This window comes from Impatiens glandulifera, chromosome 8 (assembly GCF_907164915.1).
Source record: "Impatiens glandulifera chromosome 8, dImpGla2.1, whole genome shotgun sequence".
Taxonomy (NCBI): Eukaryota; Viridiplantae; Streptophyta; class Magnoliopsida; order Ericales; family Balsaminaceae; genus Impatiens; species Impatiens glandulifera.
Genome location: NC_061869.1, coordinates 30,452,642 through 30,596,820, shown reverse-complemented (window position 1 = coordinate 30,596,820; position 144,179 = coordinate 30,452,642).

Genomic DNA, 144,179 nt, shown 5'->3' with positions numbered 1-144,179 from the left:
TATTTTATTATGATATAACTTTATTTTTGTTTATAAAGATACCCAATATTGATATGATTATATATATATGAATTTTATAAATTATAAGTCAATAATTATATATGAAATTTAGTTTACTCAAAAATATTTTGTGTGTTTGTATATATTAATATTTTTTATTTAAAAATTATATATTATTTATGAATTATAAATTTATAGAAATGTCTTAAATAGTATTGAAGCATAAAAAATTAATTGTGATTATATTTTGGACTCAATGAAATAAATTAGACATCATTATGTTTTTTTTTCATTTGACATTTTTCTATTATTTAAGTGTAATTTTTTTGTTCTTCAATGAACTTTATATTCAATGAATTTTAACAAAGAAAAAAGTTCCAATTACAAGGGTCAAAAATATTCTCTATAACTAAAAGAAATGTTAGAGTTGTACATTATTCACATTCATTTGGTTTGAAATAGATAATCAACTGTTGCATTATTTGTTCTCTCCCATGATGTGTTTGCTCTATTATACATAAAGTATTATTTGTTTTGGATGTATTCTCAATATAATTAGTTGTTCCAAAATTTGTTTTGTAACTAAATTATTCTTTCAATAAATTATAAAGTTAACTTGTTCTTTTAAAAAGTTTTTGAAATTCATCTTTAATCTAGAGATCATTTTACATGTATCTTTCAATAATATTTTTGATAATACATTACAAAAAAATTGCTCATTTGCAACAGGTACACCGTAACTATCTTGGCATTAAAAACTGTTTTTAGCATTTGTCTTAGACTATACACAATCGGAAAGTATGAGAAGCAAACAACCCACCGATGATTGAAAGTATTATTTAGATTATAAAAATCCGAGACGAAAAACCGATCCGGCTAAATTGATGTCGGGTCGAACAAAACGCAACATTAACTCATAACTATGTGATAAAAAGGAAAATAATGCACCCCCTGATACTAAAAAGACCATCGAAGGGAAAAAGATTTGAAGACAAATTAAGTTTATTTTTAACTGTTAGACATTGAGATATAGAAATGGAAAAGATGGAAACCACTTAAACTACCTCCTAAATAACTTAATGAGTTAAGAGCTAACTTTTTTAAATAAGGAATTTTTATCTTTTTAAATAACCTTACAACCTCAAACAAGCTCTCAAACCTTTTAAACTTAAAAATAATACCACCTTCAAATTTTATTCTCCATTATTATTAAACATATATTAATTATAGTATTTTGAACAAAATGACAATTAATATTTACTAACTTATGTTTAAATATATTTTATATTGTATATCTTATAGTACTCTTACCAAACTCCCTATTAAAGACTCTACAATTAAAGAGTAACGCACTTAGTCTCTTGGTTTTCTTATTTCATCTATTAAGTGTACTTAAAATCTTTACATATTCTAACCTTTTAGTTTCCCTTATTTTTGTATAAATTCATACTCTTGTAATTGTAATAACACACAAAAATACATTCTTAATCTACATCAAGTTCTTGTTTACTTATCTTTTCTAACTTAGTATCAGAGCCATTATTCGGTTAAACAAACCTCTATATCCATGGCCTCTTCTTCATCTTTTTTTCTCTTCAACCACTCATCTCTATCACAATCTCACATCCATTAAACTCGATCATAAAAACTTTTCTTATTTGGAAATCTCAAATCTTACCTACCTAAAAGGTTATGGCCTCTATCTATATGTTACTAGAACTAATTCTGCCCCTAGACCTTTCTCCAAGCCGATACTACTAACAGATCTAGTATTCTCACTCTAAATCTTGCTTTTACAATCCGGGAGGAACAAGATTAGAGGATCCTTTCATGGCTTCTCTCCACGTTTTCAGAATCCATCCTAGCCCAAGTGGTTGGTGAATCATGCACTACATCTAAAGCCCTTTGGTCAACTTTAGAACGCACATTCGCCTCTCAAGTTCGTCTAATGTAGCTTCGTCTTCAACTTCAGATGGTAAAGAAGGGCTCACTCCCGATGGCCGAATATTTATAAAAAATAAAATCAATCATTGATAGTCTCTCTAGTGCTGGGCAAAACTTATCTCCACAAGATTTCATCCTTTATTCTTTGGGAGGACTCAGTACTAAATATGAATCTCTCACTATAGAAGTAACTACTCACACTGACCTCATCGTCATCGAAGACTTCCAATGAATTCTTCTTACACATGATATTTGCCTTGAATCACTCTACTCTAACTCTCAAACTACTAATCTTGCTTTTGGATCGAGAAGGATTTCGAAACCATCTAAATTCCAATGATCGCGACTTTCGGTCTCCTTTTCGAGTGATTATAGTGTATAAAATGAAACTGTCAATAGATTAAGCTCCCATAATTCTGATGGATATCAAATAAATGGGCCTTCAAGTTCATCGAAATTTTCAAACTCTGATTGGGCTTCTACTATCGGATTAGGGTTCCTTCTACTAATGGGCCTTTTACTTTGGGTCATAAGCCTCGTGGGCCCAATAGAAATAAAATATAATGTCAATTGTGTGATTGTTTTGGTTATGCGGTTAATGTTTGTCGATCTGGTCTGTTTTGTAAGATTTGCAACTTTACAGGTCATTCGTTTGAAACTTGCCGACGTTGTCAGAATCAAAATTCAACGACACACTCTACTATGATGGTTACACTTTCTTCTATTTATGACTCGGCCTGGTATCCCGACTATGGTGCTACTAACTATCTCACGATAAATCTTGACAATTTTGGTATCTCAACTCCATATAATGGTACATAAACTATTAAAATGGGAGACGATAACCCTCTTCCTATTTCTAATATTGGGCAATCATTCATTCCATGTTCTAATAAAAAACATTCATCAATTTAATATATTACATTTCCCATTAATAATAAAAAAACTTTTAAGTGTTTCAAAAAATTTTGTCGATAATAATATCTTTTTTGAATTTCATTCAAATTATTGTATTGTCAAGGATCAGGTCACGAAGAGGAAACTCCTTCGCGACACACTTAAAATGGGCTATATCTCCTAAACTCAATCGTCAACCCTCCGTCCACTCATTAAGCTCTTATTGGAACTCGTTCATTTGCCAACTCTTGGCATCATCGTCTTGGACACCCTTCATCATCAACATCAACCTTTATTATGTCTTCTTTTCATTTACCTATGATTGACAACAAGAAATTATGTTTTTGTGAATCTTGTCAATATGGAAAAGCACAAAAATTCATTTTCCTATTTCTCAATCTCGTTGTAAGTCTCCATTAAAATTAATACATTCTTACATTTAGGGTCTTGCTCCTCTTTTTTCTACTAACAATTTTTGATATTTTGTCCATTTTATCGATGACTACAGCCGCTTTACTTGGCTATATCCTATATATAAAAAATCTAATGTCTTTCCAGCTTTTATTAAATTTAAGACGGTTATTGCAGATCAATTTAACACATCTATCTAAGCTGTACAATCTGATTGAGGAGGCAAATAAAGGAGTCTGAAATATTATCTTGAAATTCATGGCATCCAACACCGTCTATGATGCTCTTATACAAGTGAACAAAATGGTATTGTTGAACACAAGATTCTCCACCTTACAAAAATGAGCCTCACTCTTATTGTTCACGCTTTTATGCCCTTATCGTATTGGGATGATGGATTTTTGACGAGTACATATCTCATTATCGTCTTCCTTCAAATGGTAAGCCTCATCAATCTCCCTTTGAAATTCTTTTAAATCGTCCTCCTAACTATCTATTCCATAAAAAATATGGATGTTCTTTCTTTCCGCTCACTCGATCGTATAACTCTCACAAATCTGATCTTCGAACTTTAAATATATTTTTCTTGGCTATAGTCCAAATCACAAAGGATATCATTCCCTACACCTTCCATCTGACATAATATATCTCTCATCACGTCACTTTAATGAACAAACATTTCCATTTAAAAGTACATTATCAAAATCTACCAATCTTTCTACACCATTAGTCTCTCCAACACCGCACTTTCCTTTTCTTCCACGTTCATCACCTCCAATATCCCCAATTTTAACATCACAAATCCATGAAGTACCATCTTATCAAACATTTGAACACTCATCATCATCATCAAACTCCAACCATCCATCTTCACCAACCAACTCGCCAACATCAAACTCCTATCAACCATCATCAATAACTAACTCATCTTAAATCAATCCTTCTACTCTCATACATGAACTTTCCACCGTTATACATGCTCCTGAATGTTCCTCTCATCATATGATCACACGTGCCAAAACTCGTTCCCTTCACAATGCCAACATTAACACCATCTCTACCTCTCCATCCACATGTTTCTCCACCGCCAATAAAGATACTCAATGGCGTTCCACCATGGTAAATTAGGTTAATGCTCTAATTCAACATAAGACGTGGTCTCTTATTCCTCGATCCTCGTAGAATATCGTTGTTTGCAAATGAGTTTTCAAAATCAAATAAAGAGTCGATGGTTCCATTAAACGTCACAAGGCTAGTTTAGTTGGGATTTCATAACCAAGAAGACACTAACTAATTGTGAAACATACTACCATCCAAACCATCCTCTCACTTATCGTCACTCGTTAATGGCCTATTCATTAACTCGAAGTTAACAATGCCTTTCTACTTGGAAGTCTACACGAGGATGTTTTTATGTCTTAACCGCCTAAGTTCACTCATCCTGATTATCTTAATCATGTATGAAAACTTCACAAAGCACTTTATGGACTCAAACAAGCTCCCCGTGAATGGTATACTACATTGAAATCTACTTTTCTTTCCATTGGTTTTCAAGAATCCAAAAATGATTCTTCTTTATTCATGGATCACTCTCCACAAATTACATCGTTATTTCTAGTCTACGTAGATGATATTATATTCAATAGTAATTATTCCTCTCATATCTCCTCAATCATCTCTCAACTTGACACCCTTTCTCCTCTTCAAGATTTAGGTCCACTACACTATTTTCTCTAGATTGAAGCTCATCTATCTACCTTCGGCATTTTTCTCTATAAATCAAAATATATCAATGACATTCTTATCTGAGCCAATATGAGTGACTCAAAACCTCTTAATACTCCAATCTTTTTTGGGTCATCTTTATCTCGCCATGATGGAGACACTTTTCCTGAACCATTTTTGTACCGCAACATTATTGGTGCTCTCTAATACTTGGTTCTTACTCGACTTGAACTAGCATTTGGTTTCAACCGTGCCTTCCAATTCATGCACTCTCCTACTACCACTCATTGGTCTGTAGTAAAAGGAATACTCTGCTATCTTCGTCATACTCCTCATCATGGACTTTTCATTCGTCCAACATCTTCTCTCGATATATCTGCATTTTCTAACTCCAACTAAGATGGTTGTCCGGATGATCATCGCTCCATAACTAGCTACTGCATATTTCTCGGTGACAATCTTATCTTTTGGAATTCAAAGAAACAACAAGTTGTTACTTGGTCTAGTACTGAGTCTGAGTATCGAGCTCTAGCTCATGCCATTACTGAACTCATCTGGCTCCAATCCTTACTACGTGAACTTTGAATCTCCCCACTTCAACCTCCCACTCTATGGTGTGGCAACATTGGTGCTGCATTTTTATCGGCCAATCTAGTTTTTCATGCTCGTACGAAACATATAGAGATTAATTTTAACTTCGTTCACGAACATGTTGCTCAGAAATCTATTTTCAACCGATGCATACCTACTGATGATCAAATTGATAACATCCTCGCCAAAGGACTTGCGTCAAACCGATTTGATTTATTACGTAACAAACTCACGGTATGTGCCTCCCCATTTCGTTTGAGGGAAGGTAATAACGACTCTACAATTAAATAGGAATATACTTAGTCTCTTGGTTTTCATATTCCATCTATTAAGTATATTTAAAATCTTTATATATTCTAAAGTTTTAGTTTACTTTATTTTTGTATAAATTCACACTCTTGTAATTGTAATAATACATATAAATATATTTTTAATCTACAAAAATTCTTGCTTATTTCTCTTTTTTAACTCTCCCCATTAAGATTAAAGTTATCTTGTTTAATGAGCTTAAAAGTGAAAACATGAGTTGCAATAATTTGATCACTACCCATATTTTACTCATTGCTCTTTGCAATTATATATATATATATATATATATTATTTTACTTATATAATATAATCCTATAGTCACGATTTTTCATTTTTAATTGAGACAATATAATTTATACTAAAAGTTATTTTAATGTGTTTTGTTTGAATTATATTTAAATTCATATGTCTGTATTATTTGAATATTAATGGAAAATTTAAAAAAAAAAATAGTAAATAAAATTCATCCTAATTGAAATGGAATATCATAGGATCGATTCTACCAATAGAGACGGGGGTCTGACTATTGATGACAACTTGGGAAAAACGGTTTGATAGAATTCTTGTTAGGGATTACAATCACTTTCTATTATTCACAAACCTTCACAAACACTTTAAACGATTCAAGTGTGAAATTGTCTGATTGGGTTTGAAGCCTTGAACCAATGAATAATGAAAGACAGAAGGAAAAAACACAGAAAGATGTTTATAGATATTCAGAGTTAACTCTCCTACGTCACCCTTCTTCCATGGCTGGAAGGATTTCACTAAACTTCTAGAATCAAATACAGTTCACTGAATAGCTAACACTCTGTTGAACAGAACAAAATCTGTTAAATTTACAATATAATTAAGAATATCTCTCAGCTAAAACAGTGTTTTTGATTCTCTCTCTTGAATTTGAATATGATGTACAATTAGTAAGTGCTAAAGTGATTCGTAATGTGAGCAGAGTAACATCTGAATCTTTTAGAAGATTTGTCCGTTGTGCTTGAGCAGCTAAATATAGTGGAAGGACACCAACGGTCAAATATTCTATATGGATACGTGGCACACGCCCATAGGATAGCCGCCTAAAGGACAAAGTACAACAGGCTATGTGCTTCTGGAACGTGGCCGTACTGAACGGTAGTGCGCGAGATATCCTTTTGCAACTATCCAGTACTAAACAAATAGTGGGATGAATATTTGCGTACGTGGCGTTCATTCATTTGATGCACGTAGCTGGCGTACTGATCTGCCAGAGAAAGTAGAGTAGGAGTAGCGTATAAGTAGTTCATCATGGGTAGACGTATGTTAACTTTAGACGACTGCTGAAGTGAGGCATTAAATGTGCTCCATAGACCACCAAGTCTAATAGAGTTAGACGCCAATGTCTATCATAGAGATCCATTAGACTACCACGTCTAATGGAGTTAGACTGTACCGTCTAACTACGCATCCCATTAGACTACCACATCTAATGAAGTTAGACTACAACGTCTAACCTTACATCACTTCAGACTAATCTGAAGGAGTTAGACGCTAACGTCTAACTTCATGTCTGTTAAATTTGCACGTTTAACTATGTATCTATTAGACGTGCACGTCTAACTACGTATTTGTTAGACTTGCACGTCTAACTACGTATCTATTAGACTTACACGTCTAACTACGTATCTATTAGACTGTCACGTCTAACTACGTATCTGTTAGACTGACACATCTAACTACGTATCTGTTAGACTGACACGTCTAACTATGTCTCTGTTAGACTTGCACGTCTAACTACGTATCTGTTAGACTGACACGTCTAACTACGTATTTGTTAGACTGACACATCTAACTATGTATCTGTTAGACTAACACGTCTAACTACGTATCTGTTAGACTTTCAAATCTAACTACGTATCTTTTAGACTGACATGTCTAACTACGTATCTGTTAGACTGGCACGTCTAACTACGTGTCTATTAGACTTGCACGTCTAACTACGTATAACGTCTAATTAGTTTGTTTAGACCACGTCTAACTAGCCAAATCTGATGCACCTATATAGAAATAATTAGACGGCTAAACTTTATTCATATCTAAACATCATCAAAGATTAATTGATTAATATTTAACACTTTTCTGTTAATTAACTTTTTACTTAGTTTTCCAAAGAATTTTTTCTAAGTTAATTAACTCTCAATTTTTCCTAACAGAATACTACAATCAAAAAGCTGAAATAACTTAAATTAAATCACAATTATTATATTGGCAAATTACAAGATGGATGAAGGAGACTAATCTTATTTTATTTTGTTTAATATTATTTTTTTCAATTAGTAATTTTTTATTTTAAATTTAACTACAATAATTAAATTGTAATTAAAAACTTCATTATGAATAAAAATCGCAGTTAATACCTTCAAATTTAGGATGGGATAAAACTGTAGTTAAAAGTCACGACGGTTAACATAGTTAATATCATCAATTTTACGTAATATATAAAATCGTAATAAATGGCTAAAAATTTTAACTGCAGTTTTATGAATGACCGTTAATAGTAAACTCAACTATTAACAACGATTTATACTGTTAGTGCTTAATACTTTTAATTAAAAAGTCTTAAAATCAAGTAGAGATTATATATATAAATAAATAAATAAACGTGTATATATAAATGTTATTTTTTTATATAATTCATTTATCCCTTTTCGAGGTTAGCGGTAAAAAGAGGTGAATATCTAAGGTCCACAATCTTTGAAGTTTTGGGTTCGAGTCCGTCATACGACAAATTCTGTTCGTATGTTTAAATTGATTGAGTAGATTTGCGAGTTATTTGCATAATCCACGAAGATTAGTCGATCTCCGAAATAGAAGCGAAAATTCAAAATTAAAAAAAAAATTAGTTAATTTTTTTTTTAAAGTTGAAATATGAGATAAAGAAAATAATATTAATAAAGTGAGTGATTAATTATTAATAAATTTGATTGAAATTTATTTTTAATGTTTGTTATCAAATTTATAAATGTATATATATAATTTATGATTATATATCAAATTATTATATAAAATAATATATTGATATATAAGGTAGAAAACTAAATATAATTTGAAAGATATACATTTTGACTTCATATTATATATTATTTTAGGTATGTAAATATGATATAAATCATTAATTCTTCATTTGCATTATTTTTCAAAATTTAAATGGGAATTAAGCATAAAAGATAATATTGTATAATAATTATAAATGTAAATTCTCAATTAAATAATGTATAAAAATTATTATTAATATTATATATATAAAAATTATTGTATAATATAATTTTTTGTCATAAAAATTATATTAATGAGACAATTTCGTGTTATATTTCTTTAAATGTGGATAAATTATTTATAAATATAGTTAAATTATTTACATAATAATTATTTAAATGTAACTAATATAATAAAATCAAATCTTTAATAAATAATTTAATATCTTTATTAATAGTTATTTATTAATAGTTATAATGTATATAAAAGAAATGTATTATATATAAATAATATTTTATTATAAATTTATTTTATAAATTAATCAGTGATGAATTAGTTTAATACATTTACTAAGAATTAAATAATTTATACTTAACTATGAGAGAAAAATATTAATAAGATTTTCCTATTTTATATTTCTAAATAATTATTTTAAATACATATAATCGACTTTGTGAAATAAAATATTTATATATATATATATATATATAAATGAATTAATGTGGATAAATTATTTATAAATGTAACTAATATAATGAATGGAGTTAATTTTTTAATAAAATATAATATGACATAATAAATGTGTACTTTTATTATAGACTTATTTTATAAATTAGTTAGTGATGAATTAGTTCTCCTCTAACTAATATATAACTAATTTACTTATAATTAAATAATTTATATTTAATTAAGACAGAAAAATATTAATTTGAACTATACATAATTATTGATATAATATTTTTAAATAATTATTTTAAACATATATAATCAATTTTTTTAATAAATAAAATTTATTTGTAACGACCGAAAATACCGTCTCTATTGAGAATTTCACGTCACTAAAAATAAAAAGCCTCACCCGCCATCTCTACATTTTCTGTAGCTAAAACATGTATGCAAAAATAGATACAATTGCTAAAATATGACCACATGAATACATTACCATCGCTAAAGGATACTATGTAATTTTTTTTACTAAATCTAATAATAACAAGAAAAAAAACTAAGAGTGACATTGAAATACAAATTTTTAATATAAAAATTCTTACCTGTATTCGTAAATAAGCAAACATTACATTTAACAAATTTAAAAAAATATATTTAATCAAATTACAATTCCCATATAAATTAGCAAATATTTAATCAAATTACAATAATTAATAATTATTTTTTTTAAGAAGAACATTATTCCTTACATATTGAAGCTAAAAGACTCAAGGACCTCTCTAACCATACTTAAGTTATGTGCCCATCAATCTTTTATCCAAAAGATATGATTGAATCAATAAATTTTACCTAAACTAATATTTAACTAATTAACTAGTATAAAAAAACCCAACTAATTTCTTTCAATCAATTCTTGTATGATTATAAAATTTCTTTTATATATATTTCAATGTACCATCACAAAATAAGAAGAATTATAAATCAACTTACTTTCATCACAGAACTCATGTTGCCTAGTTCATATAGATCACGTTTCTCCATTGTCTAAAAAACAATAAATTGTAAGTTTTTCTAAATATTTTAAATAACAGAGTCTTCAATACGTAAGATATATATAAGATGATAAATGTATTATCTTAAAAAAAAGAACAAAATGAAGAAGGAATGGTAATTGAAGACAATAAGTACATAAATATTTATATTACTAAGGAATAGTAGTCTTATATAAAGACAATACTTGTCAATATATTTATATAACTTCAATCAAATTTTTGCAACTAAAAAATTGAGGATATAAGATCAAGATTAAAAATAAAAAAAAATTATTAGTGAATAACTACACAAACACATAATTCATTACAGTATTACATACTTTTTTTTTCAGAATCATCCAGTTATACTAAAACTAAGTAATATATAATAAGATCTAGCAAGCAAAATTGTGAAAGCGGTAAATATTTATTACTCATTCCTGTCAAGTTAAAAATGAGTACGAAATTATGTTATATACTGCACAAGTGGAGTTAATGCTGATTCCATCAAGATAGTCATACTCTTCCTTAAAAAGAACATTTGTTGGAGTACTCCCGACGCTCAAAAGTTCAATAACATTAGTCACGTCAACTAAAATGAAAACATAATTTGAGAAAAATGAAGGCCGGTAATTTTGAACCCAACATGAAAGCAAGACCTAAACCGAACACGAAAAAATCAGGTTAGAATCATGTATTTTTTTTGTTCGGGTCAAAATCAGGTTATCTAATTAATAAACATGTCAAAATTGGGTTGAACTAAAATGACCCAAAGTAGACACGATAACCCGTTTATAAATTTCTTTTGTTGAGTTTTAACTATTTTATGTTATTATTTCCTATTCACTCACTCATTTTCTTTTGTAAAATTGTTATAAATGAATTTATGATTTAAATTCATTTTTATTTTATGTTGATGTCATTTGAATTTGAAAAAGAGAGATGTGAATTAATTATATTGAGTTTGGTTCGAGTCGAGTTAGGTAAATCGGGTGAAACAAGTCAGGTTCGGGTCAATCATAAATAAACAAGTCAGGTTAGGATAAATCACAAATAAATAGGTCAAGTTCAGTTTAGAGACTTTGATCTTAATTATTAAACAGGTCAAGTTCAGGTTAGTATTGTTAACCCGTTAACCTGCCAACTCGAACCTACAACTTTAAAGTGACAAAATTGACACCCCCTAAGAAAAATGTTGAAGATGTATGTTTATATATAGAAGACACTAACTAAAACTATTTAAGATATAATTAAACTATTCAATCATACAAATAAAATAACTAACCTGGACCGGTCCAAATGATTTTGAACATTCTGCTCAAACAAACTAACAATAAAAATCAACCAAGTGTAATGGCTAAAACAAAAAATATAATAATTAAGTTGGTTTCTTCTAATACATCCTTCGCCTCTGCATTTTCTCTAAGAATACATATTAAACATATCTTCAGGTGAAAAAGAAATTTTCTTCAAACTTCAAATATTTCTAAGTGAGGTTGTACCTGTTTTCTAAACCCTAACAAAGGAATATATAAATTAAGAGATAGTTATCTAAGTTTCCTTTTTATGAAAAAAACATGTTTGATAGTTTCTAATCAATGAATTACATTTTAATAAAATAGTTTGATAGTATTAAATAATTGTATAGAATAAATTTTAATAATTATATTTAGAAATGTAGATAAGAAAACAGAACTATATAGACCAAACCTACAAGAACTAGAATAATGCCTTTCTCTCATGGAAAATGGGCTAGAATAATCTCTAGGTATATTTTCAAGAGCTACAAGATATAAATAAACCATATATTACATGTTAGTTAATCATTTAGTTTACAAATAACTTGACAATTGAAATAAATACAGAAAATACCTCTGATTCGCTAAATACTTCTTAAAAGAGTCACCACAAATTGCTTGCTCCACTAAATTATCACTATACATGGATTCATCGAGATAGAACAATAATCAAGTGAATTCAGAACGTACATCTCTTAATTTCACATTAAATTTAACTAAACACATTCTTGTCGAACTATGTTCTCAATATGGTATAATCTATGAGACAACAACACCGTATTCTCCTCAACAAAATGATACGACTGAGTGGAAAATAAAACATTAAAAGAATTGATGAACTCACTTCTATTAAGTTCTGGTCTATCATAGTCTAGCTAAGGTAGTTGTACCATTAACTACAAAGGTAAAAGTTGGACCAATAACTGTTGATAGTATATTTATTGGATATACACATAACAGTAGTTCTTATCGTTTTCTTGTATTTAAACCGGACATTCCAGATATTCATAAGAATACGATAATGGAATCAAGAAATGCATCGTTCTTTGAAGATGTACTTCCATATAAGTCCAATGAAGAAAAACGTTCTCCAAAAATATTTCTTGAACTAGATGAACAAAAAAAAGAAAATGAAGTTGAGGTTGAACTTAGACGAAGTAAACGAGCTAGAATAGAAAAATCATTTGGTCCAAATTTTATTACTTTCATGATGAAAAGTAAACCTCAAACATATAATAAGGCAATTCCTCCGTCTGAAGGGCCTCAATGGAAAGAGGCAATTAATAGTGAGATATAATCTATCTTGCAAAACTATACGTGGGAACTAGTGGATCTACCTCCAGGAAATAAAACACTAATTTGCCGATGAAATTTCAAAAGGAAAATGAAAGGTGATGGATCAATTGATAAATATAAGGCAAGATTGGTGGTAAGAGGATATCGCCAACGAGAAGATCTTGATTATTTTGATTCATATTATCCGGTTACGAGAATAACTTATATTCGATTGATTCTTGTGATTGCCTCTTTGCGTAATCTAGAAGTTCATCAAATGGACGTAAAAACTATTGTTTTAAATGGAGATTTGGAAGAAGAAGTTTACATAGATCACCTAAAGGATTTTCTACTCAAGGGCAAGAAAATAAAGTTTGTAAACTTATTAAGTATTTGTATTGCTTAAAACAAGCTCCAATACAATGACAAGAAAAATTTAACCATGTTATGATCTCAAGTGGATTCAAGATCAGTGAATATAAGAAATATATTTATATTAAAGACACAAAAATGGTTACGACATTTTATGTCTTTATATAGATGACATACTTATCATTGGAAATAATGATAAAATGGTTAAATCCAATAAAGATATGTTAAATTTAAAATTGGACATGAAAGATATGAAATTGAATAATGTGATTCTTAGAATCAAAGTTATTAAAACATCAAAGGGATAGTTCAAAGTCAATCGCATTATGAGGATAAGATTCTTAAAAAAATTAAAAAGGATGATTCTGCATTGGCTAAAACTCCGATAGATACGAGTCAACATCTATCTAAAAAATGTGGAGAGAGTGTGTCACAATTAAAATATTCTCGAATAATTGAGAGTCTAATGTACTTAATGAGTTGCACAAGACCAGACATTGACTATACAGTAAGCAAACTAAGTAGATACACGAGTAATTCAGGTGATATGGTCTGCACTAAGCGAATATTATTGTAATCCGGGTAAACTTAGAAAACATTAGAAAGCCATTGTACGATTATTTAGGTATTTGAGAAATACTCGTGATTATGATCTGCACTACACGAGACATCATTGTATTATCGAAGGCTACAATAATGCTAATTGGATTTCAGATATAAAAGATTATAAGTTAATAAGTGGGTATGTATTTACACTTGGAGGTGCAACTATATCTTTGAAATATTCTAAAAAACTGTTATTGCTAGATCCACGATAAATTTTAATTTATAGCTCATGACAAGTGTGGTGAAAAATCTGAATGACTATATTTATTCTTAGAAGATATTCCAATGTGGTCTAAGAATATACCAACATTTTCTATTCATTGTGATAGTCAATCTGCGATCGGACGAGTTAAGAGTCATATGTATAATGATAAATATAAACATATATGTCATATACATAATACCATTAGACAATTACCCTCTACTGGAATTATCTCAATTAATTACGTTAAATCTAAAGATAATATCACGGATCTGTTAACCAAAGGGTTAAACAGAGAGTTGGTATTAAAGTCCTCACAAGGAATGTGACTTAAACCTAAAATAATTTAGTATGAAAGAAAACTCAGCCTATGATGACTGGAGATCCCAAGAACTAGGTTCAATGAGATAACTTAACTATACTAAACTTGGTAGATTGTTATTGGTGAAAAATCCCTACGGTAAAATAACATTTTGGAAAAGGATAAGCACACACTTTTAATGATTCTTTGTGAATAAAGAGATCACCTATGTGATAGAGAAGTGGGGCCCTTTTGAAAGTATTGCACGAATCAATTCTAGACCCTCTCACTAAACCAGGCGAGTGTTCACGGCCAAAACGAACACAATCATGAGAAATGACATGTAAAAATAATTCTATGTGAAAGTGTGTAATCGTTTACACAAAAGGCGGAATAGTTCAAGGACATCGAGTCTACTAATCGACTAGTAAATTTATATACCTCCCTAAGGGAAGGTTCAAAAGTTTACACATGCCTAATTTATGTAGGATTCAACTATTGAATCTTTCACCGGGTTAATCATTCAATTTTTATTAATGTAGGAAAATGTTGGAATTAAACTAATTCTATTAATTCAATGGAAATGATATTTGTGATGAAATTCACACAAAATTCAAATGTGAATTAATTGTGATATTTAATCTAAATAAAATTCACACCTAATTCAAATTTGAATTAATTATGAAATTTAATCCAAATGAAATTCACACCAAATTAAAATGTGAATTAAGGTAAAATTAATCCAAATGAAATTCACATTTAATTCAATGTGAATTAAGGTGAAATTAAATCCAAATAAAAATAAATTTGTTAATTGTTACAGTTAACACTAATACCTTGAATGAGGCAATTAACAAATGTTGTTAATTGCAATTGTAACTATAAAATACATATTGATGGATGTAACTTGCAAGGATAATGAAAAGACAAACAAGGATAACCATTAGATGGATGGATGATGGATTAGTGGTAGTTGAATTAAAGAATTGATTAATGGTTTTAAATATTCCTTCACTTTGTATTCCTCTAAATACATCATCTTATCATTTCTCATTCTAGAATTCCAAAAGTATATTCTATTCTTTGTGAGTGTTCTTTGTGAGCGTTCTTCGAGTTCTTGACTCGACTAGTTCTTTTGAAACTCGGTGATTGTGATTCAAATAATTTGTCTAGTTCGCTGTTATAGTGTTTTTTTATGCTAAACAAATTGCAGGTTCCGTTGTACCCTGTGAAGAAACCACTCATGAAACTCTCCAGAACATACGAAGACGGTGAAACTGTTTTAAAAGAATTGTGATTTCACATGACTCAGAGAAAACGAGAAGACTTTTCTTCATTTTATTAGATAATCTATTTTATTTTTTTCTATTATCATTGTTTGTATTCAATAATATTTACGTTTAATTTTTACAAGATAACATTACCAACAATTACTATTATTGATGAAGCCATCAAAATTACCAAGAAGAAAGATAGTTTTTCGCTTTAGGTCAGAAGATATCTTTGTTGTCTTCTTCTGAATCAAGACTGAATTGTTAAACCAGCACTTATGATTGATTTGTTTACCATCCCCATTATTCATAGACTAATTACAATGGTGGAAATAAACTAGTTAAAGTGTTAAACAGTCTCACCTTCACTAAATGATTAACTAACATGTAATATATATATCAGACTGAAAATTATAGTCCAATATAAATCTGAAAATTATAGTCCAATATAAATCTATTATCAAGATGATTATAGAACCATTAAAGGTTTTGAACAAGATTTGTTCCTTTCTTCTGAAGATATAATCAGATCACCAAACAAAATCCCGATGTGAATAATCAAAGATGAAGATCATATCTATCTATCCTTCTTTTTCACATTACTTCTCCAACCCATGAGTTTGCTTATAAATATAACAACGAATATATGTTTTAACCACATGTAGAGAGATAAACAAAAGATAGATCTATTTGGTAGCTGACAAACCTGGTTTCTTAACATAGGGTCCTTTCTCAGATGGAATAGAGTCTTCAAATAAATGTGGTATGCAATTATATATAAATATATATAAATATCATTTTTCCACTTTTTAATTTTAGTTTTAAATATATACATATAATTTTTTGGAGTGCTCTGGACATAACATGAAATTGGGTTTCAATCAATGAACGAAATTTCTTGGAAACGTTCAAAATGCATGAATCAACCAAAGAAAATTATAAAGCTACTAACACTAATGTAAAATCTTTATTTATGGGTTGGTAGGCTTTCTACTCATTCCAATGATGTTGCTCAAGATTGGCTCTTGGGAGGTGAGGGTTTGTATTGGATCACAAAATATTGTTCTCCGTTCTTTTTACTTTCATCTAAACCATTTACAAAATTTTGACAATTTTTTTTATAATGGAGGTTATTGTGTTAAATAAAAGATTGAATCTGGTGAAGTAGTTGATTTTATAATTCTTCTTTTATATTTTAGATAATATTTTAAATTGTACTAATAATAATTAATTTAAATCAATGATTATGAAAGAAAATTTCAAGACACAAGGTGAATTGGAGGCCAAATCTTACTATTCAACTAAGAAGATCTTGTGAGAAGTTTTGAAAAATTATATTTAAGTTATTTTAATGAGTTTTGTATCGATTATAATTAAATTCATATGTCTATATTATTTGAATATTAATGGAAGACTTAAAAAATATTTAGTAAATTAAGTTCATCATAATTGAATGGAATAGTAAAAAAACTAAAATAACCGAAATCAAATTACAATTATTATATTGGCAAATTATAAGATATTTGGTTTGATTAATGTTTTTTCTTTCATCAATAAAAAAAATGTTATTGTTGTTAAAATTTAGCGACAATATTTAAAATTGGAATTAAAAAGCTCATTATTAATGATGATTTATAAAAATCGCAATTAATCTATTCAATTATACCGTGATATATAAATTTGTAATTAAAAATTTATTAATAATAGGTAACCGTCAATTTTATGATATTATATAAAACCACAATTATGGCTAAAACATTTAACACACAGAGTTAGACGTGCAGTCTAACTAGTTGAATTAGATGTGGAGTCTAATGGAAAGAGAAAGTTAGACGTACAGTCTAACTCCTTCAGACTAGTTTGAAGGAAACTTTAATTAGACGTGGAGTCTAATGGAATTTGAAAGTTAGACGTGCAGTCTAACTAGTGAAAGTTAGACGTGCAGTCTAACTCCTTCAGATTAGTCTGAAGTTAACTGTAATTAGACGTGAAGTCTAATCCCATTAGACCAGGTGGTCTGATAGATCCTGTTATTAGACGGGGACGTCTGATTTCATTAGAAGAGGTCGTCTAATTGAAATACGTCTAATGCCATGCTTAAGCACCGCCTACCCACGTGTTCTAGCTGTACGCTACTCCTGCTCCACTATCTAGTGATGATCAGTACGACAACCAGCTGCAACCAATAAACCAATATCACGTAAGCGAATATCCTTCACACTACTTGTTTTGCAGGTATATCTCTGAAGAATATTCGGCGCACTACCAGTTGTGTACGATCACAATCCTTGTATTCAGAGTCTGATGTGTACTATGGAGGCGTTCCAATGGAAGCTCTCCACGTGTCATTATGAAGATGCGACCGTTAGTACCTATTCTTTATTTAAAAAATCTCAAGGACAACGGACAAACTGCTAGAACTTTGAGTGAACAAGCCGGACAATTAATCGATCCATTGATACTATTGAAACTGTTAGCTGCTTTCTTGCTTTACTGTGTGTTAATCAAGAGAGATTTAGAATCAAAGTATCGTTTTAGCTGAGTGATATTCTTCATTATATTGTAAGTTGAATAAAGTCTGTTCTGTTCAACAGTGAGCTATTCGTGTAAACTGTATTTGATTTAAAGCATATTATAGTGAATCCTTATGGTGGTTAAAAGAAGGGGTGATGAGGAGAGTTTGCTCCGAACATCCATAAACAAACTGTTGTGTTGTTCCTTTCTGTCATCTTTTCATTCTTGATTCCCAGCTTCAAACCTAAGTAAACATTTCCGCGCTTGATTCTGTTTCAAGTGTTTACAAGGGTTTGCGTATAATAGAAAGTGATTTAAATCCTTAACAAGATTTATATCAAACCGTTTTTCCTAAGCCTTCATCAATAGCCTTACTCACTCCTCTATTGATTAAGCCGATCCTATCAATATGTATGAGAGCTCTGTTTTCTATTCTCAAGCTTAAAGAACCTGAATCATGTCTATCATCAACGAGATCCCTATTCTGTGAAGAGACAACTGTGAATATTGGATTATGAGAATGCACGCTCACTTGGTTTCTCTTGATTGCGATATGTGGAGCGTCATTATTGATGGCCCCATAAAGATTTCTAAGTCAAGAAGTGAGTGGACCATTGAAGACAAGATGACCAACAACCTGGATAATATGGCCAGGAACATTCTGTACCAATCGATCAACATGAATGTATTCTACGAAATCAAGTCATGTTGCTCTGCTAAATAAATATGGGATAAGCTGACTCAGATCTATGGTAGAAAGGCTCAAGCAAAGAAGGACCATAAAGTTTTCATGTGTGTTGAAAATAAATCCAAATGGGCTGACAGTGATTCAGAGGAGTCTTTTGTTGAAAGAGAGACTGAAGCTGTTACATGCTTGATGGCAGACGACCAATCCAAGGTAAATGATGTTTTTACACTAGAATTTACCAACAAAGAGTTAACTACTGCACTCAATGAAATGGCCATTGAGTACAAGAAGTTATCAGACTTATTTTATGAGATGAAAGTGAAATATGAGGCAAATATTCCTTCCTCTCATAAAACTTCTGAAACAAACGATTTTGAAAAGAAAGAAGTAGAGATCCATCTGAGAATGAGATGCTCAAAGAACAGATTCAAACTCTTTTTGCTGAAAACAAAAGGATAAATAATATAGTTAGTGCATGGACAAGGTCTGGAGATGCTGTCAAATATCAGATCAGCATGTTAAAACCTGCTAGATCTAGATGTGGTTTAGGATTTGATGGAAATGACTTAAACTAGTCATGCAAAAAGTCAAACTCTTCAAACGACAAGCTTAAGCCAATAAACATTGTTAAAGGAAGTTTGACTGATATTGAATCTGATCCCATTCATGAAGAAGTAAATTTTAAGAATGAAATAACTTATGTTCCACCTACTGTTAGCTGGTTGAAAAATAAGTTAGAAGCAGCCAGCAAGTCTGGCAATCTAAATCTGACTCAATTTAAGGAGTTTTAAAAGAAAATCGTTTTCAAAAGTTAAGGGATCAGTGGCTAGAAGGAAGGCGTCTGCTATGTCAAAATCATACGCATTAATCACAGCACAAAATGGGAAATCCATCAAAATAACTCAAATATGGATTCCTAAGGGACTGATTGACCGAGGACCCAATTAAAAGTGGGTACCAAAAGTTTGTAAATATTCTTCTATGTAGGTACAAATGAACGATGGGCTGAAGGAATCTGTATGGTATCTTGATAGCGGTTGTTCTAGGCATATGACAGGAAACAGACGGCTTCTTACTGATATAGCAAAGTGCTCTGGACTTAAGATTACTTTTGGTGACAACAAGAAGGGTAGGACCATGGGTAAGGGTAAGATTATTCATTGTAACCTACCCATTAATGACTTGTTACTTGTAGACAATTTGTGTTATAACTTGATAATTATCAGTCAGTTATGTGATATTGTTTTGTTAGTTGATTTTCAAACTCATGCATATTTAGTTAAGGATCAAGATGGAAATACTTTGTTAACTGGTAGTAGAGTAGGAAACTCATATAAAATGAATTGGCAAAAAGAATCTTCTGATCCTATGTGCATGATTGCCAAGAATAACTAGAAATGGTTACGGCATAAAAGGTTGAACCACTTGAATTTCAAAACCATTAACAACATTTGTTCAAACAATTTAGTGATTGGATTACCTAACTTACAATTTGTTAAGGACAAGGTATGTCTTGCTTGCCAGTTAGGCAAACAGGGCTGATCATCGTTCAAAAGTAAAGGGAAATCTCAATCCAACCGTTGCCTAGAACTTTTATATATAGATCTGTTTGGTCCAATTCCAGTAAAGAGTCTAGGAGGAATGAGATTTGCTCTAATTGTTATTGATGACTTTTCTCGATTTATATGGGTTGCATTTTTGTCATCAAAAGATAAAACTGCTGAAAACTTGATTAGAATATTTAAAAGAAATCAAAATAAAAATTCTTTGAATATTGCATGCATTAGAAGTGACCAGGGAAGTGAGTTCACTAACAGATCCCTAACATCTTATCTCGAGGATACTGGAATTAAGCACGAAATGTCTAGTGCTAGAACTCCACAGAAAAATGGCATTACTGAGAGAAGAGTGATGACTCTAAAGGAAGCAACGAGATCCATGCTAGCTGAATCAGACGTGCCTCAAAGATTCTTGGCAGAAGCCATAAGCACTACTTGCTATACACAAAATCGGTCAATAATCAACAAACATTTTGATAAAACTCCCTATGAACTGTATTATGGGAGAATTCTCATAGTTTCTTGTTTTAAGATATTTGGGTGTAAATGTTTTATTCATAACAATGGAAAGGTTTATCTGACCACTTTTGATACTAAAGCAGATGAGGGATTCATGTTGGGATACTCTTCAGTAAGCAAGGCTTAAAGAGTGTACAACAACAGAACGTAAACCGTTGAGGAATCCCTCCATGTAGTTTTTGATGAGCCTGTTGAGAGCAAATCCATTGACTCCATTCATCTTGCTGACAGACTAAAAGAAACAAGTCTTGAGTCTGTGAGTCTGTGAGTGAAGAAGAAGTTCTGGATAAACGAATTTTGTTGTCTGACCTAGTGGCTGATCTGGTTGAGGTTCAACCAGACATACAAACTCCTGTTCAACAAGATGTTGAGAGTTTAAAGGTCGCAAAGTCACCCGTTCAGATGACCAATCCCTTTCGATCCAGCTTCAGATGGAACAGAAATCATCCACCAGAATTGATCATTGGAAATCCCTTCTCTCCTCGAAGGACAAGACGTCAATTGATGGATGAAATGGCCAATTCTGCCTTTATTTCTCAGATTGAACCCAAGAAAGTTGGTGAAACCGTAGTTGATTAAAATTGGATCAATGCCATGCAGGAGGAGTTAAACCAATTTGTGAGAAATAAAGTGTGGCATCTAACTCCTAGACCAACTGATAAGTCAGTTATAGGAGTAAGATGGGTTTTTAGAAAAAAAGCTTAGTGAAGATGGTCTAGTCATTAGAAACAAAGCTCGTTTAGTTGCTCAAGGATACGGACATGAGGAAGGTATCGACTTTGATGAGTCTTTTGCACCGGTAGCAAGACTTGACGCAATTAGAATCTTCCCAGCATATGCATCATTTAAGAATATTAAGGTCTTTCAAATGGATGTGAAAAGTGCATTTTTAAATGGCAAATTGAGTGAAAAAGTGTATGTTGAGCAACCCCCTGGATCTGTAGATCATGCGTTACCTAATCATGTATATATGCTTGACTAATCATTGAATGGTCTGAAACAAGCTCCTAGAGCTTGGTATGACACCTTAACTAAATTTTTGTTTGATCATGATTTTGTTATTGGAATTGTGGATAAAACTTTGTTTAGATTCACTAAAGACTCTCAGATTCTGCTTGTTCAAATATATGTTGATGACATTATTTTTGGCTCAACTAACCCCAAATTGTGTGAGAAATTCTCTAAGCTGATGTAGGACAGATTTGAAATGAGCATGATGGGAGAATTAACGTTCTTCCTTGGGCTTCAAGTCCGTCAACTGGAAAAAGGAACCTTCATCAATCAGGGCAAGTATACCAAAGAACTGCTAAAAATGTTTGGAATGGAGAATTGCTCTACCGTAGCTACTCCAATGAGCTCCTCCAGTAAATTGGATAAAGATGAAGGTGGCCAAAGTGTCGATATAACAGCCTATAGAGGACTTATCAGATCATTGCTATATGTGACTACTAGTAGACCAGATATCCAATTTGTTGTTGGTGTCGGTGGAAGATTTCAGGCTAATCCTAAACTATCTCATTTTACTACTACTAAATGTATTCTTAAATACTTGAAGGGAAATCAAAATGTGGGACTGTGGTATCCGAAGGATTCAAGTTTCAATTTGACTAGTTTCTCAGATGTTGATTATGCAGGGTGCAAAATTGATAGAAAAAGCACGAATAGAACTTGCCAGTTCCTTGGAGATCATCTAATCTCATGGTTCAGTAAGAAGCAGACTTCGGTTGCCACGTCTACAACAGAAGTAGAGTACCTCGCAACTGGCAGTTGTTGCTCTCATCTTTTGTGGGTTCAACAACAGCTCAGAGATTATGGGATCGAGGCTGAAGAATCTCCAATTTTCAGCGACAACACTAGTGCCATCGCAATCACCTATAATCCAGTTCTGCATTCTCGGACAAAGCATATCGAAATCAGGCATCATTTTATCCGAGAACACGTCAATCAGAAGCAGATTCATCTTGAATATGTTCCTACAGATCAAAAAATGGCAGATATCTTCACAAAGCCTCTGCCTGAAGCTAAGTTTTCTCATTTTAGAAACAATTTAGGTCTTATTGATCTCGATTGATGTGATTATGTGCATAAATTGAGGGGGAACGTATTGTTCAAAACGTAACTGAACAGACATGAAGACAGAGGTCTTAATACGTCCAAAGAATTAGAAGTTTAAGAAACATAACTACTTACACGTACGTCTACTCTAGCAGTTTAATCTTCCTTTGGGAATATATGTCTTGGTTCTTTAACCTGCGTGGCTAGACGCATACGTCTAATAGACGTTAGACGTTTTTACGTTTAAGAGCAAGTGGATGCTCACGTCTAACCAGACACACGTGCAACACGTGTTGTTTTCGCATAATTAGACGTATACGTCTAATAGACGGATTTCCAAGTAGAAGTGGAAAATGTGAAAAGTAGAATAAACGTCTAATTACTTGTGTAATTAGACCTTTCATCTTCTGGCTATTTGGACAGCTATTATCTGATTATGTATCTGTTTATGTACTTGTTCCCGCCAAAAATTAAATCAGTCACTTCTCGAAAGGATTGAAGACACGTGTCTTTCAATACATAAAGAATGACTAAAATTTCTGACGACTTTATCTTGTACGTTTAGTATTAACTCTGCGTTTTCATGATTAATATTAAATGTTATGTTCCTTGGGAACATATTTCTGAGTTTTTGACGCTCGGTATAATCATTAGATATTTTCTACACGTTAGTCTTTGATATTTAATGAGTGGGATTACTCAAATGGTTGAGTACTTCCAAATCCGTGTCTCTCTCCCTAGAATTCGAATCGACCAGTTCTTGTTCATCTAGTCGAAATGACATCTTTCTCTCCAAAATCGTTACAAGTGGATTTCCAATTTGTATCCACTTTACAACATCCTGGAATGGTTAAAATGTTCGAATCTTTGAAAGCTTACGGGCTGCAAAAATTTCTTACCCCTCACTGTGTTTATCACGAACAAATCATTCGTGAGTTCTTTGAAACAACTGATTTCTATCAAGACAAAATTATTGTCGGGATTGTCCAGGGCAGGATGATCTGTATCTCCGAAAACTCTTTCGGCATGTTCTTCCAACTCCCTATCGAAGGAATCCATGAGTTTCAGCCTCCCCTTTATGAAATCATGTTCAAAATGATGAATGTCTTCTCTGATTCGCCTCTTATGGATATTCACAGAAAAAGCATTCTCCTGAAAGATGAGTACGCGTTACTTAGCGATATCATTTCCAAATCTCTCCTTTCCAAAGAATCATCCTACAAGTTTTGTACGAAGATTTTGAGATAATGGTGGCTATCACAATGGGTGTACCCATCAACTAGACAAGTTTTCTCTTCGGAAATCTTGTTAGAATGGTGTGTGCCGGAAGACGATCTTTGGTTTTTGACAGTCCTCTTGGCGCTTTCCTTAGCTTTGTACTTGATGATCCTAGTAACGGGTATCATCTAACTTCCAAAAATCTGAACAACCAGAAAGTTGTTGATTATATTCTCAGGGTAAAGAGACTAAAATCAAAGAAAAGGAAAAGAGATGTCTCCAACCCCCCTCTAACCGCAGTCTTAAAGATTCCATAGGTTGTAGATTCTCCGTTCCAAATGATGATTAAGGGAAAAGGAAGAAGAAGAAAAGCTCTTTTGATGTTGTTTTGTTTTGAACTTATTTCTGTTATTTTTGGAAAATGTTTTGTATGTTTCTCCTAAAAACATTTCTGACTATGTGCTTAATCTGTCAATAGTACTTTGTGTTTATGGATTTAAATTTTTGAATGCTGTGTGTTTTGAAAAAGTTTGTGGATAAACAGGGTTTTTCTTTATTTATATGATGAATGTTTAACTTGTTATCTATGCAAGGGTTTCAATCTCATCATCAAAAAGGGGGAAATTGTTGGGTCAAATTATTTTGACTATTGGAATTTTGATGATGAATGGATATATATGCGTCTAATTGTCTTTGGTGCAGGTGTATCAAAATCAAACTTTATTAGACGTGGTCTTAATGAGGTTCATTAGACCGATTTGGCATTAGATGCACGGAGTTAGACGTGCAGTCTAACTAGTTGAGTTAAACGTGCAGTCTAACTAGTTGAGTTAGACGTGCAGTCTAACTTGCGGAGTTAGACGTGTAGTCTAACTAGCGGAGTTAGACGTGCAGTCTAACTAGTTGAATTAGATGTGGAGTCTAATGGAAAGAGAAAGTTAGATGTGCAGTCTAACTCCTTCAGACTAGTCTGAAGGGAACCGTAATTGGACGTGGAGTTTAATGGAATGTGAAAGTTAGACGTGTAGTCTAAGTCCTTTAGACTAGGTGGTCTAATGGATCCTGTTATTAGACGGGGACGTCTGATTTCATTAGACGAGGTCGTCTAATTGAAATACGTCTAATGCCATGTTTAAGCAGTTGCTTGAAGCTAGCACCCGTCTACCCACGTGCTCTAGCTGTACGCTACTCCTGCTCCACTTTCTAGTAAAGATCAGTATGACAGCTAGCTGCAACCAAATAACCAATGATACGTAAGCGAATATCCTTCACACTACTTGTTTTGCAGGTACATCTCTGAAGAATATTCGGCGCACTACCAGTTGTGTACGGCCACGATCCTTGTATTCAAAGTCTGTTGTGTACTATGGAGGCGTTCCAATGGAAGCTCGCCACGTGTCATTATGAAGATTTGACTGTTAGTATTTGTTCCTTATTTAAAAAATCTCAAGGACAACAGATGAACTGCCAAAACATTGAATGAACAAACCGGACAATTAATCGATCCATTGATACTATTGAAACGGTTATCTGTTTTCTTGCTTTACTGTGTGTTAATCAAGAGAGAGTTAGAATCAAAGCATCGTTTTAGCTGAGTGATATTCTTCATCATATTGTAAGTTGAACAGAGTTTGTTCTGTTCAACAGTGAGCTATTCGTGCAAACTGTATTTGATTCAAAGCATATTATAGTGAATCCTTCCGGTGGTTGGAAGAAGGGGTGACGTATGAGAGTTTGCTCCGAACATCGATAAAGAAATTGTCGTGTTTTTCCTTTCTGTCATCTTTTCATTCTTTGTTCCCAGCTTCAAACTTAAGTAAACATTTCCGCGCTTGATTCTGTTTCAAGTGTTTACAAGAGTTTCCGTAGAATAGAAAGTGATTTAAATCCTTAACAAGATTTATATCAATCCGTTTTTCCTAAGCCTTCATCAATAGCCTTACTCCCGCCTCTATTGATTAAACCGATCCTATTATAATAAATAATAAGATAGAAGACTAACTATTATATTCTAATATATATATATATATAATTTTTTTAAAAGTTCAATATATATTTTGTTTGAATTAAATAGAATTAACATAACACCCCTCAATCATGATTTTAAATCAATTATGGTGTGTATCCCCGGAAAAACCTCTTGCGTAGGTTCTTGTGAAAAGCTTGAGATTCGAGAAATTTAATATCGATTTACGTGTTAAAAATTTTCTTTTAAATTAAAATATTATTGTAAAAGATGTCACTAATTCCTGACAGTTTTTTAAATTATTTAAAATTAATTAATATCGTAGTTAAATTTTAAATAATCCAAGGATTAAGGTAATCAAATCACAGTTTAATTTTTTAGAAAATCATTTAGTTTAATCCAGGGATCGTGTGACGGTTTAGTGACTCAACCATCATACTCATCCTATATCAAGGCACATGTACATGTTTTTAATCACAGCTTATCACTTTTCTTGAAATCTCTCTGCCTTTGCACACTCTCTACAAAATCTCTTACTCTTCAAGATTTAATCATGGCAAGAGATAATGCGTTATTTACTCATATCATTCAGGTTGACTTCGAAGAAATTAAGAACGCAGGATCAACCGAAGTTCAGAATATCATGGACAGCATCAAGGAATCAGGGTTGGAGAACTTCCTCGATGGCCCGTTCATATGCTTTGAAGGTGCTATTCGGGTGTTATTTAATACAACAAAAATAAAGAAGAAGATCATCCATGCTGAAGTGGGCAGTGCAAAATTTGAGATATCTGAACAGGTTTTTGTCGAATCCCTTCATCTTCCAACAGAGGGGCGTGACTTTTCAATCGACCTTTTAGAGGCTTCAACTCTAAATATCCAAATGATTCTTTCCAATACCGGTGAACCGGTGCATCTGAACGGAAAGAAAAGTTCCATGGGTTTTGAATATTGGATCCTCTGCGATATCGTATCGAAGGCTCTTCAAGCCAGAGGGGGAAATTTCGATACATCACTCGGTCGAAAATCGAAATGATGGCTGACATTCTATCGGGTGACCGGATAAACCGGACGGGCATTCTATTCAAAATTCTGTGCGAGATAGTGTCTCCTAAGACCAACCGGTGCTTAGGTTACGCCATGCAAATCGGAAAGATTCTGCTCCATCTCAACATTCCTACCGGGCCAGGTATCATTCTCTCAAACAACAAGATTCTGAATTCTGGAAACATTGAGAAAAGTTGTGTTAGATCCAGCAAGGATAAACAAACCAAGGATAAAGAACTCATGGTGAAGGAACCCAAAGTGAAAGAAACAAAGTTGAAAGAAGAAAAAGGAACGGACAAAAAGGGTAAAAAACAAGTCGTTGAAGAAACCGACAGAGAGGAAACCGAATCCGCTCCCATACCCACCACTCCTGAAAACCGCATGACCTCTCCCATCAACATTCAGACTCGTGCCGAGTCTAATGTTAGTGCGGCAAGCCGTTCTAGATCAAAGGGGACTTCTATACCAGAATAATCCATCCACCCTGAGTTAAATATTCCTATTTCCTCTCCTATTCCTGTTGTCAAGGACACTACAGCCATGTCGGTTGAGCTTGCGGCCTTAGAGGTTCAACCGATAGTGTCGGATATAATTAATAACGTTGTGGAAGGAGTCAATTGGATGAAAGAAACCAATGTGACTAGTAATGTTTATGCGACCGGTTAGAATGTTGAAACTGATCGAACAAGTTCTGAAGGTGATCAGCAAACCGACCTTGAGCAAGAAAAAGCCGAGGATCCGACAAAATCAAATAAAGATCAAGAAATGACTCAAATCAAAACCGGAGTCAATCCAAGTCCTCGTGAGGAGGAAGTCATTACTGAGGATTCTGTTGAAACACCGGACCCACAAGGAAACGAGCAAGCGGCCGAAAATATTGTGACTGACATCCTTAAGGAGGTTGATGAAAGGGCATTGCACACTTCCAACATGTTCTATACATGGGACAATGCAAGAATGGAGCTTAGTTTCAAAGATGTTCTCCCCGAGGTACCGAAGAAGAAGAAATGGTCAAAGCTCCTAGTTTTGGAAGAAGTGGCCTTCGATTTGGCAAAAACCACATCTGTCCACGAAGCCCTGTAAAGATATAATTTCGCCGAAGCTAATGCAAAACGGAATGAATTGCTACTAATTGTTGCGAAGAGGGAGGAGGACTTCAAGTTAAATGAATATATATTACCGGAGTGAACGGTATTGTCCTCTCACTACTGAAAAATATAATGAAAGATCTTAATGCAATGATTTACAAGAATAACGAAAAACCGGCTGAAGAAGAAGAAGATGTTCAACAAGATGAAGACCACGCCAAGAAATCACAATTTGAGGTCGGTCAATCCTCCAAACTGGTGGAACAAGAAATGTTCAATGAAACCGAAACTAGGGATTAATGCCATGGGTCAGAAAACAAGCATTCCTCCGGTAAACCGAACTCTCCCATCAATACTCCGGAAAACGAAGAAGAACAAGACAAGGAAACCACCAATCTGTCTCCCTCTAAATCGGTCAAAGCTTCATCGAGTAAGTCTTCTAACTAAAACAAGTGTAGATAATCGAGTGTTGACAGACCAGCTGGAACATAAATTTCTCTTCACGCTTATTCTCATGGCATGACTCCGGTGCAACACCAGTCGGTCGGTTCACTAATCCCAATTTCCAAAGACCAACTGAAGATGCTGATTGAGGATATGATCAAGAAGTCAATGACCCCATGGTAGGAATCCATGGAGGCTCAAGTAAATGAAATTCAGAGAGAACAAGCCTCATCATCTCAATCCCATGATATCAAACTAGAGCAAGTCCAAGAGGTAGCCTCTCAAAACATAGCATCAATTCAAGCTATTTCAATACAGCTCGTAGAGCTAGCAAAGAATCAAGGTGTGGTCCACGCCGAAAAACTGAGATTGAATGAAGAGGCTTCTCGGCGATTTCAAGATGAAGTAGATGCCTGAGCCAGAGCGGCCGAGCTAGCAAATGAGAATGCGGCTCGGATTATTTAGGATCACTCAAAAAAAAAGAGGTATCTCCTCCAATTGTTAAAAAGATGAGAGCGGCGTCTAAGAGAAAGAGGGCTCAACATGCGACAACAACAAACACCGGACCAGAAAATGCGGCACCAGTGAAAAAATCCTAATTTTGAAAATCCGACCGGTGAAGAAGAAGATGAGCATCCATTAAATCGTAGACGAAGGGCAAGGTCTCAACCTATTGAGGTTATCCCGATTCGAACTATTCCTCCTAATGCCCGGTCAGATCAGCGAATGCACAGAGAAGAAAGTTGGGTTGGCTATGATGTTCAAAGTCAAAGAAATCCTGGGTTTAGTATTCATGATAAAATAGGAAGGGGCTCTTGGTCAGCCGGCGTTTCTGGCCAACCGGGAAGTGGTTTCATAAACGGTTTCTTCAACGAAATGATCAACAAACTGGATTGAGGGAGCCATTAACCACTACTCTTTAGTTTATGCTTATTTTATTATTTATTAAAGATACTATTTTAGGAAATTATGAATATTTTTGGGAACTTAATAATATGGTTTTAATTTCAAAAATGATGATTTTGATAATTTTTAATTAAAAATATAAAAAAGGGAGAAATTTGCTAATGAAACCAAAACTTTTTCAAATTTTCTTAAATTTTCAAATCGAACCATTTTTAACCTGCCAATAAATATAAGTTCTTTAAACCGGTCAACGATTTCAGGGTTTTGAATACTTAACTTAAATAATCAAAAAGGGAGAAATTGTTAGATAAATTAGATAGTTAATTAAAAAATAATTAACTATCTAAAGAACTTAACAAAACTCATAGAAGCAGAACAAACTGGAACTCCCTAACTAATCTATCTTTGCAGCAAAAGTATTAATAGATGATCGGTTCGGCTCAACTTCAGGATCAGTGAAACCTTTCACTTAGAGATCGGTAGTTACTCATTAGTAGTAAGACCGGTCAACCGATGTTAAAACAACAAACCGGTACGAAGTCCGGTCGGTTCAAATTATTGGCTCAATCCTAAGCGATCGTACAAAATTAACGGGAAGTGCAACAGATCAAATCAAAGATATGGAACTGCTGGAAGTTTCCATTTTGATGCAATAGGTTCACTTTGGGAATATTCAGAAGGAGATCTTCAAATATGCAGACTATGTTATTTTCTCTTTGATACAAGTCTGTTGATAGACTGCAGAAAAGCAGAAGACTGCCAAGTGATCAGATACCTATTTTGATATAAGTCTAAAATAAACCCAATTAGATTCAAGGATTACCAATTAATATACTTGTTTTAATTGGGTGACTCTTGAAAATTATGAATATTCTAACACCTTACTCCAATTTAACCTACACCAACCAAACAAAGATTAATTTATTACCATATTAAAATCATAAGTTAAAAAGTTCAAGATCAATATACCTCTAGTGTGTCTCAACTATTAGTCACTTACTTGTCCTCAATGTTTACTAATATAACGTGCGTTAATCCCAATAAGTGTTTTCTTAACAAGTCACACTTATAATCTCCACTTTAATTTAAAATATTTAAGTAAGAATTAAATTTGTAATATTTTATTTCTTAAGTAACAACTCTTATTATACAAACTACTCTAAGTAGGTTAAATGTAGGATTTGAGAAAGAATATTTAGATAAAAATGGCATGTGGTCGACTTCTAATTGATCAGTGTTACGCAATCTTAATTTTATCATAATTTCTCTTGTTGCAATAATTGTTGACAATTCCATTGGTAATTTATAAATATATAACTTTTGAAATATTAAGAAGTTTATAGAAATTTCTTATCTATTAACGTGTATTTTATCTTTTGTAAATTCAAAATCCATAAATTCAAATAAGAATGATATTGGAAGTAGAATTTTGGCAATAATATCTTTGATAGTATTTGTTTGTATATCTTTTAAACATGAGTGATGTCTTCTTTATTAGACACTTTTGATCTTTTACATATATACAATTAAAAAAATTATTGTCTTTAGTCTATATTTTATATGCATAAAGATTATATCTTTAATTTAATGTGTCATGACAAATTTTAGATAAGACAATTATTTGAGATAATTTAATCAAATTATTTTAAAAATCGTAATAGTTTACTAGAAAAAAATTATTAATAAGATAAAATCTATAACTATTATAATTGGGTCATATTTATCTCATAAGAAGAAATAACGTATTAGATTAAAGAAAGTGATGGTTTAATATTAATTAATATATTATTTATTTATATAATAATATATATATATATATATATTATATTAAATGAGGTTATTATTGATTTAAGGTTTTAAAAGAATATTATTTATTTATAATAAATAATATATAATTAAACAGTTTAATTATAGGGTTAAGATACTAAAAAATTATTATTTATTTATAAAATAATATATAATTAAATAATTTTAATTAAGGAAGGATTAACCTATTTTGGATCTTCTATCCTTAAATATTCTTTAGCCTATTCATATATTGAAAAGGTTAAAACCAGGTGACGATGTGAGACGAAGAAAAAGTGAGACTCGACACAATTACTTATTTTAAATATGTGTGAAGTACAAATATAATAACTTTTCTTCAAAAATGTTTTAATTTACTTGATAATACCATATTTCCAACTAAGCAATAGTGATTGTTACTTTTTTCATTCGTTGTAGCAGTCGCAGACAAGAAGGTCTAACCGAGCTCATGTGAACTAATTAGAGGAGCAGCATGTGAGGTTCTTATCTTCTTCGGTACCAATATACTGAACTAATTCATGCATCAACATTTATTGTCTATGAACAATACACATTAACGATCATATAAATTTAGCATAGAGATCATATGATTAAGTGTTAGATTTAGATCTAAAATTCCGCTTAAAACCTAATAAATTCCAACAATTTGTACGAGGCTAATCTTGCATAAATCATAAATTAATCGTTAATTTGATACATCTTGAATTTAAAATTGATATAAATTTTTATATGATAAAATTGTAAAATTAATATAAAGATTTTGATTTACTATAATATAATTTTAAATTTTAAGTTTAGAAAAATTATATGCTTGTTTGTATATTATTTAATATTGAATGCATAAGATGATTATTTGTATGGTCTAGAAATATGATATGTGTATCGTTATTTTTTTAAAAGATATGCGTATCAAATATATTTTAGTTATTTTAATAATTAAATTATTATAAATTAATTTTATAATGCAAATAAGAGAAGTACCATAAAGTTCAAGGATGGAGATCCATCAACGGTGCAAGGGCCGAGACCAAAAGAATGTTTTGGATATTATTTATATATTTGAAATTTATATTATCTTTTTGAAAAGATAGTTCTTTTTAACAAGTTAAGTAGGAGAAATATTCATTTTAAAACAGTTCAAGATGATGAAGAACAACAAACTCAACAAGAACGTATGGATGATGTCAATGATGAGATAATTATGTATGGACTAGGGCTTTAGATCATCCAAGGGATTTAGATCATCCAAGGGCTTTAGATTATCCAATAGACAGAATACGAAGATCTATAAATAATTGTGGATAATGTCCCGGATTACGTTTTGAACCCATTCGTAGATCGAAAAGGTCAAGGGTACAATGAAGAAATTTTGATGATTTCAAAATGAATGTAAGTCTTGATGTTCTTGACTTTATATCTCTAAGAAATGAGTGAAATGTCTAGAATCCAATAAATGGTTTAATGCTGTTAAGTCTGAAATGGATTTGATGTTTGAAAATCAAGTATGAGACTTGATAAATTTGCAAGATGGGATTAAACCCATATAAAATAAATATTTTCAAACTCATTACTAACCAGAATAAAAATATATATGTCTACAAGGAAATGATAGTTGTCATATACAAATTCATAATATATACTAGCTATTGTGATATTAGATAACTACTTTTACTAGTTTTTATGATTAGATATATTATGATATTTTTAGCTATTGTGACTATATGATAGGGAAAATGAATATCAAAACATATTTCCTAAATGTTTTTGGGAGGAGGATGTGTACATGATACAAATTGAATGTTTTAAAGTTTAAAATGATGCTCGAATGGTATACAAGCTTCATTAGTCCATTTATAGACTTGAGTAAACATCAAGGAGTTGAATCTTTTGATTTGATGAATAGATCAAAGGGTCCTTATACATGTAAATGAATGACTTATAAACAAGAGGATCCTTGTGTTCACAAGAAGTTTAATGGTAGTAAGTTAGTCTTCTTTGTCATGTATGTGGATGACAAACTACTTATTGGAATGACATTCTGATGTTATATTTTGTAAATGGATGATAAAAGAAATATTCTTCAATAAAAGACTTGGAAAAAAAACTAGTACACAAAAGACTTCTTAAATTAAGTCAATGAACCTATATTGATAAGATTCTTGATAGATTCAAGATGAAAGATTATAAAAAAAATTTATTCAACATGACGTATATCTCGACAAGATGTAGTGTTCTACAACACATGATTAGCTTGAAATATAAACAAGATTTCATAGCTTATGTTGTAGGATTATCATGTATACCATGGTATGTCCATATTTAGATGTTGCAGATATTTTAAACATTTATCACATATAACAATCAATGTTTTTAGAAACATAGTGGAGTACATATAAGATTATCATAAAGTACTTGAGAAAAACCAAGAATGATATCTTAATATATGGAAATTTGATTGTATAAGACTATATTGATACAAACTTTTAGACTTAAAGTCTCAATCGAGTTATGTCTTCATCCTTAATAGAGGAATTATAAGCTGAAAGAGTCTCATGTAGTATATATTAGATTCTACAAAAGACACTTAGTACATACAATTGTAGCAATAAATGAGACCATTCAGATGAAAAGGTTCCTAGATGAACATTGTGATGTTCCTAGAATTTTAGTATTTATTGACATCTATATATTTTGAAAATAATGATGTCATAGCCTATACAAAGGAACCGACTTCGAACTCCAAATATAGACATATGATGAATAATTATCAGCTTAAGACACATCATCACTATAAGTGAAATTAAGATGTAATATATATATATATTGATGACAGGATTACAGATCTATTGACAAAGTTTAAGTTTAGGCCCTAACATGAGAGTCACACTAGACCTAAGGGTCTCAAATGCGTTGGAGAATGTCCTAAAGTTTGTTTTTTATTTATGAGTGTTAGACACTAATTTTATATTTCACTTGATGGTTTTATGATATGATATTTTATCCTTATTTATTATTGAATGGATATTATATAATATATCTAAATAATTCATTATTAACAAATGGGATAACTTTAAATGATCTGGGGAATGAAACCTCATTAAATGATTGATTTTTTTATAATAAAATATTTATAGTCACTATATCATCAAATAAGATATTAAGAGAGAGCTGTATTTGCACATTTGTTTAATGACAAGTGAGAGATGGAAGAAATTGTCTCCTTTAATTTAATGTGTAATAACTAATTTTGGATAAAACAATTATTAAAAATATTTTAATTTAATTATTATAAGAGTTGTAGTGCTTTGCTAGAAGACAAATGAATAAGATAAGAACCTCTAACTAATAGAATTGAGTTTATTGAGGTTACACACTAGATCAAAGTAAATAATGATTGATTATTAATAAATATATTAGATATTATTAATTATAAATATATTATTTATTTATGAAATAAATTAATATATATAATTTAATGGGTTAAATTATACCATTAATATTTTCAAATAATATTATTTATTTATGAAATAAATAATATATAATTAAATAGTTTAATTATGGTGTTAAAATTTTAAAGAATATATTAACTATTTATAAAATAATATAATATAATCAAAAGGTAATTAAGAATGAATTGTAATACTTTTAAATAATATAATATAATATTCTCTTTTTAAATATTCTATGACCTATTAAATTAGTCAAAACCTTGTGAGGGACTCAACATAATTACTTACTTGAAGTAGTTGTAAAATATACATGTATAATCACTTTTCTTAAAAAAGATAGTACGTTACATGAGATATTACCATCTTTTCAATTAAACAATAGTGAGTGTTACCTTATTCATTCGTTTAAGGAGTGGAAGGTAAGAAGGTCTAACCGAGCTTGTGTGAATCAATGAACAACACGTGAAGTTCTTATCTCCTTCAGTACCAATAGGACTAAACCAGTTCACACATTAACATGAATTTTCTAATAAAAATACGCATTAACGATCTTATCAATTTAACATATAGATCACGATATTAGGTATTAGATTTTGATATGAAATTCCACTTAAAACCTAATAATCACAATATATGACTTGAATCAAACTTTATGATGCATACATTAGTTACTTAAACACAACATGTATGCCTTCTTACAAAATATAAATAAATTGTTTCAAAGTATTAAATGGTATGATTAAGGCTAGGTCGGTACGATATACTTTCATTTATTATATATACCTTATATCTTATCGAAAGTTTCGGTATAGAAAAAACTTATACATTTATCTTACCATAATTTTGGTATACCTTAATTTCGGTACGATATCGATACTATACATTTCATACCTAAAAAACATAATAACTTTGAAAAAACAATTTAATATAGTTACTAAATAAACTTTACACAAAATTAAAAATTAATGTTATTTATTATAAAATAAAATATTCATTTTTAAATCTAACATTTTAAAAACTAGCCAATGTTAATAATTAAATTTAATTATAAAAAATGAAATTATCAAGAATAAATATAAGTGTATAGTATTTAAGTTAGACTAAAGTGGATAGAGATTCTGAACTATATTCAATCACATTTGTATCTATAATTTGTTTTATAAATTAATAATACAATTCAAATAAGATAATAATAATAATAATAATAATAATAATAATAATAATAATAATAATAATAATAATAATAATAATAATAATAATAATAATAATAATAATAATAAATATTAGTTAATTTAGACTTTATTAATAAAAATCTCTCACTTATTTTTTAATTTTTTCATTTTCATTTAACAATTCAAGTTCATCGTATTTAAGATCTTTTCCTAAGTTGAATTAATCTCTTTTAGCTAATTTGTGCAAACCAATGCCTCCACCATTTTAAGACTCAAATTACTCCTAAAAATATCAAATATCATTTACCTAAGTTAAAAGCAAACTTACTAGCAACCGTTGAGGATGAAATTGCAAAAGTACTCTTGACAATAATTGGAAGGATTGAGTACTTAGTTTCACTCTTTCTACCACTCCAAAAGTTTGAAATTTGATTCAATCTTTGTTCAATCTTATCATTAAGGTATATATAATATATTGAATAATAATACAGTATAATTATATTTTAATTTAATTTTTTAAAATGGTGTTTCTTTAATTAAATTAATAATAAATTTATTTCTTCATAACTATTATATATATATATATATTAATTAATAAATATTATTTCAGTATATCGATATATCAAAAATTTCAAAATCTCATACCTTTACCGTAAAAACAATTTTGGTATTGGTATTATACCTTACATTTTTTCGGTATATCTTAAAATTGATATTTTTGATATTATATTGTGGTACGATATTTTTGATATATTTATAATATCGTAATTTCCTTCCTAGGTATGATACTTACATAACATAAGATAATTGATGTTAACATAAAAAAACAATTAATTCACATCTAAAAAAAATCATTAGTCTTATGATCATGAGACTAGTCATCATTGATTCTAGACATTTATTTTATTTTATTTGATTTTAACAAAGAAATAATAATTTTATAAGTAGGTAGTATAGTTAATTACCAAAATAAAATTTTGAATGATTTATTAAGAGAACAAATATTGAAGTGTCCAGCAATAATGAATAATTGTTTTATGACATCAATCATAAATGGCTTACTACTATTTAAATATCACAAACATTTTTTTTATGTATTAATAAGTGTTATTACATATTAAATATATAAAAAAGAGTTCACATAAAATGTATAAACTAAAGAAAATGTCATCTTAATTTTTAAAACAATAAATTTTAATATATTATGTGAAAAAGAGACTCATTAAGTATCATTTAATCATCTCACTTTATCACTTTATATACTCAGTTAAATTTTGGGTGCACACTAATTCAAGTCTTCATTGTCATGAGTTAGATATTTACACAATATAATTAAAAAAATGTATAGCAACACTAGTTTTAGATGGGGCTTTAATGAGTAGTTATACATGTGAAATGACTGTAGGTCTAAAATTAGGCTCAAAGTTTCTTTAATTTTTTATAGTTACTATTTGGGCCCATAAATCATTGTATCCCTAACATAAGTGAGTTTTGACACGCGCGTATACATGACATTATTCGTTTTCGCAATATGCTATTTCAAATAAATGTAGTATGCCGTAAATAAAAATATGATTGAAAGACTTCTCTTTTAAACAATAAAAGGCACGTGTATGGGCTAAAACGGTGGAATTTTCTTTGGAGTATATCTTGCATTCAATTTGTGTATATATATATAACTCCTCTAAATAAATAAAATTTAGAAGAAGACGTTGCGATAGAGAGTAAAGGCGTCTCTATTCTATAAATGGCGGCATCGACGCGAGGTTAATGACCGAATGTCTATCGGTAATCCCTATTTCTTTCCCTTCCTTTTTTTATTTTCATTTTGAGCCAAAAATAACTTTAGCCCATAACAATGTGATAGGTTAATTGTTTGTGTCAAGAATTCTCTAGGATCTAAGGTCTCGCGTACAATTGTGTGTATATATAATTTTTTCTAAATAAATAATATTTTTTGGTATATTATCATGATTCTAATTCTAAAAAAATGGAATATGGATTTTAGTTATATATATATATATATATATTTATTGGTCGTCATCAAAATTTCAATAGTCAACAACATGACCATGCAATATGGAATGTTACCAATGTTGAGAGTAATGTCTATCAGTAATCCAACTTCTCCCTCATTCCCATTTTCTTATTCATTTTAAAGCAAAAAATAAAGCCAATTGTCATAGATTAATTATTTAAAAACAGTTTAATTGAATTAGATCTTGTATTTACTTTACATATATATAAAACTTAGAAAGTTCTTTAGTCAAATTTATATATTTTTTTTATTATAAAATATTTTAAAGTTTTATTTTATGTTTGAGTTCAAAAGTTTTGGTTTGGAAGAGTTAGATCCAATGTTTGTAGATTTATTTTTAATTTTTTTAAACATGTTTATTTAAAAGGTTACAAGGGTTGGTAATTTTAAAGACTTGGAGATTTGTTTTAATATAAAACATAAATGGTTTTAATATATAATAACAAAATAAAAAATAAAAAATAAATAAATATAATTTAAGATTTTAGTTAATAAATTAAGTGATATGATGAGATAAGATATATTTTTAAATTTAGTTATTTAAATAACTCAAACCTCTTTAATTTGTTATTGAATTTGTTATTGTGATGAATCTCGTCGTTTAATTTGATACTATTTAGGTTAGGTTAATATATTGTACATCTTATTATATTTTATTCTCTATAATTATTTTTAATTAAAATGGTCTTTGATTTAAATGATTAATTTATAGTTATACAAACAAAAAATAATTTAATTTATTACTGTAATTAAAAGTAATTTCTTAAATTTAAAATGTGCATTAAATTTATATTATATATATATATTATAAATATGATAATTTATAATATAATTTATAATATATTTTTTATATCGTTAATCTATTGTTGTCTCTTAAACTTATCCCAACAAATTTATAACTCCTAAAATAATTTTTTCGTAAGATATGCTGCTCATAAATTAATGATTTTGTGTATATTAAGAAACATAAATAGAAAATAGTATGTTAAAACGATTCTGCAAAATATTTCATTTTTGTGTTTATCTTGATTAGTTCCACATTTTTATGAGTTAAATAAGTCATTCCTTAAATTTAAATATACATAAAATCTGAATCATATCTACATGTATTAATATTAGACAATTGAAGTCTTATCTCTTTACTAAAATGTAATATCTTATTCATATCTTTCTCATCTCGTTAGATATCTATTTTATCTCTTAAATTTCATCACTATAAATTTACTTTTAAGTATTTTCTTGTGTGTGATATGTTATTCATAAATTTAAGATTGTGTTAAATTTGTTTGTTTTAAAAAAGTATACTTAAAGTTCTTAAAGTAACATAAATGAAAGATAATTAAATTTAAATAAAAATATTTCTACAAAACATATATTTTTTATCTATGTATCTCCACATTTATATAAAATATAAATGTATTTATTTCTCAAAATCAATCGATAATTATACTTACACACAATTGCACCTATAAATTAATTAAAAATATTTTTTCTAAATAATTATTTTGTCAATCCTCATAAAAAGAACATAATAATAGGGATGGTTTATGGTTATTTGCAAAAATAATTTTTAAAATTGTTTAAGAGTTTAAGTTATAAATAATATTATTTAAGTGTGTATATATATATGTATTAAGTTAAAAAAAAAAGAAAAGAAACATCAAAACATAATAAACCATATTCTTCATGCATAAAATTTATAAATATATGTTAAATTTAAATTAGCATCTTCACCCATTAATTATGAATAATATTAATTAATCATATATAATTTTTACATTTTAAACTTTTAAACTTTGAAAATTATTCCAACGAAGATTTCTCGTGCGATACATATAGAAAAAAATATAAACCAAAAAAATTTAATAAAAAAATTATAATAATATATATTATTTAATTTTTTTAATAAATCACGTATAATACATTAAAATAAAATACTTTTATTTCACATTTTATTTATTTCGATAAAACAACCATCTTCTCGCATATTTTTTTTCTCAATGAACCTCTTATCTATTTACCATACACTTCTACTTTGGTCAATCAAATATTTGATTCATATTTTTTAATATTTAGCATCATAATCACACAATTTGGTTAATAAAATATTTGTTCATATTTTTTTAACCACTTTGAATTGTTACAAGCCTATTATCCATCGACAAACCACATCTCAATCACACTTAGTTAAAGTGTTATACTTTTTTTTGTTATGTTGCAAGTTCGAAACATACATATATCATTTTTCATTTTATTTTTAACCGTTTTAAATTTATGGATGGGTCAACCCACAATTCGACCCAAATATCAATTTACTCTCACATATATATCCAAATTAACTACAACATTCGACCCATCAATCCAGAATTTGAAATTAAGCATTAATATATATATACATATATATATTAGATAAAAAATTGAACTTATATCGTTAAGAATGTCCCGCGATCATCAAATTTAGTTAGCCTAGTTTGTTAACGAGTTGTACTTGTTTTTGTTAGGTTTCAAGTTTGAAACATACCTATAGCATTTTTAATCATTTTATGTTTATGGGAAGATCTACCCACAATCCGACTCGAATATCCATTTACTCTCACATATATATCTAAATTAACTACATGCCTCGACCCGACAATCCAAATATTTTGAAATTAAGCCTCATTATGTATATATATAGATGTGAGTGAAGTTGAGTATAAAATCCTTTACCAATTAAACATTTTAATAAAAAAACTTTTTTGAAGAAATAAGTAGTAGTCTTCAACATAACATGGTTATACGTGACAATAATTAAATTGTTCAATTAATATATTAAATTATTCAAATAAAAAATTGATAAAATGTTTCAAAATTAAATTTAGTATTTTTAATATATATATTTTTAATCTTGAAAATTAATTCAACTAAATATATTTTTATTAATAAAAATTGAACTCATAAACTTCAATATTTTAAAAAAGATTCTTATCACTTGATCTATTAATTCAATTTTACTATACATTAAGTAAAATACAACCAAAAATATTTATTTTGTTGGCTCTTAAAATAAATTCAAACTTTGATAAATATTGTACTCTTAATAAAATTCAATTTTTCTTATCAAACATAGTGAAATATCTAATTTTAAATAAATTTAACTGAATGTTTTTACTTAAAAATAAAATCAAAATGATTATTACTGGCGGTACAAGCTAGCCATTCTACTTAAAAATGATTATTACTAGCCATTCTAAAACATAAATTCAAATAAAATAACTTTAAGTAGTTGATTTCAAAATAATTTACAAAATAGTTTGTTTTAAGCAAAATCTTAATTAATTATCTATCCTCTTCTCTTTTACATTAAATTTGAACCCATCAAAAAATAAAGTGTTTTGAAGCAAAATCTCAACTTGCTATCCTTCTTTTTCACGTCATTCTCTAACCCATGAGCTTGCCCTATAAATATAGCAACGAATATATGTTTTAAGTATATGTAGATCAGAGATAACGAAAGAGAAATATATTTGGTCTAATGGAGGATGGAATAGAGTCTTCAAACATGACAATGGTATGCAATTATAAATATCATGTATCCACACTTCTTTTTATTTTAATGTTTAATAAATACATTTACTTTTTTTGGAGGGTTCCGGACATAACATGGAATTGGGTATCAATGAACTACATTTCTTGGAAAGGTTCGAAATGCCCAAATCAACCCAAGAAAAGTATAAAGCTACCAATTTTCCAATAATATTTCTCAAGTGAAAGATTGGCACTTGGGAGGTGAGGGTTATTGTTGGATCACAAAATCTTTTTCTCCATTGACTATGTTGTTGTGTTTAGTTATATTTGCTTTCTTCTAAACCATTTACAAATTTTTGACAATTTATTATAATAGTTATTGGGTTAAAACAAAATATTGACTCTCGTTAAGTGGTTGATCATATAATTTTTTTTTAAATAATATTTGGAATTGCACTAATACTAATTAACTTAAATTAATGATTATGCAGAAACTTTTAAGATACGAAGGTGAGTTGAAGGCCAAATGTTACTATTCAACTAAGAAAATAACGTGGGAAATTTTGGAAAATAACTTAAAAAGTAAGATGGAGATTCATTTTAGTGACATCGATGCAATGAGGGCCACTATAATTGAGAATCAACCTGGAACTTTAGAATTATTGGTTAGAGCTACCATTCCATTCTTTATTTTTTAATATGCTCTATTTGATAGTTTAATTAATTATCACAATGAATTATCAAAATAAATCTAAACTTGAAACATGATTTGATTGATAAGGTGAGATTTTATGATAAGATGCCTTTTATTTTTTAGTTGAACAAATCTCCTCTATTCTTTCGAGAGCATGATCCAGTACCGATGAGGAAAACAGTTTGGGACGAGTCATTTGATTTCACACAAGGTCAAGCATCCATTTTCATGTAATTTTAGTTCTCATTAAAAAAACGAATGTACCTTATACCAAGAATAGTGTAACAAAAGTGGAATGATGTCTCATTACATATTTGTTATACATATCTAATATCAATTTATTATTTCATAGTCAATGATTGAGCTTCAAATCCTATACAAAATTGCGTCAATGAAGATATCAATTTTTTCTTTATCAAATTTTGTTTTCTAGGATTCATCATGTTACGTTTCCTCCTGGCGCACTTGATAAACACTATGAGACGCTCTTGCAAAGTGATTCTCGTTTGATGGATATTAGTAAAAATGTGTTTCCCGTGATAGAATTTCCGTACTTCCAACCCTATAATTCGAATACTTCAAACATCCAATTTGGTATGAGAATATTGTCCCAATCTCTACCCTCTCTAGAGATGTCACATCCATTACCCCAAATGTTACCTCCACAATATGACCAACAAAGTAACAATGTTTCCACTTTCAACAATTTTGGTTATACAATAGAAACATATGGTGCACCTAACACCCTACCAATGAACGACCAAATTCCATTCATGTCAAATGTTATGCCTTCTATACAATAGGAAAATGTACAATTCAATGGGACAGTAAACAACAACGATGAAATACTACGAAACATTGAGCAACACCTATTCAGTGACGAGTCACCAGTGGTAGACTTCAGTGACAATTCACTTCTTCACAATCAAGTGTCTCACAACCAAGATAGTTATGTTAATAACACCTTTGACGGTGATCATGTTCCTCATGAACATTTTAACCGTTAATGCCCTCAGACAATGACGTGATTAAGGATACAACATTTGCAGTACAATTACATCTAATATTAAATATTTTATAATAATATAACTTTATTTTCGTTTATAAAGATACCCGACTTTGATATGATTATATATATATATGAATTTTATAAATTGTAAGTCAATAATTATATATACTATATATAATATAATATTTATATTTCAGTGTTACTTTTGAGATGGATGTATGGATGGATGAAATTTAGTTTACTCAAATATTTTGTGTGTTTGTATATTAATAGTTTTTATTTAAAAATGATATATTATTTATGAATTATAAATTTATAGAAATGTCTTAAATAGTATTGAAGCATAACATATTAATTGTGATTACATTTTGGACTCAATGAAATAAATTAGACAGCATTATGTTTTTTTTTCATTTGACATTTTTCTTTTATTTAAGTAGTATATTTTTGTTCTTCAATGACCTTTATATTCAACGAATTTTAACAAAAGAAAAATAAGTTCCAATTATAAGGGTCAAAAATATTCACTATAACTAAAAGAAATGTTAGAGTTGTACATTATTCACATTCATTTGGTTTGAAATAGATAATCAACAGCTGTATTATTTGTTCTCTCCTATGATGTGTTAGCTCCATTTTACATAAAGTATTGTTTAATTTGGATGTATTCTCAATATAATTAGTTGTTCCAAAATTTGTTTTGTAACTAAATTATTCTTCCAATAAATTATAAAATTAACTTGTTTTTTTTTAAGTTTTTGAAATTTATGTTTAATCTAGAGACCATTTTACATGTATCTTTTAATACTATTTTTGATCATACACTACAAAAAAATTGCTCATTTGCAACAGGTGCACCGTAATTATCTTTGCATTAAAAACGGTTTTTAGCATTTGTCTTAGACTATACACAATCAGAATGTATGAGAAGCAAACAACTCACCGATGATTGAAAGTACTATTCAGACTATAAAAATTCGAGACGAAAAAACTGATCCGGCTAAATTGATACCGGGTCGAACAAAATGCAACATTAACTCAAAACTATGTGATGAAAAGGAAAATAAGGCACCCTCCGATACTAAAAAGGCCATCAGAGGGAAAAAGATTTGAAGACAAATTAAGTTTATTTTTAACTCTTAGACATTGAGATATAGAAATGGAAAAAATGGAAACCACTTAAACTACCTCCTAAATAACTTAATGAGTTAAGAGATAACTTTTTTATATAAGGAATTTTTATCTTTTCAAATAACCTTACAACCTCAAACAAGCTCTCAAACCTTTCAAACTTAAAAATAATACCACTTTCAAATTTTATTCACCATTATTATTAAACATATATTAATTATAGTATTTCAAACAAAATGACAATAAATATTTACTAACTTATGTTTAAATATATTTTATATTGTATATCTTATAGTACTCTTACCAAACTCCCTATTACAGACTCTACAATTAAAGAGCAACGAACTTAGTCTCATGGTTTTCATATTTCATCTATTAAGTGTACTTAAAATCTTTACATATTCTAACCTTTTAGTTTCCCTTATTTTTGTATAAATTCATACTCTTGTAATTGTAATAACACACATAAATACATTCTTAATCTACATCAAGTTCTTGTTTACTTATCTTTTCTAACTTAGTATCAAAGTCATTATTCGGTTAAACAAACCTCTATATTCATGGCCACTTCTTCATCTTTTTTTCGCTTCAACCACTCATCTCTTTCACAATCTCACATCCATTAAACTCGATCATAAAAACTTTTGTTATTTGGAAATCTCAAATCTTACCTACCTAAAAGGTTATGGCCTCTATCTAAATGTTACTATAACTAATTCTGCCCCTGAGACCTTTCTCCAAGCCGATACTACTGACGGATCTAGTGTCCTCACTCCAAATCTTGCTTTTACAATCCAGGAGGAACAAGATCAGAGGATCCATCTTCGCCCAAGTGGTTGGTGAATCATGCACTACATCTAAAGCCCTTTGGTCTACTTTAGAACGCACATTCGCCTCTCAAGTTCGTCTAATGCATCTTCGACTTCAACTTCAGATGGTAAAGAAGGGCTCACTCCAGATGGCCGAATATTTATAGAAAATAAAATCAATCATCGATAGTCTCGCTAGTGTTGGGCAAAACATATCTCCACAAGATTTCATCCTTTAGGCTTTGGGAGGACTCGGTCCTGAATACGAATCTCTCACTATAGCGGTAACTACTCACACCGACCTCATCGCAATTGAAGACCTCCAAGGAATTCTTCTTACACATGAGATTCGCCTTGAATCACTCCACTCTAACTCTCAAACTGCTAATCTTGCTTTTGGATCGAGAAGGATTTCGAAACCATCTCACTTCCAATGATCGCGACTTTCGGTCTCCTTTTTGAATGATTATAGTGTATAAAATGAAAGTGTCAATAGATTAAGCTCCCATAATTCTAATGGATATCAAATAAATGGGACTTCAAGTTCATCGAAATTTTCACACTCTAATCGGGCTTCTACTATCGGGTTAGGGTTTCCTTCTACTAATGGGCCTTTTACTTTGGGTTATGGGCCTCATGGGCCCAATAGAAATAAAATATAATGTCAATTGTGTGATCGTTTTGGTTATGCGGTTAATGTTTATCGATCGGGTCTGTTTTGTAAGATTTGCAACTTTACAGGTCATTCGTTTGAAACTTGCCGACATCGTCAAAATCAAAATTCAACGACACACTCTACTATGATGGCTACACCTTCTTTTGTTTATGACTCGGTCTGGTATCCCGACTATGGTGCTACTGACTATCTCACGACGAATCTTGACAATTTGAATATCTCAACTCCATATAATGGTACATAAACTATTAAAATGGAAGACGGTAACCCTCTTCCTATTTCTAATATTGGGCAATCATTCATTCCATGTTCTAATAAAAACCTTCATCTATGTAATATTTTACATGTCCCATTAATAATCAAAAATCTTTTAAGTGTTTCAAAAAAAATTTTCGATAATAATATCTTTTATGAATTTCATCCAAATTATTGTATTGTCAAGGATCAGGTCACGAAGAGGGAACTCCTTCGCGACACACTTAAAATGGGCTATATCGCCTAAACTCAATTATCAACCCTCCGTCCACTTATTAAGCTCTTATTGGAACTCGTTCATTTGCCAACTCTTGGCATCATCGTCTTGGACACCCTTCATCATCAACATTAACGTATATTATGTCTTCTTTTCATTTACCTATTATTGGCAACAAGAAATTATGTTTTCAATATGGAAAAGCACAAAAAATTCCTTTTCCTGTTTCTCAATCTCGTTGTAAGTCTCCATTAAAATTAATACATTCTGATATTTAGGGTCTTGCTCCTCTTTTTTCTACTAACAATTTTCGATATTTTGTCCATTTTATCGATAACTATAGCCGCTTTACTTGGTTATATCCTATCCATAGAAAATATGATGTCTTGCCAGCTTTTATTAAATTTAAGACACTTGATGAAAATCAATTCAACACATCAATCAAAGCTCTACAATCTGATTGAGGAGGTGAATATAGGAGTCTGAAATATTATCTTGAAATTCATGGCATCCAACACCGTCTATGATGCCCTTATACAAGTGAACAAAATGGTATTGTTGAACGCAAGATTCTTCACCTTACAAAAATGAGTCTCACTCTTCTTGCTCATCCTTTTATTCCCTTATTGTATTAGGATGATGGATTTTTGACAAGTACATATCTCATTATCGTCTTCCTTCAAATGGTAAGCCTCGTCAATCTCCCTTTGAAATTCTTTTTAATCATCCTCCTAACTATATATTCCAAAAAAAATTTGGATGTTCGTTTTTTCCGCTCACTCGATCGTATAACTCTCACAAAATTGATCTTCGAACTCTAAAATATATTTTTCTTGTCTATAGTCCAAATCACAAAGGTTATCGTTGCCTACACCTTCCTTCCGACATAATATATCTCTCATCACGTCACTTTTAATGAACAAACATTTCCATTTAAAAGTACATTATCAAAATCTACACCATTAGTCTCCCCAACATCGCACTTTCATTTTCTTCCACGTTCATCACCTCCAATATCCCCAATTTTAACATCACAAATCCATGAAGTACCATCTTCTTAAACATTTGAACACTCATCATCATCATCAAACTCCAACCATCCATCTTCACCAACCAACTCGCCAACATCAAACTCCTATCAATCATCATCAACAACCAACTCATCTTAAATCAATCCTTCTACTCTCATACATGAACTTTCCACTTTTATACATGCTCTTGAATGTACCTCTCATCATATGATCACACGTGCCAAAAATTGTTCCCTTCACAATACCAACATTGACACCATCTTCACCTCTCCATCCACATGTTTCTCCACCGCCAATAAAGATACTCAATGGCTATCCTCCATAGAAAATGAGTTAAATGCTATAATTCAAAATAAAACGTGGTCTCTTATTCCTCGATCCTCGTAGAATATCGTGGGTTGCAAATGAGTTTTCAAAATCAAACAAAGAGTCGATGGTTCCATTAAACGTCACACAAGGCTCGTTTAGTTGGGATTTCATCAACAAGAAGACACTGACTATCTTGAAACATTCATCCCAGTTGTCAAACATACTACCATCCAAACTATCCTCTCAATTGTCGTCACTCGTTAATGGCCTATTCATCAACTCGATGTTAACAATGCCTTTCTACATGGAACTCTACATGAGGAAGTTTTTATGTCTCAACCGCCTGAGTTCACTCATTCTGATCAAGGATCACTCTCCACAAATTGCATCGTTATTTCCATTGGTTTTCAAGAATCCAAAAATGATTCTTCTTTATTAAAGATCGCTCTCCAAAAATTACATCGTTATTTCTAGTCTACGTGGATGATATTATATTCACTAGTAATTATTCATCTCACATCTCCTCAATCATCTCTCAACTTAACCACATTTCCCCTCTTAAAGATTTAAGTCCACTACACTATTTTCTAGGGATTGAAGCTCATCTATCTACCTCTGGAAGTTTTCTCTGTCAATCAAAATATATCAATGATATTCTTATCTGAGCCAATATGAGTGACTCAAAACCTCTTAATAATCCAATCTCTTCTAGGTCATCTTTATCTCTCCATGATGGAAACACTCTTCCTAAACCATTTTTGTACCGCAACATTATTGGTGCTCTCCAATACTTGGTTCTTACTCGACTTGAACTAGAATTTGGTTTCAACCGTGCATGCCAATTCATGTAGTCTCCTACTACCACTCATTGGTCTGTACTAAAGAGAATACTCCGCTACCTTCGTCATACTCCTCATCATGGACTCCTCATTTGTCCAACATCTTCTCTCGATATATATGCATTTTATAACTCCAACTGGGATGGTTGTCCGGACGATCATCGCTCCATAACTAGATACTGTATATTTCTTGGTGACAATCTTATCTCTTGGAATTCAAAGAAACAACAAGTTGTTACTCGGTCTAGTACCGAGTCAAAGTATCAAGCTCTAGTTCATGCCACTACTGAACTCATCTGGCTCCAATCCTTACTACGTGAACTTTGAATCTCCCCACTTCAACCTCCCACTCTATGGTGTGGCAACATTGGTGCTGCATTTTTATCGGCCAATCCAATTTTTCATGCTCGTACGAAACATATAGAGATTAATTTTCACTTCGTTCACGAACATGTTGCTCAGAAATCTATTTTTAACTGATGCATACCTACTGATGATCAAATTGCTGACATCCTCGCCAAAGGACATGCGTCAAACCAATTTGATTTATTACGTAAAAAACTCACGGTGTGTGCCTCCCCATTTCGTTTGAGTGAAGATATTAACGACTCTACAATTAAAGAGCAACATACTTAGTCTCTTGGTTTTCATATTCCATCTATTAAGTGTATTTAAAATCTTTACATATTCTAACATTTTTGTTTACTTTATTTTTGTATCAATTCATACTCTTGTAATTGTAATAACACACATAAATATATTCTTAATTTAAAACAAGTTCTTGCTTATTTCTATTTTTTTAACTCTCCCCATTAAGATTAAAGTTATCTTGTTTGTTTAATGAGCTTAAAAGTGAAAACATAACTTGCAATAATTTGATCACAACCCATATTTTACTCATTGCTCTTTGCAATTATATATATATATATATATATATTAATTTAATTATATAAGATAATCCTATAGTCACGATTTTTCATTTTTAATTGAGACAATATTATTTATTCTTAAAGTTATTTTAATGTGTTTTGTTTGAATTATATTTAAATTCATATGTCTGTATTATTTGAATATTAATGGAAGATTTAAAAAAAATAGTAAATTAAATTCATCCTAATTGAAATGGAATATGATAGGATCGGTGCTACCAATAGAGACGGGGTCTGACTATTGATGACAACTTTGGAAAAACGGTTTGATAGAAATCTTGTTATGGATTACTATCACTTTATATTATTCACAAACCTTCACAAACACTTGAAACTATTCAAGTGTGGAATTGTATGTTTGGGTTTGTAGCCTTGAACCAATGAATAATGAAACACAGAAGGAAAGAACACATAAAGATGTTTATGGATGTTCAGAGCTAACTCTCCTACGTCACCTATTCTTCCATAGTCGGAAGGATTTCACTAAACTTCTTTAATCAAATATAGTTCACTGAATAGATAACACTCTGTTGAACAGAACAGACATTGTTCAACTTACAATATGATTAAGAATATCTCTCAGCTAAATCAGTGTTTTTGATTCTCTCTCTTGAATTTGAATATGATGTACAATCAGTAAGTGCTAGAGTGATTCGTAATGTGAGTAGAGTAACTTATGATTCTTTTGGAAAACTTGTCTGTTTTCCTTGAGCTGCTAAATATAGTGGAAGGACACCAATAGTCAAATCTTCTGTATGGATACGTGGCACGCGCCCATAGGATGGCCACCTAAAGGACAGAGTACAGCAGGCTATGTACTTCTGGAACGTGGTCGTACTGAACGGTAGTGCGCAAGATATCCTTCTGCAACTATTCAGTATTGAACAAGTAGTGGGTGGAATATTTGCATGCGTGGCGTTCATTCATTTGATGCAAGTAACTAGCGTACTGATCTGTAAGATAAAGTGGAGCAGGAGTAGAGTACAACTAGTTGATCGTGGGTAGACGTATATTAACTTCAGACGACTGTTAAAGCAAGGAATTAGATGTGCTCCATTAGACCACCAAGTCTAATAGAGTTAGACGCCATAGTCTATCAAAGAGATCCATTAGACTACCACGTCTAATGGAGTTAGACTGTATCGTCTAACTACGCATCTCATTAGACTACCACGTTTAATGAAGTTAGACTACAACGGTTAACCTTACATCACATCAGACTAATCTGAAGGAGTTAGACGCTAACGTCTAACTTCATATCTGTTAGATTTGTACGTCTAACTACGTATCTATAAGACTTTCACGTCTAACTACGTATCTGATAGACTTGCATGTCTAACTACGTATCTATTAGACTTGCACGTCTAACTATGTATCTGTTAGACGGACACGTCTAAATACTTATCTGTTAGATTGACACGTCTAACTAAGTATCTGTTAGACTAGCACGTTTAACTACGTCTTTGGTAGACTTGCACGTCTAACTACGTATCTGTTAAACTAGCACATCAAACTACATATCTGTTAAACTGCGACATCTAACTACGTATATGTTAAACTGGCACGTCTAACTACGTATCTGTTAGACTAGCACGTCATATGTAGCTTAATTGATCAATATTTATGACTTTTTAATTTGTGAATTAACTTTTTACTTAATTTTCCAAACAATTTCTTATAAGTTAATTAACTATTAATGTTTCCCAATAATTTCCTCATTTTTGATGATTGAAGCTAAATGATCATAATCAGTTGAAAAATTTCCCTTTTTGATGATGTTAAAACCATGCAATCTTAAATAAATCATTGTAAATACCCATCTAATACCATCAAAACAATTCAAAAATATCCCAACATAAGTTAAAAACCAACACAAGTTTTTAAATCCCCAACATAAGTTAAATCATAAGTTTTAAGATGAGATAAGCAAAGAAAAAGATTTATTATCCTTCCCTTTTCACGTTTGCATCTTCATCTTCTGTATCCAAATAGTTTCCAGTTAGGATGTTGAGAAAACGAGTGGCAGCACCTCGGCCGCCTCCGCTTCCACCGCCTCTGTCGCTTCCACGACCTGAACTTTTCTTTCTTTGTCTTAGACCTTCTTTAATTTCTTCAGCATCTTTTCTCGTAGATCGGGTTCCTCTAGTAGCTCCATCTCTAGAACTGCCTCCACTTGAGCTACCTTCCCCCTTTATAACATTATCAACTGTAGTAGTAGGAAGTACAACACAAGATCTTTCTTCAATGGCGTTGGCTTCGGTCACTTCAATCGCTTGAATGGATCTAACAAGAGAATCAACTTGCTCTATTCTTTCTTCTTCGGCTCTACACATAGATTTGGTCATTTCCACCATTTGAGCTTGAACAAGATCAATTGAGTTTACTAAGACTTGATGAAGTTCAAAGTTGAAGGCCTTTATCTCAGCATGTTGTTCTATTTGAGTACTAACGACTCTTTCTTTAAACTTGTTGTGTTTGGAATTTGTAATGTTGAATTTATAAGTGTTTTGGTGATTGGTCTTCTCAAATTCTTTATGAATAGCGAGGAAGGAGGACATCTCTTTCCGACTTTTCACCGAGCCCTTTTCAAGATTTACCAACCTCTACTGCATATCCGCCATGTTCAGATTGATGGAACTTATTGCATCCAAAATAATATGAAATTTTTCATCTCCGTGAAGCGCCTGTTTGGGAGAGCGAGCAGTTGAGGACACAGAATGAGAATGATAAGGAACAGTCCGAATTGGACTCAAATGCGTGTTCACTTGTAAAGAACACTCGGGTTCTTTATCCTTTAAATGTGAAGAGGTAGACTTAGACGCATCCTTGGATTTGTCTTCTTCATTTATTATATCAGCACAAACTTGTCGAATTCCTCCTGAAATGTCGTCAGAATGCAGAGGAAGTTTATTAACATAATCGTCAATGTTTGCAGCCGTATTGACAGGAGATGATCGAGGAAAAAGAGACATTGGAATGAAGCATTCTTCCAAAGGAATACCTCTGAAGAATCTTCCTTAGAATTTTGTTCCCCATCAGTAGTAGAGGGAATTTCCTCGAGATCAGCTTCTTTCAAAGGTTCCCACTTTGATTTTAAATTCGGAGACTTATCTACAATCTAACTTATGTTTCAACCAGTTAATTGTTGGTGGAACATAAGTTATCTCATCCTTTAATGTTAACTCCTCACGGTATGGATCAGTTCCAGTGTTAGTTAAACTCCCTTTGACAAAGCGTATTGGCTTAAGATTGTTAGTTGTTGAGTTTAACTTCTTATAGAACTTGTCTGAGTCATTGCTATCAAATCCTAGACCGAATTTACATCCACCAGGCGTCAACAGACTAATATGATATTTGAAATCTTCTCCAGACCTTGTCCAAGAACATATAATATAAGTTAAACTTTTTTTTTCAGAAGAAAGGGTTTGAATATTTTCTTTGAGCATTTCATTCTCGGATGCAATCTCATCCATGTTTTCAAAATTTTTGGTTTGGAGGTTTGAGTAAAAGGTGGTTCATCATTTTCAGATTCTGAGCTTGTTTTGTTTTGAGATTCTGAAAACTTTTTATACTCCGAGACCATATCATTTAATGCAGCCACTAGTTCATCTCGTGAGAAGTCTTCTAGAGAGAAATCCAATACCTCAAATTCCTCAGAATCTTCCTCTTCTCTTTCCATGAAGCAAGAAACCTCTTCATAATCATTGTCGCTGGATAATGTGTAGTATGAGTTGCTTTGAATCCACTTGTCCTTGGTGTCTGCTTCCAAGAGGGCCTTCAGCTCACCTTCATTGTCTTTCTTCTTCTCATCATGTTTTGTCTTTCTACACTCCGACCTGTAGTGACCTAGAATACCACAGTTAAAACATTTAACATTAGCTTTTGATATAGATTTATCATCATTAGTATTGTTTGAAGAGCTTGAGTTAGGAATGCTCTTCTTCATGTATTTCTCGAATTTCTTCACGAGAAGAGCTATTGTGTCGCTGCTAAGCTGCTATGTAGACGACTTTTCTTCTTTTGCAACTAGTGACTCTTCAAAAGACACCAAAGCCTTGGTAATGATGACGGATGTGGGGTGATCCTCTTCATTTCTTAAGTTCAACTCGAACTCATAGGCCTACAGATTGGAAAGCAAGTCGAAGAGCGCCATCTTATTGAGGTTTTTGGACTCTCTCATCGCCATAGTCTTGATGTTCCACTCCCTAGGTAACGCTCGCATGACCTTTATAGTAATCTCTATGTTGCTATAGGTCTTGCCTAGAATGGATAGGGTGGTGACAATCTGCTTAAATCTTGCAACAAACTCAGTCATCGTCTCTCCTGGACACATCTTGAAGTTGTCAAACTATTGAGTGGAAACCGTGATCTTGTTCTCTTTGGTTTGTGCGTTGCCTTCACAAAGTTGAGTGAGTCTGTCCCAAATTTCTTTGGCAGACTCGCAAGATATGATGTAGTTGAACATGCTATCGTCAAGGGATCTGTACATGACATCCATGGCCAGGTTGTTGAGGTTATTCTTCCTCTTATCAACATTTGTCCACTGAGAGTTTTCCTTATCGATCTCGATAGGTCCTTCGGTGAAAACACCCCACATCTCATAGTGCAAGGAAGCAAGATGGGCACGAACTCTCTTCTTCCACACCATGTAGTTTTCTTTCGAAAACATAATAATCTTGGAAGAGCTAGTATCTTTCGACATGATTCAGGTTCTAGTTGCTTGAGAATAGAAAACAGAGCTCTGATACCAATTTATATGATCAGTTCTACCAATAGAGACGGGGGTCTAACTATTAATGACAACTTCGGAAATTTTTTTTGATAGAAATCTTTTTAGGGATTACTATCACATTCTATTCTTCGCAAACCTTCAAAAACAATTGAAACGATTCAAGTGCGGAATTATTTGTTTGGGTTTGAAGCCTTGAACCAATGAATAATGAAAGACAGAAGGAAAGTACACATCAAGATGTTTATGGATGTTTGGAGCTAACTCTCCTACGCCATCCCTTCTTCCACAGCCAAAAGGTTTTCACTAAACTTTTTGAATCAAATACATTTCACTGAATAGCTAACACTTTGTTGAACAGAACATACTCTGTTCAACTTACAATATGATTAAGAATATCTCTCAGCTAAAACAGTGTTTTTAATTCTCTCTCTTGAACTTGAATTTGATGTACAATCAGTAAGTACAAGATTGATTCGTAATGTGAGTAGAGTAACTTCTGATTCTTCTGGCTGATTTGTCCATTGTCCTTGAGCAGCTAAATATAGTGGAAGGACACCAACAATGAAATCTTCTGTATAGACACGTGGCACGCGCCCATAGGATGGTCGCCTAACGGACTGAGTACAACAGGCTCTGTACTTCTAGAACGTGGTCGTACTGAATGGTAGTGCGCGGAATATCCTAGTGCAACTGTCCGTTACTGAACAAGTAGTGGGAGGAATATTTGCGTACGTGGTGTTCATTCATTTGATGTAGGTAGTTGGCGTAGTGATCTGCAAGAGAAAGTGGAGCAGGAGTAGCGTACAGCTAGTTGATTGTGGGTAGATGTATGCTAACTTCAAACGGCTACTGAAGCGAGGAATTAAACTTGCTCCATTATACCACCAAGTCTAATAGAGTTAGACGTCAACGTATATTAGAGAGATCCATTAGACTACCACGTCTAATGGAGTTAGACTACACCGTCTAACTACGCATTCCATTAGACTACCACGTCTAATGGAGTTAGACTACAACGTATAACTTTACATCACTTCAGACTAATCTGAAGGAATTAGATGTTAACGTCTAACTTCATGTCTGTTAGACTTGCATGTCTAACTACATATCTATTAGACTTGCACGTCTAACTACGTATCTGTTAGACTGACACGTCTAACTACGTATCTGTTAGACTGGCACGTCTAACTACGTCTCTATTAGACTTTCACGTCTAACTACGTATCTGTTAGATTGACACGTCTAACTACGTATCGGTTAGACTAGCACGTCTAACTACGTATCTGTTAGACTAACACGTCAAACTACATATTTGTTAGACTAACACGTCTAACTACGTATCTGTTACATTGACACGTCTAACTGCGTCTTTGTTAGACTTGCACGTCTAACTACGTATCACGTCTAATTATCCTGCTTAGACCACATCTAACTAGCCAAATTTGATTCACCTACATAGAAATAATTAGACGCCTTAAGTTTATTCATATCTAAACATCATCAAAGCTAATTGATTAATAATTAACACTTTTCTGTTAATTAACTTTTTACTTAGTGTTCCAAACAATTTCTTCTAAGATAATTAACTCTTAATTTTTCCTAACAAAATACTACAAACAAAAAGCTGAAATAACTTAAATTAAATTACAATTATTATATTGGCAAATTATAAGATGGGTGAAGGAGACTAATCTTATGTTGTTTTGATTAATATTATTTTTTTCAATCCGTAATTTTTTTATTATAAATTTAACTACAATAATTAAATTGTAATTAAAAACCTCATTATGAATAAAAAACGCAGTTAATACCTTCAATTTTAGGATGGGATAAAACTGTAGTTAAAAGTCACGACGGTTAAAATAGTTAATATCATCAATTTTTACGGAATATATAAAATCGTAATAAATGGCTAAAATTTTTATCTACAATTTTATAAATGGCTGTTAATAGTAAATTCAACTATTAACAACGATTTATACTGTTAGAAAGATTAGATAAGTTAATTAATAAGTAATTAACTATCTAAAAGAACTTATGTAAATTCAACTCTATGTGTAGGTACATACTTTCAACTTGGCCGGTCAAAACTATTCTTCTAAAACAGCACAAACCGAAACAACTTATTTATATTCTCGGAAGCCCAGCTCGGCTAGAATTCAGGACCGATCAAGTAATCAACCGATATGTGTCCGGTCAAGATCAAATCCTAAGGCAATATACATTCCAAATCGGACAACCTAAAATCAAAACAATATCAAAGATACGAATACATTGACAGTTGACGTGTTGGTACAAACATATATTCCTGGAATGTGTAGAGGAAAATCTTCAATGGTTCAGACTGCGTCACTTGTATTCTGAAACAAGTCAGCTGATTAGACTGAAGGGAGTTGTTAGATGAACAGTTACCGGATTTAGTATAAATCCAGAAGCAACCTCCAAGAAGCAGGCAGCCGGAAAATGTACAGTTGTCAAGTGTACAAAACACAAACGTACAAGTTACCTAATTTAAGCTGGCATGGCATCATAATTTGGGAAGCTTCCACCGGATTGCTGATCCTTTTGACCAATCGTCTAAGAGAGAGAAATATGATCGTTATCATATTTCCACTATAAAAGGAAGCTATAGAGCTGAAGAAAGCCCTCTTGGTCACGTGAAGAACTAACGAACGAAAAACTGTTGCGCGACTTTCTCACTCTTGCGAACATATTTTGAGAAATTTACAAAGCTATTGAGTGATAGGAACAAACTGAAAAGTTCTGTGTATTTACATATATGTAAAAGTGTATTACAATACAATGTGAGTGTTGTAAATTGAACATCGAGCAGTAAATAAGACTCGATCGTGTGGTGTATTGTCTTGTTGAATATTCCTTAGTGAAAATCCTTCTCACTGTTTGAGAAGAAGGGGTGACGTAAGAGTTTCATCTCCGAACATCCGTAAAATATGTGTCTTGTGTTTTTTCATTTATTTTCATTCACCAAACCAACCGAACCGGTTTCCCCTCATTCTAATTGATCCCTCTCTACTCTCTTCTTTAACCGAACTGTGTGTGTGTTGATTCAGGCTGAAACAAACATTTCCGCCCTTGAACTCGGTTCAAGAGTTTGTGACAGTCTGTGTGGTTAAGACCGGTGTTAATTCCTAACCGGATTAGCGCCAACCATTTTGTGTGTGTAAGAGGTCTCCTTTAACCGGACCCTGGTCCCCTATCGGCGATCCCAATCCTAACAAGTGGTATTAGAGCAGGTAGTCTCAACACTCAAGCAACATAAAGTTGGCAAACATGACTCACATTGAGAAGCCTCTTATGCTAGAAAGTGAGGAATTTTCCCACTGGAAGATTCAGATGTATCTACATCTGATTACTATGGATGATGAAATGATGACCATCCTTAAAGAAGGTCCGATAAAGATCGAGAAAGAGAAAGGTGAATGGAAAGATGAAGATACGAGAAGAAATAACCTAGACAACCATTGCATGAGACATATCTTCAAATCTCTGGACAGAAACACCTTCGGAAAGGTCAGAGATTACACGACTGCAAAAGAAGCCTGGGAAACGGTGATTCAGCTTCTTGAGGGAAACGAAATAACAAAAGAAAACAAAATACTGGTGGCAACTCAGAAGTTTGAGAATATCAAAATGAGGCCATGTGAAATTATGAAGGAGTTTAGTGATCAGTTCACAAATGTGGTGAATGAGTTGTCTAATCTTGGAAAGAAGTGTGACAACAAGGAAACCATTGTCAAAGTATTAAGGTCTCTTCCTAGTTCTTGGGACATAAAAACCATGGTGATGCGAGAATCTAACTGCCTCGGGCAAATGAAACTACACGATGTCTTTCAAGACTTGAAGGCATACATGTTCGAGATGAGATCTCGAATCGAAGATGAAGCCTCAACTTCAACTGCAACCAAAGCCTTGGTGACATCCTTGGAGCCAACCGTTCCGGCACCGGTTCAAACCGTTGAACAGTTTACCGAGGATGTGATGGCTATGCTTGCGAGAAAATTCGGAAAATTCATAAAGAAGAATCAACCATCAAACAACTACAACTACAGAAACTATGAAGGAGTTTAGTGATCGGTTCACAAATGTGGTGAATGAGTTGTCTACTCTTGGAAAGAAGTATGACAACAAGGAAACCATTGTCAAAGCATTAAGGTCTCTTCCTAGTTCTTGGGACATAAAAATCATGGTGATGCAAGAATCTAACTGCCTCGGGCAAATAAAACTACACGATGTCTTTGAAGACTTGAAGGCATACGAGTTCGAGATGAGATCTCGAATCGAAGATGAAGCCTCAACTTCAACTGCAACCAAAGCCTTGGTGACATCCTTCGAGCCAACCGTTCCGGCACCGGTTCAAACCGTTGAACAGTTTACCGAGGATGTGATGGCTATGCTTGCGAGAAAATTCGGAAAATTCATAAAGAAGAATCAACCATCAAACAACTACAACTACAAAAACTATGAAGGATTTTAGTGATCGGTTCACAAATGTGGTGAATGAGTTGTCTACTCTTGGAAAGAAGTATGAAAACAAGGAAACCATTGTCAAAGCATTAAGGTCTCTTCCAAACTTATTTGAAAACCTTCGGTTTTTACCCTTCCCCATACTTAGAAATTTTTTAGATTTTTTTACCCGAGGGTCAAAACTGAAGGTTTATTTGAAAAACTTCGGTTTTTACCCTTCCCCATACTTAGAAAATTTTCAGATTTTTTTACCCGAGGGTCAAAACCGAAGGTTTTCAAATAAACCTTCGGTTTTAACCCTTCCCTATACTTAGAAATTTTTTAGATTTTTTTACCCGAGGGGTCAAAACCGAAGGTTTTTTGAAAACCTTCGGTTTTTACCCTTTCCCATACTTAGAAATTTTTTAGATTTTTTAAACCAAAGGTCAAAACCGAAGGTTTTCAAATAAACCTTCGGTTTTTACCCTTCCCCATACTTAGAAAATTTTCAGATTTTTTTAACCAAGGGTCAAAACCTAAGGTTTATTTGAAAACCTTCGGTTTTTACCCTTCCCCATACTAAGAAAATTTTCAGATTTTTTTATCCGAGGGTCAAAACCGAAGGTTTTCAAATAAACCTTCGGTTTTTACCCTTCCCCATACTTAGAAATTTTTTAGATTTTGTTCCCAAAAAGTGAAAAACAAGCAAAAATAAAATATTTCAATAACAACATATTAAACCAAAACCAAAGATAATAATAATAATTCATAATTATTAAAACAAAACACATAAAAATGCCATTATTCGTAGGGAAACTAAACACATAATTAATCAAACAATATAATCTAGAAATTATTAGATGGGGTTGGAGGAGGGGGTGGTTGATTCAGTCGACTCCTCAACAATAAAAGTTATTGTTAGAGATTCTCTAATCTCTGAGTCATTTCAGCCATGTCCGCTTTAATTTCACTCAGCAATCGACCTCTTTCCGCATCCCTCAATCGGATTTGCTCCATTTCCAGCGTCATCTGTCTCACCTCTTCCTCACGTGCCGCAATTTCTGTTTGTGCAACACGGAAGCAGTTTATCCATGAATCACCCATCCTAAATGCATTTCAGATATATTTATATAAATATTAATCCAACAAAATAACCGTAACCTAAATCTAATATAACATCAATCAAACAAAATAATAAATCTAACAAATAAAAAACAAATGAAACAAACTTGAACGCGAGAAGAGAAGAAGCGGCGTGGAGGAGGCGGGTGCGGCGCGGGAGAGAGAGAATGGAGAGATTGGAATGAAAAGGAGAAGGGTTAGGGTTTGTATTTATAGAGGTAGATGCCGAAGGTTTTCATATAATTTTCGGTTTTGATATTAGTCAAAACCAAAGGTTTATTAAAAACCCTTCGGAAATAACAATTACCAAACTTTGAATTATTTTTAATTGAGTCAAAACCGAAGATTTTTTGGAAAACCTTCGCAAAAGAGAATTTCAAAAAAGGTAAAACCGAAGGTTTTTTGTAAAAACCTTCGCAATTAACCCACATCCAACACTTAGAATTATTTTTGGTTTTTGGGAAGGTAAAAACCGAAAGTTCTACAGAGAACCTTCGGTAATAATTAATAAAACTGAAGGTTTTACACCCCTCTCGGAATCTATTTTTAATACCGAAAGATTTGTTCCTCTCGGGAGTATTTAGGATAGTTTTATAAAACCTTCGGTAAAAACCGTCGGTAAAGGTCAATTTTTTACTAGTGGTTGTTCCCTTCAGGTCAGAAGATATCTTTGTTGCCTTCTTCTGAATCAAGACTAAATATTTAAACCAACACTTATGATTGATTTGTTTACTATCCCCATTATTCATATACTAATTATAATGGTGGAAATAAACTAGTTAAAGTGTTAAACAATCTCACATTCACTAAATGATTAACTAGCATGTCATATATATATATATATCACACTGAAAATTATAGTCCAATATAAATCTGAAAATTATAGTCTAATATAAATCTATTATCAAGATGATTATAGAACCATTAAAGGTTTTGAACAAGATATTTTCCTTCCTTAGGATGATATAATCAGATCATCAAACAAAATCTTTTCGTGAATAATCATAGATGAAGATCATAACTATCTATCCTTCTTTTTCACATTACTTCTCCAACTCCTGAGTTTGCCTATAAATATAGAAACGAATATATGTTTTAACCAAATGTAGAGAGATAAACAAAAGAGAGATCTATTTGGTAGCAGACAAACCTGGTTGCTTAATAGAGGGTCCTATCTCGGATGGAATAGAGTCTTCAAACAGATGTGGTATGCAATTATATATAAATATCATTTTTCCACTTTTTTATTTTAGTATTAAATAAATACATATAATTTTTTTGAGGGCTCCGGACATAACATGAAATTGGGTTTCAATTAATGAACGAAATTTCATGGAAACATTAAAAATTCCTGAACCAACCCAAGAAAATTATAAAGCTACTAACATTAATGTCAAACCTTTATTTATGGGTTGGTAGGATTTCAACTCTTTCCAATGATGTTGCTCAAGATTGGCTCTTGGGAGGTGAGGGTTTGTATTGGATCACAAAATATTGTTCTCCGTTCTTTTTACTTTCATCTAAACCATTTATAAAATTTTGACAATTTTTTTTATAATGGAGGTTATTGGGTTAAATCAAAAGATTGGATCTAGTGAAGTAGTTGATTCTATAATCCTCCTTTTATTTTTTAGATGATATTTTAAATTGCACTAATAATAATTTATTTAAATGAATGATTATGTTGAAAGTTTCATGATACGAAGGTGAATTGGAGGCCAAATGTTACTATTCAACTAAGAAGATCTTGTTAGAAGTTTTGAAAAATTATATTTAAGTTATATTAATGAGTTTTGTTTCAATTATAATTAAATTCATATGTTTGTTGATAGGATCGGCGTAATCGATAGAGACGGGGTCTGGCTATTGATGAAGGCTTAATAAAAATGGTTTGATAGAAATCCTGTTAAGGATTTAAATCACTTTATATTCTGCACAAACCCTTGCAAACTCTTGAACGATTAAAGTGCGGAAATTTTTGCTCAGGTTTGAAGCTAAGAACTAAGAATGAGAAGATGACAGAATGTAAATGACACAGCAGTTTGTTTATGCATGTTCAGAGCAAATTCTCCTACGTCACACCTTCTTCCAACCACCGGAAGGATTCACTATAAGTTTCTTAGAATCAAATACAGTCGCACGATTAGCTCACTGTTGAATAGAACATACTCTGTTCAACTAACAATATGATGAAGTATATCACTCAGCTAAAACAACGCTTTGATTCTAACTCTCTCTTGATAACACACAATAAAACAAGAAATAAGCTCTTAAGATTGTAAATATTGTAGATCTCTCATATGGGTATTTCTCAGTGTTTAGCAGTAGTTTTTCGGCAATAGTTGTGGTAGTTCTTCCGTTGTTCTTGAAGATCTTTAAATAAGGAACAAGTACCAACGGTCAAATCTTCCATAATGACCCATGGCGAGCTTCCATTGGAATGTCTCCATAGTACACAGCAGACTCTGAGCACCAAGATCGTGGTCGTACCAATCTGGTAGTGCACCAAATAATTTTCTAGGATATTCCTTCAAAAACAATTAGTGGGAAGAATATTTTCTTATGTGGAATTAATCAATTGGTTGCAACTGGTTGTCGTACTAATCTTCATTGGAAAGTAGAGCAGGAGTAGCGTACAGCTAGTTGATCTTGGGTAGACGTGTGCTAGCTTCAAGCAACTACTTTAAGCATGGCATTAAATGTATTTCACATAGACGACCTCGTCTAATGAAATTAGACGGCCACGTCTTATAGCAGGATCCATTAGACCACCTAGTCTAATGGGATCAGACGACACCTCTAATTACGGTTCCCTTCAGACTAATCTAAAGGAGTTAGATTGCACGTCTAATTCTCATACGTTAGACAACACGTCTAACTCTCATCCGTTAGACTGCACGTCTAACTCTCATTCGTTAGACTACACGTCTAACTACGCATCCCTTCAGATTAATCTGAAGGAGTTAGACTACACGTCTAACTCTCATTTGTTAGACTGCACGTCTAACTACGTCTGTTAGACTGCACGTCTAACTACGTCTGTTAGACTACACGACTAACTACGTTTGTTAGACTGCACGTCTAACTACGTCTATTTGACTACACGTCTAACTATGTATTCGTTAGACTGCACGTCTAACTACGTCCGTTAGATTGCACGTCTAACTACGTCCGTTAGACTGCACGTTTAACTATGTCCGTTAGACTGCACGTCTAACTACGTCCGTTAGACTATACGTCTAACTACGTCCATTAGACTGCACGTCTAACTATATTTATTAAACTACACGTCTAACTATGTATCTGTTAGATTGCACGTTTAACTACGTATCTGTTAGATTGCACGTCTAACTACGTATCCATTAGACTGCACGTCTAACTACGTCTGTTAGACTACATGTCTAACTCAATGCATCTAATGGTCAATCAATCTAAAGATCCACATTAAGACATGGTCTAATATAACATGTTTTCAATACACCTGCACCAAAAACGATTAGACGACTTAAATTAAGTTTTATACACATTCATCATCAAAATTCCAATAGTCAAAATACTTTGACACTTAGTAAAATAATTTGACCCAATAATTTTCCCCTTTTTGATGATGATGTTAAAACTTTGAATATGTAACAAAATAAGCATTAATCATATAAGTAATGCAATAAATACCATAATCAGATAAATGAAAAATCAAGAATGTTTAAAAGTACAGAAACACCATTCAAAAACAACAAGAGGAAATAAGTTTAGAACAACACAAGACAACCCAAAAAAATTATATCATCCTTTCTCTCTTCCCCTTTTTAACATCATCTAGGAAGAGAATCAAAAGCAGACTGTAGGGCTAAGGATAAAACCGATTTAAGCTTGTCCCTGTTTCTCTTCTTCGATCTGAGCCAGTTCACCCTAAGAACATAAGCGTGAACCGTCTCGCTGTTCAAGATTTTGGAAAATGAATAGAACCCCTGACCAGGTTCATCAAGATTAAGACAAAGGATAGAGCAAAGAGGACCGTCATACCCGAAGATCTTCTTCCGGGCGGAAATCATTCTAACTAGGTTGTTGAAGAGGAATTTGGTGCAGTTGATGGATACACCCCTTGTGATGGCCACCATTATTTCAAAAACCTTCGTACAATAGATGTAGGAAGAGACTTTTGCTAAGAGAGATTTCGAGATGATTTCGTTGAGTAGGGCATACTTAACTTTCAGGCAGTTACTCTTCCCGTGATACTCCACAGGAAGGGTTTCTTCTTCGACATTTTCATTTGAAAAGACATTCATCATTTTAGACAGGATCTCGTTGGAGGAAAAAGGAAACTCATTGATTCTTTCGGTTGGGAGTCTGAAGAACTAACCGAATGTTTGTTCATCGAAGCAGATTAATCTTCCAGGAATAGTCGCACAGATGTATTTGCTGTTATAGAAGCTGGCGGTTTCGAAAAAATCACGAACAACTTGTTCGTGATAAATGTAGTGAGGGCGAAGGAATCTCTTCAACCTAGAGGCTTTCAATGATTCAAACATTTGAACCATTCTAGGATTCGTTAGAGTAGAGATCGATTTGAAATCTACTTGCAGGGATTTTACGGGGAAGAAAGACATTTTGGCAAGATGAACGAACGAGCAAAAAAAGTTTGACGATTCAAATTATAGAGAGAGAGAGAGACAAAGATTTAGGAGTACTCATCCATCTTAGTAACGCCATTCATTAAATATTGGAAGCTAACGAATAGCAATAAATGTTTAATGATCATTTCAACCGTCAAAACTCTCAGAAACCTATTCCCAAGGGACACAACTATCAATTAAGTTAATCATGAAACTGCACAACTAATATTAGACATATAGAAGAAATAATCAGAAATGTCAGTCACTTTTGACAAATTGAGAGACACGTGTCTTCAATTTATTTGAGAAGTGATTGGTTTATTTTTGGCGAGTAAAAGGGACATGAATAGATTCATATGCATATGAAAGTTGTCTAAATAGCCAGAAGATGAAAAGTCTAAGTACACAAGTAGTTAGACGTTTATTCTACTTTTCACATTCGTCACTTCTAATTGGGAAATCCGTCTATTAGACCTTGTCGTATAATCAAGTTTGTCTTATAGATGTCTAAACGTCTATTAGACGCAGACGTCTAATTACGCATAAACACCACGTGTTGCACGTGTGTTTGGTTAGACGTGATCATTCACTACACTTGTCATAAAAACATCTAACGTCTATTAAACGTATACGTCTAACTGCGCAAGTTAAATAACCAAGACAAGAATTCCCAAAAGAAGATAAAGTTGCTTGAGTATACGTACGTCTATGTAGTTATACTTCTTAAACTTTTAATCCATTGGAAGTATTAAGACCTTTGTCATCTTGTTTGTCGAGTTACGTTTGAACAACATGGTCCCCCTCAATTTATGCATATAACAACATCAATCAAGATCAACAAGTCCTAAAATGTTTCTAAAGTGAGAAAACCTAGCTTCGTGTAGAGGCTTCATAAAAATGTTTGCAGTTTATTGATCTGTTGGGATGTATTCAAGACGAATTTTCTTCTGATTGACATGCTCTTAGATAAAGTGATGCCTGATTTCGATATGCTTTGTCCGAGAATGCAGAACTGGATTGTAGGTGATTGCGATAGCACTTGTGTTGTCGTAGAAAATTGGTGATTCTTCTGCCTCAATCCCATAGTCACTAAGCTGTTGTTGGACCCACAAAAGTTGAGATACCACAGTCCAACATTTTGAGTTCCCTTTAAATACTTCATAATGTGTTTAGCAGCAGTAAAATGAGAGAGTTTAGGATTAGCTTGAAATCTTCCACAGGCACCAACAACAAATTGAATATCTGGTCTACTAGTAGTAACATAGAGCAATGACCCGATTAGACCTCTATAGGCTGTGACATCTATACTTTGGTCACCTTCATCTATGTCCAATTTACTAGAGGAGCTCATTGGAGTGGCTGCAGTTGAGCAGTTTTCCATCCCAAACTTTTTAAGTAACTCTTTGGTATACTTGGCCTGATTGATGAAGGTTCCTTTCTCCAACTGACGATCTTGAAGACCGAGAAAGAAAGTTAATTCTCCCATCATTCTCATTTCAAATCTGTCCTGCATCAGCTAGTCAAATTTCTCACACAACTTGGGGTTAGTTGATCCAAATATAATATCATCAACATATATTTGAACAAGCAGAATGTGAGAGTCATTAGTGAATCTAAACAAATTTTTATCCACAGTTTCAATAACAAAGTCATGATCACACAGAAATTCAGTCAAAGTGTCATACCAAGCTCTAGGAGCTTGTTTCAGACCATACAAAGCTTTGTCAAGTTTTTAAACATGATTTGGTAAATTATGATATACAAACCAGGGGGTTGCTCAACATAGACATCTTCATTTAATTTACCATTTAAAAATGCACTTTTCACATCCATTTGAAAGACTTTAAAATTCTTAAATGATACATACGCCAGGAAAATTCTAATTGCCTCAAGTCTTGCTACAGGTGCAAAAGATTCATCAAAGTCGATACCTTCCTCTTGTATGTATCCTTGAGAAACTAAACAAGCTTTGAATCAAATAACTAAGCCATCTTTACTAAACTTGTTTCTAAAGACCCATCTTTTTCCTATGAATGACTGGTCAGTCGGTCTAGGAGTTAGATGCCACGCATTATTTCTCATAAATTGGTTTAACTCCTCCTACATGGCATTGATCCAATCTGGATCAACCACGGCTTCAACAATTTTCTTAGGTTCAATTTGATAAATAAAGGAAGAATTGGCCATTTCATCCATCAATTGACGTCTTGTCCTTCGAGGAGAGAAAGGATTTCCGATGATTAATTCTGGTGGATGATTCTTGTTCCATCTGAAGTTGGATCCAAAAGGATTGGTCATCTGAACAGGTGACTCTGCGACGTCCGTACTCTCAACAGTTTGTTGAACAGAAGTTTGTACGTCTGGTTGAATTTCAACCGTATCAGCCACGGGGTCAGTCAACGAAATCCGTTTATCTAGAGCTTCTTCCTCACTTACAGACTCAAAACTCGTCGCTTCTAGTCTGTTTGGTCAATGGGATCAATGAATTTGCTCTTAACAGACTCATCAAACACTACATGAAGGGATTCCTCAATAGTTTGTGTTCTGTTGATGTATACTCTATAAGCCTTGCTTACTGAGGAATATCCCAGCATGAATCCAGTATCTTCTTTAGCATCAAAAGTGGTCAAATAAACCTTTCCATTGTTATGAATAAAACATTTACACCCAAATACTTTGAAGTATGAAACTGTGGGAATTCTTCTGTAATACAGTTCATAAGGAGTTTTATCAAAACGTTTGTTAATTATTGACCGATTTTGTGTATAGAAAGTTGTGTTTATGGCTTCTGCCCAGAACCTCTAAGGTATGTCTGATTCAGCTAGCATGGATATCGCTGCTTCCTTTAGAGTCCTCACTCTTCTCTCAGCAATGTCATTCTTCTATGGAGTTCTGGCACTAAACAACTCATGCCTAATCCCTGACTCCTCGAGATAAGATGAGAGGTATCTGTTAGTGAACTCACTTTCCTAGTCACTTCTAATACAAGCAATATTCAAATATTTCTGATTCTGAATTTTTTTAAATATTCTAATCAAGTTTTCAGAAGTTTTATCCTTTGATAGTAAAAATACTAGCCATGTAAATCGCAAAAAATCATCAATAATAATTAGGGCAAATCTCAGTCCTCCTAGGCTCTTTACAGGAATTGGACCAAACAGATCCATATGTAACAATTTTAAGCAACGGTTGGATTGAGATGTCCCTTTACTTTTGAACGATGATCTGCCCTATTTTCCTAACTAGCAAGCAGAACATACCTTGTCCTTAGAAAACTGAAGCTTAGGTAAACCAATAACTAAGTTGTTTGAACAAATGTTGTTGATGGTTTTAAAATTCAGATGGTTGAACCTTTTATGCCATAACCATTTCTGGTCGTTCTTGGCAATCATGCACATAGGATCAGAAGATTCTTTTTGCCAATTCATTTTATATGAGTTTCCTACTCTACTACCAGTTAATAACGTATTACCATGTTGATCCTTAACTAGGAATGCATGAGTTTGAAAGTCAATGGATACACCATTATCATATAACTGACTAATACTAATCAAGTTATAGCACATATTTTCAATAAGTAGCACATCATTAATGGTTAGATTACTATGGATAATCTTACCCTTACCCATGGTCTTACCCTTCTTGTTCTCACCAAAAGTGATCTTAGGTCCGGAATAATCTGCTATATTAGTGAGAAGCCGTTTGTTTCCTATCATATGCCTGGAACAACCGCTATCCAGATATCACACAGATTCATCGAGACCATCATTCACTTGTACCTACACAAAACAATATTTACAATCTTTTAGTACCCACATTCAATTGGATCCTCGGTCAATCAGTCCCTTAGGAATCCATATTTGAGTTATTCTAATGGATTTTCCATTTTGTGTTGTAATTAATGTGTATGATTTCGACATAGCAGACGTCTTCTTGCTAGACACTAATCCCTTAGTCTTTGAAGATGATTTTATTTTAGAAATTCTTGACTTCTTGTCAAGTTTTAGATTGCCAGACTTGCTAGCTTCTTCTAACTTATTTTTCAGCCAGCTAACAGTCGACGAAACATAAGTTATTTCAATCTTCCAAGCAACTTCTTCATGAGCTGGATCAGATTCACTGTTAGTTTATAGGCTTAAACTTGTCATTTGCTGAGTTTGACTCTTTGCATGACAGGTTTGGGTCATTGCCATCAAATTCTAAACCGGTCTAAATCCAGCAGGTTTCAACATATTAATCTGATGTTTGACAGCTTCTCCAGACCTTGTCCAAGCACTTACGATATAGTTTAACCGTTTGTTTTTAGAAGAAAGAGTTTGAATCTGTTCTTTGAGCATCTCATTCTCAGATGAGATCTCTACTACTTTCTTTTCAAAAACATTTGTTTTAGAAGTTTTATGTGAAGAAGAAATGTTGGCCTCATATTTTACTTTCATTTCATAAAATGAATCTGATAACTTCTTGTACTCAATGTCCATTTCATTGAGTGTAGTAGTTAACTCTTTGTTTGTAAATTATGGTGTAGAAACATCATTTACCTTGGATTGATCGTTTATCATTAAGCATGTTACAGTTTCAGTCTCTTTTTCTGCAAGAGAATCCTCTGAATCGTTGTCGGCCCATTTGGATTTATTTTCAACACACATGAAAACTTTTTGATCTTCTAATTCTTCTTTGCTTTAACATTTCGACCACAGATTTGATTTAGCTTCTCCCATATTTCTTTAGCAAAGGAACATGACTTGATCTCGTAGAATATGTTCATGTTGATTGATTGATACAGAATATTTTTGGTCACATTGTCCAAATTGTTGGTCATCTTATCTTCAGTAGTCCACTCACATCTTGGCTTCAAAATCTTTATGAGTCCATCGGTAATGACGCTCCACATATCACAATCAAGAGCAGCCAAGTGAGCTTGCATTCTCATCATCCAATATTCGCAGTTGTCCCTTGACAGAATAGAGATCTCGTTGATGATAGACATGATTCACGTTCTTGATGCTTGAGAATAGAAAATAGAGCTCTGATACCAATTGATAGGATCGGCGTAATCGATAGAAACGGGGTCTGGCTATTGATGACGACTTAATAAAAACGGTTTGATAGAAATCATGTTAAGGATTTAAATCACTTTCTATTCTGCACAAACCCTTGCAAACTTTTGAACGATTCAAGTGTGGAAACGTTTGCTCAGGTTTGAAGATAAGAACTAAGAATGAGAAGATAAAAGAATGTAAATGACACAGCAATTTGTTTATGGATGTTCGGAGAAAACTCTCCTACCTCACCCCTTCTTCCAATCACCGGAAGGATTCACTATAAGTTTCTTAGAATCAAATACAGTCGCACGATTAGCTCACTGTTGAATAGAACACACTCTATTCAACTTAGAATATGATGAAGAATATCACTCAACTAAAACATCGCTTTGCTTCTTATTCTGTCTTGATAACACACAATAAAACAAGAAAGAAGCTCTTAAGATCATAAAAACAGTAGATCTCTCGTATGCGTGTTTCTCAGTGTTTAGCAGTAGTTTTTCGGCAATAGTTGTGGCAGTTCTTTCGTTGTCCTTGAAGATCTTTAAATAGGGAACATGTACCAACGGTCGAATCGTCCATAATGACACATGGCGAGCTTCCATTGAAACGCCTCCATAGTACACAGTAGACTCTGAGCACCAAGATCGTGGCCGTAGCAATCTGGTAGTACGCCAAATATTCTTCTAGCATATTCCTGCAAAAACAAGTAGGGAGAAGAATATTTGCTTACGTGGCATTAATCAATTGGTGGCAACTGGTTGTTGTACTGATCTTCACTAGAAAGTGGAGTAGGAGTAGCATACAACTAGTTGATTGTGGGTAGACGTGTGCTAGCTTCAAGCAACTACTTTAAGCATGGCATTAGACATATTTCACTTAGACGACCTCGTCTAATGAAATTAGACGCCCATGTCTATAGCAGAATCCATTAGACAACTTGGTCTAATGGAATTAGACGACACGTCTAATTACGGTTCCCTTCAAACTAATCTGAAGGAGTTAGATTCTACGTAAAACTCTCATACGTTAGACTGCACGTCTAACTCTCATCCGTTAGACTACACGTCTAACTATCATCTGTTAGACTACACGTCTAACTACGCATCCCTACAGACTAATCTGAAGGAGTTAGACTACACGTCTAACTCTCATTTGTTAGACTGCACGTCTAACTACGTCTGTTAGACTGCACGTTTAACTACGTCTGTTAGACTGCGCGTCTAACTACCTATCCGTTAGACCGCACGTCTAATTACGTCTGGTAGATTGCACATCTAACTACTTATCCGTTAGACTGCACGTCTAACTACATATCCGTTAGACGTGGTCTAACTACATATCCGTTAGACTGCACGTCTAACTACATATCTGTTAGACTGCACGTCTAACTATGTTTGTTTGACTGCACGTCTAACTACGTATCTGTTAGACTACACGTCTAACTACGTATCCGTTAGTCTGTACGTCTAACTATATTTGTTAGACTGCATGTCTAACTATGTCTGTTAGACTACACGTCTAACTCAATGCATTTAATGACTAATCAATCTAATGATCCTCATTAAGACTTAGTTTAATATAACCTGTTTTCGATACACTTGTACCAAAAACGATTAGACGGCTTAAATTAAGTTTTATACACACTCATCATCAAAATTCCAATAGTCAAAATACTTTGACACTTAGTCAAAATAATTTGACCCAACATCTGTATTATTTGAATATTAATGGAATACTTAAAAAAAATATTTAGTAAATTAAGTCCATCATAATTGAATGGAATAGTAAAAAAACTGAAAAAAACTGAAAAAAACTGAAATCAAATTACAATTATTATATTGGCAAATTATAAGACGGATGAAAGAGACTAATCATATTTGGTTTGATTAATGTTTTTTCTTTCATCAATAAAAAAATGTTATTATTTTTAAATTTTAGCGACAATATTTAAAATTGGAATTAAAAAGCTCACTATTAATGATTTATAAAAATCGCAATTAATCTATTCAATTATACCGTGATATGTAATTTTGTAATTAAAAATTTATTAATAAAAGTTAACCGTCAATTTTATGACATTATATAAAACCGCAATTATGGCTAAAACATTTATAATATCGCAGTTAAAAGTAAACCCTACTATTAGCAACATTTTATATAAATCACATTTTGTGCTCAAAACTTTTAATTGCAGTTTATATATATAAACATTTACATATAAATGTTTACAAATTTATTATTAATGTATATTATTAAATTTATAATTATATATTAAATTATTATATAAATTAAATATATTAGTATAATAAATAATAAGATAGAAGACTAACTATTATATACTAATATATACTAATATATATATATAATTTTTTAAAAAGTTAAATATATATTTTATTTGAATTAAATAGAATTAACATAACACCCCTCAATCATAATTTTAAATCAATTCTGGATGACAAACTACTTATTGAAATGACATTCTGATATTAGATTTTGTAAATGGATGACAAAAGAAATATTCTTCAATAAAAGACTTGGAAAATAAACTAGTACACGTTGAATTAAGATCTATAGTGATAAATCTAAAAGACTTCTTAGATGAAGTCAATGAACCTATATAGATAAGATTCTTGATAGATTCAAGATGAAAGATTATAAAAAAATTTATTCAACATGACGTATATCTCGACAAGATGCAGTACTCTACAACACATGTTGAGCTTGAAAATATAAACAAGATTTCATAGCTTATGTTGTAGGATTTATCATGTATACCATTATATGTACACATTTAGATGTTGCAGATATTTTGAACATTTATCACATATAACAATCAATGTTTGTAGAAACATAATGGAGTACATATAAGATTATCGTGAAGTACTTGAGAAAAACTAATAATGATATCTTAATATATGGAACTTTGATCGTATAAGACTATATTGATGCAAACTTTTAGATTTAAAGTCTCAATCGAGTTATGTCTTCATCCTTAATAGAGGAACTATGATCTGAAAGAGTCTCATGTAGTAAATATTAAATTCTACAACAGACACTTAGTACATACTAGTATAGCAATAAATGAGACCGTTCGGATGAGAAAATTCCTAGATGAACATTGTGATGTTCCTAAAATTTTAGTATCTATTGACATCTATATATTTTGAAAACAATGATGTCATAGCCTATACAAAGGAACCGATTTCGAACTCCAAATATAGACATATTATGAAGAATTGTCAGCTTAAGACACATCATCACTATAAGTGAAATGAAGATGTAATATGTATATATTGATGATAGGATTACAGATCTATTAACAAAGTTTAAGCTTAGGCCCTGACGTGAGAGTCACACTAGACCTAAGGATCTCAAACGCATTGGAGAATGTCCTAGAGTTTGTTTTTTATTTATGAGTGTTAGACACTAATTTTAAATTTGACTTGATGGTTTTATGATATGATATTTCATCCTTATTTATTATTGAATGGATATTAAATAATATATCTAAATAATTCATTATTAACCAATGGGATAACTTTAAATGATCTGGGGAATGAAACCCCAATAAATGAATTGATTTTTTTATTATATAATGTTTATAGTCACCATATCATCAAATAAGATATTAAGAAATAGTTATATTTGCACATTTGTTTAATGACAAATGAGAGATGGAAGGAAATGTCTCCTTTAATTTAATGTGTAATGACTAATTCTGGATAAAACAATTATTAAAAATATTTTAATTTAATTATTTTAAGAGTTGCAGTGCTTTATTAGAAGCCAAATACAATAACGTAAGAACCTCCAACTAATAGAATTGAGTTTACTTAGGTTACACACTAAGAATTGAGTATTAGATCAAAGTAAATAATGATTGATTATTAATAAATATATCAGATATAATTAATTATAAATAAATTAATATATATAATTTAAAGGGTTAAATTATACAATTAAGATTTTAAAATAATATTATTTATTTATGAAATAAAAAATATATAATTAAATAGTTTAATTATTGTGTTAAAATTGTAAAGAATATATTAACTATTTATAAAATAATATAATATAATCAAAAGGTAATTAAGGAAGAATTGTAATATTTTTAATATTCTCTTTTTAAATATTCCATGACCTATTTAATAAGTCAAGACCTTGTGAGGGACTCAAAATAATTAAAAACCTTGTGAGGGACTCAACATAATTACTTACTTGAAGTAGTTGTAAAATATACATGTATAATCACTTTTCTTAAAAAAGATTGTAAGTTACATGAGATTACCATCTTTTGAATTAAACAATAGTGAGTATTACCCTTGTTCATTCGTTTAAGGAGTCGAAGGTAAGAAGGTTTAACCGAGCTTGTTTGAACCAATGAACAATACGTGAGGTTCTTATCTCCTTCGGTACCAATAGGACTGAACCAGTTCACACATTAACATGAATTTTCTAATAACAATACGCATTAACGATCTTATCAATTTAACATATAGATCACCATATTAGGTGTTAGATTTTGATATGAAATTCCACTTAAAACCTAATAATTACAATATATGATTGAATCAAACTTTATGATGCATACATTAGTTACTTAAACACAACATGTATTCCTTCTTACAAAATGTAAATAACTTGTTTCAAAGTATTAAATGGTATGATTAAGTGTAGGTCGGTACGATATACTTTCATTTATTATACATACCTTATATTTTATCGAAAGTTTCAGTATAAAAAAAATCATACATTTATCTTACCTGAATTATGGTATACCTTAATTTCGGTACGATATCCATACTATACATTTCATACCTAAAAAAACATAATAACTTTAAAAAAATAATTTAATATAGTTACTGAATAAACGTTACACAAAATTAAAAATTAAAGTTATTTATTATAAAATAAAATATTCATTTTTAAATCTAACATTTTTAAAAACTAGACAATGTTAAAAATTAAATTAAATTATAAAAATTGAAATTACCAAGAATAAATATAAGTGTATAGTATTTAAGTTAGGCTAAAGTGGATAGAGATTCTGAACTGTATTCAATCACATTTGTATCCATAATTTGTTTTATAAATTAATAATACAATTCATGTTAGATAATAATAATAATAATAATAATAATAATAATAATAATAATAATAATAATAATAATAATAATAATAATAATAATAATAATAATAATAAAAATATTAGTTAATTTAGTCTTAATTAATAAAAATCTCTCACTTTTTTTTTTCGTTTTCATTTAACAATTCAAGTTCATCATATTTAAGATCTTTTCCTAAGTTGAATTCATCTCTTTTATCCCATTTTTGCAAATCAATGACTCCACCTTTTATCATTTACCTAACTTAAAAGAAAACTCATTAGCAACCGTTGAGGATGAAATTGCAAAAGTACCATTGACAATAATTCAAAGGATTGAGTACTTAGTTTCACTCCTTTCCACCGCTCCAAAAGATTGAAAATTTGATTGAATCTTTATTCAATCTTATCGTTAAGGTATATATAAAATATATTGAATAATAATACAGTATAATTATATTTTAATTTAATTTTTAAAAATGGTATTTCTTAAATTAAATTAATATTAAATTTATTTCTTCATAACTATTATATATATATATATATATTAATTATAAATATTATTTCGATATATCGATATACAAAAAGTTTTAAAATCTCATACTTTTACCGTACAAACAATTTTGGTATTGGTATCATACCTTACATTTTTTCGGTATATCTTAAAAATTGGTATTTTTGATATGATCTTGTGGTACAATATTTTTGATATACTTATAATATCGCAATTCCCTTCTTAGGTATGATCCTTACATAAGATAATTGATGTTAACATGAAAAAACAATTAGTTCACATCTAAAAACAATAAACAATTATTAGTCTTATGATCATGAGACTAGTCATCATTGATTCAAGACATTTATTTTATATTATTTGATTTTATTAATAAATAATAATTTTATAAGTAGTTAGTATAGTCAATTACCGAAATAAAATTATGAATGATTTATTAAGAAAACAAATATTGAAGTGTCCAGCAATAATGAATAATGACATCAATCATAAATGGCTTACTACTATTTAAATATCACAAACATTTTTTTTTATGTATTAATAAGTGTTATTACATATTAAATATATAAAAAAGAGTTCACATAAAATGTTTAAACTAAAGAAAATATCATATTAATTTTTAAAACAATAAATTTAAATATATTATGTAAAAAAGAGACTCATTTAAGTATCATTTAATCATCTCACTTTATATACTCAGTTAAATTTTGGGTGCACACTAATTCAAGTCTTCATTGTCATGATTTAGAAATTTACACCAGTATAATTAAAAAAAAGTATATCAATTGTGATAGATTAATTATTTACCAACATGGAAGGACTAGCTTGATTTAAAAACAGTTTATTTGAATTAGATCTTGCATTTATTTTATATATAAAACTTAGAAAGTTCTTTAGTCAAATTTATATAATAATATTTTTATCTCTATTTATAAAACTAACGGTAGCTAATTTTTTAATATATATATATATATATATATATATATATATATATATATATATATATATATATATATATATATAAAAGAATTATATAGCCAATTGTGATAGATTAATTATTAAACACAAATATAATATATATTTTGTTTATGGAAGGTATATTATATTATATTATATTATATTATATTATTTTTTTTGAATTTAGAAAATTAATATCATTTTCTACCGTCATGGTCATGGTTATGGTATGGTTTATGGTATGGTTGTATAAGTCAAGGACTTCATTTCAAATTAAAACATTTGAAATAACGATCAAAATCGTGATATAAAAATTAAGTTATTATATTTATTAAATTTCTTTGTTAATCATAACATTAATTACTATATTTTTAGTGTGGATCGAATTGATTCGGTTATTTGGATAGATTTTATACATGATCTTAATATTATTGATTTTATCAAAAATTATATAATTGATCGATTCAAATAAATCAAATGTTCACTCTTAATTGTACATAAGTAAATGATAATGTATGGTGGGATATTCACTTAATTATGAATGTATAAATAAATCTATATTTAGCTCAAACATGGAGCATTTATGATCACCAATAGGTATTGGTTTCACATGTTCCCTTGTCCCATATTAATTTGTTTAATACATTCTTTGCATTTATTTATAATTTTATCATTTTTTTATATAACTTTTGTATATCAAAAGATTTTGTTATTTTTTGTTGTGCAAGTTATATTGTTACTATAGATTTTATGATACTAATAAATGTCCAAGTCTATACGTACTCTACTCATCGACGGGTGGAGCCGGGCTGTCCCAATCCAAATATATATTTATATATATAATATAAATATACAATATATATATAATATAAATATATATATATTTATATTATATATATATATATATAATATTATATATATTATATAAATATATATATAATATAAATATATATTCTTTTATTATTTTTAACTCAAGAAAAGTAGAAATTTACAGCAGCAACAAATTAAAAATGAGTCAGTAAAGATGGTGATGTAAGAAAAGTAATTATTTTAATGAGTTAAATTAAAAATATATTAATATTTTAATCTATGGTGATTGTCGTGGGGTTTTGGTTTTGGGAAAAAATAAAACGTTTCATTAACAGAAGAAGTCTTACCATTTCGATCGATCGGAAGAGAAGTCGGTGAAAATGAAAGAAGAGAATCGCCAGTGGGTTTAGGAAAAATGAAACAAAAGAGAAAGAGAGAGAATGAAACAAAAGAGAGAGAAAGAATAAGATTTTGGTTTTGGGGGGAAATAGAAATATAGAAATAATATGATTTTTGGTTTTGGGGGGAAATAGAAAATTTTAATTTTTTTTAATTTTTTTTCTCTCTCCTAGCTGGCAAGGCCACGTAGGATTCGTGGCCTTGCTTTCGCTATCTTGTCGTTGAGAATATCATTTCTCTTATTTTAATGAGTTAAATTAAAAATATATTAATATTTTAATCTATGGTGATAAAAGTAAAAATAAAAGGAACTTTTGTGTGTGTATATATATATATATATCCGATCGATAAGGTTATGAAGAAAAGAATAGTAGTAGTAATGTCTGGTGGTTTTTGCAGGAGGATGTCTAGGTGGTTCGTGGCGGTGGTAGCCCTAATAATAATTCACTCTTTTGCATTGACAGTGCTTAATGTTAATGTTGTTGAAGGGAAGAGGACCATTGGTGTTGTTGAGAAGAAAGAAACGGTTCCAAATGGTTTCTTTGACCCTATACCTCCCATCCCTTTCTTGCCTGCGCCGTCTCTAATTCCTCCTGTTCTGCCCTCGCCGCCTTCTCTCATTCCTCCCGTTCTGCCCTCGCCGCCTTCTCTCATTCCTCCCGTTCTTCCATTGCCGCCTTCTTTCCAGCTTCCTCCAAACCCCTTCTTCAACCCACCATCGCCGCCTTCTCTCCTTCCTCCAAACCCTTTTAAGCCACCCTCACCACCGTCGACGCTCTTTCCTCCCATCCCAGTACTTCCGGCGCCCTTGATTCCGGGTCTGCTCCCATCCCCGTCACCCCCTCCTCCTCTTGCTTTCCCGATTCCTCTCCCTCTCCCTCTCCCTCTCCCTCTCCCTCTCCCTCTCCCTCTCCCTCTCCCTCTCCCTCCACTAATCCCAATTCCTTCTTTCCCTGGAATCCCACCAGCTTCTTCTTCTTCTTCAACAAAGACCTCTCCATCAAATTAAATAAATAAAATTAATTACATTATCATGATGTATTGTCTTCAAGCAATGTGATGATCAATTTATAAGATCTTAATTAAATGTTTATGTAACCTTAGTTACATTTTGTTTCACATTCCATAAATAAAATACAAAAATATAATCAAAATCCTCTTGTTTGTTTGTTTGGTTAATTACTTTGGTTTGGAAGAGTTAAATCCAAAGTTTGTAGATTTTTTATTTTTATTTTTTTATACATGTTTATTTAAAAGGTTATAAGGGTCGGTAATTTTGAAGATTTGTGTTTAGTATAAAACTTAAATGGTTTTAATTTATAATAACAAAATAAAAAATAATAATAATAAATAAATATAATTTAATATTTTAGTTAATAAATTGAGTAATATGACGAGATAAGATATATTTTTAAATTTAGTTATTTAAATCACTCAAAACTCTTTAATTTGTTATTGTGATGAATCTCCTCGTTTAGTTTGATACTATTTAAGTTAATATATTGTACATCTTATTATATTTTATTCTCTATAATTATTTTGAATTAAAATGGTCTTTGATTTAAATGATTAATTTATAGTTATACAGACAAAAAATAATTTAATTTATTTCTGTAATTAAAAGTCATTTCTTAAATTTAAAATATGCATTAAATTTATATTATATATATATATATATATTATAAATATGATAATTTAAAATATGATTTTAAATATATTTTTTATCTCGTTAATTTATTATTGTCTCTTAAACTTATCCCAACAAATTTATAACTCATAAAATAGTTTTTTTGCATAAGATATGCTGCTCATAAATTAATGATTTTGTTGATTTGTTTTAAAAAAATGTTTATTAAGGAACATAAATAGAAAATAGTCATGCCATTCTACAAATTATTTCATTTTTGAGTTAAATAAGTCATTCCTTAAATTAAAATATGCATAAAATTTGAATCATATATACATGTATTAATATTAGACAATTGAAGTCTTATCTCTTTACTAAAATGTAACATCTTATTCATATCTTTCTCATCTCGTTAGATATCTATTTTATCTCTTAAATTTCATCACTATAAATCTACTTTAAGTATTTTCTTGATATGTTATTCATAAATTTAAAATTGTGTTAGATTTGCTTGTATTAAAAAAGTATACTTAAAGTTCTTAAAGTAACATAAATGAAAGATAATCAAATTTAAATAAAAATATTTCTACAAAATATATATTTTTTTTATCGTTGTATCTCCACATTTATATAAAATATAAATGTATTTATTTCTCAAAATCAATCGATAATTATACTTACACACAATTGCACCTATAAATTAATTAAAAATATTATTTCTAAATAATCATTTTGTCAATCCTCGTAAAAATAACATAATAATATTGTTGGTTTAGGGTTATTTGCAAAAGAAAATTTAAAATTGTTTAAGAGTATAAGTTATAAATAATATTCTTTAAGTGTGTATGTATTAAGTTAAAAAAATAGGAAAAAAACATCAAAACATAATAAACTATATTCTTCATGCATAAAATTTATAAATATATGTTAAATTTAAATTTGCATCTTCACCCATTAACTATGAATAATATTAATTTTAAACTTTTAAACTTTGCAAATTATTCCAACCAACATTTCCTTGCGATACATCATCCAATATTCACAGTTATCTCTTGACAGAATAGGAATCTCGTTGATGATAGACATGATTCAAGATCTTTGAGCTTGAGAATAGAAACAGAGCTCTGATACCAATTGATATGATCGACTTTATCAATAGAGAAGGGGGTCTGGCGATTGATGAAGGCTTATGAAAAACGGTTTAAAAGAAATATTGTTAGGGATTTAATTCACTTTCTATTCTACGCAAACCCTTGCAAACACTTGAAACAGAATCAAGTGCGAAAATATTTACATAGATTTGAAGCTTAGGATCAAGAATGAGATGATGACAGAAATGAACAACACAGCAGTTTGTTTATGGATGTTCGGAGCAAATTCTCTTACGTCACCCCTTCTTCCAACCACCGGAAGGATTCACTATAATATGCTTTGAATCAAATACAGTTTGCACGAATAGCTCACTGTTGAACAGAAAAGACTTTGTTCAATTTACAATATGATGAATATCACTGAGCTAAAATGATGCTTTGATTCTAACTCTCTCTTGATTAACACACAGTACAATCAGGAAAGCAACTAACAGTTTGAATGTTCAAGAGCTTGATTTTTCAGTAATCCAAAGATTCTTCTTTGAGTGCAAGCGAAAAGATCGAGTGATTGTCCGTTGTCCTTTAGATTCTTTAAATAAGGCACAGGGTACCAACGGTCGAATCTTCATACTGATACGTGATACTCTTCCATTGGAACGCCTCCATAGTACACATGAGACTCTGAATACAAGGATCGTGGCCGTACACAACAGATAGTGCGCCGAATATTCTTCAGAGATTTACCTACAAAACAAGTAGTGAGAAGGATATTCGCTTACGTGTCATTGGTTGATTGGTTGCGTCTGGTTGTCGTACTGATCTTCACTAGAAAGTGGAGCAGGAGTAGCGTACAACTATAGCACGTGGGTAGGCGGGTGCTAGCTTCAAGCAACTGCTTAAGAAAGTCATTAGACGTATTTCAATTAGACGACCTCGTCTAATGAAATCACACGTCCCCATCTAATAATAGAATCCATTAGACCACTTGGTCTAATAAGATTAGACTTACGTCTAATTACAATCACTATAGACTAATTTGAAGGAGTTGGACTGCACGTCTAACTTTCACAAGTTAGACTGCACGTCTAACTCCATGAGTTAGACTACACGTCTAATTACGGTTCTACTTCAGACTAGTCTGAAGGAGTTAGACTGCACGTCTAACTTTCATAATTCATTAGACTACGCGTCTAACTCTACGAGTTAGACTGCACGTCTAATTACGGTTCTTTTGAACTGCACATCCAACTCCAGGAGTTAGACTGCACGTCTAATTACGAGTCCATTAGACTGCACGTCTAACTCCACAAGTTAGACTGCACGTCTAATTATGAGTCCATTAGACTGCACGTATAACTCCACGAGTTAGACTGCACGTCTAAGTTCTTTAATTAGACTGCACATCTAACACCGCTTAGTTAGACTGCACGTCTAACTTCGCTAGTTAGACTGTACGTCTAACTCCACAAGTTAAACTGCACGTCTAACTCCACGAGTTAGACTGCACGTCTAATTATGAGTCCATTAGACTGCATGTATAACTCCACGAGTTAGACTACACGTCTAAGTTCTTTAATTAGACTGCACATCTAACATCACTTAGTTAGACTGCACGTCTAACTTCAATAGTTAGACTGTACGTCTAACTCCACAAGTTAGACTGCACGTCTAACTCTGTGCATTTAAAGCCAAATCGGTCTAATGAACCTTATTAGAACCAAGTTTAATAAAGACTGATTTCGATACACCTGCATCAAAATCAATTAGACGCATAGATAATCCATTCATCATCAAAATTACAATAGTCAAACTATTACAACACTTAGTCAAAATAATTTGACCCAATACATTTACTTTTTTTGGAGGGCTACGGACATAACATGGAATTGGGTATCAATGAACTGCATTTCCTGGAAAGGTTTGAAATGCCCAAATCAACCAAGAAAAGTATAAAGCTACCAGTTTTCTAATAATATTGCTCAAGATTGGCACTTGGGAGGTGAGGGTTTTTGTTGGATCACAAAATCTTGTTCTCCATTGACTATTTTGTTGTGTTTAGTTATATTTGCTTTCTTCTAAACTATTTACAATTTTTTGACAATTTGTTATAATAGTTATTGGTTAAAACAAAAGATTGACTCTCGTTAAGTGGTTGATCATATAATCCTTTTTTTAAATAATATTTGTAATTGCACTAATACTAATTAACTTAAATTAATGATTATGTAGAAACTTCTAAGATACGAAGGTAAGTTGAAGGCCAAATGTTACTATTCAACTAAGAAAATCGTGTGGGAAATTTTGGAAAATAACTTAAAAAGTAAGATCGAGATTCATTTTAGTGACATCAATGCAATGAGGGCCACTATGATTGAGAATCAACCCAGAACTTTAGAATTATTGGTTAGAGGTACCATTCCATTCTTTATTTTTTAATAGGCTCCATTTGATAGTTTAATTAATTATCACAATGAATTATAAAAATAAATCTACTCTTGAAACATGATTTGATTGATAAGGTGGGATTTTATGATAAGATGTATTTTATTTATTAGTTGATCAAATCTCCTCTATTCTTTCGAGAGCGTGATCCAGTACCGATGAGGAAAACAGTTTGGGACGAGTCATTTGATTTCACACAAGGTCAAGCATCCATTTTTAGGTAAATTTAGTTCTCATTAAAAAAAAGAATGTACCTTATACCAAGAATAGTGTAACAAAAGTGGAATGATGTCTCATTTCATATTTGTTATACATATTTAATATCAACTTATTATTTCATAGTAATGATTGAGCTTCAAATCCCATGAAAAATTGGGTCAATTAAGATACATCAATTTTTTCTTTATCAAATTTTGTTTTCTAGGATTCATCATGTCACGTTTCCTCCTGGCGCACTTGATAAACACTATGAGACGCTCTTGCAAAGTGATTCTCGTTTGATGGATATTAGTTAAAATGTGTTTCACGTGATAGAATTTCCGTACTCCCAACCCAACAATTTGAATACTTCAAACATAAAATTTGGTATGGGAATATTTTCTCAATCTCTACCCTCTCTAGAGATGTCACATCCATTGCCCCAAATGTTACCTCCACAATATGACCAGACCAACTACAACCTACATTCGATGCATTTGAACTCTATTCAGATGCATGATCACCCAAACTCTATTCAGATACATGACTCATCATTAAAAAATCTAGGTAACTTATTACTCATATATGCAATAAACAGAACTATGATTTGCTTATTTTGTTTCTTCTATTAGTTGTAGGTATGCATTACCAGCAAAGTAACAATGTTTCCACTGTCAACAATTTGGGTCATACAATAGAAACATATGGTGCACCTAAAACCCTACCAATGAACAACCAAATTCCATTCATGTCAAATGTTATTCCTTCTATACAAGAGGAAAATTTACAATTCAATGGAATTCAATGGGACCGTAAACAACAACGATGAAATACTACAAAACATTGAGAAACACCTATTTGGTGACGAGTCATTAGTGGTAGACTTTAGTGACAATTCACTTCTTCACAATCAAGTATCTCACAACCAAGATAGTTATGTTAATAACACCTTTGACGGTGATCATGTTCCTCATGAACGTTTTAATCATTAATGCCATCAGACAATCACATCTAATATTAAATATTTTATAATAATATAACTTTATTTTCGTTTATAAAGATACCCGACATTGATATGATTATATATATATGAATTTTATAAATTATAAGTCAATAATTATATATACTATATATAATATAATATCTATATTTCAATTGTTACTTTTGAGATGGATTGATGAAATTTAGTTTACTCAAATATTTTGAGTTTTTGTATATATTAATATTTTTTATTTAAAAATTATATATTATTTATGAATTATAAATTTATAGAAATGTCTTAAATAGTATTGAAGCATAAAAAATTAATTGTGATTACATTTTGGACTCAATGAAATAAATTAGACATCATTATGTTTTTTTTTTCATTTGACATTTTTCTATTATTGAAGTGTATTTTTTTTGTTCTTCAATGAACTTTATATTCAATGAATTTTAACAAAGAAAAAAGTTCCAATTACAAGGGTCAAAAATATTCTCTATAACTAAAATAAATATTAGAGTTGTAAATTATTCACATTCATTTGGTTTGAAATAGATAATCAACTGTTGCATTATTTGTTCTCTCCCATGATGTGTTTGCTCTATTATACATAAAGTATTATTTGTTTTGGATGTATTCTCAATATAATTAGTTGTTCCAAAATTTGTTTTGTAACTAAATTGTTCTTCCAATAAATTATAAAGTTAACTTGTTCTTTTAAAAAGTTTTTGAAATTTATCTTTAATATAGAGACCATTTTACGTGTATCTTTTAATAATATTTTTAATAATACATTACAAAAAAATTGCTCATTTGCAACAGGTGCACCGTAACTATCTTTGCATTAAAAACGGTTTTTAGCATTTGTCTAAGACTATACACAATCGGAAAGTATGAGAAGCAAACAACCCACCGATGATTGAAAGTATTATTCAGATTATAAAAATCCGAGACGAAAAAACCGATCCGGCTAAATTGATGTCGGGTCGAACAAAACGCAACATTAACTCAAAACTATGTGATGAAAAGGAAAATAAGGCACCCCCTGATACTAAAAAGGCCATCGAAGGGAAAAAGATTTGAAGACAAATTAAGTTTATTTTTAACTCTTAGACATTGAGATATAGAAATGGAAAAAATGAAAACCACTTAAACTACCTCCTAAATAACTTAATGAGTTAAGAGCTAACATTTTTAAATAAGGAATTTTTATCTTTTCAAATAACCTTACAACCTCAAACAAGCTCTCAAACCTTTTAAACTTAAAAATAATACCACCTTCAAATTTTATTCTCCATTATTATTAAACATATATTAATTATAGTATTTTGAACAAAATGACAATTAATATTTACTAACTTATGTTTAAAATGTTTAAATATATTTTATATTGTATATCTTATAGTACTCTTACCAAACTCCCTATTAAAGACTCTACAATTAAAGAGCAACGCACTTAGTCTCTTGGTTTTCTTTTTTCATCTATTAAGTGTACTTAAAATCTGTATATATTCTAACCTTTTAGTTTCCCTTATTTTTGTATAAATTCATACTCTTGTAATTGTAATAACACACAAAAATACATTCTTAATCTACATCAAGTTCTTGTTTACTTAACTTTTCTAACTTAGTATCAGAGCCATTATTCGGTTAAACAAACCTCTATACCCATGGCCTCTTCTTCATCTTTTTTTCTCTTCAACCACTCATCTCTATCACAATCTCACATCCATTAAACTCGATCATAAAAACTTTTCTTATTTGGAAATCTCAAATCTTACCTACCTAAAAAGTTATGGCCTCTATCTATATGTTACTAGAACTAATTCTGCCCCTGAGATCTTTCTCCAAGCCGATACTATTGACGGATCCAGTGTTCTCACTCTAAATCTTGCTTTTACAATCCAGGAGGAACAAGATCATAGGATCCTTTCATAGCTTCTCTCCACCTTTTCAGAATCCATCCTAGCCCAAGTGGTTGGTGAATCATGCACTACATCTAAAGCCCTTTGGTCTACTTTAGAACGCACATTCGCCTCTCAAGTTCGTCTAATGCAGCTTCGTCTTCAATTTCAGATGGTAAAGAAGGACTCACTCCCGATGGCCGAATATTTATAGAAAATAAAATCAATCATCGATAGTCTCGCTAGTGCTGGACAAAACATATCTCCACAAGATTTCATCCTTTATTCTTTGGGAGGACTCGGTCCTGAATACGAATCTCTCACTATAGCAGTAACCACTCACACTGACCTCATCGCCATCGAAGACTTCCAATGAATTCTTCTTACACATGATATTTGCCTTGAATCACTCCACTCTAACTCTCAAACTACTAATCTTTCTTTTAGATGGAGAAGGATTTCGAAACCATCTAAATTCCAATGATCACGACTTTCAGTCTCCTTTCCGAGTGATTATAGTGTATAAAATGAAACTGTCAATAGATTAAACTCACATAATTCTAATGGATATCAAATAAATGGGCATTCAAGTTCATCGAAATTTTCAAACTCTGATCGGGCTTCTACTATCGGGTTAGGGTTCCTTCTACTAATGGACCTTTTACTATGGGTCATAAGCCTCGTGGGCCCAATAGAAATAAAATATAATGTAAATTGTGTGATTGTTTTGGTTATGCGGTTAATGTTTGTCGATCAGGTCTATTTTGTAAGATTTGCAACTTTACAGGTCATTCGTTTGAAACTTGCCGACGTCGTCACAATCAAAATTCAACGACATACTCTACGATGATGGTTACACTTTCTTCTTTTTATGACTCGGCCTGGTATCCCGACTATGGTGCTACTAACTCTCACGACGAATCTTGACAATTTTAGTATCTCAACTCTATATAATGGTAAATAAACTATTAAAATGGGAGACGGTAACCCTCTTCCTATTTCTAATATTGAGCAAATAATTCATTCCATGTTCTAATAAAAACATTCATCAATTTAATATATTACATGTCCCATTAATAATAAAAAAACTTTTAAGTGTTTCAAAAAAATTTGTCGATAATAATATCTTTTTTGAATTTCATTCAAATTATTTTATTGTCAAGGATCAGGTCATGAAGAGGGAACTCCTTCGCGACACACTTAAAATGGGCTATATCGCCTAAACTCAATCGTCAACCCTCCGTCCACTCATTAAGCTCTTATTGGAACTCGTTCATCTGCCAACTCTTGACATCATTGTCTTGGACATCCTTCATTATCAACATCAACCTTTATTATGTCTTCTTTTCATTTACCTATTTTTGGCAACAAGAAATTATGTTTTTGTGAATCTTGTCAATATGGAAAAGCACAAAAAATTTCTTTTCCTATTTCTCAATCTCGTTGTAAGTCTCCATTAAAATTAATACATTCTTACATTTAGGGTCTTGCTCCTCTTTTTTCTACTAATAATTTTCAATATTTTGTCCATTTTATCGATGACTACAGCCGCTTTACTTGGCTATATCCTATCTATAAAAAATCTAATGTCTTGCCAGCTTTTATTAAATTTAAGACAGTTATTGAAGATCAATTCAACACATCTATCCAAGCTGTACAATCTGATTGAGGAGGCAAATATAGAAGTGTGAAATATTATCTTGAAATTCATGGCATCCAACACCGTCTATGATGCCCTTATACAAGTGAACAAAATGGTATTGTTGAATGCAAGATTCTCCACCTTACAAAAATGAGCCTCACTCTTATTGTTCATGCTTTTATGCCCTTATCGTATTGGGATGATGGATTTTTGACGAGTACGTATCTCATTATCGTCTTCCTTCAAATGGTAAGCCTCGTCAATCTCCCTTTGAAATTCTTTTAAATTGTCCTCCTAACAATCAATTCCATAAAAAATGTGGATGTTCTTTCTTTTTACTCACTCGATCGTATAACTCTCACAAAATTGATCTTCAAACATTAAATATATTTTTCTTGGCTATGGTCCAAATCACAAAGGATATCATTACCTACACCTTCCATCCGACATAATATATCTCTCATCACGTCACTTTTGATGAACAAATATTTCAATTTAAAAGTACATTATCAAAATCTACCAATCTTTCTACACCATTAGTCTCTCTAACACCGCACTTTCCTTTTCTTCCACATTCATCACCTCCAATATCCCCAATTTTAACATCACAAATCTATGAAGTACCATCTTATCAAACATTTGAACACTCATCATCATCAACAAACTCCAACCATCCATCTTCACCAACCAACTCGCCAACATCAAACTCTTATCAACCATCATCAACAGCCAACTCATCTTAAATCAATCCTTCTACTCTCATACATGAACTTTCCACCGTTATACATGCTCTTGAATGTTCCTCTCATCATATGATCACACGTGCCAAAACTCGTTCCCTTCACAATGTCAACATTAACACCATCTCCACCTCTCCATCCACATGTTTCTCCACCGCCAATAAAGATACTCAATAGCGTTCCACCATAGTAAATGAGTTTAATGCTCTAATTCAAAATAAGACGTGGTCTCTTATTCCTCGATCCTCGTAGAATATCGTTGGTTGCAAATGAGTTTTCAAAATCAAACAAAGAGTCATTGGTTCCATTAAACGACACAAGGCTCATTTATTTGGGATTTCATCAACAAGAAGAGACTAACTATCTTGAAACATTCAGCCCAATTGTCAAACATACTACCATCCAAACCATCCTCTCACTTATCGTCACTCGTTAATGGCCTATTCATAAACTCGAAGTTAACAATGCCTTTCTACATGGAACTCTACATGAGGAAGTTTTTATGTCTCAACCGCCTGAGTTCACTTATCCTGATAATCTTAATCATGTGTGAAAACTTCACAAAGCACTTTATGGACTCAAACAAGCTCCCCGTGAATGGTATACTACATTGAAATCTACTTTTCTTTCCATTGGTTTTCAAGAATCCAAAAATGATTCTTCTTTATTCATGGATCACTCTCCACAAATTACATCGTTATTTCTAGTCTACGTAGATGATATTATATTCACTAGTAATTATTCCTCTCACATCTCCTCAATCATCTTTCAACTTAACCACATTTCCCCTCTTAAAGATTTAGGTCCACTACACTATTTTCTCTAGATTGAAGCTCATCTATCTACCTTCGACATTTTTCTCTATAAATCAAAATATATCAATGACATTCTTATCTGAGCCAATATTAGTGACTCAAAACCTCTTGATACTCCAATCTTTTCTGGGTCATCTTTATCTCGCCATGATGAACACACTTTTCCTGAACCATTTTTGTACCGCAACATTATTGGTGCTCTCTAATACTTGGTTCTTACTCGACTTGAACTAGCATTTGGTTTCAACCGTGCCTGTCAATTCATGCAGTCTCCTACTACCACTCATTGGTCTGTAGTAAAAGGACTACTCTGCTATCTTCGTCATACTCCTCATCATGGACTTTTCATTCGTCCAACATCTTCTCTCGATATATCTGCATTTTCTAACTCCAACTAGGATGGTTGTCCGGATGATCATCGCTTCATAACTAGCTACTGCATATTTCTTGGTGACAATCTTATCTCTTGGAAATCAAAGAAATAACAAGTTGTTACTTGGTCTAGTACCGAGTCTGAGTATCGAGCTCTAGCTCATGCCATTACTGAACTCATCTAGCTCCAATCCTTACTACGTGAACTTTGAATTTCCCCACTTCAACCTCCCACTCTATGGTGTGGCAACATTGGTGCTGCATTTTTATCGGCCAATCTAGTTTTTCATGCTCGTACGAAACATATAGAGATTAATTTTCACTTCGTTCACGAACATGTTGCTCATAAATCTTTTTTCAACCGATGGATACCTACTGATAATCAAATTGATAACATCCTCGCCAAAGGACTTGCGTCAAACCGATTTGATTTATTACATAACAAACTCACGGTGTGTGCCTCCCCATTTCGTTTGAGGGAAGGTATTAACGAGTCTATAATTAAATAGCAACATACTTAGTCTCTTGGTTTTCATATTCCATCTATTAAGTGTATTTTAAATCTTTACATATTCTAACATTTTAGTTTACTTTATTTTTGTATAAATTCATACTCTTGTAATTGTAATAATACACATAAATATACTTAGACTCTACAATTTTTGAATATTAATGGAAGATTTAAAAAAAATTAGTAAATTAAATTCATCCTAATTGAAATGGAATATGATAGGATCGATGCTACCAATAGAGATGGGGTCTAACTATTGATGACAACATCAGAAAAACGGTTTGATAGAAATCTTGTTAGGGATTACTATCACTTTCTATTATTCGCAAACCTTCACAAATACTTGAAACGATTCAAGTGTGAAATTGTCTCATTGGGTTTGAAGCCTTGAACCAATGAATAATGAAAGACAGAAGGAAAGAACACAGAAAGATGTTTATAGATATTCAGAGCTAACTCTCCTACGTTAACCTTCTTCCATGGCTGGAAGGATTTCACTAAACTTCTTGAATCAAATACAGTTCACTGAATAGCTAACACTCTATTGAACAGAACAAACTCTGTTAAACTTACAATATAATTAAGAATATCTCTCAGCTAAAACATTGTTTTTGATTCTCTCTCTTGAATTTGAATATGATGTACAATCAGTAAGTGCTAGAGTGATTCGTAATGTGAGTAGAGAAACATCTGATTCTTCTGGAAGATTTGTCCGTTGTCCTTGAGAAGCTAAATATAGTGGAAGAACACCAACGGTCAAATCTTCTATATGGATACGTGGCACACGCCCATAGAATGGCCGCCTAAAGGACAGAATACAACAGGCTATGTGCTTCTGGAACGTGGCCGTACTGAACGGTAGTGCGCAAGATATCCTTCTGCAACTATCCAGTACTAAACAAGTAGTGGGAGGAATATTTGCGTACGTGGCGTTCATTCATTTGATGCAGGTAGCTGGCGTACTGATCTGCAAGAGAAAGTGGAGCAGGAGTAACGTACAACTAATTGATCATGGGTAGACGTATGTTAACTTCAGACAGCTGCTGAAGTGAGGCATTAGATGTGCTCCATAGACCACCAAGTCTAATAGAGTTAGACGCCAACGTCTATCAGAGAGATCCATTAGATTACCACGTCTAATGGAGTTAGACTGTACTGTCTAACTACGCATCCCATTAGACTACCACATCTAATGGAGTTAGACTACAACGTCTAACCTTACATCACTTCAGACTAATCTGAAGGAGTTAGACGCTAACTTCTAACTTCATGTTTGTTAAATTTGCACGTTTAACTATGTATCAATTAGACTTGCACGTCTAACTACGTATATGTTAGACTTGCACGTCTAACTACGTATCTATTAGACTTACACGTCTAACTACGTATCTATTAGACTGACACGTCTAACTACGTATCTGTTAGACTGGCACATCTGACTATGTATCTGTTAGACTGACACGTCTAACTATGTCTTTATTAGACTTGCACGTCTAACTACGTATCTGTTAGACTGGCACGTCTAAATACGTATTTGTTAGACTAACACGTCTAACTACGTATCTGTTAGGCTAACACGTCTAACTACGTATCTGTTAGACTGACACATCTAACTACGTATCTTTTAGACTGACACGTCTAACTACGTATCTATTAGACTGACACGTCTAACTACGTGTCTGTTAGACTTGCACGTCTAACTACGTATCACGTCTAATTAGTTTGTTTAGACCACGTCTAACTAGCCAAATCTGATGCACCTATATAGAAATAATTAGACGACTTAACTTTATTCATATCTAAACATCATCAAAGATTAATTGATTAATATTTAACACTTTTCTGTTAATTAACTTTTTACTTAGTTTTCCAAAGAATTTTTTCTAAGTTAATTAACTCTTAATTTTTCCAAACATAATACTACAATCAAAAATCTGAAATAACTTAAATTAAATTACAATTATTATATTGGCAAATTACAAAATGGATGAAGGAGACTAATCTTATTTTATTTTGTTTAATATTATTTTTTTCAATTAGTAATTTTTTTATTATAAATTTAACTACAATAATTAAATTGTAATTAAAAACTTCATTATGAATAAAAATCGCAGTTAATACCTTCAAATTTAGGATGGGATAAAACTGTAGTTAAAAGTCACGACGGTTAACATAGTTAATATCATCAATTTTTACGGAATATATAAAATCGTAATAAATGGCTAAAAATTTTAACTGCAGTTTTATGAATGACCGTTAATAGTAAACTCAATTATTAACAACGATTTATATCGTTAGTGCTTAATAATTTTAAATTCAGTTTTTAAAAGTTGTCATTAATAGGGACTAAAATTAAAAAGTCTTAAAATCAAGTAGAGATTATATATATAAATAAATAAACGTGTATATATAAATGTTATTTTTTCTATATAATTCATTTATCCCTTTTCGAGCTTAGCGGTAAAAAGAGGTGAATATCTAAGGTCCACCGTCTTTGAAGTTTTGGGTTCGAGTCCGTCATACGACAAGTTCTGTTCGTATGTTTAAATTGATTGATTAGATTTGCGAGTTATTTGCTTAATCAACAAAGATTAGTCGTTCTCCGAAATAGAAGCGAAAATTCAAGATTTAAAAAATAAATTAGTTCAATTTTTTTTTAAAGTTGAAATATGAGATAAAGAAAATAATATTAATAAAGTGAGTGATTAATTATTAATAAATTTGATTGAAATTTATTTTTAATGTTTATTATCAAATTTATAAATGTATATATATAATTTATGATTATATATCAAATTATTATATAAAATAATATATTGATATATAAGGTAGAAGACTAACTATAATTTGAAAGATATAAACTTTGACTTCATATTATATATTAATTTAGGTATGTAAATATGATATAAATCATCAATTCTTCGTTTGCATTATTTTTCAAAATTTAAATGGGAATTAAGCATAAAAGATAATATTGTATAATAATTATAAATGTATATTCTCAATTAAATAATGTATAAAAATTATTATTAATATTATATATATATAATTTGAATATAATTTTTTGTTATAAAAATTATATTAATGAGACTATTTCGTGTTATATTTCTTTAAATGTGGATAAATTATTTATAAATATAATTAAATTATTTACATAATAATTATTTAAATGTAACTAATATAATAAAATCAAATCTTTAATAAATAATTTAATATATTTATTAATAGTTATAATGTATATAAAAAAATGTATTATATATAAATAATATTTTGTTATAAATTTATTTTATAAATTAATCAGTGATGAATTAGTTTAATACATTTACTAAGAATTAAATAATTTATACTTAACTATGAGAGAAAAATATTAATAAAATTTTCCTATTTTATATTTCTAAATAATTATTTTAAATACATGTAATATAATCGACTTTGTGAATAAAAAATATTTATATATATATATAAAGGAATTAATGTGGATAAATTATTTATAAATGTAACTAATATAATGAATGGAGTTAATTTTTTAATAAAATATAATATGACATAATAAATGTGTACTTTTATTATAGACTTATTTTATAAATTAGTTGGTGATGAATTAGTTCTACTCTAACTAATATAGAACTAATTTACTTATAATTAAATAATTTATATTTAATTAGGACAGAAAAATATTAATTTTAACTATACATAATTATTGATATAATATTTTTAAATAATTATTTTAAACATATATAATCAATTATTTTTAATAAATACAATTTATTTGTAACGACCGAAAACACCGTCGTTATTGAGAATTTCATCGTCACTAAAAATAAAAAGCATCGCCCCGCCATCCCTACATTTTCTGTAGCTAAAACATGGATGCTAAAATATGACCACATTAATACATTACCATCGCTAAAGGATACTATGTGATTTTTTTTACTAAATCTAATAATAACAAGAAAAAAAACTAAGAGTGACATTGAAATACAAATTTTTAATATAAAAATTCTCACATATATTCATAAATAAGCAAACATTACATTTAAAAAATTTAAAAAAATATATTTAATCAAATTACAATTCCCATATAAATTAGCAAATATTTAATCAAATTACAATAATTAATAAGTAATTTTTTTAAGAAGAATATTGTTCCTTACATGTTGAAGCTATAAGACTCAAGGACCTCTCCAACCATACTTAAGTTATGTGCCCATCAATCTTTTACCCAAATGATATGATTGAATCAATAACTTTTACCTAAACTAATTTTTAACTAATTAACTAGTATAAAAGAAACCCAACTAATTTCTTTCAATAAATTCTTGGATGATTATAAAATTTATTATATACATATTTCAATGTACCATCACAAAATAAGAAGAATTATAAATCAACTTACCTCATCACAGAACTCATGTTGCCAAGTTCATATAGACCACGTTTCTCCATTGTCTACAAAACAATAAATTGTAAGTTTTTCTAAATATTTTAAATAACAGAGTCTTCAATACGTAAGATATATATAAGATGATAAATGTATTATCTTAAAAAAAAGAACAAAATGAAGAAGGAATAGTAATTGAAGACAGTAAGTACATAAATATTTATATTACTAAGGAATAGAAGTCTTATATAAAGACAGTACTTTTAAAAATAAAAAGAAAATTATTAAGCAAATAGCTACACAAACACATAATTCATTACAGTATTATATACTTTTTTTTCCAGAATCATCCGGTTATACTAAAACTAAGTAATATATAACAAGATCTAACAAGCAAAATTGTGAAAGCGGTAAATATTTATTACACATTCCTACATAAATTATAAAGGATTATTCACTAACCTATCAAGTGAAAAATTAGTACGAAATTATGTTATATACCGCACAAGTGGATTTAATGCTGATTCCATCAAGATAGTCATACTATTCCTTAAAAAGAACATTTGTTCGAGTACTCCCGGCGCTCAAAAGCACGAATAATTTGAGAAAAATTAAGGCCGATAATTTTGGACCCAACACGAAAGCAAGGCCTAAACCGAACACGAAAAAATCAGGTTAGGATAATGTATTTTTTTGTTCGGGTCAAAATCAGGTTATCTGATTAATAAACATGTCAAAATCAGGTTATTTGATTAATAAACATGTCAAAATTGGGTTGAACTAAAATGACCCAAAGTAGACACGATAACTCATTTATAAATTTCTTTTGTTGAGTTTTAACTATTTTATGTTATTCTTTCCTATTCACTCACTCATTTTCTTTTGTAAAATTGTTATAAATGAATTTAAGATTTAACTTCATTTTTATTCTATGTTGATGTCATTTTAATTTGAAAAAGAGAGATCTGAATTAATTATATTGAGTTTGGTTCGAGTTGAGTTAGATAAATCGGGTGATACAAGTCAGGTTCGGGTCAATCATAATTAAACAGGTTAGGTTAGGATAAATCACAAATAAATTGGTCAAGTTCAGTTTAGAGATTTTGATCTAAATTACTAAACATGTCAAGTTCAGGTTAGTATTGTTAACCCGTTAACCTGCCAACTCAAACCTGCAACCTGAAAGTGACAAAATTGACACCCCTAAGAAAAATGTTAAAGATATATGTTTATATATAGAAGACACTAACTAAAACTATTTAAGATGTAATTAAACTGTTCAATCATACAAATAAAGTAACTAACCTGGACCAAATGATTTTGAACATTCTGCTCAAACAAACTAACAATAAAAATCAACCAAGTGTAATGGCTAAAACAAAAAATATAATGATTAAGTTGGTTTCTTCTAATACATCCTTCGCCTTTGCATTTTCTCTAAGAATACATATTAAACATATCTTCAGGTGAAAAAGAAATTTGTTTCAAACTTCAAATATTTCTGAGTGAGGTTGTACATGTTTTCTAAACCCTAACAAAGGAATATATAAATTAAGAGATAGTCATCTAAGTTTCATTTTTATGAAAAAAAAAACATTTTTGATAGTTTCTAATCAATGAATTACATTTTAATAAAATAGTTTGATAGTATTAAATAATTGTATAGAATAAATTTTAATAATTATATTTAGAAATGTAGATAAGAAAATAGAACTATATAGACCAAAACTACTCGCTAATTCTGGGAGAAACCATAAATGCCTTTTTCTTATAGCAAATGGGCTAGAATAATCTCTCGGTATATTTTCAAGAGCTACAAGATATAAATGAACCATATATTACATGCTAGTTAATAATTTAGTTTACAAATAACTTGAAAGTTAAAATAAATACAGAGGTATAAATACCTCTGATTCGCTAAATCCTTCTTAAAAGATTCACCACAAATTTCTTGCTCCACTAAACTATCACTATACATAGATTCATCGAGATAGAACAATAATCAAGTGAATTCAGAACGTACAACTCTTAATTTCACATTAAATTTAACTAAACACATTCTTGTAAAAATAATAATATCGCAGTCTATCCGCTAGAAATTTTTTGATGAACCAATTCAATCCTTATCAACTCAAAGATCCGTTATACTTCCTCATGAAAATCATGAAAATATTACTGTTAATTTAATTAATTAAATAGAAATGATATTTAGGCAAATAAAATTCAAATGTGAATTAATTGTGCAAGTGTGAAATTTGTGTTGAAGCGAAATTGACGAGATCATCCTTTCAAAACGTTGAAAGAAATAATAGACCACTTGATTTCATTCATACAGACGTGTATATTCTTGTTATGTGTATATTCTTAAAAGGAACACCAACACATGGTGGAGGAAAATACTTCATTACATTTATTGATGATAACACAAAATATTGTTATGTGTATATTCTTAAAAGTAAAGATGGAGGTATAGAGAAATTCACTCTTTATAAAAATGATGTTGAAACCCAACTCGGTAAAATAATCAAGGCGTTAAGAAGTGATTGATGAGGTGAATATGAATCACCTTTTGTCGAACTATGTTCTCAACATGGTATAATCTATGAGACAACAACACCTTATTCTCCTCAACATAATGATACGATTGAGTGGAAAATAAAACATTAAAAGAATTGATGAACTCACTTATATTAAGTTCTGGTCTATCATAGTCTAGCTAAGATAGTTGTACCATTAACTACAAAGGTAAAAGTTGGACCAATAACTGTTGATAGTATATTTATTGGATATGCACATAACAGTAGTTCTTATCGTTTTGTTGTATTTAAACCGGACATTCCGGATATTCATAAGAATACGATAATGGAATCAAGAAATGCACCGTTCTTTGAAGATGTACTTCCATACAAGTCCAATGAAGAAAAACGTTCTCCAAAAAGATTTATTGAACTAGATGAACAAAAAAAGAAAATGAAGTTGAGGTTGAACTTATACGAAGTAAACGAGCTAGAATAGAAAAATCATTTGGTCCAAATTTTATTACTTTCATGATGGAAATTAAACCTCAAACATATAATAAGGTAATTCCTCTGTCTGAAGGGCCTCAATGGAAAGAGGCAATTAATAGTGAGATATAATCTATCTTGCAAAACTATACGTGGGAACTAGTGGATCTACCTCCAGGAAATAAAACACTAATTTGCCGATGAAATTTCAAAAGGAAAATGAAAGGTGATGGATCAATTGATAAATATAAGACAGGATTGGTGATAAGAGGATATCGCCAACGAGAAGATCTTGATTATTTTGATTCATATTATCGAGTTACGAGAATAACTTATATTCGATTGATTCTTGTGATTGGCTCTTTGCGTAATCTAGAAGTTCATCAAATGGACGTAAAAACTACTGTTTTAAATGAAGATTTGGAAGAATAAGTTTACATAGATCATCTAATGGGTTTTTTACTCAAGGGCGAGAAAATAAAGTTTGTAAACTTATTAAGTATTTGTATGGCTCAAAACAAGCTCCAATACAATGACAAGAAAAATTTAACCATGTTATGATCTCAAGTGGATTCAAGATCAGTGAATATAAGAAATGTATTTATATTAAAGACACAAAAATGGTTACGACATTTTATGTCTTTATATAGATGACATACTTATCATTGGAAATAATGATAAAATGGTTAAATCCACTAAAGATATATTAAATTTAAAATTTGACATGAAAGATATGAAATTGAATGATGTGATTCTTAGAATCAAAAGTTATTAGAACATCAAAAGGGATAGTTCAAAGTCAATCGCATTATGTGGATAAGATTCTTAAAAAAATTGACAAGGATGATTCTGCATTGGCTAAACCTCCGATAGATACGAGTCAAGATCTATCTAAAAATTCTGGAGAGAGTGTGTCACAATTAAAATATTCTCGAATAATTGAGATTCTAATGTACTTAATGAGTTGTACAAGACCAGACATTTACTATACAGTAAGCAAACTAAGTAGATACACGAGTAATCCGGGTAATAAACATTAGAAAGCCATTGTACGATTATTTAGGTATTTGAGAAATACTCGTGATTATGGTCTGCGCTACACGAGACATCATTGTATTATCGAAGGCTACAATAATGCTAATTGGATTTCAGATATAAAAGATTATAAGTTAATAAGTGGATATGTATTCACACTTGGAGGTGCAATTATATCTTGGAAATATTCTAAAAAATTGTTATTGCTAGATCCACGATAAATTTTAATTTATAGCTCATGACAAGTGTGGTGAAAAATATGAATGACTATATTTATTCTTAGAAGATATTCCAATGTGGTCTAAGCATATACCAACATTTTCTATTCATTTTGATAGTCAATCTGCGATCGGACGAGTTAAGAGTCATATGTATAATGATAAATATAAACATATATGTCATATACATAATACCATTAGACAATTACCCTCTTCTGGAATTATCTCAATTAATTACGTTAAATCTAAAGATAATATCACAAATCTGTTAACTAAAGGGTTAAACAGAGAGTTGGTATTAAAGTCCTCACAAGGAATGTGACTTAAACCTAAAATATGTTAGTATGAAGGGAAACCTAGCCTATGATGACTAGAGATCCCAAGAACTAGGTTCAATGGGACAACTTAACTATACTAAATTTGGTAGATTGCTATTGGGAAAAAATCCTACGATAAAATAACATTTTGGAAAAGGATAAGCACAAAAAATTTTAATGATTCTTTGTGAACAAAGAGATCACCTATGAGATAGAGAAATGGGGCCCTTTTAAAAGTATTGCACGAATCAATTCTAGACCCTCTCATTAAACCAGGCGAGTTTTCACGGCCAAAATGAACACAATCATGAGAAATGACATGTAAAAATAATTCTATGTGAAAGTGTGTAATTGTTTACACAAAAGGCGGAATAGTTCAAGGACATTGAGTCTACTAATCGACTAGTAAAGTTATATACCTCCCTAAGGGAAGGTTCAAAAGGTTACACCTGCCTAATTTATGTAGGATTCAACTATTGAATCTTTCACCGGGTTAATCTTTCAATTTTCATTAATGTAGGAAAATGTTGGAATTAAACTAATTCTATTAATTCAATGGAAATGATATTTGTGATGAAATTCACACAAAATTCAAATGTGAATTAATTGTGATATTTAATCTAAATAAAATTCACACCTAATTCAAATTTGAATTAATTATGAAATTTAATCCAAATAAAATTCACACCAAATTAAAATGTGAATTAAGGTAAAATTAATCCAAATGAAATTCACATTAAATTCAATGTGAATTAAGGTGAAATTAAATCCAAATAAAAATAAATTTGTTAATTGTTACAGTTAACATTAATACCTTGAATGAGGCAATTAACAATTGTTGTTAATTGCAATTGTAACTATAAAATACTTATTGATGGATGTAACTTGCAAGGATAATGATTAGACAAACAATGATAACCATTAGATGGATGGATGATGGATTAGTGGTAGTTGAATTAAAGAATTGATTAATGGTTTTAAATATTCCTTCACTTTGTATTCCTCTAAATATATCATCTTATCATTTCTCATTCTAGAATTCCAAAAGTCTTTTCTATTCTTTGAGAGTGTTCTTTGTGAGCGTTCTTCGAGTTCTTGACTCGAGTAGTTCTCTTGAAAGTCGGTGATTGTGATTCATATAATTTGTCTAGTTCGCTGTTATAGTGTTTTTTATGCTAAACAAATTTCAGGTTCAATTGTACCCTGTGAAGCAACCACTCATGAAACTCTCCAGAACATACGAAGACGGTGAAACTGTTTTAAAGGAACTGTGATTTCACATGACTCAGAGCAAACGAGAAGACTTTTCTTCATTTTATTAGATCTGATTATTATGGATGATGAAATGATGACCATCCTTAAAGAAGGTCCGATAATGATCGTGAAAGAGAAAGGTGAATTGAAAACTGAAGATAGGAGAAGAAACAACCTAGACAACCATTGCATGAGACATATCTTTAAATCTCTGGACAAAAACACCTTCGGGAAGGCCAGAGATTGCACGACTGCAAAGGAAGCCTGGGAAACGGTGATTCATCTTCTTGAGGGAAACGAAATAAAAAAAGAAAACAAAATACTGGTGGCAACTCAGAAGTTTGAGAATATCAAAATGAGGCCAGGTGAAACTATGAAGGAGTTTAGTGATCGGTTCACAAATGTGGTGAATGAGTTGTCTACTCTTGGAAAGAAGTATGACAACAAGGAACCCATTGTAAAAGCATTAAGGTCTCTTCCTAGTTCTTGGGACATAAAAACCATGGTGATGCGAGAATCTAACTACCTCGAGCAAATGAAACTATACGATGTCTTTGAAGACTTGAAGGCATACGAGTTCGAGATGAGATCTCGAATCGAAGATGAAACCTCAACTTCAACTGAAACCAAAGCCTTGGTGACATCTTTGGAGCTAACCGTTCCGGCACCGGTTCAAACCGTTGAACAGTTTACCGAGGATGCGATGGCTATGCTTGCGAGAAAATTTGGAAAATTCATAAAGAAGAATCAACCATCAAACAACTACAACTAGAGTGATAAATCTAATGTTAGATGTTTTAATTGTAATGTTTTAGGTCACTATAGGTCGGAGTGCAGAAGACCAAGAAAAGATGACCAAATATCGGATGACCGAAGACCAGTTGACAACAACCAAAGAGGTGAACATCAACAATCCGGTGAAAGCAAGGATGTTTAGAAGACATTGATAGCCGACGATGGTGGGAGCTTGTGGGCTCATACCGACTCGAATAGAGATAATGAAGGATTCACATACCTCATGGATAAGGAGGAAGAGATATTTTATTTCTCATGTGAAGAGTTTACTAAAGAAGATCTAGTTGCTGCACTCAATGACATGGTCATTGAGTTTAAGAACCTGTCTGCTCTTGTACCAACCCGGCCGAATGTCCATACCGATCGACCAAGTAACTTCCAAACCAGCAAATCAAGTGGAACGAAGACTAATGAACCGATTAAACTATCTTATGAGAATGAGAAGCTCAAGGATACAGTTCAATCGTTAACTGAAGAAAATGAAAGATCAAAATATGTCATGGCTGCTTGGAAGAAGTCCAGTGCAGTCGTAAGCCAGATGTCAATCTACCAAAGACATCCCAAATGCAAGTTTGGTCTTCGATATAAAGGCGGTAAATCGGCTAACCGGAAACCTTCCAACGAGTTGAATCTCAACAAGAACAAGCTTCCATTAATAAGTTTTTTTAATAGTAGTTCAACCGATACTGAGGCAAGTCATGACTTAAAACTGGCTAAGGAAATTAAATATGTAAGTCCAACCGACACGGCAAAATGACTTCATCTTGAGAGAAGGAAAGAAAACCGGCCGGTAAGAAAAGAAACTGTAAACACTCATATAGAAAAAATCAACATTCACGACCACGACAAAATGAGGTATTGACTGGCAGACAAAGAGATGTCAAGCCAGGTAACGGTGAGATAATTAAAACTACTACTGGGAAAGTCATCCAATTAATTAAAGTATGGATTCCCAAGGGACTAATCAACCACAAACCCATGTAAATGTGGGTACCAAATAGGTGTAAATATTTATTTTTACAGATTAAGAAGAACAAGTGGCTAGGAAACTCGGAATGGTATCTGGACAGTGGTTGTTCCAGACACATGACCGGAAACAGCAGATTGTTAACCGATATTATTCAAGAAACCGGTGCAATGATCATTTTCGGTGATAACTCTAAAGGTAGAGTCGTGGGCAAGGGTAATATTGTCCATGGCAACTTAACTATAAGTAATGTACTTTTTGTTGAAAACTTGCATTTCAACTTGCTAAGTATTAGTCAAATGTGTGGTGTCGGATATACGGTTGAATTTCACAAACATGCATGTTTAGTTAAGAATTCTCAGGGAAGCGTTTTACTAACCGGAAATAGGTTAGGAAATATTTACAAAGTGGACTGGAAAACTAAAACTGAAAACCCGGTTTGCGTGATAGCTAAAAATGATTTGAACTGGCTTTGGCATAAATGGTTACACCACCTGAACTTCAAAAACATTAATGTTATTTGTACTAGAGAGTTAGTTCAAGGGATGCCCAACATGAAGTTTGCAAAAGATAAAGTATGTTCTGCATGTCAAATGGGGAAACAAATAATGACAACATTTAAAAGTAAGGGAATTATCAATCTAACCGATGTTTAGAATTGCTTCACATGGATTTATTTGGACCAGTTAGGGTCACAAGCCTAGGTGGTATGCACTATACTATGGTTGTCATTGATGATTACTCTAGATTAACTTGTGTGATATTTTTTTTTTGTAAAAATGAAGCTACTTCAAATTTGATTAACTTGCTTAGAAGATTGCAAAATGAGAAATCAATACGAATAAATAAGATTAGAAGTGATAGAGGAACCAAATTTACAAATAGTACATTAACTGTATTTCTTGAGAAATCCGGTATTATGCACGAGTTGTCTAGTGCTATAACTCCTCAACAAAATGGACTAGCCGAGAGAAGAACCGAACTCTCAAGGAATCCACAAGATCCATGATAGCCGATTTGGGTATTGCTCAAAAGTTTTGGGCCAAGGCTATCAATACTGCAAGTCATACACAAAACCGATTCATGATCAACAAAGGGCTCAATAAAACATCGTTTGAAGTATACTATGACAGAGTTCCTAACATTCGGTATCTTAGGATCTTTGGTTGTAAATGTTATATTCACATCAACGGAAAACATTATTTGACCGCTTTTGATGCTAAATCCGATGTCGGTATAATGTTGGGTTATTCGGTAGTCAGTAAGGCATATAGAGTATATAATACTAGGACATTAAATGTTGAAGAATCTTCGTATGTTATTTTTGATGAATCGGTTGAAAGCAATACCGCATCACCCCTTGATCTACACAATCGGTTGGAAAATTTAAATATTCAATTTTATGACGAAGATGAGGTTCCAGTTTTAGAAGGTTTGTTTATGACTAAGCGGTTAATGATGAGACTCAGCCGGATCAAGCTGCTTCATAGTAGGAAGTTGACACCTCAGAGTCCATTGAGGAAATCGGTCGGCTTGACTTTGTTCAGCCTACCGATGTGTCTAACCTTGATTAGATAATCGGTCGCTTGGAAGACATAACCGGACCAAACCTTAAAAGTAATAAAGATCATCCTCCTAAGCTTATAATAGGTAACTCCTCATCACCCACCAGAACTAAGCATCAACTTTTGGAAGAAAATTCAGCTTTCATATCACAAATTGAGCCGAAAATGTAGATGAAGCATTGTTAGATATCGATTGGATCTTAGAAATGAAAGGGAAACTGAATCAGTTTGAGAGGAATAAAGTCTGGCATCTAGTATCAAGACCGAAACATCAATCGGTTATATGAACAAGATGGGTGTTCAGAAATAAACTCAATGAAAACGGTATGGTTACAAGAAACAAGGCCAGATTAGTGGCCCAAAGATATAAATAGGAAGAAGGAATTGATTTTGATGAATCATTTGCTCATGTGGCCAGACTTGAAGCAATTAGATTTTTTCTTGCCTTTGCGGCTTTCAAAAAATTCAAAGTTTTTCAAATGAATGTTAAAAGTGCATTTTTAAATGGTCAGTTAAGTGAAGAGGTTTATGTTGAACAACCTTTAGGTTTTAAAAATCCAGAATTAATTAGCCATGTTGTGTATCGGCTGGATAAAGCCCTTTACGGTTTAAAACAAGCTCCTAGAGCTTTGTATGATTCTTTAACAAAATTCTTGTTCCATCATGATTTCACTATAGGTTCAGTAGATAAAACCTTGTTTAAATTTGAGAAAAAGGGACATATCTTACTTGTTCAAATTTACGTGGATGACATAATTTTCGGTTCAACCGATTCTAATCTATGTGACAAGTTCTAAAAAATGATGACCGACAAATTTGAAATGAGTATGATGGGGGAGTTGAGTTTCTTTCTAGGTCTCCAGGTTCAGCATATCGAGGGAGGAACATTCATCAACCAATCCAAATATACAACTGAATTACTATAGCCGCCACTCCAATGAGTTCATCGATTAAATTAGACAAAGATGAGGACGGTCAAAGAGTAGACATTACTGCTTACCGAGGGATTATCGGTTCACTATTGTACTTGACAGCTAGTCAACCGGCCATCCTGTTTGCGGTCGGAGTATGCGGAAGATTCTAGGTCAATCCTAAACAATCTCACTATACCGCGGCCAAAATAATATTAAAATATCTAAAGGGGACTCAAGATGTGGGACTGTGGTATCCAAAGGATTCCAGTTTCAACCTAACTAGCTATTTTGATACAGATTACGCAGGTTGCAAAATAGACCGAAAAAGTACCAGCGGTACATGCCAGTTCTTGGGTGACCGACTTGTTTCCTGGTACATCAAGAAATAGACTTCGGTTTCTACTTAAACCACAAAGGTAGAGTATCTTGGGGCCGGAAGCTGTTGTGCTCAACTCCTCTGGATCCAACAACAACTGAAGGACTTTGGAATAATTGTTGAGGAATCTCCGATCTTCTGTGACAACACCAGCGCGATAGCTATTACATACAATCCAGTGTTGCACTCAAGAACAAAGTATATTGATATCAACATCATTTCATCCGGGAGCATGTGCAGCAGAAGCACATCCGGCTAGAATATGTCTTGACCGATCAATAAGTAGTCGACATCTTTAAAAAGTCACTACATGAAGCTAAGTTCTTTTTCTTTAGAAAAATATTAGGACTTGCTGATAGTAGTCAACTTCTGCCTTAAATGCTTCTACATGTTTTCAAAAACATTTTTCTCATGAAAACCAGGGCATGGTCTTAGGGAAAAGTTCATGCTTCTCAAATCATGCTCTTGGAACTTTTTGATAACTGATCGAATATCTTTTTAAAAATCTGTATTGCATTTAAAACCTATCAGAATTTTATCCGTTACGTGCATGAAAAATCAATGGGATAAAAATTCAAGTATGTTAAACCGGACAGTTGTCTCCAGTGGAGATTGGTTAAATCAACTTACAAAATTATTTGTACACAAATCAAGCGGTTCAAGTGATTTGAATAAAACAGATGGAATTGTTTTCTAAACTGAATAACTACTGACTAACCAGCAGTACTTATTTAAAATAAAATAATCTATCTCGAAAAACCGGTCATGAAAAACCAACCGTTTATGTAAATCTTAATTTCAGTTAGTTTATTCTCCGGTCAACATGGGACAGCTGGACATTGTTTGTCATGCATACTTAAAAATAATCATGTGAAAAAGGAATGAGTCTAAATCTCAAACAACGTGAAGACACGTGTCTATCATTGTTAAAAGAAAGACCAATACTCCACCTAAACAATATGTTTTGAAAATCTAACAAATATTTTCCTCTCATCATTACTTTTCTTAGAAATAACAATTATATCTAACTTTCAGTATAATACCACTAGATATGCTAACCGATCCCTGGACATTTAAATACCACAACCCTTCTCATTTGAAAACACACTTTCTATCAAAAATAAGAAAAGCATCAAGAAAAAATGCTTTGCTTTCTTGCAAACAAAGTTCTTCTTGTCGACTTCGAATCGGTTTCTCAATCTGAAGACGTTAAAATTCAATGTCTATTTCGATCTCTTGAAAGATTCGGTCTACGAAAATTCTTGGAGGACCGATACGTTATTGAATACAATGTAGTCAATGAATTTTTCAGCACCGCCAAGGTCATTCAGGAGGACATTATCTTTGCTGAAGTCCACGGCAAAACCTTCCTCTTTAGTGAGATAGACCTTGCACTGAGTTGCGGTCTTCTCACTGAGGTATTTACCGATCTTACCTTCTCTCCAATGATCATCAATGAGATGCGACATCATTTTTCTACTTTTATGACTCCGATAGACACTTGAGGACCCAAGAGCTCCCTTCAAAATGAGTTCAAAATTCTGAGTGAAATACTGGGCAAGAATGTTCTCACCAAGGCAAACACTCAAAGTTACACCTAGAAAACCTTCGAAATGATGGTTTCCATCACCAAAGGCACTTCGGTGAATTGGTCTCGGATCATATTCAACAATCTGAAGAAGATGATCATCTCTAACAAAGGACAAACCGGTTATGCTCCCCAGGTATGCGATATGTTCTTTGACATCAACGTCTATCTCGGCCCAAGTGCCACCCTCTACCCGAACCAGCTGCTGACAAAGGATAGGATCCAAGCATAGCTTCATCGGTTGGACAAAGCAAAAGCCAGAAAAACTTCGGCTATTGGTCCATCCCACTATTAGTTCTAGGATCCATATGTTTTAAAATACCGATTATTTTGATGGTTTTTCAGTTATGTAGGTTATCAGTTTTAATTGAATCCGTTCTTAAAAATTCGGTTTAATTATTAAATGCTTAATTTCTAACCGGGCATACAATCAGGGAGATCCTACTGCTTCTCTCATTTCAAACCGAACACTTCAAAAACAAAAGTTGTTTTTCAAGCAATGCTTATATTTAAAAACTTTTCAAGAATCTTGACAGGTCAATATAGGACATTCTACGTTACACTTTCCCAAGACACCTTTCAGAAAAAAGGAACATTTTGTCCAAATTTCAAAAAGCATTCACTTTGGAAATATTGATAAGATATTTCATAACGGAAAAATTCTTTCAATAAATGAAGACATTAAATGCTTTCAAAACCATTCACTTATTTAAGGAACCCTTCATCACAAACAAAAATCACAACATTTTTGGTCTCTCTCTAGACAAAAACTTTGTTCTCTCAAAACTATCAAGATGGACTCACACCTTTGATCATCCCTAATTATTGATTTCGATTCTTCTTTAACCTCTAGTATAAGAGGAATCATCTTTGAACCTCTCGTCGACTCCGATCTGCGGAAGTTCTTGGAAGGATCCGACTCCATTCTAGATTCTGAAGTAACCAAATTCTTTGATCATGCCGCTACAAGGGAAGATGGAAGAATTATTGTTTTTATGCAACACATACTCCTCCTGATCTTTGAAGAATCATTTGCTGAATTCTTTGACTTTTCATCCGAAGGCTTTTCGGATTTTCCCCCTCCTTTCGTATCTGCACATGAGGAGTTTTCATACTTATTCTCCAACACTTCTAACACGGTCGACTGTCACGGTTTCAAATCCGACATTGCCCTTATTTTGAAATCTTCCACGACATCATCCAACGATCCATCTTGGGACATGTGACAAATCAGTTTTACACTCGGTAGGTGTATGAAATGATGATTGCAATAGCCTGCAACACACCCATCAACTGGGCTTCTCTTATCTTCAATAACTTGAAAAAGTTGATTCAATCCTCTAGAAGATGGATCGTCTATGCGCCTCAGATTAGATGGTACCTTCGTTCTATCACTCTAGTCCCATGACCGGGAACACTAGTTAGTCCGGCCAACATTCTGACCGAAGAATCGGTGGAAAGATGGATTTAGAGAATAGAATTTATGCCTTAAGAATTTTTATGTATTTAGCTGGTTTTAATCTACAACAAATCATTTTGATGTACGACCGGTTGTTATATCTAACCGGACTATGTTTTCATTTTAAAAGAAACCATTTAATTTAAATGAATGTGCATCATCTTTCGGTTCATTTTTTTGGTTCATTTTTATCCGGTTCAGCTTATTCGGTTCATTTCAAATTTACCTCTTAAAACTTACCATGAAATACCTTTACCGCACATTGTTTACCACCCGCATTTACCGTTGGGTTTTACCGCCAAAAAGTTACCGCAGTAACTTTTGGAGGGAAAGTTGGCGCCTTTTTATTGAAAGGATGTGACGGTTTGGTGATATAACTGCCACGTCCATCATATATATAAAGAGATCTTGAAGTTGAGTTAGGTAAATCGGGTGAAATAGGTCAGGTTCGGGTCAATCAGAAATAAAGAGGTCGAGTTCGGGTAAATCACAAGCAGTTTAGAGATTTTGACCTAAATTACTAAACAGGTCAAGTTCATGTTAGTATTGTTCAACCCGTCCACTTGCCAACTCAATCCTGCAACCTAAAAGTGACCAAATTGACACCCTAAGAAAAATATCAAGGATATATATTTATATATAGAAGACACTATCTAAAACTATTTAAGATGTAATTGAACTATTCAATCATACAAATAAAATAACTAACCTGGACCAAATGATTTTGAACATTCTGCTCAAACAAACTAACAATAAAAATCAACCAAGTGTAATGGCTAAAACAAAAAAATATAAAGATTAAGTTGGTTTCTTCTAATACATCCCTCTCCCCTGCATTTTCTTTAAGAATACATATTAAAAATATCTTCAAACATATGGTGAAAAAGAAATTTTCTTCAAACTTCAAACATTTCTGAGTGAGGTTGTACATGTTTTCTAAACCCTAACAGGAATATATAAATGAAGAGATAGTTGATAGATACTAATCAATTAATTACATTTTAAACTAAGTTGCTTTTCTACTAAGTTGCCTTTCTATGAAAAAAACATGTTTGATAGTTTCTAATCAATGAATTACATTTTAATAAAATAGTTTGATAGTATTAAATAATTCTATAGAATAAATTTTAATAATTATATTTAGAAATGTAGAAAAGAAAACAGAACTATATAGATCAACCTACTCGCTAATTCTGGGAGAAACCATAAATGCATTTCTCTCATAGAAAATGGGCTTGAATAATCTCTAGGCATATTTTCAAAAGCTGGAAGATATAAATAAACATTGCATGCTAGTTAATCATTTAGTTTACAAATAACTTGACAGTTGAAATAAATACAGAAAATACCTTTGATTCGCTAAATCCTTTTTAGAAGAATCATCACATATTGCGTACTCCACTAAACTATCACTATACCTAGATTCATCGAGATAGAACAATAATCAAGTGAATTCATAACGTACAACTCTTAATTTCACATTAAATTTAATTAAACACATTCCTGTAAAAATAATAATATCGTAGTCCATCCGCTAGAATTTTTTTGATGAACCAATTCAATCATTATCATCTCAAAGAACAATTATACTTCCTCATGAAGTTCATGGAAATATTACTGTTAATTTCATTAATTAAATGAAAATGATATTTAGGAAAATAATTCACATAAACTTCAAATTTAAATTAATTTTGCAAGTGTGAAATTTGTGTTGAAGCGAAATTGATGAGATCATCATTTCTAAACGTTGAAAGAAATAATAGACCATTTGATTTCATTCATACAAACGCGTGTGATTTAAAAGGAACACCAACACATGGTGGAGGCAAATACTTCATTACTTTTATTGATGATAACACAGAATATTGTTATGTGTATATATTCTTAAAAGTAAAGATAAAGGTATAGAGAAATTCACTCTTTATAAAAATGAGGTTGAAAACCAACTTGGTAAAATGATCAATTTGTTATGAAGTGATAGATGAGGTGAATATAAATCATCTTTTGCCGAACTATGTTCTCAACATGGTATAATCTATGAGACAACAACACCTTATTCTCCTCAACAAAATGGTATGGCTGAGTGGAAAATAAAACATTAAAAGAATTAATGAACTCACATCTATTAAGTTCTGGTCTATCATAGTCTAGCTAAGATAGTCGTACCATTACCTACAAAGGTAAAAGTTGGACCAAAAATTGTTGATTGTATATTTATTGGATATGCACATAATAATAATGTTTATCGTTTTCTTGTATTTAAATCGAACATTCCGGATATTCATAAGAATACGATAATGGAATCGAGAAATGCATCGTTCTTTGAACATGCACTTCCATATAATTCTAATGAAGAACATCATTCTCCAAAAAGATTTCTTAAACTAGATGAACAAGAAAAAGAAAATGAAGTTGAGGTTGAAATTATACGGAGTAAACGAGCTAGAATAAAAAAATCATTTGGTCCAAATTTTATTTTTTGTAGGATGAAGGGGTGTGTAAAGGGATAACATTGCAAAAATAAAAAGATAACGGTGTCTACAAAATCGTGAGAAGCACCCTAGGTCAAAAAAGAAAAAAAAATATAAAGGAAGAAGTTGCCAAGAAAAAAGGGAAGAAGTTGCAAACAAAGAAGGATTCAACCGTGAGCATGAAGGCTTGGTCATTTTTAATTAAAAATTAAAATGACCAAGTATTACATCATTTATTAATTAAAGCTTAAATCCCATTGGATATCACTTAACATTTATCAAGTGGAGAGTGCTCCATTTAAAATATTTTGACATATTTTAAAATGGAAAAATCTTTCCAACGTCAAGGGTGTTAAGTGGGATTTTGGGCCCTACGTTTTCCCTTGTGAATTCCTTAGAAATACCCCTCTTAACATCCTAGAAAAATGACATTCACCTTCATCTTATACCTTCTCTATTAGGTTGCACATTTTATTCTCTAAAAAATCTGTCCTCTTTCTTTTATAATCTAACCAAGAGCTCCAACTAGTTTTGTTGGGTCATAAGCCTCTTGTTTAGAATTTTCATTCCTCTTTGCAAAGAAAGCAGCCCCATTGTAAGCTTCTTGGCACAAAGTTTATTTATTTATTTTTATTGTTTATTTCTTCTATAACATAAATAAAATATTTGCATAAGTTTACAATAAATACTGTTTTGGTTTAGTCTATTTTTTTCCTACTAGTACATAGTGTATATATTAATTTTTTTTAAGCAAAACAAAAAGTAAAAAAAAATTATTTTGATTTATTTTTGTATAGAATTAGATCTAAGATTTACTTGTATATGATTAATAATGTAATTAGGTTTAAAAGAGAGGAAAAGAAAAGATATAAAAAAAAATTGTTTTGATTTAATTCATCATTTGCATGATATTAGAATTAGGATATAAGACTTTCTGGAAATTTTTATGCAATTGTGATCTATTTGGATCACCAAATAGTTTGTTAGCTAGGATTATGTGAAAACCCACCCGTCATTTTCCAGACGATGCTTGCCCTGCTGCAATTGCTGTTGAACCAGGATACCGGCGCTTTCCAGACGACGCTCCCTCTGCTGCAACTGCTGCTGAACCAACCTACTGACGCTTCATAGGCGACGCTTGCTCTACTGCAGCTGCTGCTGGACCAGGATAATGACGCTTTCCATCCGACGCTTGCTTCCTTTCTTCAGCTTTTTGGCTTTTATTTTATATTTATGTATAGCTTTAGGTTTGTTTTTTCTTTTGCTTTTTTATTTTGAATTTTGAATTTGAGGTTTGTGGCTTGTTTGATCCTAGGTTAGAAAAAAAATTAAAATTAAACCCTAACTAAAATTGAACCTAACCCAAACTTAGACTTAGGACTTTTTTTTTGAAATTTTTTTAAAATAAAAACCCAAAAAAATAAAATAAAATTTTAGACCCTTAAATTATTCACTAAAGTTCTTGAAAATTAATCTAGTCTTAGGCCAATTAATTTTTTATTAATAACTTGTCAAGTTTTGATTTTTAGGATGACTTTATGTGTAGGTTATTTGATTTAGTTTTTCTTTTGTATTTGTTTATTCTTTCTTTTTTTGTTTATCTCATGCAAACCCTTTAAATGTTTAAAATTGAAAAATTCTAAAATATAAAGTGTAAGAAATTTGAAAAAAGGCCAAAATTAATTAGTAGAGACCTTAGGGGCGTTGTGGGACATAGCGTTTAAAAAACTCTTTCCCACACGTAACCAAACGCCGAACTCACATCTCTTAATTTCCTAATTTTTGAAATTAGGTGGAGACTCTCTAGTCGTGAGAATGAATTATATTGAAAAAAGTTAAAGTAGGCCTATGACATACTTCCCATTAAAAAACTCTCAATCTCTCCCAGATTCGACGAGAAGGTAAGATATGGAGTTGTCTATAAAGCCTCATTTTTTAAAACTTAAAATTTTCAAACATTAAAATTAATTACCCTCACGTTTTCAAAATAAAATTTTTAAAGAGCGTCACAAAATTTACAAACTAGTCGATCAAAAAGTTTTCAAAAAATCGATCACAGTTTTCTAGCGACTCTGCTTGGGACATTCGACGTTTGACTCCAAAATAATTTTGGCAAAGTATTTAAACTTTCTTACGCTTTAATTCATACTCCAAGATCACATTACTTGATTATTTGCATGAGACTTAGAGCTCCAATGTGAAGGTGTGTGGGTATACATCGTGATAGGATCGGCTTTATCGATAGAGACGGGGGTCTGGCTAAGGATGAAGGCTTTTGAAAAACAGTTTGAAAGAAATCTTGTTAGGGATTTAATTTTCTTTCTATTCTACGCAAACTTGTGTAAACACTTGAAACAGATTCAAGGCGGAATTGTTTACTTGGGTTTGAATAACAAGATGAAATATGAAAAGATGACAGAAAAGAAGAACACAATAGTTTGTTTATGGATGTTCGGAGAAATTCTCATACGTCACCCCTTCTTTCAACCACCGGAAGGATTCACTATAAGATGATTATAATCAAATACAGTTTACACACACACTTAGATCACTATTGAACAGAACACTTTCTATTCAATTACAAGATGAAGAATATCACTCAGCTAAAGGTGTTTTGATTCTAGCTTTCTCTCTCGATTCACACACAGTACAATTAGAAAGAAGCTTCACAATATTCAAAGGCTTGAACTCTCTGTAGTTTCAGTAAGCAAGATTGGCAAACAAAACGGTAAGATTAGGTGCTTCTTCCGTTGTCCTTAGGATTGGTTAAATATTGAGCAGGAGCTAACGGTCGAAACTTTAAGAATGATACGTGGCACTCTTCCATTGGCAAGCCTCCATTTTACACAGCAGGTTCTAAGCACAAGGATCATGGCCGTACAGAACTGGTAGTGCGACGAATATTCCATCAGAGATGTACCTACAAAACAAGTAATTTGAGGAAAATTCTCTTACGTGGCATTCCTTAATTGGATGCGTATAGCTGTTGTACTAATCTTCACTAGAAAGTGGAGCAGAAGTAGGGTACAGCTATAGCACGTGGGTAGGAGATATGCTAGATTCAAGCGTAGTGCTTAACCTGAGCATTAGACGTATTTCAGTTAGATGGATTGTGAAAATCAGTCTAATGAAATAGGTCATCTCCTTCTAATAGAAAAACGTCTATTAGACCGCCTGGTCTAATAGAATTAGACTCGCGTCTAATTACAATAACCATTAGACTGGCACGTCTAACTCCACTGAGTTAGACTGTACGTCTAATTCCGGTTCTACCTCAGACTTGTCTGAAGGAGTTAGACGCACGTCTAACTTTCATTAATTAGACCACACGTCTAATTATTCAATAACCATTAGACTGCACGTCTAACTACACTGAGTTAGACTGCACGTCTAATTCCGGTTCTACCTCAAACTTGTCTGAAGGAGTTAGACACACGTCTAACTTTCATTAATTAGACCACACGTCTAATTATTCAATAACCATTAGATTGCACGTCTAACTCCACTAAGTTAGACTGCACGTCTAATTCTGGTTCTACCTCAGACTTATCTGAAGGAGTTAGACGCACGTCTAACTTTCGCATCAATTAGACTACCTGTCTAATTACAAATATATTAGACTACACGTCTAACTCCGATGAGTTAGACTGTATGTCTAATTCTATTAGACTTACGTCTAATTCCGTGTATTCATTAGACCATCCGTCTAATTCTTTACATCTATTAGACTACACGTCTAACTCCAATGAGTTAGACTGTACGTCTAATTCTATTAGACATATGTCTAATTACGTGTATTCATTAGACCATCCGTCTAATTCTTTACACGTCTATTAGACTACACATCTAACTCCGATGAGTTAGACTGTACGTCTTATTTTATTAGACTTACGTCTAATTTCGTGTATTCATTAGACCATCCGTCTAATTCTTTACACGTCTATTAGACTACACGTCTAACTCCGATGAGTTAGATTGTACGTCTAATTCTATAAGACTTACGTCTAATTCCATACAATGAAGGTCAAAATCGGTCTAATGATCCTCATTAGATCCAAGTCTCATAACATATCATCTCAATACACCTGTATCAAAACTCATAAATTATTTCATCATCAAAATATCAGTGGTTAAATTATTTCAACACTTAGTCAAAATAATTTGACCCAACACATCGTTGGATGAAGCTCACACATCTATATTTTATGTGCTAAGGGTAGTCAATGTGAATGAAACCCTCAACCTTTGCCTTGAAGGCTTTTGTGTGATTTGAGAGTTGAGAAAACACTAGGAAAAAACTCGGATTAACCCTCTCTTCTTTTCAAATATCCCCTACTATTGAAAATGAGGGATTTTGAAATAGCGGTGAGGGGGATGTCCAATTGAGAGCTCCCCATACATCGAGAGATCCCTTTTGGGATAGTATCCTTGTCGGTGGAACAACTCTCTCTTAAGCCATTTCCAACTTTAAAACAAAAATCCAAAAAGCCAATTCTACCAAGTTGTTGCCTCGTCTCGTCCTGGTGAGCAACAAAGCCACGTCACAAAACCCTTTACTTGACTACTATATATGATAAATACATGTATGCATATAGATATTTCTAGACGCTCAGTTTATCCATTCAATATTTTAAAATTTCATAAAACATGTGAACAATTTCGAAATTTTGAGGCTAAACCTAATAGTTTTAAAGGAGTAAAATTGAAGAAACCTAGAAAATCTAAAAGAGGAATCTAATGTAACTAGTTTTCTTTCTTTGTGTCTTTACTACTCAGATTCTAAGCGTAAGATATAATCAAGAAAGATGCGTGAGGCGCAAAGACGGTCAAGAGAGACGCATAAGGCGCAAAGACGATCAAGAAAGACGAAAAGACTTGAAGATTCTAAGACTTACACTAGATTTCTTTATGCTTGAAATGTAAATCTCTTTATGAAGATGTATGAGCGACAATGTAACGAAAGAATGAGGGGTGCTTACTTTCTTTTCTTATTTTATTTTATGACTTGAGTTTGTGATTTTATCCATAACACTTAGGATTTTAATAAAATAACTCATTCTATTTTACTCATCATTTTCTACATGTGATATATTGTGAATGGGTAAATTGAGCGTCTATTTTGTGTTATGGATTATGTGCATACGAGCAACGCAATGCTTGTTTTATTTGATAAAGGGTTCGAACTGACTTTGTTCTCTTGAACACAACATACTCATATTCATCATTAATTACAATGACTAACACACCAAGAAGGTTCAATGAGTCATTCTGTCTAAAGCTAGACGATCTTTGAGATATGTTGATATAATTGGGGCAATAACTTGAAGAACTCACCGCAAAAATCGAAACTTATGCGACAATCGAACCCCTTAATCTGAAAAGTTTACAACAAGAATGGAAAGAGAATGTAGGGCGTTCATGGACTGTTGGAAAGATGCTGAAAGGTCTATTTAAAACAAGAGGCAGGCAAGCACGTTAAACTTAAGGACAAAATGTTCATCAAGAGAACCCATTTCTCCTAAACAAAGTCAACAATCATCACAAGCAAAGAGTTCCACTACTGATCCACCTCGTAGAAAATTTGACGACTTGGGGATGTCAATGTCGATGGCCTTAAGGAACTTGTTGCAGAAGATGTTGATTCAAACGTTAACACCGGAACCTAGGAGAGAAGTAATGGGAAAGTTCACAAATGAGTGGTGCGGATATCACCAGACTAGAGGGAATTCCACTAATTGTTGTTTCCCTCTCAAACAGAAGATTCAAGATCTGATCGACGCTAAGATCATCCCAGTACCTAAGGTTAAAACCAACTGATGACATCACAGACGGCGAGGAGGAAGATCCGTACTTGACGAAACATGCATTCACTAAAAACAATTCGAACTTAAAATATATCCTTTCTAAATTTCATTCACATGCAGAACATTATTTTAATAACTCTAAGTCTGTGGGCACTTTGAACAATGATTTTAACAATGAAGAAGAAACTTTTGATTACATGTCTTCCGATGAAACGTTTAAATTAGAAATGACCTATGAGATGAGGCAATATTTAGATAAACAAGAGGAGAACTTTTCCACTTCAGAAGAAACAATTGAAATAAATCATAACACATAAGAAGATCCTCAGATTGTTTAAATCGGAAAAAGTTTAAATGATTTAGAACGAGAAAATCTGACTAAACTTTTAAAAGCAAACAAATATGTTTTTGCATGGTCTTATAAAGATATGTCAGGCATTGATCCAGAAATCATCCAACACCACATACCACTTTATGAAGACGCAAAACCGGTGAAGCAGAAGCTCCGAAGAATGAAGGTAGACATCATGGACAAGTTCAAAGAGGAAGTTCAGAAACAGCTTGACGCATGATTCCTCGAAGTGGTAGATTACCCAAAGTGGATCGCCAATGTAGTCCTAGTCGCAAAGAAAGATGGAAAGATTCGAGTGTGTGTAGACTATCGAGATCTCAACAAAGTAAGCCCTGAAGATAGTTTCTCACTACCACACATCGATGTGCTAGTGGATCATGCAGCAGTCCATCAACTCCTATCATTCATGGACGAATTCTCAAGATACAACCAAGTACCGATGGCTCTAAAAGACAAGGAGAAGAAAATGTTCATCATAAAAGTCAGAACATTTTGTTATCGAGTCATGCCTTTCGGGCTGAAGAACGCAAGAGCAACATATCAATTAGCTGCCACGATGATTCTTCATGATATGATCCACAAGGAGGTAGAAGTCTATGTCGACGAAATGATTGTCAAATCAAAAGATCGAGAAGGGAACATCCAAAATCTTATCAAATTCATACAACGCATCAGGAAGTTCCAACTTAGGCTCAACCCAAAGAAGTGCACATTTGGAGTGACAGCAGTAAAGATGCCAGACTTCTTAATCACGCAAAGAGGAATTGAGGTTGATCTAAGAAAGATATAATCGATCACGGCAATGCCACCTCAACGAAGCGAGAAAGAAGTGCGAGGCTTTCTAGGAAAGATCCAGTATATAAGTCGATTCATAAACAGGTTAACTATGATATGTGATCCTTTGTTTAAACTTTTAAAGAAAAATGAAAGATTCGTCTGGGATGACGCTTGTTAGAACGCATTCGAGAAGATAAAGGGATACCTCAAGAATCCTCCTATTCTGATTGCACCAAGACCAGGCGTACCACTAATCCTATACTTAACAGCCACGGAAAACGCAATGGGTAGTCTACTAGCTCAAGAAAACGAGGAAATGACGGAAGTCGCAGTCTACTACATAAGCAAGCGCATGACAGGCTACGAACTTAATTACTCGCTAGTAGAAAAGGTGTCTTAGGACCTAGCTTGGGTCACCAAGAGGCTAAGGCATTACTTGCAAGCCCACACAGTCAAGTTAGTATCAAGACTTGATCCAATTCGTCATTTATTCCAGAAAACGCTTTTGTCGCCAAGATTAGCTAAGTGGATGATGATGATATCGGAGTATGACATCGAATACATAGTTCAGAAATTTATCAAGGGAAGCATTGTAGCAGATTTTCTTGCAGACTAACCAATCGAAGTTGAAGATAACGAGGAGTTAGCATTCCCAGACGACGAAGTGATGACTATTAACCCTACAACCTGGAAGCTATTATTGGATGGAGCTTCAGGAAAACAAGGCTATGGCATCATAATACTACTCATCGATCCTATGAGAACATACAACCCAATCTCAGTCAAGCTCGAATATCAAGTGACGAACAATGAAGCAAAGTAGGAAGCATGCATCATTGGCTTGAAGATTGCTCATGAAAAAGGAGCGAGACGTCTAGAAGTAGAAGGAGGCTCGAACTTAGTCATTTCACAGGCTAATGGTGAATGGAAAGTCAAAGGAGAGAACCTCAAGCCCTACCATCAACACTTATCGAATTTAATGGAAAAGTTTGAACATGTAACATTCACACATGCTCCGAGAAGTTAGAATCGATTTATAGACACTTTGGCCACGTTAGCAGCCATGATGCAAATCTCGGAAGGAATCAAAATCAAGTCTTTGAAGATTTGTTAGAAAATAGAAACGAGACTTTGAGAAGAGGACGATTGCCAACACCGAAGTGGAGCCCAAACCTTGGTTCGAACCTCTACAGAAGTACGTTGAGCATGGAGAGTATCCTTCACACTTCCAAAAGAAAGAGAGGAGAGCTCTACGTCAATATGCAACCAACTACGTGCTACTCGCAAGAAAGCTATATCGATGCTCTTTTGACGGTCAGAACATGTTATGCATCGACCAACCTCCAACATCATAGATTATGGAGGAAGTACACGTAGGAACATGTGGCCCACACATGAACGGATCAACACTCACTAAGAAGATCCTTCGCTTTGGCTATTACTAGTAGAACATGGAACGAAAATGTGTAGAATATGTTAAGAAATGCCATCAATGTCAAGTTTACGCGAACTTGAAACACACCCCAGCATCTCTACTGTACAACATGACCTCACCATGGTCATTCTCGACATGGGGAATAGATATAATCGGAAAAATCTATCATCACGTTGTAAACGGACACGAATTCATCCTTGTATCTATCGAAAATTTTACAAAGTGGGTCGAAGCTCAATCATACAAGGTGCTCAAGTCATCACATGTTGCCAAGTTCATACGCAACAACATCATTGCACGCTATAGAGTTCCTCAAGCATTGATCACAAACAATGGTGGACACTTTCGAGGAGATGTACTCAAAGTACTAGATGAATACATGATTGAACACCACAAGTCCTCACCTTATCGTCCACAAACGATTGGCGCAGTAGAAGCAGCCAACAAGAAGATCATCACCATCATCAAGAAGATGACTCAGACGTACAAGGATTGGCACGAAAAGTTGTCATACGCCCTCTAGGGCTACAGAACAACCATTCGAACGTCAACAGGAGAAACGCCGTTTGCATTGGTCTACGGAATTGATGCAGTGCAACCTATCGAATTCGAAGTCCCCACTCTAAGAGTTTTACTCGAGATGCAAGTAGTGGAAGAATATTGGTGTAAGTCACGTTACAACCAACTAGCTCTTATGGAAGACAAGAGGTTAGACGTGTTATGTCACACACAATCATACCACAGAAGAATGACTAGAGCTTTCAATAAGAAGGTGAAACCTAGGAACATTCAAGAAGGCGATTTAGTCCTAAAGAATAACTTACGGATACTAGACCCTAGAGGGAAATTCCAAACACCATGGGAAGGACCCTACCTCGTCAAGAAGGTCTTTTCAGGCGGCGCCACGAGATTGACCACCTTGGACGGAGAAGAACTATCATCACCCTTCAATGTCAACATGCTCAAAATATTCTTCGTCTAAAGCATGCATGTTGAATCCCATACAACTAAAGTTTATAACTCACAAGTTGTTAACTACGTGAGACCTGATCTCTCTCGAGAGTACGTAGGCAACTCATCTAGGGTGTAGTCACCACTATCAATTATCGAAAAAAATTGATAGACATTTCGCATTACATGCATTCATTACATACACTAAAGTTCATAACTCAAAAGTTGTGAACTACATCAGACCTGATCTCTCTCGAGAGTACGTAGGCAGTCCATCCAGGGTGTGGTCACCACTATCAATTATCGATAGAAATTGATAGACATTTCACACCACGTGCATTTATTTCAAATACAACCAAAGTTCATAACTTCACAAGTCGTGAACTAGGTCAGACCTGATCTCTCTCGAGAGTACATAGGCAGCCCATCTAGGGTGCGGTCACCACTAACAATTATCGATAGAAATTGATAGACATTTCACACCACATGCATTCATTACACATACAACCAAAGTTCATAACTTCACAAGTTGTGAACTACGTGAGACCTGATCTCTCTCGAGAGTACGTAGGCAACCCATCCAGGGTGCAGTCACCAGTCAATTATTGAAAGAAGTTGATAGACATTTCATTTCACATCACATCGCATACATTCATTACATATACATCAAAAAGGGAGTTAATCATACACTGAGTTGACTCCTAAACAAAAACTCCTAGTCAACATTAGGGGTATTTTTATTAAAATAAAAATGACCACAAGATCCTCATAGAGACCCACTTGAAGAAAATATAATGGCCCAAAACTAAAGTATTTTTTCTCTTTGACTTAGGATCTCAACGTTTTCACAAAAATTCAAACAAACATTTATCACAAACAATGTGCATCGGAATTACGTTGGACCTGAATTCCCCTAGCTATGGGATACGTAGGCAGCTTGTATGAGCCCAGTCCTAAACATTTTCAAAAATCAAACCCCTGTATCAACACTAGGGGCATTTTATGAAAATGAAATAATTTAAAGATCCTCATAAAGTTAGCTTAAATGAGTAAATATAACACCTAACACATGGCTAAAGCACTTTATTCTCTAGCAGCTTAGGATCTTAAAAGATTTTCATCTTAAGTTAATTGCAACTTCAGCAGATACTTAAACAACCTCCACAGCTTAAGTCAATTGTCACTCCAACATATACTTAAGAAATTCAAGTTAATTGCAACTCTAGCAAAAACCTGAGAAATCAACCTCAATGAAATGCGGAATCACGATCTATCCGTGATATAATTTCGGAATTACATTCGGACCTGATTTCTCCTTTTATGAGAATACATAGGCAACTTTTCACAAGTACAATCCCAAATACCTAGCAAGCCAAATCTTGAGCTAGGACAAAATACATCCCCACAGAGTTCAAGCCAACGAGAAATTGGGATCACAAATCTATCCAAAACAATCAAACCCCTTGTGTCAAAACTAGGGGCATTTGTGGAAGATAAAAACAAGATAGACCCCTGAATTTTTCTAGTGTCAAGAGAACTGATGAGCGAGTGCAAGAAATAAGTAGGGATGCGGGAAAATACGTTTCTCCCCAACGGATGTCTCTTGACGAACTAATGTAACAAGTGAGATTCGAGTAAAGCACTTCGCAAACGGATCTACCTCGAGCCTAAACAAAAGCTTAAATTATTGATATTTAAGAGGGAGCTCATAAAAAGATGAATACCCAAACACAGAACCATGTCATCAAAAAGGCGATGTCTCGTCTCAATTGGAGGTTAAGTGCCAAAGATCTAAGACCTCAAGAAAAGTAAAATCAATTAAACAAAGACTGTGTTGGTTGAGATAAGAAATACAATATTGTTGTTCATTTAAATTTTATCTAATTGCTAAGCAAGAACAAAGTGTTTGAATCTATCAGATACACCCCGGTCACAAAGAAAAGAGGCCGAAGAAAATAGAACAATACTCGTAGAGGTTGAGTTATTGAAATCACCATTTGTTGTTCATCTAGACTCTTGTCTAAATTTCCAATGCAAGAACAAGAATGTACCGATTCTATTTAATATACCCTGAGTATAAAAAGAGCCCAAGGACTTAGAATTTTAAGCATACTAACCTCCGAATTTGAGAAGCAAGACTCAACCTCATGATGCATGGTTGAAAGATTAAGCATTCGAGCGAACAAATCTGTCGAAAAACTCAAGGAAAAATGTCTCGGCGAAAGACAAGTCCCTAAAAGTGACAACATGAATCTCGAAGAAAATCGGTTACATGTGGTTTCCTCTCGACACACTCTAAGGAAGAAAGTATGGAATCGATTATTGAAAGTATTTCAAGTCCGTTGAAAAGATGCTAGTGCCTTGAAAATTAAGGAAGTCTAACTTTGAACTTAAATCACTAATCAGAATTGTGATTAAATAGTATTTCACTAACCTGACCACCGATACTTAGATTTATAATAATTACTAAGCATAATTGTGATTAAATAGTATTTTGCTAAACTAACCAGCGATACTTAAATCAATATAACCACTAAGCAGAATTGTGATTAAATGATATTTCGCTAAAGTGACCAACGATACTTATATTTATAATAATTACTAAGCAGAATTGTGATTAAATAGTATTTCGCTAAACTGGCCAGGGACACTTAAATCAATATAATTACTAAGCAGAATTGTGATTAAATAGTATTTCGCTAAACTGACCAGTGATACTTAAATCTATATGATCACTAAGCAGAATTGTGATTAAATATTATTTCGCTAAACTGACCAACGATACTTATATTTATAATAATCACTAAACAGAATTGTGATTAAATAGTATTTCTCTAAACTGACCAGTGATAATTAAATTTATAATAATCACTAAGAAGAATTGTGAAAATTAGTATTTCTCCAAACTAACCAGTGATACTTAGATTTATAATAATCACTAAGAAGAATTGTGATTAAAAAGTATTTCGCTAAACTGACCAGCGATACTTAAATCTATATGATCACTAAGCAGAATTATGATTAAATAGTATTTCGCTAAACTGACCAGTGACACTTAAATCTATAATAATCACTAAGCAGAGTTGTGATTATATAGTATTTCGTTAAACTGACCAACGATACTTAAATATATAATAATAACTACGTAGAGTTGTGGTTAGAATTATCATTAAGATTTTGCGCTCCATGTGAAAAGAGAGACAAACATAATCACTCAATAGAGTTATGATTAAAATGATTATTATATTGCTCAATGAAAAGAGTAATAAAAAAAACACAATCAGCAAACTGAGTCAAGATGTGTACTCATGTACAATCTAAAGACTAGGCGAGGTGTGTAAAAATATTCGAAACCATCAGGGTTGATCTACACGATCGATAAACCAGGAGCAATACATATTCTAAACAAAGGTGAATCGTCAACGAGTAGATGATAAACCGACTTTGAAGAATGAAGAGTAAATTACACGGGTCTCCCGAGAGACTCGTCAAGTTTGTTCTCTTTTCATTCAAAGGATCCAAAATAAACTATATGTTGGGAGTTTTCAAAACGTAGTGCCTATTTTCAAGCTTGGAAATGCATTTTTCTAAAACCGAGTGTTTTCTACAAATTTTGTCCAAGAGGGGCACTCTGTAGACACTCATTTTTTATCCCTCCCACAATTTTATAGTTTATGCTTTTATTAAATCTTAGCCTATAAAATAATTTTAGATCCTAAAACTGATGTTTTTCAGGTATATTCCTTACTAATCGTCGACATTAAGTCCAGGTAACAACATTTAAGTATTATTGTTACAATTTTATATACACAAGGAAGTTGTGCATGTCTAAATCCTAAAGAATAATTATAATAAAACAATTTTCAAAAGCCGAGACTTTATAAACTAGAGACCTTTTTAAATGGATACAAATGATATAACGCGAAAATCCTTTCCCGAATATCACCAAACATCGAACCAAAAAGAGACAATGAAACCCAAAGCAAGGATGTATCGATTATACTAGATATACCCAAAGTCAATAAAATAAAATAAAAAGATGATATGGAAAATGAAACCCAAAGTTGAAAGTTGATAAAGCTCTTTAAAAAGATGTTTCAAGATGAGTGAACTTTCAAAAAAATGTGGTTCAAAGCCAAGAAAACCAAAAACAGTTTTATCCCCGTCAAAATATTGGAGTTTTGTCCATCTTCTTCAAGAGTTATGATTCTGATTAATCGTTTATACACAAGATTGAATTTATACCCGATATCTCAAAAATTCGGGAAAACGATATCTAATTTCCTTACAAGGATCACAAAAGAATGGGAAATGATGTTTAGAGTCTAGCCCGAACATGTTTCTAATCCAAAACATCATGATTAATTTAAAAGGATCAAGGTTTATACCAATCTAAGAAAAAAATTTATTGAAACTGGAAAGTAAAAATACGTCCCTTTATCAAAAAAATATGAGTCACATGTTCATAAATAAAGCTTGAAACCACCTAATGACTGGTTTCAACTAATTGTCAAGGTCATTTTAAAAAGGAAGGGAATGATTCTATTTTCCCTTAAAATGCAAAAAGAGCGAAGGCTGAAACTGCAAAACCTAAATAAGCAATTGAGTCCAAATAAACTTTATCTCTTGATATATACTACAACCTTATATGTCGATAAGTAACCGCGATCATTCGTACATGATCCCACCAAACCCTATATGTCCATAAGCACCAAAATATTATTTGTCGATCAGTACCCGCGATCATTCGTACATGATCCAATAAAACCTTATATGTTGGTAGATATGAAATTTGATAAATACCCATGATCATTTGTACATGATCCGACCAAACCCCATTTGTTGATAGGTACCAAAACTTTATACATCGATAAGTATCCACGATCATTCGTACATGATCCGATCAAAAATCTTATCTCTCGATATGTATAAAACCTTATTTTGTCAATATGTATCAATGACCACTTATACATGATCCATAACCCTATCATTTGATAAGAAAATAAACTTTTTTGTCAATAGGTATCAACGATCATTTATATATGATCCACAAAAACCTTATATTTCAATAGGTACTGAAAATCTTATTTTTCGATAAGTATGGCGATAATTCGTACATGATCCTACGAAAACTCTATCTCTCGATAGGTACAAACCCTTATCTATTTATAATTACACGCGATCATTTGTATATGATCCAATCATAAACTCTATCTCTCAATAGATACAAAACTCTATTTTGTCTATAGGTATTATCGATCATGTATACATGATCCACAAAAACCATATCTCTCAATAGGTACAAAACCCTATTTTATCAATAGATATTAGTGATCATTTATACATGATCCATAAAAATCTTATTTCTCGATAGGTACAAAACCTTATTTTGTCAATAGATAACATCGATCATTTATACATGATCCATAAAAACTCTATCTTTCGATAGATACCAAAACATTATATATCAATAAGTACCCACGATCATTCGTACATGATCCAAAGAAACTCTATATGTCGATTGGTACCAATACCTTATATATCGATAAGTACCCGGAATCATTTGTACATGATCCACAAAACCCTATCTCTCGATAGGTATAAAAACCATATTTTGTCGATAGGTATTAGCGATCATTTATATATGATCCACAAAAACCATATCTCTTGATAGGTACCAAAACTTTATTTGTCGATAATTTCCCGCGATCATTGTACCTAATCCAATCAAACTCAATATGTCAATAGGTACCAAAACCTTATATGCGATAATTCATCGACCATTTATACAATATCCACAAAAACCATATCTCTTAATAGTTAAAAGACCTTATTTTGTCAATATGTATCAGCGATCATTTATACATGATCCTTAAAAACGCTATCTTTTGATAGGTACAAAAAACCTTATTTTTCGAGGAGTGTCGCGATTATTCATACATGATCCGAAGAAACCCCTATATCTCGATAAGTACAAAAACATTATTTATCGATAAGTACCCACGATCATTCATACATGATCCGACCAAATCCTATATATCGATAGGTAACAATCCTTATCTACCGATAAATATTAGCAACCATTTGTACATGATCTACAAAAACTCTATCTCTCGATAGGTACAAAACCCTATTTTTTAAAATAAATATCAACGATCATTTATAAATTATCCACCTCTAAGGAAACCCCAAGGAAGACATCCGACAGATTATCATAGAAGTTCTAGCTCCTTGGCAAGAATCTATTCATGCCCGATTGGATGAAATGGAAAGGAAGCAAGAATCTTCTTCAGGTTCCCATAATCAAGAACTGGCAAAGTTAAGGTAGGATATGCGATAGGAACTAATCCAAATCAGACCGATGCAATAGGAACTAAGCCAAATCAAACATATAATTAATGAGACTCTCATTGTTAAAAAGGAAACCAAAGTTACGGTTGAGGTCATTGCCTATCAAGTCATGGAAATGGTTAGATCTCAAGGTGTTGTCGATGCTGAGAAATTGAGGGAACATGAAGAAGCTTCCCAACGTATTCAAGAGGAGAAGAACGCAAATGCTAAGGCTTCTAAAGAAGTCGATGTTGCTAAAATAACTAAAGTTGTTAAACGAAAGAAAACTACACAAATTACGGCAGCGGAGGATGATATGACGTTGTCCTAATATAACACTCAAGTCACGAACACTCGATCTCAACCTGAAGAACCTCAACAAGAAATCCCACATAGTGTCAGGTTAGGTCGTAGGTTACGATGAGCTGGTGGACTCAGCATTGACGAGACACTTGATCAACCAAGGGAAAGGAGTCCTAAAGTCAACATTCCGGGAAAACCAAGTCAGGGTTTCATGATGAGACTCATATGCGACTTTACAAAACCAGATCTGAAACCGAAAAGAGGGAGATGCTAAAACTTCTCCTTTATCTTTGCTCTTTCATTTTTGCATTTCACAATTATTGTTAGATTAAAATGAAATTTTAACTTAGTATAAGCAGCCAACGATTACAAAATTACAAGGTTTTGAATATTTAGATTAAATAATCAAAAAGGGAGAAATTGTTAGATAAAAATAGGTAATTAATTATTAATATTAATTAACTATTAATAAAGAACTTAATTAAGTTAGTTTTGTGCAGATTAAAGAAAATCGGAAGGAAAGCTGATTGGTATTCTATCATGTCGGTTCAGCTCTCTACTTCAACATTTAAGGAAATCGATTATCTCAATTATTAGTATTTTGTATATCGGTTTTAAGCACGACCAATAGTAGACATCGTATCTACAAGAAGCACAACCGGTAGTAGACATTGGTTTCCTGAAGAAGCGTAACCGGTAGTAGACATCGGTTTCCTGAAGAAGCACAACCGGTAGTAGACATCGGTTCTGCAAGAAGCGTAACTGGTAGTAGACATCCGTTTCTTAAAGAATCGCAACCGGTAGTAAACATCGGTTTCCTGAAGAAGCACAACCGGTAGTAGACATCGGTTCTGCAAGAAGCGTAATGGGTAGTAGACATCAGTTTCCTAAAGAAGCGCAACCGGTAGTAGACATCGGTTTCCTGAAAAAGCGCAACTGGTAGCAGATGAAATCGGTTTTACTATTTCTCAAAATACAAATACCTTTCCGGTAGCGGCAAAAATCAGCTTTATGCTACATCAAAATTTTATTTCTATTTTGGTGCAAGTCCGGGGAAAACCTTTCATAGCAGTTGTCTACCAACACAGTTCAGACTATCAAGAGCATCAAAAGACAAATTATCATTCATGCATGCTCCTAGGAAATCATAATCCAATTAATTCCATCTTGACTTATTATAATCAAAGTACAAACAAGATCAAAGGATATCCTATCCAATGTACTTTTCTAAATCTCAACCAATAAATATCAAGAAAGATGTCCTATGAAGCAAAATATATATCCATTGAAGAAGAAAAACATATCCGTTAACACATGCCTATTTAAGAGAACAAAGCTCAAGCGGATTAACAATCTTTCCAAACCTTTTTCGAACAACTTTTTCTTGAACTTCAACCGATTGTAATACACATCTTCCGAGCAATCCTTTTAAGTTTCACTAAGCATTTTAACTGTGTTAAATTTCCAAGTATGTATTGCAATACTACATATTATGTGGGAGTGGTGAGCATTGTAAGTTCATAGAATCTGTTTCTATTCAACAAGAGTGTGTGCTAGGAGTTCGAAAGCAAGCAGTAATTAAGTCTTCGCTGTTCGACTAGGTTGTATATGAGTGTTGTATTCAATCAAATATTCTAGTGGATATCCTTCTCAAGTTTGAGAAGAATGGGTGACGTAGGAGCTTTACTCCGAACATCCATAAATATTGTGTTGTGTTCTTTCTTCCTTACTATCCTCTAAACTGACCATCTATTTCTTCAAGTTGAAACAAACATTTCCTCTCTTAAACTCGGTTTAAGAGTTTGTGACAACTTGTGAAGAATAGAAACCGATATTAACCTTTAATAGGGTTATTATCAATTAGTGTGTGTGTAAGCGTTCAACAATAGTCGGACCCTAGTCCCTATTGGCAATCCCGATCCTAACACCCTATATTTCGATAGGTACAAAAAACCTTATATGTCAATAATTACCGCGATCATTAGTACATGATCCGACGAAAATCCTATCTCTTGATAGGTATAAGACATTATCTATTGATAATTACAAGAGATCATACGTAGATGATCCAATCAAAACTTTATTCATTGATAAGTACCGAATATCATTTGTACATGATTTGATCAAAAACTCTATCTCTCGATAGGTATAAAACACAATTTTGTTAATAGGTATCATGATAATTTATAAATGATTCACAAAAACTCTATCTCTCGATAGGTATCAGTGATCATTAATAAATGATCCATAAAAATCATATCTTTCGATTGGTAAATAAAACATTATATATCGATAAGTACCGCAATTGCATGATCCAATCAAAATCTTATCTATTGATAAGTACTAGACATCATACATACATAATCTAATCAAAGACCTTATCTCTCGATAGGTATAAAAACTTTATCTTTCGATAGGTAAAAAACATTATCTCTCGATAAGTATTTATGATCATACATACATGATCCTACTAAAACCCTATTCATAAATAGGTACACAAAATCGATTTCTCCAATTCACAATATTGAAAACCATATATATTAATAGTACCACGATCATTTACATATGATCGTTACAATGTGTTACTTGTTAGTAACTCTCGTGACAAGTTCATCAACTCTCACGATAAACCTCTTTGTTGATAGTACTACAATCATTCATATATGATAATCATTCATATATGATCGTTACAATATGTTACTTGTTAGTAACTTTCGTGACAAGTTCATCAACTTTCACGATAAGCCTAAAAGTTGATAGTACAACGATCATGCACACATGATCTTCCCAACATCTTCCTTGTTAGTAATGCTCGTGACCAGTTCATCAACTCTCATGATAAACATATATGTTGATAGTACTACGATCATTCATATATGATCGTTCCAATATGTTACTTGTTAGTAACCCTCATGAAAAGTTCATCAACTCTCACGATAAATCTATATGTTGATAGTACTATGATCATTCATATATGATCGTCCCAACATGTTACTTATTAGTAACACCTGTGAGTACGTTTTTCAACTCTTATAAAAACCTATACATGGATAGTCTTATGATTATTTGCATATGATCACTTTTAAAATATTACTTGTTAGTAACCTACATGAATAAGTTTAGCGATTTTTTCATGTTCTCCTTTTATGTCTCATCGAGTGACATTAACAAAATACTATCGGTCGATAGTTAAAATAAATGCATCTAACATGAACAAACTGTTGATATTCATGTCTTATAAAAGTTGATTTTTCAACAAATACCTACGGTCATCTCTACGCTATCAGCTCATACACTTTGCATATACTTTGTTAAGATCTGTAAACAGGATCCAAGAAAAGTTCTTGTTAGTATAATTGATAGAAAAATTAAATAAGTTAATTTTCAAACCGGCCATACATTACGATTTTTGAATATTTATTCTAAATAATCAAAAAGGGAGAAATTGATAAGAAAAATTAAGTAATATGACGAAAAACTAAACCACTATCAACTATCATGTGCAGAACAGACCGAGTTGTATAAACTGGCTGGAGACTACAAAAACCGGATGAAGAACATATCAAAGTAATTCGGCTCCAGATGATCAAGTCGTGATAAAAAGGAACCGTCCTCAACATTCCCAACAGACCGGCTAGCAAAGAAAAGTTTACATTCCAGTCGGATCACACTACGGGCACATTCTTGATGATGGCAGCATAAGGACCATCATTGACGGAAGATTTCTTCGGATCACCGAAGAATATTTTGCTTATTTCTTCGAACTTCCAACCGAAGGATTTTCGGACTTCCCAACGCCGTACTTTTCGGCTAAGGAAGACTATGCCTTCATCTTCTCCTGCTCCATTCATCCGGTCGATGACCATGGAGAAAAGGACGACCTTGCTCCTCAATACTAAGTTTTTCATGACTTGGTCCAGCGGTCTATCATGGGCCGAATGCCCAATCAAAACTACAACTGGGAGGCTTTCGACATCATGATAGCCATCGTCTGAAAATCGCCCATAAACTGGGCTTCCTCTCTCTTCAACAACTTGAAGAAACTTGTCTCTACCCCAAGGGGAAGGATCGACTTCGCTCCCCAAATCAACCGATTCCTGGAGGTTCATCATCGCAACCTCGGACCCGGTGTTCCTGTCGGACCGGCCAACACCATGACTCTATCCATGCTGAAAAGATGGATATCGGGGATTGAGGAACGAACAACCGACAACACTATGGACAAGTGGGTTGATAGAATGATCGAGGGGGAGTGGCTCGATCTTCTTTAAGTTTATGTATTTTCCGGTTATCTGGTCATCCTATTGTAAGACCAGACAACCATTTAATCTCTTTCTGCTTCGGCTTTATTTATAAAATTTCATATCTTAAGCCTCCGGTTTTCACATAAATCTTCTTTCCGGTTCTGCTCTGAATAAACAAAAAACTTCATGTTAATCAAAGCTTCCGGTTAACAAAATTTCCGGTAAATCAAAATCTCAAACAATATCTGAAAAAGTTCAAAATTTACCGCCTACGGTGTACCGCCCACAATATTATCGCACATAGTTATTCTCCGTAATTACCGCCTAAAGTTACTGCAGTAACTTTTGGAGGGAAATTTGGCGCCAAAATCAAAACAACGTGACGGTTCAACTTCTAACCGCTCAAAACCGCTCCCTATATAAGACCAAAACAGTTCATTATTTGCAAAAGCTTTCTCTCTCTAAAATCTTAAGCTCTCTCTTGCACTCCCACTCTCTTTGATCTTCATCTTCTGTGTTCATAATCTCGCCATGGATCTAGATAAAGCACCATTTAAATACATGTTGCAGGTTGACTTTAACGATATTGATGAACACGCTGCGGACGAACACAAGGCTGTGCTTCAATCGTTAAGAGATTTTGGGTTAGAAACTTACCTTTTTGGCCCGTTCATCGTGCATCCGATGGAAGTTGAAGCGTTTCTGACGACGGAGACTTTGACGGAGAGGACGGTCTCCGCCACTGTGAACGACAAGGCAGTTAACGTCACAGAAGAAATTTTCTCGGAAGCACTCGGTTTGCCGAACACCGGGCTGGACTTCAAAACAAGCTTGACGGATGCAGAATCTAACGCTGTCCGACTAGCTATATCAAGTGATGACAAGGATCTGGTGACTCACTCCAGCGGAAGAATAAAATCAAAACAGAGTTCAGATGGCTGGTGGATATAATTTCTAAATCGCTTCAGGGTAAAGAAGGAAACTTCGATAACCTGACAAAACTGAAACTGAAAATGCTGATGGCAATTGTCCGCGGTTACAAGATTGACTGGGGAACCGTTCTGTTCGAATGCTTTTGTGAAATGGTGGTGAAGAAGGACGGTCGGGTTCAGGCATACGCCATGCAGATATGGAAAGTCCTACAATTCTTTCAAGTTGAACTCGGTGAAGGTGAACCGCTCCCATCCGGAAACATTCTAAACTCTGAGCAGATGAGCAAGAGAACTGCTAAAGCGGTTAGGCCGAAGTCATCCAGGACCAATCTTCGAAAGGAACCAGTTCGTCTGCACCGTCCTATGAAAGCTCAAAACAAGTTGATCTTAAGGGAAAGGCTGTTCAAACCGAAGTCCCACAGAAAAAGGGAAGAATGAAGAAATCTGCGAAGAAAAGCACCCAGAAACCGACAGATTCCGAGAAAACTCTATCCTCGGATCATTCACCCAAAAGAACCGCAGAGATCTTTCAGCCGATCCCAATCAACACAGTCCATCCCAATCCGGCCGAGTCTCCCTCATCATGGCAAGCCGAACCTTCGGGGAGCCAAGAAACTCAGTCGAAATCAAAGGAGAATTCGGCTAGGGAAACAAGCGCTGAATCCGAAAACTCCAAGTCCCCAACCAACAACCTTGATGATATAATCAACGATGTGGGATTGCGAACCTCAAAGATCATAGAGGATGAATTCCAAACAGTTAATCATGAAACAGAAGACGATGTGACAAGTCTTCTCAAGCAATCTGACCGGGTTGAAGTAATCGGTCAAACTGAAATCAAATCGGTCGAAGAAACGGCCAACCCTGAAAACATCACCCCTCCAGCTCAGGAGGGAAACAACAAAGAAAAGGAACCATCTAGTTCGGCTGGGGACAAATCCGTCTCAACCGAATCAACTATCCAACCGGCTCAAGACGGGCCGATAAACACACCGATTACACCTGAAGGCCCATCTCAGGTCAGTAAAGGCAAAGAAGTTCAAGTTGAGGATTCTCCGGTGAGAGGAGAAAGTACGCTGCAAACTGGTCCAAAAACTGAAATTATGCCTGAACTAGAGGTCCCCATTTCAGCAGAAGAAGAGGAGGAAATGTTCCAAAAATTCATTAAGGATATGAACAAGGAAGCTGAAGAGATAGCTACACCGTATCACTTATGGGTCAAGTTGCGTTGTGAAACAAAGCTATCAGACATGATCCCTGATTTCAGCGGCAACGAGTTTTGGGAGAAACTCATAGATTTAGAAGAAGAAGCTCTCAAGGTAATGGGTGCCGATATAATCCAAGCCGCATACGCCAAAACTCTTGTGATACAAGAATACGCCAGGTTGCAAGTAGTAGATGATGCCATGAAGAAGGCAGAAGGGGCAGAACTAACTCAAATGGAGTTAAAGATGCTTGAGCGGTTTCATACGGTACAGAATGATCTCACACAGAATGTTGACCGGCTCGAGGAAGAATGAAGAGAAGTTTGCAAACATGTTTTGACGCATGCCGATCACTTTAGAAGCAAACCCATTTTTCATACCGTAGAATCTTCTAAAACTGCAGAAAACCAGAGCAGAGTTCCACCGCAACCTGATCAGACTCCGGGACTTGAGCAAATAAAGGAAGTAGTTGTTGACACTATTATCTCTTGTCTTCACAAGTATAGCATTGCTACAGATGAGAAAATTGCAATCGTTCAAACCAATCTGACTGAAACCGTCTGTGCATCTATTCACTCTGAGATCGTCGAAACGGTTCAAACATCAATCAAGTCAATGATCGACGAATCTGTTCAAACCGCAACCGCTCCTCTACTTTAAATGATGCAGGCTATGGTAGCTCAGATTGAGGAGTTGTCTAAACTGCAAGCCGATAAGACTCAAGAGCAGATTCGTGTTGATACCAAAACAGCCAAGAGACTTCAAGACGAAGACGAGGCTAGGGAACGGTTAAGAAAGGAATCTACACCGGCACAAGCCTCTCACTCTATGAAAACAAGGAACAAGAATAAGCGTAAGGCGATTGTGACCTTGATGAAACAGGTGGAACAAAGCGATATAGAAGAGTCTCAACCGGATGGACAATTCGAGGAACCTCTAGATGAAGAAGAAGAGGAAGATTCTACACGACTTAACCGGCGAAAGAAGAAAGCAGTTGAAGCATCAACCGCACTCCCGAGCTTTGGTCCAATCGCTGCACAATCATCTCGCCCACCAAGACCAGTAAGCGGTGGCTTCGGGTTTAATAAGCGAACTCCCGGCATATAAAGTGTATTTACCGGATGGCAAATTGACGCAGAAAGAAGGGAACGGGAATAGAAGGCGAAAGAGGAGGAGGAAAGGAGGCATAAAGAGAAAGAAAGGGGGGATCATCCAATCCTTAGCTTACTTTTCTTTTATGAACAATGTATTTATGCTATTTACTGGTGTTTTGTTTTAGAACTTAGTTAATCTTCCTAATATATCAAAGTAATGATTTTATTAGATATCTTTTGAAAAATCAACATGTTTTGAAATTTTTCTTAAGAAAAACATCAAATAGGGAGAAATCGTTAAACACACTTTCCAAACAAGTAACATTTTTCAAACCGGCCATACATTACGATTTTTGAATATTTATTCTAAATAATCAAAAAGAGAGAAATTGATAGAAAAATTAAGTTAGTTAATTTTCAAACCGGCCATACATTACGATTTTTGAATATTTATTCTAAATAATCAAAAAGGGAGAAATTGATAAGAAAAATTAAGTAAGTTAATTTTTGAAATCGGCCAGAAAAACTAAACCACTATCAACATTCATGTGCAGGAATAGACCGAGTCGTATAAACCGGCTGGAGACTACATAAACCGGATGAAGAACATATCAAAGTAATCCGACTCCAAATGATCAAGTCATGATCAAAAGGAACCGGCCTCAACATTCCTAACAGACCGGCTAGCAAAGAAAAGTTTACATTCCAGCCAGATCACTCTACGAAAGAGTCAACCGGAAATCAAGAATTACAAATATGACGCAATATGATGAAATAGACGTGTCTTGGGGAAATAAAAGAAGATAAGATCCGGATCAGAAGCATGCGATAAAGACAATGATGAATTGCTGATCCGAAGATCCGACTCAGACAGCCGAAAGGTGCATGTCTGACACGTGTCCAAAACTGCAAGCCGGTTATGTCATCCATACTTGAGAGGTATATGCATGCATGCCAAGTATCAGGAAGTTGAAACGTGCAAGCAACCTCTCTAAACCGGTGTGACCCTGATTTGACCAATCCCACGGTGAGAGAAGAAAGTGACCGTTGGGATCCTCTTCACTATAAAAGGAAGACGAAGCGACCTCATTTATAAAGGTTCTGAAATACTTTAAGAGAGAGAAAGAAATCTCACGCACTATCCAAAAATTGTTGTTTCATTTACCTAAAGATCTATTGTGTTGTATTATTGTATTACATCAAGAGTGAGTTGGTGTAACCGGCGAGTAGCGAGTTGGGCTCGACCGGCATTATAATTGTTGTAACCTTGAAAGTTAGTGGAGATTCTTCTCATAACCTGAGAAGAAGGGGTGACGTAGGAGGGTTTGCTCCGAACATCCATAAAAAATCTTGTCTCGTGTCTCTTTACTCATTTCTCATTTATTTACACTAAAACCTAAACACTTTAACCGAAACATAATTCAACTCCTATAATCAAAACTGGTCCATTCATACTCCTTAAACCGATCCTTCATAAATCTCATCCAAGTCGCGTGCGTTGTTTCAGACTGAAACAGACATTTCCGCCTTTGAACCCGGTTCAAGAGTCTGTGACAGTTTGCGTAGTGCTGAGAACGGTTGTAGTCTTTAACCGGACTATCACCAAATTGTGTTGCGTGTTGTAAGCGGCCACCCTTTCAGAAACCGGAAACACCCCGGTCCTCCAAGGGCGTCCCCGATCCTAACAAGTCACCAAGGAAAGATCCATAATTCCTGACTAATGCTTGAAAAGCCTCGACGAATGCTACACACAACAACATGAAGGTCATTCCAACATCTACTCACTCAAGGTTTTATCCTTCCATTACGCTCACACAAACATATAAATTGGACAAGAAAAAATTAATGTTAGACGTCATACTCGAATCCACGTTTTCCAAAATTAGTTTCTTGTAACTAAATTCGATTAAAGATGGCATTCTGTAAGCACTAATATTTTACCAACCCAATTTATAAATTTTAAAATAATTATTTTGAATAAATAAATCAAAATAATTAAAAGTAAGGCCAAAACATGATTATATAATTAATTGAATTAATTATTGTGATAATTAGATCCCAATTAATTAAAGTGATGGCCAAAAAAATAATTTAGGATAAATGTTGTACTTATTTTTATCTCAAATTAATTTTAAGAAAATCAAAGGGAATTAAAATAAATAATTTAAAATAAATATTATATCCATTTTATCCCAAATAAATTATTTATTAAACCCCAAAAATATATAAAATATAAAATAAATGTTATATTTATTAAAAATATTTTGTGTATTTTGAAGGTTGAAAATGGAGGAAAAAGAGATTGAAAAAAAAAATTCAAACCAGCTCCAAAGTTGATTAGGGTAGGAATCTACTACATTAAAACAAAGAGAATCAATGCAGTAGACTTCATAAACATCGAATGAGCATTCAACAACCATCCACGTTGTCCGTTGCAACAAGGGAGATGTGCGCTTCCAAAGCACCATATGGACTAAACGCGTACCTCAACGTCGTTATCCCAGACGCAACAGAACGCGGACGCGAACGGAACATAAACGGAATGCGAACGGAGCGTCTCACATTCGATTTTTCACCCAAAACGGCATCGTTTCGCCTGTTTGTCTTCTTCCTCGCATTGACGAACCAGATAAGAACAAAGTTTCCATCAATGTTATTTCAAGATGGAACTTTGTCGTTTCTCAACATTTTGACTTCATTCAAAAGTTGAATGATCACCATACTCCGGTGATCATTTCCCCTACACATAGAGGCATCATCATAACCTATATATACAACTCATCGGTGATCAAACAAAAGATTATCAATATCCTTTTAACTTTATTTGATCCACTTGTTCGACAAACCGACCTTGGGAGGTTATAAATAGCCTCCCTTGGGCAAATAAAAGGCAAAAGATTCATTATCCCCCTTTCAAACAAGCCTAATAAAAATTATGTCATTAAAACTCTTCAAGCTTTTTTGAAAATTTAGCAATTTTGATTAAAGCTTTAAGGCTCTAATTCAAGCATTCAGGAAACTTCTTTAAGAGTTAAGGAGTGTTCTACAACTCCAAGTAAGCTTTAAATCACACTGTAATTCGATTTACCAATTTGAATTGAAGTTTTTATATTTCAGTTTTGAGAGTTTCAATATTGTCCGTTTACCATTGTCCGTTTACCAGATCTTCAGAGGAATCATTCTTCATTCCTCTATTCTTTAGACTAGTGATCTAAATTGTTCCCCTAAGGTCTCTCTAGTAGGTAGGCGATCCCCCGTAGCGACAAGCTCTAATCTTTCGAGACAGTGGAGAGGCAAGACGAAGCTCTATCACAAAATCTCAAGTCAAGATCAGAAGAAAAGAGTCCACCTCTGTTCTTCGATATAGGATTCCAATAGCATTCAGACGAACGACTAGGCGACGCAAAGCGAGCTGATTCAAAGGTGACTTCCGAGAAGACGAGGTGGAAGTAGACAACGAGGAACAAGACTAAGTCCTACAACCTTTTCTCTTTTGTTAAATTTGATTCTGAACTCCTAAAGTTTTGAGGTGCGTTTATTTTGGCCCTCGAACTTCTAATATTTTAAATATGTCTAACATCTTTAAAGTTAATTTTTAATTTCAAATTAAATTGGCCCTCAAAATATTTGTCATGTGCAATTTTGACCTCAAACTTGTATATTCAGATTATTTTTAATAAATTATAACCAATTTGATCATTGGACTATTGTTCGCGTCGAATTCGACCCTCAAACTTTATATTTGTACAATTTTGGATTTAAAGTTTCAATTTCCATATTTTTGGGAAATTCCTTAGGGCTTGCTTGGTTCCTTTCACACCAAATAATAGTGTTGCTTTAATTTAAGCCTCTAAATGATTTTAGAAAAAATCAAGAATGGTCAAAATTATTATTTTCAAAAACAATAATATTTTTTCCTAATATTTGGGGCTCGTTTGAAAAATTCCTTATTTTGAAACGATTATATTTTGAGCTCCATGGCCAGAAAAATATGAAAATTTTACAGTAGGTTCACAAAATTACTTTTGAACCTCCTAAAATTCTTAGAATTTTCAGAATTAATTTCGGAAAAAATAGTTATTTTAGCGGAGTCATTTTGGAAGTCTCGCAACCCCAAAAACATCCGAATTCGAGTGTGAGATGTTTCTAAAAATATGTTCATCATGCACAAAAACTCTCGAGATTTTCCAACCTTTTGAAAAAATTCTTAATTTTGGTTATCGCATACTTTAGGGCTCGAATTCCCCTCTTTGATCTTTAATCCACATCCCGATACACTCGTGAAATATTTATTTTTTGTACAAGGATTCAATTTCAGATCAATAAGAAAACTTTCAAGCTAATATGTAAAGAAATCAATTCACATTGTGGTTAACATGTGTGCCTATGGAAAGCATTCAAGGTTCTGTTATATCTTTTTTGTCTAAGAAAACCTAACGGGACTTCAGAGTCATCTCTAGATTAAATAGGGCATCATGTAAAATAGAATTAACTAATGATAAATAGAAATCAAGAGAATTCTAATGTCTTGATGTCAACCTTTATTAAAATCTAATTAGAGTTAGAATTACTTCTTCTAGATTACATACGAGGTTAGGATATACACAAGCAAAATAATTATAAACTCATAATGCAAACTTATAATGTACATTCACAAACAAATGGACAAGTACATTTGAGTAGAAACTATTTCAAGGGATAGGCACATAGGACATAGTTGCTACGACCCTTTCCTCATATGTAACCAAGCACCAGACCCTTAATCCATGATACTCTAATTTTTTTCTTTAGTTTTTTTGAAGTAACTAATGTGTCAAATCTTAAAGTAAACAGAATTATTACGTTTTTACACGTACTAATCTGGAACCTGAACGAATCAATCAAGAAAGTTCTATGATAGAACTCCACTTTGGTTCCTCATCTCAAAAAGATAAGTCGACATCCTTTATGGATAGTCTTGTTATCTACTTTTTGTGAGAATAGAAAGGGAGGTAAGCCACGTATAACTATAGAATAACTTTCATAGAACAAATTCTTCTAAAAAAGTGCACGGGTCGTGTTTACCATTAAAGTCTTTCGTTGTGTCCCTCCGTAGGTAGAGCACTCGAAAGGATAGATAAGGCATGAGACCGACCAATTTCATATCGCACAAACCGCTCTTAAAGACGGAGCATTCAAATGGATAAATTTACTCTTAGGAACATATCATGTCATGCTATAAAACAAAAGACGTTACTTGAAATCTAAAATTAGTAGACTCAAATGAAAACTCGCGTATACAAAATATCTTGGATGTGGGGGACAAAATAAACACGTACAGAAAATTGGTATATCTGTTGGGGAGTAACAAAATTCTTAACTCAAAACATGTAGTTGGCCAAACTACCCTAACAAAGAAGGACTTTACATAACTCCTTTCACAATAATCTTTTCTTGAGGGCACAAAGTCCCTAAACATAATCTGAATCTCGCATTTTCATTTCCAACAAGGTTCAACTCTTTTTAATTGAAGAGGTGTCTAAACAAAAGTATTTTGGTAAACATTGTTTGCACATGAACAAGCTCAAATGCCTCTTAAATATTATTGTTGTGTAGTCAAAGAGGATACTAACTACACTAGTGGGGCCCTCGAGCCTTTTGATGTATCTTTTAAAGAATAGATACATCCAGATGTGGATGACGGTTCTACTCATTAATGTTCTCATCTCATTTCTTCTTGATTATGAAAATTGTTTTTTCGTAAGCCAATCATTGTGCTTCTTTATTATGTATTTGCATGTTAGAAGGGGAATATACACTTTTAGGATTCAAAATTAAGGTTGTTCTCTAAAGATAAAAGGTAATTAAAACTTTTGTTTTGCTAGGAAAATGAAGATGTTATGCGGGAAATGTTTGGTGTAGTATCTTGAGATGTTTCATGAGCATGTTAGTGCATTCACATCTTTCAGTGCGAATGATATATCATCGATTGCCCACATTGAGATCGACGAGGAGTTGATGGCTCACATGTAGAGTAGGTGGGGATCTAGATGAGTGTGTCTACGTCATTGGTAATAAGCGTATATTCCCTAGTATTGACGATATCCAAGCGATCATTTGATCTCAGTTCAAGGAGATCATGCTTGGAGTCCATCAGACCCTTCCTGGTCAGAACCACATGTTTAGGAGAAGTTCTCCTCTAATTCTTTATCTTTAGATAATGGAAAGGTTAAGTTTCCTTCCACTTCCTCTTGATGATTTTTATCATGATAACGTTTTATTGCTCCAATGCCTACTATTGTTCTATCATTTAAGTAGGGTCCTACTCTGTCGATTGTCGAGCCTCCTGCTATTAAGATTGTTGAAAAACAATATGTTGTTATAGGAAAGGGAATTCTATCTACTCTTCCAAAAGGGGTCTTTTCGAATCCTTTATCCCCTTTCAACATTATGAGAGCAACAAGGGGAGCCCTTAGCATCACAATCTGCGAACCTCTGTGTAATCCGAACCCCAAACCTGCTGAGGTTCCTGGAAAAGGAAAGGCAATTGCTTTAGAATCCCGGGAGAAGATCTCTGAAGCTAGCTGTATAGTCAACCTCGTGATGGAGCGAGTGGAAATGAAGGTTGATGAGAAAATCAACATCTTTGACACTTGGGTGAACTACAGACTTGAAACTCAATTCGATGAGATATTCTCAAAGAAGGAGATCTTGAAAGAATGGAAGAATGTAATAAAGAATGAGAATAGAAAATTAAGATGGGCTAAGACTGATGTAGCTTCTAAGGCCCTCAAAAGAAAAGAACTGGTGGTGGCCAACATCATGGGACATATCCTTCTTCCCATGATTGAAAAGAGAAAATTCAACTTCAACTCGCTCGACAGGGATGCTCCTGCAGAGCAAAATGCTTTGAAGAGGTTGGACCTAATCATGAGTTCCTATTGTTTAATAGTTCTTAAATAGGCTAACAATACAGAGTTCCGGATTGAGTCTATTTCTAGGTTCATTAATTGAAGACGAGCCAATAGAGATCTTTAATGTTGATCAATCTAGATTAGAAGAAGATGAGCAAGTTGTTGCCCATCTTGTTGAAATTTCAAACATCTCTTTTGAAGAGACGCGTCTAACGGCTCTAAAGACTGCTAAACAGACCCCTGTCTTGAGTCAAGCTGAAATAGTTCTAGAAGAAGAAGAAGAGGTTGTTGTTGAAGCTCTTATATCTAATATTCAACCAATGGAGACATCAAGGGTGGCTCCTACTACCATTATTGAAGAAGAACCTCCGATGGGAAAATAAGAATCAGTAAAGATTGCTGGTAAGTCTCCTGATTCAGAAACAAAGGGGGAACCTTTGAAGGAAGATGATTTTGGGGAAATTCCCTCTTCTGAGGGGGAACAATATGATAAAGAAGATTCTTCTGAAGGTATTCCTTTGGAAGAATTATTCATCTCGGGCTCCTCTATTCCTCGATCATCCCCTATCATAACAATGGTAGACATTGCTGACCACGTTAATGAATTATCTCTACACTCTTAAGATATTTCAGGAGGAATTCACCAAGTATGTGCTGATATTCTTAATGAAGAAGACAAATCTAAGGATGCGTCCAAGGCCCCCTCTTCTCATTCCCAAGATAAAGAACCCGAGTGTTCTTTACAAGTTAATACGCATATAAGTCCAATTCATATTGCTCCAGCTTACTCTCAAGTTGTGTCCTCAGCTGCTCACTCTTCCGAAGAGGCGTTTCCCGGAAACGCAAACTTTTGTACTATAATATTGGATGCAATAAATTCCATCAAACAAAATATGGTGGACATAAAGTCTAGATTGGTCAATCTTGAAAAGGGCTATATGTCAAGCCAGAAAGAGATGTCTTCCTTCCTTGTCATTCAAAAAGAATTGGAGAATATCATGCACAGAAACACGTACGAAGTCAACATTGCAAATACTAAGTACAACAATTTTGAGAAAAGTTTCATTAATCGTCAAACAGAGCAGCATGCCAAGTCAAAGGCTTTCTCCTTAAAACTTCATCAGGTCATCATATCTACAATACATCTCCTTCGAGCTCAAATGATGGAAGTATCCAACTCAATGAGTAGAGCAGAAGCAAAAAGAATGGAGCATAATGATTCTCTTACTAGGTCCATTCAAGCTATTGAAGTGGCATAGGCCACTGCCACTAAAGAAAGAACCCGTATTGAAGTTCCTACTGCTGTTGAAGTTGATAATGTTAAAAAGGGGGAAGGTAGCTCTAGAGGAGGTAGTTTAAGAGGTGGAGCTGCCAGAGAAATTGCTGTTAGAGGAACCCGATCTAAACGCAAAGCTGCTAATGAGGAGATCAAAGGAGAAGACAGACCAGCAAAGAAAGGTCAAGGTCGCGGAAGCAATAGAGGCAGTGGAAGTGGAGGCGGCCGAAGTGCGGTCACTCGTTTTCACAACCTCCAAACTAGCGATTCTCTGAATGAAGGCAATGCAGATGCAAACGTGAATAGGGAAGGACCATAAATATATTCCTTTGCTTTTCTCATTCTAAAACTTATGTTGGAAGATTTTAAAACTTATGTTGGTTTAGAACTTATGTTGGAATATTTTTGGTAATCTACTTTTATTTAATATTTGATGGGTACATTGCTTTATTAAGATGGGTTTTAACATCATCAAAAGGGAAATTTTTTTTGATAAACTCATGAACTCACCTGTTTTTAATAATTTAGCTTAAATGATCAAAACGGAGAAATTGTTGAGAAAAATTAAGTAAAGAGTTAATTAACTCAGAAGAAATTGTTGGGAAGAACTAAGTGAAGAGTTAATTAACTTAGAAATTATTAAATATTAATCAACTAAGTTTTGATGATGTTTAAATATGAAAGAAGCTAAGTCGTCTAATTATTTTTATGCAGGTACATCAAATTTGGCTAACTTAGACATTGTCTAAGCAGGCTAATAGAAGTTTTGCTAATTAGACGTGTCAGTCTAACAGATACATAGTTAGACGTGCAAGTCTAACAGATACGTAGTTAGAAGTGCTAGTATAATAGATACGTAGTTAAACATGTCAGTCTAACAGATACGTAGTTAGACGTGTCAGTCTAACAGATACGTAGTTATACGTGTCAGTCTAACAGAAACGTAGTTAGACGTGTCAGTCTAACAGATACGTAGTTAGACGTGCAAGTCTAACAGATAAGTAGTTAGATGTTCCAGTCTAACAGATACGTAGTTAGACGTGTCAGTCTAACAGATACGTAGTTAGACGTGCAAGTCTAACAGATACATAGTTAGACGTTGGCGACTAACTCCTTTAGATTATTCTGAAGTGATATGTAGTTAGACGATGCAGTCTAACTCCATTAGACGTGGTAGTCTAATGGGATGCGAAGTTAGACGTTGTAATCTAACTCCATTAGACTTGGTGGTCTATTGGAACTCGTTGTTATACGTTGACGTCTAACTCCCTTAGACTTGGCAGTCTAATGGAGCACGTCTAATGCCTCGCTTCAACAACCATTTGAAGTAAGCATACGTCTACCCACGATCAACTAGTTGTATGCTACTCCTTCTCCACTCTTTCTTGCAGTCAAGTACGCTAGCTATTTGCATCAAATGAATGAATGCCACGTAAGCGAATATTCTTCCCACTACTTGTTTAGAAGGATATCCGGTGCACTACCGTTCAGTACGGACACGATCCATGAGCATAGAGTCTGATGTACTCTTATACTATGGAGGCTTTCCAATGGAGGCTTGCCACGTGTCCATGAAGAAGATTCGACCATTGGTGTCCTTCTACTACAAATAGATGTTCAAGGAAAACTGATGAATCACCGATTACTTTGCTCATTTTCTACAACCTTACAAGTGTACTCTTGCACTAACTAATACATATCATCTTCCAAGTTCAAGAGAGAAAGAATCAAAAAATTTCTAGCTGAGTGAATATTGTTCTTAATATTGTAAGTTGAATAGAGGGTGTTCTGTTCAACAGAGTATTTAGCTAGATTAGTAAATTGTATTTGATTCAAAGAAGCATATAGTTAAATCCTTCCGGTTGTTAGAAGAAGGGGTGATGTAGGAGAGTTAGTTCCGAATATTCATAAACAACTTGTTGTGTTCTTTCCTTTTGTCTTCCATATCTCATTGGTTCAAAGCTTCAAACCTAAACAAACAGTTCCGTCCTTGAATCGTTTCAAAAGTTTGTGAAGGTTTGCGAAGAATAGAAAGTGATATTAATCCTTAAAAAGATTTATATCAACCCGTTTATCCGAAGTTGCTAACAATAGTCAGACCTCTGTCTCTATTGATTGCACCAATCCTATCATGACTCATGTGCATCGTGACTTGCTTGAATGTTAATTGAGGTACCCTTACAAAACTTATGGAAGGAAGTTTTCCTTTCCTGGGTTTCAACTCCTTTCATGACTTGTCTGGGTTGCTGTTGTCATATCCTAGTCCAAACCTGTAGTTGGCAGGCCTCTGATGACTCGTCATCTGGTTGACCGCATCCCCTAACTTAGTCCATGTAGCAATCACATAGTTTGTTCTTTTGTTTTCTTTAAT